This window comes from Sturnira hondurensis, unplaced genomic scaffold (genome assembly GCF_014824575.4).
Source record: "Sturnira hondurensis isolate 20B ecotype Veracruz unplaced genomic scaffold, ASM1482457v3 Scaffold0004136, whole genome shotgun sequence".
NCBI classification, from domain to species: domain Eukaryota; kingdom Metazoa; phylum Chordata; class Mammalia; order Chiroptera; family Phyllostomidae; genus Sturnira; species Sturnira hondurensis.
The window spans coordinates 35,750,743-35,894,921 of NW_028076767.1; the positions used below are offsets into that span (position 1 = coordinate 35,750,743).

Consider the following 144,179-nt stretch of genomic DNA (forward strand, 5'->3'; position numbering starts at 1 on the left):
GAAAGATGGAAATGTGGCCACTGGCGGGAAGGACGCTGGCATTTCACTACAAAACAGGTGCAGCTGACGTTGCTCCTGGAACAGCTGCTTCGTCACGGGAACACCTGTCAGGACAGGAAGCTGGGCTTCTGAGGAATCTGGACCTCACTCTGCAAACAAGGGGCAACCACGCAGTCTTGTGAGCAAGGAGTGTCCTAATGAGAAGCTTACCCTGGGGAGTTAGTGGGGTAGCAATGTGAGGAACAGAAGGCTGTCCTGTGTTAACTGAAAAGGCCTCTGTAGTGGACTAGGGGTAGCCAAGGGGCTGAATAAGACTAGGACTGGAAAGGCGGGAACAAAATCAAAACATGACGTGCTTCCAAAATAAGGAAAGCAGCGAGCAACTATCAGCCTCCGTAGATGTGAAATGTTCTAATACTGTTATGATTAACATAGGAAAGAGCCATACCCTATTTCTTTACATTCAGATAATAAATATATTTAGTTGAGTTTAAATGTATAATAATCACAGCAAAGATACTGTTCAGCAAGACTCAATCAGGGAGAAAAAGTTAATTTCTAAGAATGTGTTACTTTTTCACTCTCTAAGCAAAATTAAGTGGTTGAGCCAATTATGATTCTGTATCAGCCTTTGACTTGATTTTCAGAGAAACTGAGCCAAGATACACCCCATTTCTTATGTATGAACCTTGGGAAGCAGGAAGTCAAGACATTAGCAGCAGGGAAATAAAAGCACAAAAGAAAGTGTGAACCCTGGTCATGAGTTCAATGCCCCAAAGGTTCTCAGGAAATAAAACCCACTCTTGAAATTCCCTACCTCTTGAGAAAGGTGCAGTCCCGAGGAACAGAAGGCCTGAACTGGGAGGGTCTTACCAAACGACTGGTGGGAGAAGTCAGCAGGTAATAGAAGCTGATGTCACTGTCCTCTGACCACTATAGCCACAGAGAGGCCTGGGGTACAGAATGCTCAGTTTTCTAGAATCATCTGAATGGACAAGAAACAGTTTAAGAGCCATTTTCCTCTATCCAACTGAGAGAAGCCATCTGCCACATCATCTACTGTGGTGTTTCCAAAGCACTCTGTTTACCTAACATATCTCTTCCCTGACTGCACTATGATGAGCTCTTTGGGAAACATCAGTTTCTTCCGTTTCCAGCATTTAAAGAAGAAATAATAGCTTTCAATAAATACTTCAATTCATCTAGTTAAATTTGGTGTCAAGGTAGATTCTTCAATGACAAAAGAAAAATCACCCACTTGAAGGAAAGAAAATATTAAGGTGCTTAAGATTCAAGCCTACTCACACTTGCTAATCATACTTGATGAAAAAGAGACATTCCAGATGCTATGGGAATTTTAACTACTTGTTCCCTATTAACATGTAATTATGAAATTAAAGGCTCATCTAGATGGACAATTCACTGATTCATTCATTATCTCAACAATAAATGGCTACTCTACTGGGCACAGAGGAATCAGACACATGAGCTCTGGTGCCTCCTCCTCACTTTCAGGCAATAACCACTTTCTTTTCATGGAAAAGAGGAGAAGTAACAAGACAGCTTCCTGAAGTGACATCTACCCTCCAGCCTGGACCTACCTCCTCATCCTCTGCCTGTTCTGTTACCTAAGGATGGGATGAGACGTCTTAGTTCCTAGTAAAGGCCAACCATTTTATGTGTTAGAGCCTACCCCCTCCCTCCTACCTAGTAGAACTCAAGAATCTGGTGAAGGCCAACACCGCTGTGCTACTATGCTCCCCAGAGTTCCTAGTCTAGTCAGGAAGAGAGACAAATGTCTAAAGAAAGTGCGGAGAACTCTGGAAACACCCTGAGCAAAAACGGTGTAGTAGATGACTTTCTCCAGGGCATTGCCTCTCTGCCCTGTATCACTCATTGCCCTTTTTCACATCAACACACAAATACACTGAAAAGTTCCCATCTTAAAAAAGAAACAAAACTCCAGTTACTCATTTTCTACTTTACTTCGAAGTTGTTGGGAGTCTCCAATCTCTTTCCTTTATCACTGGCATCTACTCCACTCAAGATTTTGACCTCACTGCTCCAACAAAACTGCTTGTAAAATTTGCCAGTGACCCCCACACCCAAAGCTGCTACATCAGACGGACACTTCAGTCCTCTTCTTATCAGTAGCACATGATGAGATCATTCCTGACTCTGTGAAACATCCCTTCCTTTCCCAGTCCCCACACTCTCCTGGGGTTTTCCTTTTACTCCTCTGCTCCTCCCTGGGTTCCTTTCTCGAATCAGAATCCAATCAGTTTTCACTACCTACACGCACGCCATCAAGCTGGAAGTCATCAGTACACCCCGCCAAATCTTCTCCCTAACAACCATCAGAGACTCTAAAAGACACTATGTCATCTGGCCTCCTGTCATCTTCCTGATCTGAGTCCTCCTCCCCGCCTCCTTGCTCACTGTTCCGCCTTTCCTGGGGCATTTCCTGTTTTTGACATGCGTCAGGCATGCCCCTGCAGTATGGCCTTTCCGTATGCTATTCCCTCTGCCTGGAACACCCTTTCCCCACGTGGCCAATCCCTCACCACCTTCAGCTTTCCCTCACCCTTCCCTCCACCGATCCCTCATCTTGTTGGTGTGGTCTTCTACCACTACCTCCCTTTCTCCCTCTCAGCAGACACTTGTGTTTCCCTTCGCTGCTTTCGATTTCTCTGCAGCACTTACCATTGTATATGGATTTACTATTTTTTCTTGTTTTCAACTTTATCTCCTTGAAAATGCCATAAAGACAGGGGTTTTGTCTTTTGTTCAGTTAATCCTAAACAGCTAAAACATATTTGCCAGAGTATACAACTAATAGCTTGATTGAGTGAATTAAAAATCCCTGGTTTCTAAGGGCTGGTGATCAAGTTGAGGGAGCTAACAGAGCACAAATATAATTAGGTGCCATTAAAAGAAAACTATATAGTTTTCTTTTATAAGAAAAAGCACTGTCTAATATGTATATCTGAAATGATCTTTTACTATCTAGGAATTGTGAGGCCAGGAAAAGACTTTAGCAAAGGGCTAAAGTGCTCCTAAAAAATGATCAAAGAATCAGATAAAGGGTGCCAATGACATGCTTATGTATATACAGGGTCCAGCAGAAGTAACGTCTGCTTGAGTGTGGTTGGTAGGGTAATAATATGGGTATAATAATTTAGTTTTAATTTTAACATTTCACCTAAAATGTCATATATGTGCTTGAGTGTGACGCTGTTGTTACAGAATTACATGCTTATGATTTTGTCGTGGAAGATTTTGTAATTTTTCAAGAAGGGTGTTATTTGTGCCAGACCCTGAAAAAAAATTCCCTCACTCTCGTGTGCTCCTCGCAATTCCTTTTTCATCACTCTGGAGATAAAATTGTGAAATGCTCACAAGACGACTGTCATCATCACCCCTTACACACTTGGCCCCACACTTGTTAGCACTTCTCTAGATACTCAATGCCTCTTTTTCTACACAAGTTTAACTCCTTTCCCCTCTTGGTCTGACTTGGGCCTGGAGCAATAAGCAGCCAGCATACCTGACTTTGCTCAGCTGACTTATGAAACATGCAGGTTACAATGAGTGAGTAGTTGCTGGAACTGCACTTCTAAAATGAGGAAGCCTTGACTCAGTAATCTTTCAGTTTTACCCACTGATGCAGGAAAACACGGGACAATACAGAGACTCGGATACTATCTCAATAACCAACCCTCAACACTCAAAGACAGCCCCTCTCTATTACTGTATATACAGTATACGAGTTCCTCTAGTTTCTCTTCCTTGAGACACTTCTCTTAAGTTTTCTTATGGGCCATCGCTTTCCACTTGTTCCCATTAGACTCCACTAAAAGAATACGGTAAACAGATACACATATTCCTCTGTGTCCTTTTCTCTTTTTAACAGAAAAGGAAAGAGGAAAAATAGATCAATTAGGAAGACAGTAATGGTAATGGAAATTATGTAAATTTTGTAGGACAAAAAGCATTTTGGTATATTTAAGGACTTTTAGAGTCACTAAATTAAATCATTCTCCATTTTAAACATGTAGACATTACAGATGGGAATAACCCACTGCTATTTCTCATATATTTAGTGAACAGGAATATATCCAGCACCTACCACGTATAAAGCATGGAATCAGTATGATGGGAAATTAAAGAAGGCACGACCGATACACTTCACATGGTTTCTGAATGACCTTTTGCAGAAGACATCCCCAAGTCATAACATTCATTCATTCATTCATTCACTCATTCACTCATTCAGCAAACATACATTATCTTAGATACTGGGCTGAGATAGACACCAGGAGTATAGACATTATCTTCCAGGAGCTCACTGTCTAGAAATATGCAAAAGATGTTAAACTAAACATAATAAAATGCCAAAATGCATGCTAGAGTGGGTACGTATAAGTTGTTTGAAAAACAGAGAGTGGTTATTTTCAAAACATCAAATAGTATTAAGTATGTTTAATATCATATAGATTGGGTAAAACTTAGCAGTAAATCACTATACTAATACTTTCAGCAGGAACATCTGTTCAACTCTCATGCAACAGAAAATGGATACACATTAGCAGAGATGTGTTCTCTACTAAGCAGAGGGAAAAATCTTTCTGAACAAGAAATTGTAAATTAAGAATGTGACAATGTATTCTCTGTATACATCTAGTGTCTGAAAGGACCTTCAATTAGCAAACACTTAAAATTTGTAGCATAAACTCACCATGGAGGTCAATTAAGAGGTTAAATAGCATAGCCACCCTCCACATTCTCCCTCCACTAGAAAAAAATAAAAATAAGAAAAAAGAATTCCTGCAAAGAAAGTAACCTGGCTTGTTTTTTATACTTGGAAATATGCACATGCCCGAATTTCTTACTATTTCTGAGTTTGTGCAGACAGTTTCTCAGAGTAACAGACTGACAGACTAGAGGCACATCACAGTAAAATGGGAAGGTTCCATCAAAGGAGTAGAACTTGAGAGAAACTTGAGGAACTGAAGGATTTGGGGGGAAATGTTTTTAACGTCCTGAATCAATAGAACTTTAGCCTCACTGGATTTCAACAAGGTGACCTGGAGACAGGGAAGAATTAAACACACCCGGAGCTCTGCTGCCTAGTCACAGTGACAACTCTTTCTCATGTAATTAAATTAATGACAAAAGCAAATACTGCTAAGAAAGTTTGCACTGTACTCTCCCTGAGTCTGGGTAATCTCTCACCTAATTTTTTTTTTATTTTCAAACTTAGCTTCTTATGTTTGGTCTTACTAATACATAGAACATTATCATTTAAATATCACTTTGGACTTCCATCACATGAGCTACTGGAAACCCAAGAAGTTGAGAGCACAGGAGGCAGCAAACCAAAGCGAGAGAGGCACTGCCCCTAGTCCAGGATACCCCCCCACTTCAGAGAAGTCAGAGAGGAGGGAGAGAAAAGCAAAGTGAGATGAGGTGTGATAATACGTGTCCACCACAGAGGATCATTCCCCATTTTTAATTAACAGGGTTGATTCTAAGAAAGCTTTAACACTACCTAACACTACTGGCAATGTAGTCTATAAACCACTCCCAGAAATTCACTTTATAACCATTTTGAAAGGACTATCACTCCACTGTAGAAACACTGTATTAAGCATCCTAGTATACATTTAAATCAATGAAGAATTTTACCCCTCCAAAAGCTGACAAACTAGTTATAAAAAAATGATGCTTCAAATAATGCCTACTTACTAAAATGTAATTATAAATCATTTTTTTTCTGGGTATAACTTGAAAAACTTTATCTAGACCTGAAACAACTGGATTTATTTATATGTTCTACTTAGCTAAAATAAGGAACGCTAATTTTAATGAAAAGGTTGTAAGTAGATAATGTATTTAAAATCATCTCAACTTTTAAAAATGATTTGTAATGGTTTCATAAAAGTAATTAGTTTCATATCATGCCATAATCTTTCCAGAGACCACAATATAAATGTCAACTGAAAATGTCATGTTAATGCTTTGCATTAACATGATTATAATGCAGGCTAACATCTGAAGTCACATGACTGAAATTGACTTAAATTTTACAATGCAGTCATTCTTATACTGTTACAAGAATACCGTTGGACAAGTTAATGGACTGACTTCAAGTACACAACACCTCAAAGTTCTTATCAGAAAGAGTAGCATATACATGTGTCAGTTCACACTGCATATTTCTACAGAATTTTATCCCTGTGATTATTTAAGATTTCCTTACTTTACGGGGAAAAAAGAGGCAATGTTTAGATAACTAATACATGTTGTTATTTTGAAAAAAAGTAGTCAACAAATGCTCATAAATTACCTGATGTTATGCGATGTACAGTTAAATAAATATATCATTTCTTCCAAATTAAAAAAAGGAAATCAGTAAAGTTAAAAGTATTTTATGACAAATGTCTAAGGCAGAAGCTAAATAAAAATACTTTATATTCATCACAAACTATCAATAAAGGCTGATTTTTAAGATTCCACTGGAAACTTTTAAAACAAGACTATTAAAATAAAGATTTACTAAAATACAAAACTGTACTTTACCTTACTGAATAATTTTCAGAAGCTACTAAGCTATGTAAATCTGCTTTTACATATATACACATTCAATATTAACTGATGTTATATCAAAAACTGTTAGCCTAGCTGTAAATAATGGGGGCTGCACCTGGACATCATATTGGCTGTGTAATGTGGGGTGAGCTATTTAGCCCATCCGTGCATTTGTTTCACTGTAACGGAGGATCCTCAGTCTCTCTCCCAGAGCTCTGCAGGGAGCCAATGAGATGCGGCTCTTCAGTAACACACCTGGCACGCAGTGGTGCGCTGCACGACTCCTCTGAGGGCACGTGACCACAATCAGAACACTCGGCGCAATGGGATGCTTGGTGCCATGACCACTCCTGAATACTTACAAAGTTACACTTGGACTCTGACTTGTAAAATTTGCTCTTAATAGATGAGAAAAAGTCGGGGTTTGAAGTATTACAATTTATATCTACAGCAAAGTTTCAAGGGGGAAAAAAAGCCCTGATTTATAATATACCTTATTTTAGTATAGTATAATATAGTATAGATGAATACCCATGTAACCAGGAAGCAGATCTGTATTTTTTCAGTAGAGAAGATTTTTAAGGGAACCCAATCATTAAAAAAACCATATGATGACTGGTTTTTATTTCAGTCCATTTGAAATTGTAGCCAGTTCCCTGAATGTGAAAGCAGACAAGCATAACAAATTTATAAGGTTAGAATCACCTGTTTGAGGGCTAACAGAATACAGAAATAATCAAATTCAACTCTTTTGTCTCATAGATGAATAAACTGAAATTCAAAAAAGTTAGTATTTACTCAAGGGTTTTACAAAGGTAGTTTGTACAAGAACCACAAATGCTTTCAAGTAACCAATTCCCTCCATTCTGTCCCAGGTGAGAAGAGGACACAGCCCCCCCTAAGCACACAGAACAGTTTGGTGGTAGGAATCAGGCTGACAGCAGATGAAGGAAGAAAGAACAACGACAGCACCCCAACACCCTAACATTCAGAAGGACGCAAGTTGCTAGCACAAAGAGAGAAATGTCCTACTCTAGGGCAGTGACTTTTCTACTGTTTTCACCTGAGGGCACACATAAACTACTAAAATTCTGTTGCACAGCAAAAAATAGGTTTAATTTTGATTCATTCACACTGGATGGCTATTGTTGTGTTGGCTGTCGTCAATTTTTATTTGACAATCTAAGAGAAAAGAGGTCAGTACCCCTGATGAGTCAAGTATTGAATGTTTTAGAAATTCTTACGGCACACCTGTTGAAAACCGCAGCTCTAGCCTATGGAGCGGGAATTCCAGTACAATACTGGGAGTGGGGGAAAACTACTTCCTGCAGCCAACCTACACAGACTTGTGGCTCACATAGAAGGTCCTCACTCTCAACACACCGACTTGAACTCCATCACAGATTATTAGGCACCACTTAAAATAGCCAAAGCTCAGAGGTTTTCATGGGCCTAGGCCTAAATTTTCAAAATGCTATCTTTTGTTTGCTGCTCCTTTGTAATATGGGAAGATTTCTTAAGGAGAGAGTTCAAGTAAAAAGTAGATATATAAGTACTTTTATTTTTACTCTGATTTAAGACTTCTATTGACACTCAAGTCAAAATAAAACCACTATTCTTAGCAAGGATATATGAAACCATAAAGGTTTTATTTCATTTTTGAAGCAGTGTATTTTTATGGTAATAATTGCACTCTACAAACTTTAAGATGGTATTCTAGCTCCATATTTAGGACTGGAGAAAACATGTGCCTAGGTTCACAACCTAGGTTACATGACCAGAGAATTACCCTTATAATTACCCGAGTCACAGGGGGAAAAAAGAGCATTTATATTGTTTACTATACCTGAATAATGCAAAGTAATTCTAACTCCTTTAAGTAATCCAGTATTTAATAATTATAACTAGAAAGAAGGAATTTATATAACCTGTGGAACTCTTAACATATGATAGTTTTTCAACTGAGAAATAACGCCATTTCTGCACACTAATTCAGAGCTCTATTCCACCTTCAGGGCAGAAAGGGGTTTCTGTGTTCAGCTCTGTCTCTGGCTACCGGCCAAGCACCACAACAGGAATGGTAATGCACACCACACACCACGGAAATTCAAGACCAAGATTACAAGTAAACTAAAAAAATGCACCAACACATAGTAAATCAGTGTTTACTATGATCAATGTTTTTGACAATAATGCCCAATGGTGGACAGAAATGACCAATTTGGAAACAAAATGTTCCATAAGACAATACAGTATAAGACTCCTGAGTGAACCAGGATTTCATATTATTTTTAACTCATATATCGTAAGTAGAGCTTTATATGTTTTTGAGCCCAGTGGTTTAAAATCTAGTTTTGTATTTTTAACCTCATCATATTCTCTCATTTAAACTTAAAAGAAAAAAACTCTACACATTTAATAACATTTCAAATGTTTTCTATTTAAGAATTTACTTATTTGTACTGGTCTTTAGTAGTCAGTATCTTCCTATCTGCATTTTTATTTCATCAACAATCATCTGAGACACACCTCCTAACAAGACCCACTTAAAATACCACGACAGGAAACTATGCCTTCAGGAGCATGTTTATTGTGTTTGAGATGATACATCAGGTGCTCTCTGAGCTACAAAGGGCAAAAGGAAATCCTCTCATTACAAACTGACAAAGGTAAAAGGTAAAACATTTTCCACAACAGCATTAACCACATACTCAGAAATAGATCTGGGTTTAATACAAATGACATAATTCCTAGTCATCTACGGCTACTTTTATAACTTCATACAGATAATGAATTAGGCTAAAATGCACTATAATATTTGGTAGACTTCAGGACCAGTATCCTTAGTACATCACAAAATACATTTTGATATCCCAAAGAAGCAAGACTTGCAAGTAGGCATTTTAAACATAACTAATCTACAGCTACAAAGTTCTACTCTTGATAGCATTTACCTTTTTGGGGAGTCTCCCAGTCTCCAAAGGATAAAAGCAGAGAGTAGAATCAGTATAACATATACACAGAAGTCCGTATTGTAAAGGCTATAAAGATTTGCAGCACAGTGAGAAGATGCCTCTGCTCCTTCCCACTGCATAGAAATTACGTGAATTATGTCGCGTATCTCTTGGTCCACTGTCTGGCTATCCTGTCATGTTCTGCTCTGTTGGTCAAATACTGAGTGGCTATGCTTCCAACCAGAGGATCCGCTGGAAAAGTGAAAGGAATGATAAAAGATATTGTATGTCTAAAAGGTACAGTGTTAACAGTTTAGTCAACTGAAACATGAATTTTTTAGCAGCATCTTAATATTAATATTCAATTTTGTTAAAGGCCTTGTTAACTAAAAATGAATGTAGAGTTAGTTAATAAACGATTTTTACAAAATTTTATCTGTCTTTAATATACAAAAATTGTTTTTTTTACTCATGGCATTTTATCAATAGTGAAAGTGTACTAGATGATATTTCTGCCTTTTTATAAATAAACATTAAAAATGCAATTTTAAAATAAAAACTCAGATCTAACAATGCAATGCTATTCAGAATTAAATGTTTCCTTCATTCCATGCAAAAATGACTCAAATAACTACCTTTATCTCCATTTGAAAACGTAGCGTTTCTTAAAAATAGAATTCTGAACTGGAAATTCAATCTGGGATATATACTTCTATTACTCAGAAGTTTTTTTCCCCTAGCAAAAGATTGTCAGCTATTTGCCGCATTTCTATCCAGAGATACATACATGTACATGCATTTAGAATAGATTGTTACACATATGTATATTTTAGTGCCTTGCTTTTTTTATTTAATATATCTTAGAGAGCTTTTCCTATCAGTTCACAGAATCCTGTCTCACTGTTTTTAATAGGTAGATCCTCTATTAATGACATTCAAGTGGTTTCCAATCTCGCTGTAATACTGTGTTGGCTAAAAATTCTAGTTTAGTTTTTAAAAAGTTTAGTTTTTTCCTAAAATAAAAGACAGACTTTTCATTTCACCGATACCCTGATTAGTCTGGACATTTTGAGTATATAGGCTATCCCCCACATGGTATAATGTTGATTGTTCCCAATTAGTATCTCAGTTTGATTGCTATCAACTCCAACTGGTCTATACCCGACAGGGGAGCATCATCTAGCGAGAAATCTCCAGCATGAAACTCACAAACCCCTTTAACATGTCTGATCAGTCATGGCACCTTCTCTATCCACTGCACAAATCTTTTTTGTGTCTTTTAGTTGCATTTTTACATTTCTTGAATAATAAAGCATTAATGTGCCCCAAAAGTTGCATATTTTCTTCCAACTTCAGTATTAAAATGGTTACACACAAATGCACCAATTTGGGTAAGTTTTTTTAAAAATGTGCACTGATATGATAGCTGTCACAATACAATCTAACAAAATTGTTTCAAATGAAAATAAAGACAACTAAACACTACTAGAGCCATCTTACTGGGGTGGGGGGCATGAACTTTTTTGGCCAACCTAATAAATGATGTTACAGTATCTATCCATCCAACCATCCCTACATCCATCTTTGGTATATGTACAACTGCTGGGCTGAAGATAACAGTAATAGCCTCTGGTGATTAATCAAAGCTTTAGAAAAAATAAGTCAACTTCTTTTAAAAAGTGACCTCTTAGTAAGGTAATGCATATAAAATCCTGTCTTAAGCACCACTTTTTCAACTCAACCCATGTTAAAGATCATGTGTGCAAGTTACACATTTCTTTAAATTGTTATAAATTCTGCACTAATGACTTTACTTCTAGATATAAATATAATCATAACCATGTCCAACTATCTCATCAGCTACAACTTTTAGTATCCTCTACTACTAACTACATCCAATACAACTAGCTAACTATAATCCAAAAGAGGAAGAGAGAAACAAGTTCTTCATCACTAGGTGGCTGCGTAAAGCACACCGCAGCATCAAAGAAGAAATGGAGGCACTGGGGTCGGAGACATTGCTTTACTGCTGTCGAAGTGGTTTGTACAGTACAGAATTCAGAAAGCAGCCTGTCAATGATAGGAAGAAAATAAGTATAGCGTAGCATTCCATTAACAAACTAAAGAGAAACTTACTGTGAAACTTTTGGTCTATTCTAATTGAAATGGCATCAATAATTTCCTCACAAAATATTTCACCCGATCTTTCCACCAACAGCACTTCTCAAAAGCACATTTCAGCTAACCAAGAAAATCCACTGGTTTCTACAGCTTCACTTAGGTTAATAAGTATTTTCTTACCAGGGTTGCAGTCTGTCAAAAGAGAACAAATTGACAGCAAAACCTTTGAAATAGTCAAAGCAGGACTCCAGTTGTCTTTTAGGATGTCCAGACAGATGACTCCCTGACTGTTGATGTTGCAGTGATAGATTCTGGTGCGGAAAGTAACCTATGGGCAGTCACATTAAACACAGGAAGAAAATGAAATGCTTTCTTGGCAACTAAAACCTTCAGCAGCAAAAATGAAGGGTAAAACATCACAGATGACACTAAATAGCAAATAATTTAACTAAACAGCTCATCAAATACTAGGTTTAAGTAATAACAAAATCAAATGGTTTTATTTAATTTGGTTAAAAGAATTTTCTGGTTTTTACCAGTACAGCAAGAACTACAATGACTTTAAATCAAAGTGAGTAGCTGATTTGGTTAGTTTAATCAAAATGAATGATAATCATTCTATGTTATGTATGCACCATATACGCATGTACGTTGGGCACACAACACCCATTCTAAAGACAGAAAGTTAGGAAGAACAAAAATGTTTTGATGTCAAAGGTAAGAATTGATAAAGAATTTTTTAAAGATAAAACAAAAGTTACAATAGTTTATTGTAGAAAAGGTCAGTGTCAGCTCAGCCAATTTCTGGCCACATGTCAGAAGATATTGGAGAACAATTTAGAGGAAGGTTGGTAAAATCACCAGCCTATTTCCTAGTCTTTTATTTCTACAACTGCCTCACTGTCTTGTTAAACAAGAAAGTAAAACAAAACAAACAAGGTTTTAAGCTACTGAATAAAGGAAAAGAAAGCTAGTATGTCCGAGATGTGTGAAAAAAGATGATAAATCATAGGAACAAATATTGTTAAGTTCAAAACAATCACAAACATTGAGTGGTTAGATTTTAATTTGGAGTTGCAGAGGGGGAAAAAAAAGACAGTTTCTGAGCTCTTGGAAATAGCAGTGTACTGTGATCTCCCAAGTGGAGTGCAGAAGAAAATATTGAAAGCTCTCAAAATTATTTTTCTGATGAGAATGAAAAATTAGAAACAAAAAAGGAGCCACTGGTCTAAAAGGAAGAAACCACTGGTCTCGCAGGAGTGAGGGGGGAGCCGACCCTGCCCGTCCAGAACTGCTCCAAATACCACACACACTATGTAGGTATGCAGAGCTCTTGAACTATGGCTACCTGAATTAAACAGGGCTAAAAGTGTAAAGTACACATCAGATCTCAAAGACTTAATACCAAAAAGGGAATGTAAAATATAGCATTAATACTACTCATTTAGTGATGACTGAAATGACAATATTTTCAATATACTGGGTTAATGATTAAAATTAATTAAGTTTCTACTTCTTTAATGTAGCTACTAAAAAATTTCAAATTATATGTGTAGCTTGCATTATATTTCTACTGGATAGTTCTACTATAGAATATAGGAATAGTACATGCTAAGGTTTTGGCGGCTGACTATATGCATGGTTTACAAACACAATATAATTAATAATTTGAAGTTCAACCACTTTATCTGAACTTCAAAAATAAGCAGCACTGTAGAGAAATAATTGTACCTAACACTAAGATAAAAGCAGAAATGTTATTTCTTTTTCACATGGCCAGGTATAGATCTAAATAACCTTAGACAAGAGGAATTAACATTAAAGGGTTAAAAAACTAAAATACTGAGATCAGCAAAAAATTAACATGCTAGGTTAATTTTAAAAGTCATTACATTAACCAAAACAATTATTATAAATCATATATAGAACTATAATTTGAAACCTTATGTTAGTCAATTTCTTTCAATTAAAAGATCCTAAGAAGTCTTTTCTTTAACAGATTTTTCTCTCGTGTACAAATATAATTTGGTAAAAAGTAAATCTTGTAAAAATTTTTTCTGCTAATTTTGCTATCATGTTAAAACCACTTTTCCAACATGAAAAACAAGGCATGTAAAAGTATCACTATTTATATATTCATAAGCTATTTAGCTTATATTTTATATCACACAGAAAACCACTGAATGCACATTGGTCAGTGATATACTGCCATTTAACATGTCATTTGAATGTGAATACTATTTGTGTTATTATTAACATGAGGGTTTTATCCTTTCAGTTGAATGATCTAGCAAGACACTGGGAGCACTAAGACAATCATTTAAAGATCTTAAATTCTGATGGGACCAGAGTAAAGTACTCAAAAAACTAATAGCTATATTTGAGAGCAAATACCTCTAGGTGCTATGGAGCCTTGGTAGGTGCAATTTGAGGTACATACCACTAGGTGGAAATGTTGTTACCTTTTTAGATAATAAATATACTGTGAGTTTTTTCTCTTTTTTTTGCAGGAATTAAATTGTTGCATATATTTTTACATAGTATTGGGAACAGAAGGAACTACGTTGAAAAAGAAAATACTTCATCATAGTTAAGGGTTTGGTAACCAACTTCTCCCTAACATGTCATAAATCTTTGTAACTAAAGAATAATTATGCTCTTTGTCTCTAGGCCTTTTGGTTAAGATCAATTGAAGAATAATTATGCTCAGGCTGACTATCTGTGGTTTTTACCAGCTAGCCTGACCATTTTATAATGAGAAGTCAAGAGGAGGATTCTATTTAAGTAACTTATGTTTAAGACTTGAAAAAGAATTGCCATTCATTACAAGGCACAACTCAATCCTTCTGTTATCATCTAATGCATATTCAGATACAAGGAGGCATTAAGTCACTTAGCAATCCTGACTCCCATTATTACTACATTCTACCTACAGAGAGGGCAAAATAAGTTTGTTAAATAGTATTAGTCTCTCTCTTCTTTGCCACGTTTCTTCTACACTTGGCTCATCTATAAAGATAAGGCACAATACTTAGCACAAAACTCAAGTTATTTAACCCTTATTTCTAGAAGCTGTCACACAGGTTTACTTTTTATGTTTCTAAGGAAGGTTCATAGGATGTTTTCCCTCATATCTAAAACCAAAAATCCATCTGCTTTAATGATGTCCAGAGTGGTATACAAGGAGGGGGTGCTAAAAAATCCAGAATTATCTTCTGGAGGGCAGGCCCCTTGTAGTACAGGTTTCCCCCCACTGGGTGAGTGTTCTAGGAACCCATTTGTACCAGTGTACCAGGTGGCATTGTTGTGACAGGCTGTGTTTGGCTTCCGTGTAATTTTTTTGGAGGTTCTTTCAACATGTTCACCAATTTCATGATGGGTGATTTATAAGCGCACCTGCCCATACCACACTGTGTGTTCAGCAATTTCTAAGCAAAAATGGCATGCCCCCATGCCTCGCCCTCCCTATTCATCCGATCTCACTCTGAGTGATTTTCTTTTGCTTCCCCAGATTTAAAAAAAAGTCCTCAAAAGAAAAAATGTTGACAATGTGGAATAGGTGAAACAAAAGAACAACAGAAGCACTAAAAAGCATTAAAACCAACAAGTTCAAAAACTGTTTTGAGCAGTGGAAAAAAACGTCTCAATTGGTGTATTCCATCAAATGGAGAATACCTTGAAAGTGACTTAAGTTTAAAATGTAAGAATACATGTTTTTTAAATTCCAGGGTTTTGGGGGGGTCCCCCTTATACTTTTATTTACAATCAACAAACCTTCTTTTGCTGATTAGTTATTTGTAAAAGGCAGAGATCAATTACTTTCATAGTTTTAAACTTCTTGGTGCATGAGTTTCTGTATCAATCCATCAAAAACAATGAAATTAAAATTATTACCCCAATATACACTTAAGCGCTACAATAAACTGATTCTAGAGGAGAAGGATAAATATTAAAGAATGTACTTCTAAGGTTCTTACCTTTGGTGGCTTAAATGGATAATCTGATGAAAATGTGATATCCAGAAAAAACACACCACCTTCATATACAGAACCTGGTGGACCAAGTATAGTCGATCTCCATTCATAAATGTTATCTCCTTTAGGCCCAGCACTATTTAAGAGAAATTAAAAATCAATGTGTATATCCGTAAGCAATGAATTTTAACATCTTAAACCAATTAAATATTAAAGTTAAATTAGCAACCTAGAGCAATAAGAAATGAGCTACAATGAGTGCATGCGTGTATATAAATGTATTTGGAAATATTTAAAACTTAGAGAAAAATCACAACAAAGAACATCCGTGTAACTTTACCCAGATCTCTTTCTGTTACCATTCGGCCCCATTTGCTTTATCGCCCCTCCCTCTCTATCCATAGGTACATGTGTGTGAATACGCACACACCCACATGTACACAAAGCGCTTTTCATGAGCCTTTGACAGTGAAGTTGAATCCATCATAACCCCTTCCCCATAAATACTTTAGTGTGCATTTCCTAAACAACCTCCAATACAAGTACGATACAGCCACAACTCAGTAAATATAATATCAATATAATACTTAGAACCTATGATCTACAAAAAATTTTCAACTGATCCAGTAATGCCTTAAAAACACTTACAATTTTTCTCCAGATACAGCATTTAGTCTTGGGATCATCTATGTCCTGCACCTTCATAGGCTTAATATAAAAAAGCCTTTCAACCTTTCTCTGACTTTTATAACATTAACATTTTTAAACACAGTTCTTTTTCTAAAAGAATGCTCATCATTTTGAACTTGTCTGATGTTTCCTCAGGATTAGTTACAGGTGGTGCCTCAGTGGCCAGAATAGTACATAAGTGGTGATGTGTTATTCTCAGGTATCACACCTGGAGGCACCGGGTATTCACCTGTCCCTAAATGATGATGCTAACTTCATGCCCAACCAAGTGCTGTCCAATACTCCTACTGCTTACTCAATACCTTTCCACTACAACTAAGAGGCAACCTCTGGACAAACAGTTTAAGAGCATGCAAATATCCTGGTCTTCATCATTTCTCCCCTAGATTTAAGATCCACTTGTGAGTCTTGGCGGAACTGAACCACTAAACACATTTACCAGCTGGCTCTTTAGCCCCATTTGTATGAATGTGTAGACTACCAGTGAGATCTCATGGATTCCCATTGCTTTCCTGAACTATAATGAACTATAATGCTGCTTTATAGTTCATTATAGCCTTTAATTATTTTGATGCTCAGATTTCCCAGATTTGGCCAGTGAGACCCTCTTCAAAATGGTCTCTATCATCTGGTGACAGCCCACCATCAGTTTCTTTGAACACTTCCTTACTCTCTAGGCTCCCTGCCTCGGAATCAGCCATTCCTTCAAGAATCCCTGGTTCCTTCCAGCAAGAAGGTTTTAGAAACCAAGGTCTGAGTGCCAGGTGCTACTAAACCCAGGTACACTGCACGGTGTGCAACTCATTTCATTTATAAAAGACAAACGAGCTAATTCACCGAAAATCTAAATTCTCAATTATTTGTCAGTTAAAGTCCATCTGATACTCCTTAAAATTCTTCAAATTTACCTTACAGACTTCCATTTTCCTCTAACCTTTACATCATTAATTACCTTGACTTTCTAAGCTAATGTATTATATAATAAAGTTTTTCTTCTTTTAAAGTGACCAGTTTAGAAATGATCTGCAAGTTTGATATAAAATTAGTGCAAACCGTCATTGATAAATCAACCACAATAATTACATTACAACATTCAGTATAACTGAAAATGATTTCAAGTATATCTTAATAATTCTGTAAAACAAACTATAAACTGTAAACATCAGGTAAGTGACACTATCAATAATCCAATATGTGCTCTGAAAAAGTTTATATAGAAAGGCTTTATGTAGAAAGCTTGATGGTATAATCGAAACACAGGATGCCTCAAAAATCTATCTTTAAGGAAGTTATGGATGACAAAGAAAATGTTATTCCTTTAGCGTATTTAGGGAAAATATATTTCTGAACACAATACTACTTCATAAGTTTTAAGTATCATAACAACTGGAACTAATTACAGTAATGGCACCTTCTGTCATCATTTGAGAATCAGTATATCCCCTAACTTAATTTTCATTGCAACTGAAGACATACAAAACAGGGTACCAATTTTGTGGAGAAAAAAAAGTTAAGCCTGATTCACCGACATCCCCTCTTCTCAGTCAACTTTTCCCTTAGTGACTAAAGATAACCATTATAAAATTATAGTGTCAGAGACCTTTATAGGACAACTACTTTACTAAAATGTTTCTACACTCTACATGGCATGTAATAGTAATAGCAGCAGCAGTAGTAATGTTAGCTAAGGTTTACTTCATCCTTATTATAAGCCGGGCATTGTTCCTAGCATCACAGTGTACAACTTGTTTAATCCTCCTTACAAACTATGAAGTAGGTACTATTATTCCTACTTGTAGATGAGGAAACTAAGTTTTGGAGCATTAGATAACTTTCCCTATGTCCCACAGCTACAAAATAACGCAGAGAGAATTTGGACAAAGTCTATGAACTAGTCTGTATTTCGGTTTTCCTTTATGTCCTCTTAAAACTTAAGTTTTGCTACATCAAATTTAATCTGCAGTCAAATTTTGCAAATAATTATCTATGTGAGAATGCACGAAGTCAAATTTCCTGAGTGGTATTTTTTGGTCCTTAGCAGAACTATGTTATGCCTCACATGGTTGAATAGAAGTTAAGTTGTAGATTACTATATTTTAATGAATCACAGAATTTCAGATGGGAAAGGATTTGGTTGAGGGCAAACCTGACCCTTTATTCCTGAAGAAATCAAGGCACAGAAACCAAATGATCCATTTTAACTACCTTTTGCCAGCTGGTAGAAGAGCTGAGATTCCCATATTAAACTCTTGGTTTCTGAATTTGTTCTTTTCATTTATCATGCTATTTTGCCACAGGATAAAAGAGATATTTATTACAGCAGAATATTCAATATGACTTTCCCTTTGCCATGGAATAGACTGAGGAGGGCTGCAGCTTACAGCAGTGACTCCTTCACTGTTCAAAGGACATCTCACTTAAGGTAAGTAAGGGCTAAAACTCAGCCCCGTGTTAGCTGCCTTACTTGGAATAAGTGGCTCTTTTTCCTCCTCACAAAGGCGTCATCCTCTAGTCAGACCCTTTTTTTTTTTTTAAAGGAGGGAAAGGGAAAGGACGGAGAGAAGGCATTAGGTATAGAAGTGATTCCATCCAAACTCAAACAAAGCATTTTACAGTCTAGCAGCTGATCTGCCAATGAGGCTTCACAGCTGGGTAGAAAATGGGTGATAAATGCCAACAATCTCAAGATAGATACTATTTACAAGTTTTCAATCTCTGTCTTTTTTTTTTTTAAGCACAAATCTCCAGCTATTCTAAACTCCATTCTGGATTATCTATTTTTTTACCTATCTTGTGAACCATAAGAACTACAAAGTGCCATTTCCTCAATGTTAGTAAAAACAAACCTCTATTCCTCTACCCCTTCGTGCTCCCACCTCAATGTCTCAATCTCAACAAGCTTTTACTCCTCCCATCACTCCATTGAACAGCTGTCATCCAAAGTCACAATGACATCATCACTAGACCCAATGCTCATTTCTCAAATCATCTTATTTGCCTGGTCCAGCAACATTTAACACAGTTGATCACTTCTTCCTCTTCAATATACTTTCTCATATTTTGTTGCTAGAATAATCTAATGGTTTTCCACCTAACTTTCCTAGCCTCTCCTTTTCAATTACTATTGCTCTTCCTTTTCTCCTTAACTTCTAAATATTGCCAGTTCTCAAGAGCTCAGTTCTTGGACTTCTTTTCTTTTCTATCTACAACTTGTCTTTTGGTGAGCTCATGTACTTTTATGGCTTCTAATAGTGCCAATAAGCTCTTAATTCCCGAATCTGTATCTCCAGCCTAGATTTCCTACCCTGAATTCCAGACTATACATCAAAATTATTACTCAACAGTCTTTATATTTAATAACTATGAAAAGTGCCTCAAGTTTAACACATCCCACATTGAGTTCCTCCTACAATCTTCCCTATTTCATCTAATGGCTACTCCAGTCTTCCTTCCAGTTTGTTGGTATAAAAGCCTTAGGATCTAATCCTCTACAACATTCTTTCTACCCCACATCCAGTTCATCAGCAAATTTTACTGGGTTTATCTTCAAAACATATCCAAAATTCTAACACTCCCTACTCCTACCAGTCAATCTTGATTCAAAAACACCAGTATCCTCTGCATGGTTAACTGCAGTAGCCTACCTGTTTCCACCTTTGACCCTAGGGCCACCACAGTAGTCTTTTCTCAATATGACAACCAGACAGAGTGGTAGTTAAAAAGTAAATCAGATCATATAACTCTGGTCAAAACCCTCCAAAGGCTTGCCTTCTTATTCTGTGTTAAAGTCCAAGTTTTATGACCCTACCATGCACTACACAATTTGCCGTTACAACCCCACCACCTTTCTTATTTGTTCCTGTTCTCCTAGTTCAACTAGTTGAGTAACCTGTTTCTCCAACACAGAATGTACACTTTCACCTCAAGGCCTCTGTACCAGTTGTGTCTCTGCCTGAATGATGATATCTACATAGTTTCCTCCATCACGCATAATCCCCACATTTCACATTTTCCTTCCTACTTTTTCTCCATAGCATCTATCACTCTATAACATATTATATATCTCATCTATTTCTTCAATATGTTACTTATTGTCTGCCCCCACTAGCCTATAAGCTCTGTAAGGTTAGAAGGAATGAACTGGGCTTTTTACATCCTAAAACTTGTAAGTACTTTAATAACTCAAAGTAACTGAAGAGTTGTGGGATTTGACTAAGAGAAGAAAGGGAGATTTTACAATGCAAGTTTAATGGGGAAGGGGAGAAGAGGGAAGGGGAGGAGGGGAGGAAGAATGGGAAAGGGGAGAGGGAAGGAGACACACAGGAGAAAGGGATGGAGGAGAGGAGAGGAAATGGAGCTTTTCCTTATATTCCCTTCATAAGAAAGGGTTCATTTATATAGCAATTTACTTCATTCACACGGCAAAAGTAAAATAGTTGCGATATGGAAAAGCAGAGACAAAAATGTTAGGAGCTTTGCTTATTGAAACTTCAAGATGAAGTAATGCCAAAAAATGGATGAACTGGTAAATTCCATAATTGAGTACTCAATTTTTTGTCTAAAATAATATTAAGAAAATGAGAAGTACTCTTATTCTACTGTTTTTTTCCCCTGCAAACACTGATTTCCTTATTTTAAATATTGCATTTCCCATAAGCTATTTTATCTTCTCCACAGAACAACATAGGAAGTTTAGACAGTGACATACTTGCACCTAGTAACTTTCCGTTACTAGCTGCTCTTGATGCTAACAAGTGACACTATTATAGACATTAGCAGCATAAGGACCGATAGCTTAAAAAAAAACAATTTCTCATCACTTTCATATTTTTTTAGCTATTACTGTTACTGCAAAAATCATGAGTACTCTACTTTTCCAGCACTGCAATGATTCCTTATAAGAACTTTCAAATGCTTATTTTAATAATGGATTCAATTGACAAACAGATGCTTTTAACACATACAACTTTTAATTCCATACTAAGACAAATATGCAAAGATTTATACTAAATTCTGCATTCTTTTTAACCCTATGGCAAAAAGTCTTATCTTAAAATGAGCTGAACCAAATTCATGGAGAAAAGACTGTAACAAAGGCTTAAGTTGGACTTGACATAACTATGAAAAGTGGTATGTGTTGAGAGTCCTACTTTAAATTGTTATAAATTCCTATGTGTGTAGTATAAATCTAAAATTTTAAAAATCTTACTATACAATATTCTTATTTAAGAATCAGTTTAATTTTATGGCTACAAAAATAAAGGAGCCATATTTTGCTAAGATGCCATATTGGTATAACATCAAAAGACTTTACTCTGACTAAATTTTAAAGTGCTGACTTCCGCCAAGATGGAGGCATAGGTGGAAACACTGTGCCTTCTCCCACAACCAAGTTTGAATACAACAAAAGTTTTGGAGAACTAGGACACACCCTAAGACCAGAAAACGGAATTCTACGTTTTCTTCCAGAAAACGGAAGTCCGACAACTACGAACTGTTCAACGGGGATGGTAAGAGAGGCGGGGCCAGCAGCGGAGCTGGGTCGGGCAGGACAGATCCCCCGACCTAGGTGCACAGGCAGCCCGGAACCAGTCGGGGTGTGGGGCAGGACCAGAAGGAAGAACAAAACATCCGAACAGGAATGAAGAAATGAGAATTCAAAAAAATGGGGAGAGGCTTAGGAACCTCCAGGGCATCTTTAAACGTTCCAACATCCAGATTATAGGGGTACCAGAAGGGGAAAAGAAACAGCCACGAGTGGAAAACGTATTTGAACAAATAATAAAGGAGAACTTCCCCAGTCTGTCAAAGGAAATAGACTTCCAGGAAATCCAGGAAGCTCAGAGAGTGCCAAAGAAGTTGGACCCAAGAAGGAACACACCAAGGCACATCATAATTACATTAGCCAAGACTAAAATGAAGGAGAGAATCCTAGAAGCAGCAAGGGATAAGGGGACAGTCACCTACAAAGGAGTACCCATCAGACTGTCAGCGGATTTCTCAAAAGAGACCTTACAGGCAAGAAGGGGCTGGAAAGAAGTATTCCAAGTCATGAAATCCAAAGACCTACAGCCAAGATTGCTTTATCCAGCAAAACTTTCATTTAGAATGGAAGGACAGATAAAGTGCTTCTCAGATAAGGTCAAGTTCAAGGAGTTCATCATCACCAAGCCCTTATTATATGAAATGCTAAATGGAGTTATATAAGAAAAAGATGATGAAAAATATTAATAGTGAAAGGACAGCAAACTCACAGTTATTAACAACCACACCTAAAACAAAAGCAAACCAAGAGGACAGCTAGATCAGGAGTGGAACCATAGAAATGAAGAACACATGGAGGGTTAGAAACAGGGGGGTGGGAGGAGGAGAAGGGGGGAGAAGGCACAGAAAATAGCATAGATGGTAGGTAGAAAATAGATAGGGGGAGGGCGAGAATAGTGGGGGAAATATAGAATCTAAAGAAGTTGAGACACGTGGTTATAAACTAAGGTGGGGAGAATGGTGGGGGAGGGAGTGTGCAGGTGGAGGGGAATGAAGGGGGGAATAGAACAACTGTAATGGTATAATCAATAAAATATATTTAAAAAAAGAAAAAAAAAGAAAAAGAAATAAATAAATTTTAAAGTGCTATATAGTGACACAAAAATCTATTAAAAGTGCAAGTAAGATCAAAGAACTAAATAAATAAATAGACACTCTATGTTCATGGGTAAGAAGAGTCAGTACTGTCAACTTGACCTATAAATTCAATGCCACCCCCACCAAAATCCCATCAAGTTATTTTGTGTATATCAACAAATTGATTCTAGAGTTTATATGGGGAGGAAAAAGAACTGGAATAGCCAGCACAATACTGATGGAGAACAAAGTCAGAGAGCTGGCACGACTCAACTTCAGGACTTACTATAAAGTAACAGTAGTCAAGAGAGCATCATGGTCTTGACAAAAGAGTATACAAATATATCAATTGAACAGAAAAAAGAACAGAAACAGACCCCACATGAATGAAGTCAAAAGTGACCTTTGACAAGGAAAAAAGGCAATACAATGGAGAAAATACAGTCTTTTCAAAAACATGTGCTGGAACAACTGGACATCCACGTGTATAAAAAGAAAATTCAGACACAAATTTACACACTTCACAAATGTTAACTCAAAATGGATCAAAGACCTAAAATACAATGCGAAGCTATAAAACTCCTACAAGAAAACATAGAAGAAAACCTAAATGACCCTGGGTATGGTGACAATATTTTACATACAACACCAGAGCCATGATTCGTTAAAGAAATAATTGATTTCATTTCATTAAAGTTAAAATTGGCTCTGCAAAAGAGTGTCAGAGAGTGAGAAGAGACAAGCGACAGTCTGGGAGAAAAATATTTGCAAAAGAAACATCTGATAAAGGGCTGTTATCCAATATATATCGAGCCCTTTTAAAAGATAAATGTATGGGGGTGACACTGGTTACTAGGATCATATAGGTTCCAACTGCACATTGCTATGACACAAGGTCTGCATACTGCACTGTGTTGCCCATCACCTGACTCAAACCATACCCTGCTGCCATACATTAGGTGATCCACTCCCACTACACGCCCCCTCCTTCCCTCTGGTAACCATCACACTACTCTCTGTGTCCACGAGTATCAGTTTTATATCCCACCTATGAGTGAAACCATATGGTTCTTAGCTTTTCCTAACTTATTTCACTGATTCTCAAGGTCCATTTATGTTGCAAATGGCAGTACCTATTCTTATGGATGAGTAGTATTCCATTGTATATATATGTACCATATCTTCTTTATCAACCCTCTATCGAAGGACACTTTGACTCCATGTGTGGTTGGCCACTGTGAATAATGCTGCAATGAACAAACATAAGGGTGGCATATATCTTTGTAAATACATGTTTTTGAGTTTTTCAATTGGATACTTAGGACAGGGATTGCTGAGCTGTATGGTAACTCACCTCTTCATCTGTTGAGGCACTGCCAGACTATTTTCCATAGACGATTTACCAGTGTACCTTCCCGCCAGCAATGAATGAGGGTTTCCTTTCCTCCATAACCTCTCCAACACTTGTTATTACTTATCTTGTTGATAAACAGCCATTCTAACAGGTGTGAGGTGGTATCTCATTATAGTTTTGATTTGCATTTCCCTCACAGCTAGTGAAGTTAAGTTGAGCATCTTTTCACATATCTGTTGGCCATTTGTACATCTTGGGAGAGGTGTCTGTCCAGGTCCTCTGCCCATTTCTTAATTGGATTGTTTGTTTGATGTTGAGTTTTATGAGTTCTTTATATATTTTGGATATTAACCCTTTTTGGAGCCATTATTTGCAAAAATCATCTCCTATTCTGTCACTGCTATTTCTGTTTGGTTATCAGTTTCTTTTGCTGTGTAGCTTTCTCATTTGATAGGGTTCTATTTGTTTATTTTTGCCTTAACTTCCCTTGCCTTTCACAAAATGTTCTCAAGTAAAATAAGTGTAATAAGTTTAGTACCTATGTTTTCTTCTTTGTAATTTATTGTTCCAGATCTTGTATTTAGGTCTTCAATCTATTTTGAATTATATTTTTGTGCATGGGGACAAACTAATCTAGTTTCATTCTTATGCATGTGGCTTTCCATTTTTCTCAGCATCATTTATGGAGGAGGCTATCTTTTCTCCACTATGTGTTTTTGCCTCCTTTGTCAAAAATTATTTGCCCATATACATGTGTTTTTATTTCTGGGCTCTCAATTCTGAGTTCCAATAATCTTTGTGCGTGTTTTTTTGCTGTTTTGATTATCATAGCTCAACAGTATAACTTGAGGTCAGGTAGTTTGATATCTCGGGTTTCATTCTTTTTTCTCAGGATTGCTTTGGCTATTTGTGGTTTTTCATGATTGCATACAAATGATGATTTTTTATTACATTTCTTTAAAAAAATGACATTGGGATTTTGATGGGGATTGCATTAGACCTGTATATCTATTTCTTTGGGTAATATGACCATTTAAACTATGTTGACTCTTTCAATTCATGAACACAGAACATCTTTCCATTTCGTTGTATCTTTTTCAATCTCTTTTAGGAATGTCCTGTAATATTTGGTATATACATCTTTCACATCCTTTGTTAAATTTATTCCTAGATATCTGATTCTTTTGGTTGCAAATGCAAAAAGGAATTATTTTTAATTTTTTTTGAAGTTTCATTGTTAATATTTAAGATAGCCTGTGGATTTGTGTACTTTGATTTTTGTATTCTGCAACTTGAATGTATTTATTATTTCTGATAGTTTTTCAGTGGAGTATTTAGGGTGTTCTATGTACAAAATCATGTCATCTGCAAAAACTGACACATACTTCTTCTCAACTTATATGCATTTAAATAAAATGCTTTCTCTTGCTTGAATGCTCTGGCTAGGACTTCCAGCATCATGTTGAATAAGAGAGATGAGAGTGGGCATCCTTGTCTTGCTTTTATTTTAGAAGAAAAGCTTTCAGTTTTTCACTTTTGAGTATGATATGATGTCATATTGGAATATGATATTATATGATATTGGTTTGTCATATATGGCCTGTATTATGTTGAGGTACTTTTCTTCTATTCCTATTTGATTGAGTGTTTTAATCACAAATGGATGCTGTATCTTATCAAATCCTTTTTCTACATCTATATTTTAAAGATTTAATTAATTAATTAATTTTATTCTGTGGGGGTGGGGAGAAAGAGGAGGGAAACATCGATGTGTGAGAGACACATCAATCAAATGTCTCTTGCACATGGCCTTGCCTGGGAGCAGGCCCACAACCCAGGCATGTGCCCTCACCATAAATCAGACCAGGGACCTTTCACTCTACAGGACAACATCCAACCAACTGAGCTACACCAGTTAGGGTAACCTTTTCTGAGTCTATTGATAAGATCATGTGATTTTTTATCCTTTCTTTTGTTAATGTGGTGTATTACAGTGATCAATTTGCATATGTTGAACTATCATTGTATCCCTGGAATGTAACTTGACCACGATGTATTATTTCTTAATGTACTGTATTCAATTTGCTAGTATTTTGCTTAGAATTTCTGCATCTGCATTCATCAGACAGACTGGTCTGTAGTTTTCTTTTTGGGAGGGTTATCCTCTCCAGGTTTTGTTATCAGGGTTATGTTGACTTCATAAAATGTGTTAGGAAATATTGCCTCTTCTTCTACTTTTTGGAAGTGTTTGAGAAAGACAGGTTTCAAATCTCTGAATGTTTGGTAGAATTCACTAGTGAGGCCACCTGGTCCTGTATTTTATTTTTTAAGTGGTTTTTGATGGTCATTTCAATTTCTTCACTGCTGATTGGTCTATTTAGATTTTCCAATTCTTCATGATTTAATCTAGACAGGTTTATTTCTAGGAATTTATCCATTTCTCCTAGGTTATTGAATTGCTGGCATATAGTATTCTAGTATGATCCTTTGTATATCTGATAAAAGGACTATTATCCAAGATACACAAAAACCCAAACTCTTAAAACCCAGTAAGCAAATGAACAACCCAATCTAAAAGTGGACAAAAGAACTGAACAAATACCTCACCAAAGAAGATATAAGACAACAAATAAGCACATGAAAAGATGTTCAACATTCTATGTTAGTATGAACTTAATTTTTCCACGCCTCCAAAATTGATGTGAAAATCCTAATCCCCAATGTGATGCTATTAGGAGGTGAACCTCTGGACAGTGATTAGGTCGTGAGGATACAGCCCCCATGAATTAAATTAGTACCCTTATAAAAGAGACCCCCAGAGCTCCCTTGCCCCTTCTGTTATGGAAGAAACACAAAAGAAGATAGCCATCTCTGAAAGCAGGTTTTAACCAGAAAACAAATCTTGGCTGAACTTCGCAGTCTCCACAACTGTGAGGAAAAAAAAATCTGTTGCTTATAAGCAACTAAGTTTATTAGGGTACTCTGTTAGAGCAGTCCAAACAAACTAAGATACGTTATTAAAAAACTGAGAATTAAAACAAGAATGAGATACCACTACATACCTATTAGAATAGCCCAAATTCAAAACAATGACAACCAACACATTCTGGAGCATGTGGTAACAACAGGAACTCTCATTCATTGCTACAGGGAATGCAAAATAGTACTTCCACTTTGGAAGACAGTTTGACAGTTTCTTACAAAACTACAGATACTCTTACCATACTATCCAACAATTGTTCTCCTTGATATTTTATGAATTAAAAGCTTATGTCCATACAAAAACCTACACACATTTATTGCAGCTTCATAATGGCCAAACGTTGGAAGCAACCAAGATGTCTTTTAGTAGGCAAATGGGTAAATAAACTGGTACATACAGCTGACAGAACGTTATTCGGCACTCAAACAAATGAGCTATCATGTCATGAAAACAAATGGGAATCTTAATTCATTACTAAGGGAAGAAACCAATCTAAAAAGTCTACATTTTGTCCGATTCCAACCACACAACATGGTTAAAAAGGCAAAACTATCGAGTCGGTAGAAAAAAAAAATAAAAACCAGTAGATGCTAGCGTTTTGGGGGGAGGGAGGGGTTAACAGGCCACACACAGAGGATCTTTAGGACAGTGTGAAGACTGCATAAGAGTGAATGTATCTCATTATACATTTGTCAAAACCCAAAGAATATAGAACACCAAGAGCCAACCCTAATGTAAACTACAGACTTCGAGTGACAGTAATGTGTCAAATGTAGCTTCATCCACTGTAACAAGCGTGGCCGTGGTGCGGGGTACTGGCAGTGGGAGATGGTGCACGCAGGCACAGCAGATATACAGGAACTCTTTACACTTTCTGCTCAATTCTGCTGTGAATCTAAAAATACTCTAAGAAATAAAGTGCACTAATTAGAAAAAATGCATATAAAGTTTAGAGCAAGTAAATGTTTATATATTAAAGCAAGAAGTATTAAATGTTTCTTTACGCACTGGTTTATAAAAATAGTTTCCAACTTACAAAGGGGTATGGTCCAAAAATTTGTTTTAAAGTCAGGTACTTTGTAATTTCGTACACATTTTAACCACTAATATAAATGCTGGTTTCAACGATGGGTCACAAAGAGTCATTTTAAACCTTTCCATTATAACTTTAAATGAGGTACTGTGTAATTTGCAGACCCCTGACTTGTCCCTTACTAACCAAGACATCAAGAATACCTACCCTCCACTTCAAATTGCTAATTCAAACACCCATCACCCTTTTTCCTCCTAGTTCCCACTATGCTCTTTCAGCTGAACCTATTGAGTTATATCTTTCTTGGAAAACAGGAAGGAGGGAAAGGTAATCTTATTTATCATTAGCTGTTCACTTTGATAGGGTTGTCAATGGTGGTAGAGATTTTGGAATATTCCTGGAATACGAGAACAAATTTAATTTCATTAAGTAAACCACAGTCTAAATGAACATGTGTGAACTAGACTGAATACCTGAGCAACCTTTGTATTGAGAAGGTTGTATTATACGCGTTCCGACTAGAATGGCAGCTGCAGAAACAACGGCAACCATTTGCAATGATTAGGCACCTACTTACATGTTACCAGGAGTTACCCTGGTAAGTGCCATGTATCTATCTCATTTAATCCTCACAGTAATACTGTAAGATAGGTATTTATCTCAGCTTCACAGATGAGCAAACCAAGGCTCATAGAAATTAAGTAGCTTCCCCTAAAATCTTATGGCTAGCACACAGGCAGACAGTGTGTCTATCTAGACAGAACACAATCTGAAGCATATCTCTGTATTTCTTTCCAAACTTCAAACAACTGTTTTATAAGTGGACAGGTAGTATTCCTGAGTGCTTTGAAAAAAGCCATTATTTCTGTAGGCTGAAGGCATAATTAGGAGTTTACAACTTACTAGAAAGAAAAGATAATAAGGGAAAGAAGACAGCTTAGGAAACAATACAGGAAAATAATTCTACTAACTAAAAAGGCAGGTCTAGCTATCTACTAGCAGTTCACAATCATCTTATCTTCTTATTCTCCTCCCCCCAAGGCTAACCTCTTTTTGGTAAATTTAAGACCTTGTGAAGTCTGGTGGAAACTGGTAATGCTTATTAATCCATACTGTGCCTTTTTGAGCATATAAATTCACAATGAATCTGAAAAATATATTTGATCTTTTACAATATACAAAATATACTACTTTACATACTTTCCACATTAGAGTCAATGGCAAAAATAGAAATAAATTCATTCATTCATTACTGATTTGTGTGTCTACTTTTTGTGCTGCACATCTGTGCTGGAAACTGAAGTGGACATTGCCCTCACTGGTGCCATGACTCTATCTGAAACCATGGGGTAACACCCTTGGCCGCCAGGTAGATCATGTGCGGAGCTTTAAAAATTATGGATTCCCAGATCCTAGACATTTCACTCTCCAACAAAGAGATGGTGGTTTAATCAGTGTGGAGCGTGCTTTGAATTTAGAGATGTCTAAACGCTTCCCAGGTAATATAATATGCAGCCACAATTCGAAGTGACTGCAGGGAGGGAGAGATCTGATGTGAAGGAAGAACAGGAAATGACAGAATGAACACAAAAATAACTTTAATCTTCAGATATAACGATTATCTGAAGATAATCGAATTCAAGTGATCTGAATTCATTAATAAACAGAAGGCTCTCCTTAATGGTGAAAGTAACTTCCTCCTCTTTTTTCAACATATCTAGTACACAGTGGTGTTTGGCTTTCTGGTTAGTTTACACTAATGAAGGCCCAACTAGAAGAAGAGAACAGCAGCTTGAGGTCAAGGCAGAAAACATAAAATTCAAGTAATTCCTGAAGGCACAGAATGTTAACATCTTTCAGGACAACTGCCTAGAGTTAACAAGAAAAGACTGAGTGATTTCAGTACATACCATTTCATTACGACAGGCAAACATTAATTTTCAAATACATGGAAAACTTAAAATATGTTTCAGAAAAAAATATCAGTGAAAAAATGGTAAATCTGAATAAAGCCTAGAGCTTAACAGTAACTGACCAATACAAAGTTCTTAGTTTTGGCAAATGTAGCAGGAGGCTTCAGTCTCTCATTTATGGTCGCCTTCTATTTCCTAAAGGATAAGCTCCACTATAATACTAAGTCAACCATACTAAGATCTGCCCAGGTGACCCCCCTACTTTGTGATGGTGGAGTTGAGGTCTTGTGGCCTTACATTCCAATGCTCTTCCAGACCACAGTGCTTCATGTCCAAGGCTTGGTTATCATTTAAGTCACCATATGAAAGCATCAGTCATGAATATCATTTTACTTGACAAAGGCTTATCAGAATTTATAGTATTAAGAATCAGTGTCTCAAAGCACTCCCAGAAAACCTTGATCTCCATCTTAAAAACTCTATTGAATTATACTGATCTATGCAAAAAATATTTCATACCATGCTTCTATTTAGACTCAGTGCCCCTAGATGGAGAGGTTAAGGGTTCTGTCTCAAGTGCTATTTGATACTCTACATGAGCACTAAAATCTACTTTGAGAAGAAAAAAATGCCAGTGAATCTTTGAAGCATAACTGTTCATTGTATTTCTTCACAGAAAAGAAAATTCGCTGAAGCCTCAGAAGGAACCTTCAAGAGAATACTAACGAAAATTCAAGTCTTCCACTCTTTTGAGATAATTTCACACACTGCACAGTACAACTCTTCTGATCAACCTACAATATGACAATTAAGCATAAGCTTATTAAAAAATCCCAGAAACTGTTTTGTTAAATGACATTTAGATTATGATTATTCTGAATATTACAGATGCTAAAAAGTACTTTCCTTTGTCATCAGACTGAACAGTTTTTCTGGTACTTTTAACCTATGATCCTACTGAAAGCTCCTTTATATTATACCTTATACTACACAGAGATTATATTTTATTCTAAACTTGTTTAGATGCTACAGCATTTTTTAATGTCCCAAAGCAGCTAATATAATGCTTTCCACAAAATATTTAATAAATGTTTGTTGAATAAATGTTAAGCATGATAAAACACATCATGGCACAAGACTGATTCTTAAGCCCTGGCCGTTGTAGTTCCATGGATTGAGTGCTGGCCCACAAACCAAAGGGTCCTACCTGCTTGATCCCCAGTCAGGGCATCTGCCTGGGTTGCGGGCCAAGTCCTCAATTGGGGGCGCATGAGAGGCAACCACATATTGATGATTCTCTTCTTCTCTTTCTCCCTCCCTTCCCCCTCTCTCTAAAAATAAATAAATAAAATCTTGATTTTAAAAAAGACTGATTATTTATTAAAAGATATTTTGACCTATCCATTAATTTCTTATTTTATGTACATCAGAAGTCTGGCACTATAGACTGTGATAAGGGTAAAAAGAATAAATAAGATGCTACCTAACTAAATTTACAGATATGAAAATGGTTAAAGGCAATAGAGAAACATGTACAGAACTAAAGACAGTTCTTCTTAACTGGGTAGAACAAAAAGCTCTATGCATTGCCTGAATAGGCAATCCTCCACTTCCCAAAAAGGGAAAAAAAGTTTTTCCCAGGAAAAATTAAGTATACCAAATTTTAGGAATGTTGAACAGATGCAAGTTAGTTTATATTTTATGATGACAGTAAAAGCTTTGACTGTGCGCATCATGATATACTCTGGGTTGCTCTGAAAGAAATGGGTGTACCTCAGCCCTTGACTGTCCTAATGCACAACCCGTACTGTGGACAAGAAACACTGCCAGGACAGAATATAAAAGGACAGATCGTTTCCCATAGGCGAAAGTGTCAGACAAGTGTGCATTTTATTTCCCTATTTGGTTAATCTGTACACAGAACATAGATGAAAATCTGTGCTAGACTCAGAGGAAGGAAGAATAAAAACTAGTGGAAAAAACATCAACTAACGCAGATGACACCATGTCACTAGCAGAAAGTAGCAATAATTTGAAATGTCTTCCAATGAAATCAAAAGAAGAAAGGTGCCAAAGTAGGAATACATTTGAACATCAAGACCAAACTCATGAACATAGGAGAAATACTCAACTTTAACACAGACATTTTAGATACCCAAACTGTTCAAGATTTTTCTCATTTTGGTTCAGTCATCAATTCAAATGGAGACTTCAGGCAAGAAATCAAGAGTAGACTAAAACTTGGAAAGGCAGCAATGGAAGAATAAGTAAGGTCATCAAGAAGAGCAAAGATGTGCCATTAGAGACCAAGGTTAAGATCATTCACACCCTCACATACCCAATTACTGTGTACCAATATGAAAGCTGGACAATAAAGGCTGATAGGAAAACAAAAAGAAATGTAGTGTTGGAGGTGAGCCCTATGAATATCGTGGACCACCACAAGGACCAACAAGTGGGTCTAGAGCAAATTAAGCCTTGAAACATCACTGGAAGTAACAAATGATAAAACTGAAGCTGTCCTACTTCAAGTACATCATGAGAAGGCAAAGTTCTTTGGAAAAGACAATAATGCTGGGAAAAATAGAAGGCAGCAGGAAAAAAGGAAGACCAAACATGAGATGGAGTGACCCCATAAAAGAAGCCATAGGCTTCAGTCTACAGAGCTGACTGAGTAGGGCTGTTGAGCAGGGCTGTTGAGGATAGGACATTGCGGACATCACATCATTCAGAAGTCAGAGCTGACTCAACAGTATGTAATGCGCACACACACAATCAAATGGCCATTTAAAATATTTATTATTTTAGCTACAGGTATTTAAAATCACACAATAAAATAGATTAGCTTTCAAATGATTCCTTTATCCACCCTCATGTTTCATTAAAATTTGGTTCAACTCCTTGATATCAGTCTTTACCATCCTTTTCTAAAGTACATTACCTTCACTTTAAGTTACTGAGAGGCAGCACTTTTTGATTATGCAATCGACAGTTATCAGAAATGTTAGCATGGCCAAAAGTACCATCCACACAATCTTAAAAGCCAATGTTTTCGTTCCTGAAAGTGTATTCATCATCTCGTCAATGTATCCAGTTATTATATTCCTTTTTATATGTTTTAATCAGCTTTATTGAGGTGTAATTTATTTAAAATAAAATTCACCATTTTGAAGTGTACGATTTGATAAATTTACAAAAATTTTGTATAGTCCTGTACCACCACAATTATGATATAGAACATTTTCTACTATCCCAAAAGGGTTTTCTTGTGTTTCTTTGCAGTTAATCTCCTCTCCCCAACCCTAATTTATCTACTTTCTGTCACTATAGTTTTACCTTTCCTAGAATGTCACATCAATAGATGTATACAGTATACAGTATGTAGAATTTTGTGACCAGGTTTGTTCACAGTCCCTTAGACTGATCCATGTTGTGGTATGTACCCATAGTTCATTCTTCTTCTTCTTTACTAGTTCTTTATTTTATATAAATATGTCACAATTCATTTATCTCTTCACCCAGTTGGTGGACACTGGTCTTCAACTTTTGGCTATTAGGACAACTACTAGAAATATTTAAGTATATCTTTGTAAAAATATGTTTTCATTTTCCTTAAGTAAATGACTGTAAGTGGTATTGCTGGGTATATTAGTTTCCTAATGCTGCCATGGCAAAGTATCACAAACTGGGTATCTTAAAACAACAAAAATTTATTCTTTTACAGATCAGAAAGCTAGAAGTATGAAATCAAGGTGTTGACAGGACCATGCTCTCTTGAAGACTCCAGGGAAAAAATGCATTCCATGTCTTTCCTTATCGTCAGCCATTCGTAGAGTACTTGGTTTATAGCTGCATAACTCCAATCTCTGCTTCCACTACCATATCATGTTCTCCCGTTATGTCTGTCTTCACATGGCCATCTCTCCACCTGTGTCCTCTGTGTCTACTTCCTCTGCTTGTTAAGAACACAAGTCACATTGGATTAAGAACTCCTTATTCTAGCATAACCTTATCTTAAACTGTAATAACCCTATTTCCAATAAGGTCTCATTCTGAGGTACTGAGGATTAGGACTTAAACATTACCTTTTGGAGGGCCACAATTCAAACCATAACACTGGATCATATGGTTTAAGTGTACGTTTGTAGTATCAAACTACCTAATTATTCATTCTAAGGGGCATTACCATTTTGCCTTCTCAACAGCAAGGTATGACAGCTCCAACTACTCCACATCCTCCACTAACACTTGGTAAAATCAATTTTATTGCTTTTTAATTTTAACCATTCTAGTCTGTGTATAGTTGTATCTTGTGGTTTTAATCTGCATTTCCTTCATGACTAACTAAATAAAGCTTCATTAGAATTTATATAGTTTTGTAGGTGACTTGCCCATTAAATATTATGCCCATTTTGAACTGGTTTATTTTCTCACACTTAAGATGTAAGGGGGGTTTGTATGTTCTGGATATAAGTCTGTTATAAAGTAAAGGCTTTGCAAATATTTTTTCCATGTGTAGCTTGACTTCATTTTTTCAGTAGTCTTTTATTTTCACGAAGTCCAATTTACCTATTTTTTCCTTTTATTTCATGCTTTTTGCATCCTAAAAAAAAAGTCTTTGCTTAAGCTGAGGTCATAAACTCTTTCTCATATGTTTTATTCTTGGAGTTTTATTGCTTTAGCTTCCACATTAATTTCTACGACCCATTTTGAGTTAGTTCTTATATAAAATGCAAAGCAAAGGCCGAGGCTCACTACTCTGCATATGGATGGATATTCAATTATTCTAGTAGTATCTGTCGAAATTATTTCCTTACTGAATTACCTTGACACATCTGCCAAAGATCAATTGAATATTTACGTGTGGGTCTATTTGGGGGCTCTCTATTCTGTTCCACAGATCTGTATGTCTATCCTTATGCCAATACCACACTACCTTGATTACCGTGGCTATGTATGTCTTAAAGTCAGGTAGTGCCAGTTCTCCAGCTTGTTCTTCATCTTCAAACATTATAATGTCCAAGATGATGCCAGCTATAATACAATTCCTCCATTCTGTCCATTTCAATTAGAAATTTGGTATTTCAGAGATAATACCTAAGAAAATGTGATTCTTGTCTCTCCTGTTTAAAAAATGTACTGTGTTTTATCACCTAGAACATTGAAAGCTTAGTTTTTTTATAATTTTTACATGAGAATATTTTATTATTGATTTTAGAGAGAAAAAAGGGGAGAGAGGGAGAGGTAGAGGAAGGGAGTGGGGAGAGAGACAGCAAACATTGATTGGTTGCATCCCATACAAGCTCCAACTGGAGATCAGACCCGCAACCCAGGTATGTGGCTTGAGCAGGAATCGAACCCACAACCTTTTGATGAACTAGGTGTTACTCGAACCAATTGAGCCACCAGGCCAGGGCTGTAAGCTTACTTTGAATAGACTTACAGAGTTCAATATCACATAGAATAAATACTGAGCCCTAAAACAGCTAAATACTAAGACCACAAGAATTCATTTTAAGTTTATATTGCCTAATATTATACGACCTTCCTCCTGCTCCCAGGCCCCAATTGTAAGAATCCTGACAAGAGAATTAAGACCTATTTAATAATAATAATTACTTAAAAATTAACTCATACTTTTTAGGAACATATTTTTTAAAAATCAGTAAAATAATAATAGTTCTTACATGTAAGAAAATTAGCAGTTGTGTAAGATCTACTGCAGCAACCAAAATACCACCTCAGGGAAAGGAATAATATGTACATATTATCTATTGTTAATATATATCATATATAAGAATTGTATCTGTATCTTCATTCTTTTGTACTCTTATATATCTCCATCTATCTCTATACATATACCTCAATATATATCCTATTATCATATAAATCCCAGGATAACAGGTATCTAAACATTTTACTTGTAGATTTCTTTTTTCACTATTAAAAATGGTATTATCCCTTAACGAGAATAGAATTCACGGAACAAATCCTTTTTTGCTAGAATATATACAAGTTAAAAATTACAAATACTAACCCTATAATACTTATGTTATTTGAATAATTTACTTATCTGCATATTATATATAATGTAGATTTCCCAAAGGAGATTCTGGCACTTATCTAACTTGAATTTATCTACGTAGAATAACCTAAAATATTAGTGTCTTACCTTTCCCCTTTTCTCTACCTTTCATAGATTACAAGGCCTGAATCAATTCTTTCCTGAAGATATTATATATCCTTTAAATACAGTAACTTTAGAAAATTTTCATGACAATGACTGTTGTGTTTAAGTTCAAATTCTCACTTTGTTCTTTTTTTAAAAAGATTTTATTTATTTATTTTCAGAGAGAGGGAAAGGGAAGAAGAATGAGAGGGAGAGAAACATCAATGTGTAGTTGCCTCTCATTCACCCCCAACTGGGAGCATGGCCCACAACCCAGGCATGTGCCCTGACTGGGAATTGAACTGGCAACCCTTTGGTTTTCAGGCCAGCACTCAATCCACTGAACCATACCAGCCAGGGCCAAATTCTCAGTTTTTCTACTACTCAAACCTTCTCACCTGTTGAAATGCACCTTTGTCCTTTTCAATACCTCTTTTGAGACTTCAATTAAAGTAGAAATAAAATATAATTCAAAGTACATACTGTAATTTGAGTAGGGCATAAAATAGTGTTACAATACAATACCCTAAGCTCCACGTTTTATTGAAGAGTGTCTGAGAATTCTAAAATTACATCAAACATTTGCCCACAAATTTCACTACTAAACCAAAGTCGGAAATAAGAAAGCACATTTAAAATGAGACCTGGCTGTCTAAGGCCAAACCATGCTAAAATGATGCCTGGATGGTATGGCTCAGGGGATTGCGTGCCAGCCTGCAAAAGAAAGGGTCACTAGTTCCATGCCCAGTCAGGGCCCATGCCTGAGTGGCAGGCCGGGCCCCAGTTGGGGGCATACGACAGGCAACCACACACTGATATTTCTCTTCCTCTATTTCTCCCTTCCTTCCCTTCTCTCTAAAAATAAATAAAATCTTTCAAAAATAAATAAAATGGTATTTTTTCAATCTCATTTTCTTTGCATGTTACAGTGACATACTTAGAAGCTGCTTTTATTTTTTTCAGAGACTATAGATTTTTCTTATTCATAAAGAAAAAATACCGGGTTAAAAATATTTAGAGCATTAACAATAAAGAAATGTAGAGTGGGCAAGATACAAAGAACATACTAATGCTTCCCTCTAATATTTTGGAAACGTCATTACCTTATTCATACTATCTATAATTTGGAGGCTCCCTTTGATAGGGGCCATCTGAATAAATCATCCAGATGATTTTCTGCAGTCTCTACAAGTGAAAGAATAATATAGATTTTTATCAGACTGCAAAAGCTGACTCTCCAGAATGTCACCAATTAAAAATTAATATTGAATATGTATTATTTCATACAATTGCTACCAGAGTGGAATAAGGTCATGTTCTATTTCCCTTCTCCTTGGAAATAATGATGTTCATTTCAGCCTTCATAAGATATTACTTCAACATAAAAGTTCATTTTGTCAGAGATGTTCCCTGGGCATAGAATCTGCTCTAAGCAGCACTAGAAGCTTCTGCTTCTTCAGAAAATAAAACCCTCAGAAGGATGAATATGAAGTTTTTAGTTTTCAGGTTTTGTTAATAGAATATCTCTCTGATACAGGTTTCCCACTGCAGAAAATAACTTTGGGATACTAAAAACAGGTTATATGGTATTTTGACAGCAGTGCTGTGAGAGTGGTAAACTTTGAGTTTAGACAGAAACAATCACACTTAAAATCATTAGTCTGGAACCATATAAATTGGGAAAGGAGTTGATTTGCATGAAACTGTTCTATAGTCCTTGTGTTATATGAGAAGTTGTTAAGCCCTGGCTGGTGTAGCTCAGTGGATTGAGTGCGGGCCTGCGAACCGCGATCGCGTGGTTCGCTTCCCAGTCAGGGCACATGCCTGGGTTGCAGGCCAGTTCCCAGCAGGGGACTCAGGAGAGGCAACCACACACTGATATTTTCTCTCCTTCTCTCCTTCCCTTCCCCTCTAAAGATAGATAAATAAATAAAAATTTAAAAAACCAAACAAACAGGTTCTTCTTTCTCTCAAACCTTTAAAAAAAGAAGTTGTTAAGATATTAACTTAATATTTCTTTATGTAGGCATGGTAAAATGTTAAGGGAACCATAATAAAATAGAAGTAACGTATATAACAAGCCCAGAGTTAATAACATCATACTCAATGGAGAAAAGTGCAAAGCTTTTCTTCTAAGATCAGAGAAAAGATGCTAATATTAGTCAATGTAGTTAGACGTCCTAGGAAACAACAATTAGGCAAGATGAGGAAGTAAAAGGCATCCAAATAAAAAAAGAAGTAAAATTTTCTTGTCTCTATTTGCAGATGGCATTATACTACATATAGACAACCCTGACTATTCCACTTCAAAAAAACCTGTTAGAACTAATAAATTCTGTTGCAGGATACAAAATCTATACACAAAGATCAGTTGAGTTTCTAAAACTATCAGAAAAACAAATTAAGAAAATAATTTCACATTTACAGTTGCATCAAAAGAATAAAATAATACTTAGGAATAAATAAAACCAAGGAGGTGAAAAATCTGTACAGTGAAAACCATTAGGTATTGATGAAACAAACTGAAGACACACACAAATGGAAAGAATTAATATTGTAAAATGTCCATACTATCCAAAATAATATACAGATTCAATAAAATCCCTATCAAAATTCCAATGACACCTTTTCACAGAGTAAGAATAAACAAAACAATCCTAAGATTCATAGAGCCATAATAGACCCAAACCAAAGAAATAAACCAAAGAAACTAATAAACCAAAGAAATTCTAAGAAGGAAAAAGCCAGATATCACACTCCCTGATTTCAAACTTTATTAAAGCTATAGTAATCAAAATAGTACGGTATTGGCATAAAAACTGATATAAAATAAATGGAACAGAACAGAGAGCCCAGAAATATACCCACACATATATGGTCAATTAATTTTGGCAAAAAAGTTAAGAATTACGCAGAAAGAAATCTATTCAAAAATAATATTGGAAAACTGGATACCCATATGCAAAGAATGAAAATGATACAAAAAAATCCATACCATACAAGAAAATGAACCCAAAATGTATTAAAGATTGGAACATAAGACCTGAAACAATGAAAACTCCTAGAAGAAAACATCAGTGGTAAGCTTCTTGATATCAATCACCAAAAGCAAAAATGAACAAGTGAGATATTACCTCACACTGGTTAGAACTGCCATTATCAGACAAAAGCGCTGGTAAGAACATGGAGAAGAGAGAACCCCAGTGCACCACTGGTGGAAATGTAAGTTGGTATAGTCACTCTGGAAAACGGTAGGTAGGTTCCTCAAAAAATTAAAAATAGAACTAACATTACGGACCCAGCTATTCTACTTCTGGGTATTTATCCAAAGGAAACAAAAATACTAACTTGAAAAGATGTATGAACCCCTATGTTCACTGCAGCATTATCACAATAACCAAGACATGGAAGCAAACTGAGTGTCCACTGATGGATGAATAAACAGACAGATACACATACACACAAAAATCATTCAGCAGTAAAAAGAAAGGAATTGTTCTATCTACAACAACATGAATAAATCTTGAGGGCATTCTAAAGTCAGGCAGAGAGAAACTAATACTATATGACCTCACATTTATGTGGGATCTTCAAACAAACAAAAACCTCAGATACAGAGAACAGCTGAAGGGGTGGGTGGTGGATGGGCTAAATGGGTGAATGCAGTCAATAGGTAGAGACTTTCAGTCATGAAAGAAATAATTCTTGGGGATGTAATATACAGCATGGTGACAACAGTTAACAATACTGCATTTTGTATTTGAAAGTTGCTAGAAGAGTAAATCTTTTTTAAAACCTCACCTGAGATATGTTTGTTGATTTTGAGAGAGAGGAAGGAGAGAGAGAGAGAAGCATTGATCAGCTGCCTCCTGCATGTGCCTGATAGGAGATCAAGCCTGCAGCCCTTTGCATGGGACAACACGATGCTCCAACCAACTGAGCCACCCAGCTAGGGCTAGGAGAGTAAATTTTAACTGTATGTGGTTATGGATGTTAGCTAAAGTATTGTAGTGATTATTTCACACATACATAGAATCACTGTTATATACCTGCAACTAATCAAATGATGTATCAATTATACCTTATCAATTTTTTTTCAAAAAAAAAACAACACAAAAACCGGCAGACAAAAAAAAGGCTGTAGAAGTCTAATTAGGTTATGATACCAATTATGTAATGCTCAAAAATAAACAAAAGATGCCCTATCTTGGTAGGTCAGTTGGCTGGAGAATCATCATAATATGTTAAGGTTGAAGGTTTGATCCCCGGTTAGAGCCCATGTAAGAACCAACAAAAACTAGAACAGATCAATGAGTATGTATCTCACTTCCCCTCCGCCCCTCTTCCTTTCTTGCTCTAAAAATTAATAAATAAAAAAATAAAATAAGCAAAAGATATATACTGTTTTAGGAACATACGCAGAACCTGTATTTTTAAAGTAGTAGAAGAATAATTTTTAAAAATCTCATCTGGTTGAGGGGAAGTAGTGGACTGGACAGAAATAGCCTCCATTGTAATGCCCAAATGACAAAACACTTCATAAATCTACCCATAAATGAATTCTTATATATTTTTAAAAGTTAAATATTAGAGTTAAATGGTTTTCCACATAGGTATTCCTGGTAAGAGCTTTTCATTTAATGATCCGAACAGTTCTACTTCCAAATTTATCTGGCATTTTTAATTATGATTAACCATGCCCTTAAATTCAAATAGGTGGTTTGGTTGGCCATGATGCAGTTATTAGTATCTTAGCCAGAAAAGCAAAAAGCTGGATACAGTGGCTATAAAACCTGACTATACTTTGTTAGTCTTTTTTTAATTCTAAGATTTAATTTATACACATATGTGCACACATAAATATCACCTAAGTTATATTCACATATAAGTTCACATTAAGTTATAAAATATATGACCTCTAATTTTAAAATTTTTGCTGATAACATTTTAAAGGAGCACAGATATTCTTAAAAATTCTGAATAAGTTTCTAATAAATCTAAGATCATTCCTAAATGTAGTGTAGATTAGGAAAAATAGATGAAATTAGAAGTTTGAATATACTGCTCAATTCTCATTCAAAATCTTTTTACTAACAAACAAGTAGTTTCATGGAGAGAGCTATTTCTTGCTTATTAGTAAAATCCCATCCTTAAAATAGAAATTGCCTAGGTAATTCCTTATCAGCTTTATCAGTAACAACAGAAACTATACAAAATGTATGGTCAACAGACTCAAGTTGGAGAAGAATTTCTATCAATATTAAACTAATGTAAGATTCCTGACAATGCGTATACAATAGACTCACTAGGGCCACTGCCACAGGTTTAATTAAACATAATCACACTGACACAAAAGATGTATATATGAAATTCTGCTAAGATAGTGTAATCTACTTGAAGTGACGGCAGAACAAATATCACATATGAATGGGACAGAATCAAACGTTTAATTTAACGGCAATATTGCAACTTGAAGGACACTGATTAATCCTATCTAATCTCCACTATATGCAGCACCCCCCTTTCTTTTTTCTCAAACTTTGGAGGGCATGTCCCCAGGATTATCAAAAAATGGCTCTAATAATGTCTGACAGAAATACACAGAGAAGTAATCTCTTACCTATCTTCACACCAACGAGTTACAGAAACCAGCAGATACCAAAATACTCTATGAAAGATTGCAACTGTCTTTTCAAGGAATTTATTTTTTTCTTTTCACGAAATATAATTGAGGACATAAGTTACCTGGGTTTATTCAGTGTCTTCTTAGATTAAAAAATAATTTTCCCATTACAAGAAAATGCCAAAACAATCTATAGAACATGCAATCTATACCTGCTGTGCTCAAAAATCTCTTTTTCTGTTTTTGTCATGTTAGCCTGAAATAATTTTTTCCAAACTTTTGACTGAATCTTCCAAAGGGTTTGAGTTTGTTTTTTCGGCTCTCCTTACTGTTTTAATTAAAACTATGTAAGTATTCATTATGCCAACACACTTGATCTTATAGCAAGTCTCTTTGGTTCTAGTGTTATTTTATTTACTACTCTGTTGACCATACAAATGAAATAAAATTGTTTCTTGGCATTATTCTAATTGTAACATAATTTTGAACATTAAAAATAATTTTTACACATTTTAGATAAAATGTGTTTATAAATTTCAGTAAATTTCTATAAATCCGTTTCCTGCTCTTTATGTAAATAAAGCTGAACTACCCTAAAGAGTTTTAAAAACAAAAAAGGACTACATACATATTGACACTACATTTGTTCTTATAGAAGAGAAGGTATGAACTCAAATTTTTCTTTATTCAGCCTAACAGATTGTCACTAAAATGATTTTTTACTGCTAATATATGTAGGTATGACTGTGGAAGATTATTAATAGCCAATACTATGATTCAAATCCAGAATTAATATAATGATCCCATATTTCCATAATTTCTAACATAAGTTCAGTAGTTACTTAAATCCAGAAAAAAAATGACACGGTATTTAACAACTACAAGTAAGGATACCTGTTCAGTAACTATTCTAAAAGAATACCCTTAAATATACATTCCAGGCAATTATACTTGTTTTCATAATAAATGCTAAAGGAAAATATCAAAGTTGTAACAAGGCCAGATACATTTTCGCATTAACTACAAGAAGAAAAAACAGGTAACAACTTCAATGACACAATTAATATCATGACACTGTGAAAACTGTATTTATTTATAAATAAAATACTGGTAATAAAAACATTTAGAAAAAGCAAACTTACTTCACTATCCTTTATGTTATTAATAGCAGGGTTTCTAGTTATTAGGAGAGTGTCTACACCAGTGAGAATGTTTAGGAAATCAAGTATACTGGACAAAGTGGTCTGGTTTCTGAACAAATGCCCAGACTCACCCTAAAGCCTAAACGGTACCTCAAAACACTGTTGTCCCTAAAAATTAACTGATATTTTAACTCTGATAACACTTCCAGCTTTAGTCCCGGCACCCACCAAAATGTGACTGACTAAAGCTGCAAGATATGGCTATACTGGATTCTAAAAATCTGTAATAATTTTTAATTGGCTGTCCTACTGATGGGATCATGAGACTTTGCTATTGTTTTTATTAATGATGACTTCAATAATGAAGAAACAGTATGATGATATACATCAGGAAAAACCTACTTCGGAAATTACTACAATTCAAGCAAATGACCTACATAAAAAAAAAGATACCCTTATTTCATTTCTATTAAAGACTCTGGGGATACTAAATTATTTTTTAGCATGCACAGTTTTTCACTTATAAACCTGCTACATTATACTGCCTTTATAAAAATAAATTATTCAATAATAGAATCTAGTCGGTGGGCACAGAGCAGGGGTGTCAAACTTATTTTCACCAGGGGCCACATCAGCCTCACAATTGCATTCAAAGGGCCAAAATAGTTTTAGGGCTGTATAAATGTAACTACTCCTTAACTGTTAAAGAGCTGAAATTACATTCAGCCCTTTTGAAGGCAACTACCGGGCTGATGTGGCTCCTGGTGAAAATGAGTTCGACACTCTTGGAATACAGATAGTCACCATAAAATTTTTAACTTTGTTTTATGTTTAAACATTTTCATAATGAAGTGTGGAGAGAAAGGTAGATTGCTATAACAATGACTTTAGCAGCACATCACAATCATAGTTATACAGTATCATTTTATATATAATGTAAACTTTGAAAGCAAATTGAGAAAAATTCAAAGTATAATTTATAGTTCTAATTTTCTACTTTATTGGAAAGTTGCCTAATCTGGCTACCTCTTGTTCACTGCATGTAACTGAAACTGTTTCCAAAGTACTTTATTAAATGTTCCTTCTTTTTTGGGAAACTACTCTAAATTATTTTTTATACAAGGTAAGTGAATGACAGGATGGTAAGATAGAAGAACTTTTTCTTAATGAAGTCTTAACATAATCCATAATTCACTTTAACAGTCAACTGTGTGTGTGTGTATATGTGTATATATATGTATATATGTATATATATATCAATGATTTTCTGTAAACAAACCAGTCAAAAGACTAATCTTGGAAGAAGATAAATGAAGATATGAATTAATATTTTCAAAAATAATCCTTTAGCCCTGGCTGGGTGGCTCATTCGCTTGGAGCATTGACCCATATGCCAAAAGGTTGCAGGTTCCAGTCAGAACACACACCTAGATTGCAGACTTGATCCCCAGTAGGGACACTCATCTTCCTTCAGACCTTCGGAACTCCTCCTTCCTTCCTTCCTTCCCTCCCTTCCTTCCTTCCTTCCTTCCCTCCTTCCTTCCCTCCCTCCCTCCCTCCCTCCCTCCCTCCCTCCCTCCCTCCCTCCGCCTTCTTTCTGATGCCACACAGCAATTCACCAAATGAAAGGGCAAGGAATTAAACTATTTGTACAAATATCACTGAAAATGAAGATTTTATGGCTATACTGTTTGAGTAATCAGAAAACAAAAATAGAGGATACACTATTTACTGTAAACATTAAGACAAAAGTATCTGAATCCAACTTTAACAACTTAATAACTTAACCCACTTTATTCTTTCACTGTTTAGTATATAGGTGATTCTCATTTATTCATTTCGTATTGGTGTATGTGTGAATTCACCTATTCCCCAAAATACATTTGTAAACTTTAAATCAATAGTAGCAGTGATCCTTTTGCAGTCATTCAAGACATGTGCAAAGCAGCAAAAAATGAGTGAGTCCCAGCTGAGGTAGAACAATGCAATTCTGCCTTCTAGTTTAAGTTCTCATACTGTAAACAAAGTGTTCTTTACAAGATCTATTTAGTACCATGTTCTTTTCCACTTTTGTGTGTTTTGTTGATTTACTGTTTGAAATGGCCACCAGGCACAGTGCTGAAGCATTGCCCAGTCTCCCTAAGTGCAAAAAGCCCTTGATGTGCCTGATGTGAAAATACACGTGTTAGATAAGCTTTGTTGAAGCATGAGCTATAGTGCTATTGGCCATGCATTCAATGTTGATGCATTAACAATGTACATTAAAGGTGTCTTTTAAACAGTACTATAAACAAAGTTATGTACTGATGAGTTGAGGAAACTCTAACCAAAGGCTAACAGGAACCCAACCCTGAATTTCCCTTAGAAGTAATGCTTCAGTAATCACTAATTCAGTGTCTGTGGCAACATTATAGAACACAAGGCATTGCAAATAACAAGAACTGACTGAACTTCTTTTTCCAACCACCAGTGGCAAATCTTCCTAAAATGGGCAGAGGAGCAAAATTAATCTTATTTTCAAGACAGTCTTGCCGAAAAGTTAGATTTCCTATCAGATAATTATTGAACATTCATTAAAAAATGTGGTCCGTGATTCCCAGATTTATAGTATACTGACCATAACAAGCATTAATCACACGACATTAATATGCATTCCCACTTAAGTTCAAATACTATTGTTAATAACATCTCATTGCAGCTGATCTGCATTTTACAATTCAAAAATAATACAAATTTATCTTCACAAAAGGTGTGACACAGGGCAGCTTTGACTCTTAACAAAACAACTGATCAAGTAAAAAATTAGTGGTTTCACATAAGGAAAACAAGGTCATAGATTCTTAGGACTCTTGCTCCTAACTTGCAGGTGAACTTAGAAATTAAGTTAAGACAACCAAGTCCAAAAACATTTCCCAACCTAATTATGGTATTTGAAAAGATGAAGTATAACTAATAAAATAATTACTCAACAAGAATATTAAGAAATCCATCAGTTCAAACACTACTAGATTACTTGGTTTCGTGACCACAGGTTTTGATTCAACTCACCTAAAAGAAAAACTAACTTCGAGGAAGGAGGGGTTTATAACCATTTGAACATTGATTTTTAAAACTTAGAAAAGGACAGAAAACACAATTTTAAAATATTTTTATTTAAAAACTTTTTAAAACATTTAAATTAGTTTTTATTAAACATTATGTTGTATTAGTTTCAGTTATACAGAAAAATATAATTTAAATGAATGCATAATTTCAAGAGGGAAAACAACACTCCATTGGGATTAATACCTTGTTTGCCAGTAAAAAAACCACAATCTTTACTAAACTCATGTTTTTTTAGTTGCAACTATGTTATTATATACGCAAGTTTACAAAAATAAATATTTTGCTATAGCAATTATCTACTCCATATTTCTGTACCTGTTAAACCACTTTTCCTAAAACAATTATTGCTCTTCATGAACAGCAGTCTATAAAAATTGTTGACAATAACCCTTTCATTAGTTTCAAATGCATATACATTACGAATTCCAAGTAAAATATTATGAAACAAGAAGCATAAAATTCCCTTTCTTTTTCATCTTCCACTATAAGCTAAATCTAAAAATGTAATAAAAATTTTAATCTACCCAGTCAGCTACAACCATATTTTATATCTGAAAAATCTAGATTTTACATTCCCATTAAGGAATTCCTAGATGTTAAGATTAACTTAAAGTTTTCTACTTCCAATATCCACCTAATTCTTTTTAACACATCACACATGAAAATCACTTTTAATTGTTCAACATTCTTTCTCTTAGTTTTACGTGAAAACTAGTTTCAACATTTCCTCTGAATCTATATACCAAGGCCTTTCATTTGATCTTAGATACTAGAAACAAAGAAGAGTTTAGTAATATTTACTCAGCATATAGAAATGTGGGAGAGGAGACTGTTGAAAGAATTATAAAATAATGATTAACAGGACAATAATCTGGTTTAACTACATTTTTACAGATATCAAAATCTTCTTATCAACTGTTACAGGTTGAATTTTGTCACATCCCAAAATATATGTTAAAGCCCTAACCTACAATACCTTAAAACAGGACGATATTTGGAAATAGTCACTGCAGAAGTTAATTTAAGATGAGCCACAAAGGAGTAAGGTGGGCCTTTAATAGGGCTCTATCTTTATAAAAGACACACACTCAGGAAGAAGATGGCCATGTGATAATAGAGGCAGAGAATGGAACGCTGCATCTATAAGACAACAAATGCCAAAGACTGCCTGCAAACACCAGAAACTAGAAGAGGCAAGGAAAGATTCTTCCCTACAGATTCAAAAGGAACATGACCCTACCCACACCTTGCTTTTGAGAACTTCTAACCTCCAGGACTGTGAGACAATAAATTTATAATCAAAGCCACATCGTCTGTTACAGCAATCAAAAGAAACTAATTCACGAACCTTTCAAAGAAAAAGAAAAACAACTAACAGTAGATAGACTTAAAAAAATCACTGGTACAGTACACCCTCCTATGAAAATAAATTTTAATATAATTACAAATAAGATCCTGACTCTGGAAAATTCTGTAGTTGCTATATTCCTTCAAAATGAAAAATGAAAATAAAATCCTGAGCTTTCCAAAGTAACAACCTAAAGTAAGTTAAAAATGCCCCTGCACACTGTATTTTGAAAGTTTATTCTTTAAAAGCAAAAAGAAAATTAATGCAAAATTAATATTCTGAGTGATGTTTATGGGCAGCAAATTTTGGGAACTGGCTGAACATGCTCCAATGATTTAATGTCAACTAAGAGTTTTGTTCCAACTTCCTCATTTTACAATGAAAATCTGAGAGCAGAAAACCTAGATCTCTCCTGTTCCCTAGCCTACATAATTGTTTATTGGGAAAATAATTCTCCCCTAAAAAGAGGCATGAACTTTTCTAGATACCCCAGATACTGAAAAAAGAAATTATGTATGTTGTACTATTGCATTATGGCCATTCACTTTGGTATTACCACTTTATCAAATAAAAAACAAAGAATCTGGGCAGAATGGAAAACCAGAATAAAAAAGTCCCAATTCCTGCAATTAAAATGACTTCCTTCTTCAAGCTCTTCAGAACCTGATCATTAAAAGGTCTAGTAAAAGAACAAACATTAGAAATTGAAATAAAATTCAGAGGTTTCAGCAAATAAGGGTCCAAAGGGTTTTTGCACAAAAACTAATATTGAATGGATCATCTGCACTGTGTGTGTATGAGTGTGGTTATGTGTTTATATGCATTTTTACATACACACACACAAGCACAGACATATGTACACCACACTTATAGATATAGTACACACACAATGTCTTGCTATAAATCAAGGGTATATAGGGCCCTACAGAAGTAATGCATTGAGTGTGGTTGGTAGGGTATGTGAATGTCTCACGTGACATGTACAGTAATCTGAACATTTCACCTAAAATGTCTTATGGTATGCTTGAGTGTAATATTGTTACGTTACAGAATTACATGCTTAGGATTTTATAATAAAAAGTTTGATATAGATTACACTTGATCTTAGCCAGAAGGCCAAGAAGTGGTAAGATTTTGATATAGATTAAACTGGGGAATTATTTGGGCCAGATCCTGTATATGTATAGAGATTAAAATACAAAGTACCTGTAAACACAGGTGTTTATATGTGTGTACGTTTGTGTATTTATGCATGTATGTGCACCACTAAAATACATTCTTCCAAGAGGGACAGAATCTTTAAATATTAAGTGTTCTTTAGACTTTATTGGCATCGGGTACCAATATGATCTTTTTCAAGAACATTCATTTTAGAAGACATGGCTAATAAAGTACCATGAGTAAAGCAAGTTAAAGTCCAACAGGCATGAATGGAAACAGAGCACAGTCATCCCAGCAGTCTCATTATGTGGAGCTCGGTAAAAATTAAAACAATAAAAATAACTAGGAGGCTCTTCTTCTAGGTAGAGAGAGAAAAGCGGGAAATAAGGAGCTCAGAAGGACTAAGCTCAGAAGGACTAAGCTCAGAAGGACTTGGCAGAAGATGGCTGACAGCAAGAGCAAGGGGATTCTGTAACCAAAAACCCCTGTAGTAATAGGGCCTCAATCCCTCAGGTCAATAGCTCTGTCTCTTGCCTATCAAATCCCCTTTTTAGTTGGTATCTGAAGGACAATGGACACTAAAGGAGTATTCTAAGCATTATTTAATTAAAAAAAATTTTAAACCTTTTCTTTAACAATTTTTTCATAGGCAACATATAACACAAGAGGGTAAGTATTTGCCCTCCTTCACATATCTTTTTTCTTTTTTTCAGGGAGAAAGATAGAGTTCTCTTTTTTTCCTCCAGTTTTTCACAACAATTTGTTTAGTTTTGTTTTTATTAAGCAGTTTCCTTTTCAAATAAATTTAAGTAAAATGTGAATATAAGTTTAAAGAAAAATATCAAGCAAATAATAGTAGTGACCCATTGATAGGGAAACAGTTGTTAAAATGGTACAAAAACGAATGAAGTTTGTGGTCTAGTGAGGCTACGTAAAAAGCATCAGTTTTGCAGTCAACGGGCTTGAGTTGGAATTCTACCTTCATCACTTACTAGCCAGGTAACCTTGTCAAGTTACCTAGGCTCAACTGTAAAAAGAGGTTAATAGGGGCAGGCTCGAAGGGTATTGTAAGGATTAAGAGAAAGTTTTAAAAAAAGGACACTATGTCTCTCACATAGCTGGTGCTCAATAAATGAATTTTTAATAGCTCTGACTCCAACTCCGCCATTTTATTGAAAAACACAAAAAGGTATAAAGATGGTAAAGGTCATTCGTTCTGTCCAGGTCCGTGCAGCTAAACTGGCAGCAGATTTAGGATTAAAGCTCAGTTCCCGACATTGAACTCATTACACTGTTGACTGCCATTTACTCCAGTGTTTTTTAAGTTTATTTTTATTGTATTTCTTCCATTACCATTTACACCCTTACACCCTCTTTTACTTCCACCCACGATCTCCACACTGTTGCCTATGCCCCTAAGTCCTTTCTCTTTTTCGCTTGATCCTTCCCTAAATGTTCACTAGTAATTACTCCAGTCTTACTTTTATAGTTCTAACATGCTCTATGGTACTATATACCATTCTGAACAGGGTGAGAAGAGGAACCAATTTCCAGTTTGGGCTCCTCCAGTTCAGTCAGCCATGAATTACCGAGCTAGTAACTTAACCTTTTTGAGTCTCATCTCCAGTAGATGGGACAAAGACCAAGAGATCCTTTACTGATTACTTATTCCACACATCTTTGAAATTTTTTCGTATCTTCAGATTTTTTGTTACCATTCAGTTTTGATCATATTTGTAGCATCTACTTATTAAATATCTATTTTTTGGGGGGACTTCCTAAGCCTATTAGCTTGTTTTAAACCTATTCTTATCTACTGAATGATAAATTCAAAGTAAAAGATAGTCTTGCCATTACCAATTAATGAAAATTATTCATTTTTCCAAGAACAATGACATTGTCTTTTAACAATGCCATTAATGTTTCCTCAAGATTATACTTTAATTTTATTTCTCCAGTTGTTTTTTTAAATCCTGTACTTTTGTTCACCTTTACTGTAAAAACCCATTGAGTACTATCTATCCCTTCTTTGTTTCAATAAATAAATCAGTTACTGACAAATGTTCTAGTTTATTAAAACCAAAGTGCAGGTGACCAATATAGTTTGGGAAGAGCACATATAAACTACATCAGAAAGTAAAGCTAAGTAAAACTCTGCATTTTTACAATAGCCTAATGGCCTACATCTATTTGCAGGAGTAGTTGAATATATTAGGCCATAAACACCTTATTTTAATTTTTAAATATCCTTTTGCACACCCTGACTTTTAAACTAAATTGTTTGTTTCTCTACACACACACACCTGCCCTTATTCCTCCCTATCTTGATCCTTAAATGAACATTTAGAGTTGTAAAGCCCCTTCCATTGTAAAAAGGAGGGAATTTTTAATTAAAAAAAAAAACAATCTTTTTACTTCATTTTCCTCTGCAGCTACAGGCCTCAGTCCCTCTTGTCTCCAACTTGATCAAACTTCTTAAAAGAGTTGCTTGACAGGACATCTCCACTCCTTTCCTCCCCACTCACTTTTCTCAGCATTCCAACTTCTTTCCACCTCCACTCTTCTTCAAAAACAATTTTGTTACAGTTACCTCCAAGAGACCAAATCCACTAACCAGTATTCAATCTTCAACTCGCGTGAGTTTGTTATACCCATGAAACATCACCTTCTTAGGTTTCCTTGATGTATGTCCTTTTTGTTTTCTTCCTACCTCTCTTCCAGGCCAGTTCTTCCAGTCTCATTTGCTGATATAACCTCTTCTAATCAACCATTACAAAATAACATTCATAGTTTTTATTCCTCTTTTAAAATTCCCAGTCTACATTCACCTACACAAACTTTAACCATATCTACTGCATCTACATACATCTAAAATTCTCAAACAATTATTTCCAACCCAAACTGCTTCTCTGAGCTAGACTAGCAACATTTGTTTACACTGAATGTCCGTCATGTAACTCAAACTCAATTCACTCAGAAATGAACTCAGAATCTTTCCCCTGACTCACCCCACCACAGTCACAACCACTGAAAACAAACATAAAGCCTCCATCTCCACTTTGATCTTTATCAGAGATCTCCTATCCCAGAATATGGTACCATATCCACATGACTGCCCATGTCACAAACATAGAGGTCATCCCTAACACCCCCCCCCATCTTCTCCACACCCACAGCTTTCCAATCACTAGGTTCTGTCCACCTTCTGGAGTATCTCTCACATGTATCTACTTCTTCCCATCCCTACTGCCACATCATCTCCTTCCTAGACTACTACAAGCTAATTGATCTGCCAGTATCCCCTTTTGTTTACCCTTCTGCAACTGATTGTATTTTCCAAAAATAACCTCATCAGTCCCTGTGGTCCAAATGCTTTGCAAGAACCCTGCCATTTCCCATTAAGTGGCATAATCTCTTTCTCTTCTCTTGAATTTGGGTGGGACTCCCAAACTACCCTGAACAGAATGTAGCAGAAGTGATGCTGTACTACTTCCATGGCCAGGTCAGAAAAGGGAACACACCTTTCACCTAGCACCCTCTCTCTCTTTCCCTCTCTCACAAAGTTTGCCCTTGAAACCCAGCTACCATGTTTTAAGGAAGCCCAGGCCAGATGGAGAAGCCATGTTCCCCCTTTCTCTTCTCTCTTTCTCACTGCTTACTCTGGAGGCAGCTGCTATGTTTGTTATGAAGACATCTAAGCAGCCTACTGAGAGGTCTACGTGGTAAGGAACTGAGGCCCCCTGCCAACAGCCAGTGAGGAACCGAACCCTCTTGCCAAGAGCTATGTGAGTGAACCATTCTGAAAACGGATCCTCCAATCTCATCAAGACTGCAGATAACTACAGCCTGCTGATACCCTGACTGCAACTTCATGGATGATCTTGAACCAAAACCACTCAGCTGAAGCACTCTCAAATTCTTGACTCATAGAAATTATGAGATAATGTTTGCTATTTTAGGCACTAATTTGTGGGGTAGTTTATTACATATACCAATAAATAATGTCTTTCCTCTTTTAATATATTTGTAATTTAAAAAATTAATGTCTGTTTTCCTGACTGGAAGGGAAGGAGTATATGGGCCAAGACAAAGCCTGATTTAGTCACTGTAACATTATCGACACCAAGTAATGTCAAACACACAGAAGGGACTCTTAAAATATTCAATATGAGAAATGTTAATACTTATCAATGTCTCTAAATCCACTGACTACATGTGTTCCAATAAAACTTCAATGCGTGAAAAGCAGATGTTAATTACAAATATATACATATAAATATATATTAAAATAACAGATAATATAAGGGTGTATATGTATGACCGTGTACCAAACCATTAGTATATAAAAAAATTTACTGCACATATCTTACCAGTCAGATCCCCCAAACTGGCTTCAGGTACAACAGAGATTACTTCATGCCATTAAATGTCAAACCTCTGTGTACTTATCTGACAACACCGTAGTTTTCAGATAAATGAGTTAAAATCAATTAGAAACACACAAACATGAATCCATGAAAGTGTATGTACATATACATGTGTCTGGAGACAGACAGAAAGACACACACACACACACACACACACACTTCTGTTTGAAGAGCTGGTAAAGTACCTAAAATATATAGCAAACTACCTAGAAAATAATGTAAATCCTAAGACAATTCTGATTCAAATGACAACTTCAAGTGACACTTTGATCCTCTATCAACTAAATAAGGCAACATAAAATATTTGCCTGAATTACGTTAGAAAATTTATAATATACACTATTTTACACTCAGCACTGCTGAACCAGAAAGGAATACATATATTATTAAAAGTTGTCATTGCTGTCAGGGAGCAAAACAAATCTGTAGCTAGTGAACAATCACATTGCCTTTTATCAAAAGAAGAAAATAATTAATTTACCCCCTTCCATTTAGTAACCTACTCTTCAGCCTTGCAGGGGAGAAAAATGGCACTACCTTTCCACAAAAAATGACAGTTTAGTTCAGAAAACACTAAAGAGGAAAAAACAATGCATTCTAGAGTCCACTTTGCCTAATATCCCTCACTAGGAAAATGTTAAAGCAAAAAAATAAAATCAGTTTTTCCAATTATTTCATTTATTCCAATTAAGTAATTAGAAAAAAGTTACAGCCAATCTTTATCATTTGTTCTTCTTAAATGCAGTTAAAAGAGAACCTATGGCTCCTTCATTTCTAGAGCTAATATATAAACAATAAATATCGGTACTATACAATTTCTGTAACACTCGGTGCCACAGGATCTCAGTGATTAAACTGTTACGGCTCACACAATGCTGGCATCAAGATGAAAGCTGAAGAATGGAAGAACATTACCTGGCAACCAATACAGTTAGAAATTATGCTTCTTTATCATGGTCTCTTTGCAGCCACTGGGTTATCTTTCAAAATGAAAATTTTGTTTGAGGAGCACTAAAATATACTAGACTGGAGCCTAGAGATAGACTTTTGTCTTGGCTTTGATCAAAACTGTGTCAAGATCCTGTGGTCCTCACTATATCCATCCTTGATTTTACTAACAAAGTGAGGGGCTTATAAGAGATAAGTCCATAAGGAATCTGCCTATTGTATAATGTGCTGTAGAAGCTGGTAAGTCTTCAGCAGGAAGTTTTAACTCAAGGCACTCACTAAGAAAGAAATCAGTAGGTTCATTGCTGCAGAGTAATCAAAGCACAAATGAAAGTCTGAAATAAATTTGAATACTGTCAAATGACACATATATGTAAGAGTAAAACACAAAAAAGAAGAGGATGTAAGAAAAACTACCATCAGGAAGTATGTATCTTCAGTATCCTAGAACATCATACTTCTTTTCATAAAAAAAATTTTTTCCCCTAAATTGGTTTTATCAGTCAAAGGCTGTTTCAGTTATTCTAAAGTCCTACTAGAAAACACTGTTTATCCAAACACAGAAGAAAAAAAAGGTGTGATAAAGAAAAATTCTACTGTTTTCCCTTTATGTCTAACTGTGAAATAAAGTTCACATGTAACTACTCAATCCATTTTGGGCAGCCATAAAACAATTACTAACTAAAACAGTGCCAATCCTGCTAGAATTTTTACACTTATTAAGGAGAATGTACAATCTGACAGTATTAAAAACCTTTACAGTTTCTGCAGATAATCTCCCTTAGAGCATACAACTTTTAGAGCAGAGAAGCAAACCTAGAAACACAAATACCCCTCTGACTTCTTCTACAGTTAAAAGTACCAACCTGGAAGGCGCCGAAATAGCTCAGTTGAGAGAGCGTTAGACTGAAGAAAAGTACCAACCACTACTTTCATTTTAGAAAAAAATCAAATGAAAGCAACCACCTCAAAAATAACTACAAATTATAACGGGCATAGGAAAACCAAGAAATAGTAATACACTAAGATGTTAATAGCCAGCTCTAACACACCTGAAACTGAGCCTTCTATTGATTTCATTCAATAAAAATGAGACTTATATAGAGAAGCACAATTAAAATACAAAAGCTATTTATAGAGTAACTAAACAACAATATCCTTTATTAATACCACCTTATAATTCTTGATATCAATAAATCCTTAAGATGGTGTTGCTTATATTTCCTAGTGGAATTAGTGTTAACATACACAGGAGTTAGAAGAAAATTTCACAATCAATACATTAGTGAAAAAAATACTGTAGAGAAGAAAAGTAATTGTTTGCTGACTATAGGCAAGTGTATACACTATAAAAAACAAAAACAATATGACGATTTAATAATTTGTACAGGGCTTTATAGATAGTGAAAAAGATCATTTACTTTTCAGTTACTTGTTTTGTAAAGTACTCAATCACCAAATATTACATGCCAAGGAAAAACATCACTGTAGCATTAAATTAACACAGAGGAAAATCGGGGATTAGATACGACACAGGTGGCAAACACGAGGCCTGTGGGCCGAATCTGTCCCTCCACCTTGTTTCTACCGGGCAGCAGCACCAAGCTCCTTCCTTGCCCCTAGAATTAAGGAGTAGTTACATTTATACAGTCCTAAAATTATGTTCGGCCCTTTGAAGGCAACCACGAGGCAGACGTGGCCCCAGTGAAAGTGAGTTTGACACCCGATAGGACATTCTGTGTTGAAGGTTTGCAACAATTTGAAAAAATAGGATTTTCAAAAAAATTAAGAAAAAGCCAGGTATATCATGAATGCATAAACTACACATAGATATTAGTCTATTTTATCATTTACTATCATAAGATATATACAACTCTATTACAAAACGTTAAAATTTATCAAAACTTACACACACAACACAGACCACACATGGTGCCATGTGCAGTTGAAAGAAATGTAAACAAATGTAAAGATGCAGTGTTAAATCATAACTGCATAAAATTAACTATAGTGCATACGATAGTACTATAATAATTTTGTTGCCATCTCCTATTGCTACTGTGGTGAGCCCAAGTGTTCCAGTTTCTGCTTAAAATGCCATGTGATGCCAATCATCTCTAAGTGAGCAGTTTGTCTCCCCGGTGAATTACATATCTCAGTAAAAAATATAAAGTGATCTTTTGTGGCTCTTGCATATTTTTCATCATGTTTCGTGCAGTACTGTAAATCTTGACTAACACCATGGGACCAATACAAAGTGCCACTACTGATGCTGGAAGTGCTCCCAAGAAACAGAGGAAAGTCATGACATTACAAGACAAAGGTGGATTGCTTGATATGTACAGTAGATTGAGGTCTGCTGCTGTGGTTGCCCGCTATTTCAAGATAAATGAATCCAGCCTAAGAAGCGTTGTTCAAAAAAAAAAAAGAAAGAAAGAAAAGGAAAGGAAATTTCTGAAACCACTGCTGCAGCTATACCAGCAGGAATAAAAATCTTGCACTTTCTGCAAAATACCTTTTTATCTCATAATGAAAATGCAGCTTTTATGTGGGTGCAGGATAGCTATAAGAAAGGAATAACTATAGACTCTAATGACTGGAGAAAAAGCAAAGTCGTTTTATTACAAATTAAAGCAAAAGGAAGGTGAAAGATCTAAAGCTGGAGAATTTAAAGCCAGCAAAGGATGGTTTGATAATTTTAGAAGAGGTTTAGCTTAAAAAAATAATCAAGATACAGGAGAAGCAGTTCCTGCCAACCAAGAGGCAGCAGATGAGTTCCCAGACACCATTAAGAAAATCACTGAGGAGAAAGGATATCTGCCTGAACAGGTTTTTAATGCAGATGGAAGTACCCTACTCTGGGGCAGAGAGGGGGACACCACAAAGAACATTCATTAGTAAGAAAGATGGGAACCCCAGGACGTAAAGCAGGAGGAAGAGGCCAATTCTACTGTTTTGTGCAAATGCAGGAGGGTTTATGATCAGGACTGCCCTTATCCAGAAAGCTGCTAATTCCAGAACCCTGAAGGGAAAAGAAAAACACCAGCTGCCAGTCTTTTGACAACAAGAAGCTGCCAGTCTTTCTTACAACAAGAAGGCCTGGGCAGAGAATCTTTTTCTGGATTGGTTCCATCCAAGCTTTGTCCCTAAAGTCAGAAAGTACCTTACCAGTAAAAGACTGACTTTTAAACTTCCTTAGATACTGGACCATGCCCCTGGCCACCCAGAACTCCGAGTTCAACACAGAAAGTGTGGAAGTGGTCTACTTGCCCTTAAATACAACACCTCTAATTCAGACCCTACATCAGAGGGCCATTAGGCCCTTTAAAGCTTATTACACATGGTAACCTATGGAAAGAACTGCCAAAGCTATGGAAGAGAACCTGGATAGAGAGAACATCATGAAAGCCTGGAAGGGTTACACCACTGAAGATGTCATTGTTGCTATTTAAAAAGCTATGAGTTGTCAAGCCCCAAACAATAAATTACTCTTGGAGAAAACTGTGTCCACATGTGGTGAATGACTTCCCCAGATTTATGACAGGATTTCAATCTAGGAAATCATGAAATTGTGCATACTGAATAGAAGGTGGGGGGTAAAGAGTCTCAAAATATGGATCTTGGAGAAATTCAAGAGCAACAGACACCACAACAGAGGAATTAAAAGAAGATGTAGATGAGTGCTTCCAAATCAGTGCCAGGTTATAAGAAAGAAGACTTAGAAGCAGTGCCAGGAACCAAACAGACATTAGATAATCTGGAAGAAGGGTTCCAATTATTTAAGACTGCTTTTGATGTTTTTTGCCACATGGACCTTTCTCTGACACAGGCACTGAAACTAAAGCTAATGACAGAAGAAGGACGTGTAGAGCCTAGAAACATTTAGTATTAGAGAAATACTAAATACTAAATATTTAGAAATAATACATACTAAACATTTATTTTAGAGAAAGAAAAAAGTCAGACAGAAATTATGCCTTTCCATAAAGTAATACCAAGAGTGCCTGTCTCTCCTGCCTCCCCTTCTGCCTCTCCCACCTCCACCTCCTGAGATAGGAATACCTAACCCTCCTCAGCTTACTCAACATGAAGACAAAAAGGATGATGACCTTGAGGATGATCCACTTCCACTTAATGAGCAGTGGACAGTCATCATGTCGTACAGTGAATGAACTTCCTATTGTGCATGTGTCTTCGTGCACAAAGCTAATAACTATACGGCAAGGAATCTAAACGTCTCTGTGTCATCAGCACCACCATCACTGCTTAAGAATTCACGTGTAAGACTTATATGAAAGTGGATAGCTTATCCTTACACAGGCATAAGGGGAGTGAAATTTAATATAAAACTAATGTCTCAGGTTTCTTACTGTTTTATAACTCTGCTTTCAAAGAATCACATTACCATACTCTATGTGCCTCTCCTCCCTACCCGCCCACTTCTCATGTGGAGAAAATGTATAGCAGCCTATTGTCACAGGTATGTGTGGCTTTTTAAAAATAAAACAGTGTTTCTAATACTGTATTATGAATATGACTACACTACTATCCACCATAAACATTTCACAATTCACTCACAAGTGTACAGGCTAGGCTACCATGAAGCAATCATGTTGCTGCTTCTTCATTATTGATGCGTAAATTGTTACACCTGTAAATAAATATGAATTTGTTTTTCACATATTTTCATTTTTGACATCTAGTGTAATACATAACATTTACAGTGGTTTGTATTATATAAAATACTAATGCAGATACTAACAGACTATTCATCTTGTTAAACAGACAACATAAATTTATGCTATTTAATATGTAGTACTAAAATGTTTTCTCTTCTTTTTAATTTTCTTAACATTATCTTTTTTCTCCAGCTTACTTTACTGTAGAATATAGCATATAATACACATTAACATATAAAGTGTGTTAGTTGATCGCTTATGTAATCGGTAAGGATTCACATCAAATGTAAGCTATTAATTAAGTCTTCAGGGAGTCAAAAGTCGAATTTTCCACCGTGTGTGGGGAGGAAAGGGGGCAGGCAGCAGCATCCTTAACTTCTTCCACTTGTTCACAAGTGTGATGTGAGAATGAACAACTTTTCCAAAGACTACAAGGAAAAGTATGGTCATAATCTATCAAATCATTATTTCAAAGTTAGCTCTCAAGAAATTAAACCACTCTCTCTATTTAACGTTTGCTTGTAAGACCTGACCTGCCTAAACCATGCCCAAGGTTCTTTGACCTTTTCCCAACCCAAAGCCATCGAGGAGCCTCCTCCCCCTCCACTATCCTCCTCACCACTAAACACTGTCAGAGCTAGGTCCAATTCTTGCTCTGTCAAAAACCCTGCAGCACTGCCCCAAATGGTTTGGAACTGAGAAACCTTTCCACCAGTAGTCTGTTTCCATGCATGCAAACAAAATGCAATGGCCACTTTAACCGCTTACAAGACCAGGGCAGTGTAGTAGTTAAGAGTATAAACTCTGAAGCCAGTGTGCCTAAGCTCAAATTTTAGTTCCATGTTTTCACCAGCTGTGTGACCCTAGGCAATTACTTTCTCAGTGCCTCACTTTTCTCATCTCAAAATGAGAATAACATTCATGGGACTGCTATGAAACTTGGCATAATGCCTGGTACATAAGTTATTCAATAAATTAGCAGAATTATTTGCAAAGTGTCTAGCCAAACCTCATGCAGGAGAAAAAAAGATCTTATGCAAAATAGCTGCCTAACTGGCATAGCCAGCATACTCATTTATACTGTAGAGACCCCATGATGTAACAAGCAGTAATTTATCACTAAGGCCAAAGTTTAAACTGACTGAATCTTGACATCTGTCTAGTCCTACTGTGAAAAGTCAGACTAAAGACTATTAGTAGAATATAAAATACTACATCTGTTTGGTTTTTCAGTATATGCTTAGGAAACAGGCACAAACTGACTTTTCTGTTTCTGTAGAAGCTTGGATAAAGGTTCAAGAATCCACTCAATATGGCAGCTACAAGTTGTTATTAAAATATTAAACAATCAAATTAAATTACAAATTCAGTTCCTCGGTCATACCAGCCATATTTGAAGCGCTCGGTTCCCACATACGAGCGGCAGAATATCAGACCTTTCTGGCACTGCAGAAAGTTCTTTTGGACAGGCTGGAGCCCTTCAGCAGCACCACCTGCTCTGCTGGCCTCCACTCACCCACCATCCTGCCTCTTGGTGAGTAACGGCAGAAGAGCACGTGGATGCTTCTCCAGAGGTGGTAAAGCTGGAGACCAAAGCTGATGCAATGGAAGGACCAATGGACTACTTAATTTCAGACCCAATTTCCATCTCCTCATTAGAAGGGAACAGCAATGTTCTAGAACTGTTGGCCCACATATTTCTAAGCATAAAGGAAAAAAACAGAGATGGTCAATTTTTACTTAGTTCATTTCCTTCCCCCTTCCCCACATTAATCTAACTCTGTTCATAGTGCTAATAAGGCCTGTTAGCAATGGACAGTAACAGGGATGACTTAGTAGGTCTGTGAGAAATGCACTGGCCATGTTTCTCCCTATGCCATACCTCCCTACAGTACAGATGAAGGAACAGAATAGGCAAGCAAGCTGCTCTAATTTGGCTGAAAAACCCTGAGAACCTAAACGGTCACTTCTTTTTTTCATCTTATTCAAAGGGGTAGTGAGCACATGAGGCTTTATTAATCCAAATTATAATTCCATAGTTATGAAATCACCACAAACTGCTAAAAAAAAGATAGCATTATATAACCCTCTTGCCAAATCTGGGTCAAGGGAGTTGGGATGACTTTGAAAGACGGGGTGATAAAAAAGACCTGAGACTACCTGGCTCCAAATATTACCTGCTCAGATATGCCTCAAGCTAAATTAGTTCATTGTTTCATAACAGTTACAGTGCAGTGCCTTGTTAGAAAGGACATTAAGTTATTAAATATTCTAAATTCTGCATCGCTTTTTAAGTAATTTTATTCTGAAATTTTAAAAGTGTTGACATACTAACAGTATCTTACCTCAAAAATTATTTTTCAAAAATCACTCATATCTGCAATAATTAAGGCTCCCAAAGGATTTTTAACTAGTATTTGTAGAAAACAAATGTTTTGAGGTCGGACTGACTTATGATAAAAAGATCCAGAGAGGGTTGCCAGATTTAGCAAATAAAAATATAAGATGATCTCTCAGAATGATGTCTTACAACCATATATAAATCTGTAATTATCTCAAAAAATTAAGTTCAGAAAAATCACAAGACACCCAATAAATTTGAGTTTCAGATAAACAAGGAATATTTAATATAAGTATATGCCATGTATATTTGGGACATATAAACAAGTTCAAATTTAACAAGGTGCCCAGTCTATACTCCCAAATTTTAGGCTTCATGGAAATCTGAAAAGGAAGAGAGTGGAAGCTGACAAAATCTGCAATCACAATCAACACAGACAGTGTAAAACAGACACTGGAGAGGCGATCCTTTAAAACAAGCTAAGCCATGTCTATGAGAGCAAACCTTAAGCCTTTAAATCCAATGCCATTCATGTCAGAGCAATGTTCTACATTAGTTGTTCTAAATTCCAGCTCCACACTGTTAATTTTATTCTGTTGACACAAATTCCAAATAGTGACACGAACTTGTGCCTCTCCACTCTGTCCCACTGTGGCTTGCTTCCAGAGTAGGGGACTTTGGAAAAGCCTCCTGAGTCTACTCCTACAGAAGGACGAGGGTTGGACTTTCTCCCTTCCAGCTATTGCACAGCCACCTAACAACCTTCAACCCACGCACTGAGAGTTACATCTGTATCTTGGCTGAGCTGTCACCTTACACACAGGCCAAAATCTTGGCTACAGGCTCTTCAAAACAAAAACTACCAGAAGCAATTCAAGACATCTTCTGAGGTTTCCAAAAATGTACAGGCATACTGTGGAGATACCGTGGGTTCCATTCCAGAGCACCACAAATAAAGCAAATATCCCAATAAGGACAGTCACACAAATTTTTTGGTTTCCCAATGCATATAAAAGTTAAGTTTATACTATAATCTATTAAGTGTGCTATAATAGCATATGTATTGGGGATCCAAATACATATGCTATTATATGCTAATAAGCATATGTATAAAAAATGAGCATACCTTAATTTAAATATACTGTATTGCTTAAAATTACTATTTATCATCTGAGCCTCAGTGAGTTGTCATCGTTTTCCTGGTTGAGGGTTTTGCCTCAATGATGATGAAAGCACACTGGTAAAGCACAACAAAACAAGGTGTACCTGCAAACCTGTTTTGGTAAATCAAGTCACACAAAAACCCAATTAACCCAACTATCTGTAAATATCTTTGCCATTCCACAACTCAAATAAATGTAATTTCATATTCATAAAAAGAGTCAAGACACAGATATCCAAAAGATTAAAGCTGTAAAAATAGGCCTGTTAAAAATGGAATAAAGAAAAATACATATTTATACAACCACAACAAATTCTTCAATAGTTCTGTAACAGAAAGCTATAATCCAGGGGTCAAACCCAAATGCTCTCTCAAGTGCCAATCAGGTAAAGTAAATTAGTTAAGTAAGCCAGGACACTGGGAACAGTGAGGACTGTGGAGAATGTCTGCCATCCAAGAGAGATGCATATCGATTTTGGAGCTGAGTTTCCTGACTTGTGGTAACCCATTTCACATTTGCAGTCCTTCTCATGCCCTACATGCTTCCAATGGAGTTAACGCAACCAAGTCTCAGGAATAGAGCAATCACCTAGGTTTGTACACAACATTTCACTCCGCCCTCCCACTGTGATGGATTCAAGAGTGAACCCAATAGAGTAAATAGGATACCATCAGAATTCTGATGAAGATACTGGGGCCAGAACTCTCACACCGTTTCACACTGTATCTGAGCCTCAAGGATGTGGCTGGGAAGACACTAACAATTATGTGATGACCACAAGGAGAACACCAAATAATGGAGTTGACTAAGAGAAAGCAGGGTTAGCAGAAGTAGTCAGTCAGATGTAGATGACACGTTTAAGACCAACTCCACTTTGAACTCTTTTTAGTTATGTGAAGCAACTTATTCCGTTGTTACCAGCATTTAGGTATACCGATGATTTCATGTTTTTCTTAAGCAAGTTTGGTTTGAATTTTTTATTACTGCATTCAAAGGCAGTTTTTAAAATAACTCACAAATACAGTGCTGAGTTTGGCTGACAGGCTCTGTCAGTATGCAAGTATATGCAAATATAAACCCTTGGGTTTTATTTAAAATTCTTTCAAAACATTCTCCTTTAAGATATAGTCCACCCTAAGATTTTTTTAAAAACACTAGCTTTCAGAACTACATTTAGCAAAAGGCCAAGAAGCAATAGCAACCTTAGTTGTCATTTGTAATATACATTACTTTTTTTCACAGTGCAGAAGACTATAATGCCTTGGCCTCTTTAAAAAGAAGAAAGCCCTAAGCATATACATACAACACAAATTAAAACATATTCCTCGTCACAGATCATCCTTATCTTTTCACCCTCACAGCACACACACACATTCTCACCCCCTGCCATCAGAACATCTACGGCAGTAATGATGCACAGCATGCTCTTTGGCACCAGGCTGACCCCAGTTGGAATCTTGTTTCCATCATTAATTAGTATGCTTTTAGACTAGTTACACAATCTCTCAAGAATTTATTCTTCTCTTTTCTAAAAACATAATTATCTGCCTGAGACAACTGAGAAATAAGTAACACATGAAAACTACCCAGCAAAGAACCTTGCATAGTTGATATGTAATAGCTGTTGTTTCAGATGTGCATGCATAGCTGAAATTAAGCAACACACAATTCAATAGACAAAAAGGCAAATGGCAATCAAAACATATAAGTCTAGAAGTCTTAAAAAACAGAGTCTGGTTCTACCATGTACCATGAGTGAACAAATAAAATTTGTTGCATAAAGCATTTTAATAATCAAATTTAATGTTCAAAATAGTAAACTTGATTTATGGAATTACAGTGGTGAAAGTTTGATTTTTTAATAAAAATCAAAACCCCAAAAAAGAGAATAACCATAGCTTACTGAAAGTTTACATCAAATAAAGTCCAACTACAATTAGATTAAACTAATTTGACATGTTGAGACAATATTCCCTCCTGGAAATAAGTTCTTAAAGATATAACTAATGCGAATGAAAGTTTTTTACAAAATACTTCTATACAAATCCAGAGAGAGAACACCACATGTGTTTTAGAGGCTGTCTGAAACATAACTATTGCTAATGGCAAGATCACCCAACAAGATAAAAGTCACAAATACATTAGCGCACATTTGCTTAAAGGGTGTTAATATAAAAAATTAAACATAACATGATATTCCAGCTTTGAAAACATATTTAAGTCCAATATAAGTTCCTCACCAAATAAACTCCTCCACTTAGGAATCCCACTTACACTAAGTATACTTCCTGTTACAAAAATTATTTTCAAGATATACTGTCCACTCACCCCCACCATTCCCAAAAATAGAAAGACTCCCTCTCAAACAAAAAGTATGCATGGGCTACCATAAAATACCAGTAATGAAGAATTATGGGCAGAAAGATACGTGTTTCAAAACAAAGTCCTTTGGGAAATGCCTGCATTTCTGTACTGGGCAGTGAAGTTCTCTTTCAGACCTTTTACATCTAATCACCACTATCCAAAAAGGGTTATTAATCTTTCTTTTACAAACTGGGGTGTAAAAGAAAGATTGTATACACGACAGCTCTTGTATACACGATAAAAAGAGGAAAGAGGATATGAAAGACAAGTTAATCCATGAGAGGTAAAAAAAAAAGACACAGCGCAAATATTCAAAATCCATGCTTGTCCAATACAGTATCTGATAGATACCTGTGGCTATCGGGTGGCTAGTGCCACTTTGTAAGTATATATACACTTAATATGTTAAAATGTTAAGTGTATATATACACCAGATTTCAAAGATACCAAAAATAAATAAATAAAATAGCGCAGTATAATTTTATGTTGTTTACATGTTAAAATAATAAATTTAGATAACTGAGTGAATAAAACCTATTAAAATTAATTTCACTTTTCTTCTTAACTTTCAATATGGCTACTAAACATTAATATGAAACAGATCATACTATATTTTTGGACTATAAGATGCACACCCTTTCCTCCTTAATTTGGGGGGAGTGTGTCTTATAGTCCAAATGTAGCATACTTGGCTAGCTATGTGGGGGGGGGGGGTCCACGGCAGCCTATGTTATTTGTTATTAAACATTTTACCACATTTTTTGCCTCTATTTTCCTCCTCTAAAACCTAGGCGTGTCTTATGGTCCAGTGTGTCTTATAGTCCTAAAAATACGGCGATTAAAAGATTAGAAGACATTATGTTGCTTCTAATGTACTAGTGCTATTATCATGCAGCCAACATCTGATACACATTTTTATTAAAATAGCAACCATTAAAACACATCTATTCCAAGAGGTGGTTAGTAGGCCAACCATGAAGTCAACGTAATTCCTAGAATTTCACAGGCCAGCTTGGTGTAAAAGGCCCCATGTACTTTCAGCTAACACTAACTTGGCTTCTAGGATACTATGCTGTGAGTTGCTTGTGATAATCAAGCCCTCAAATGCCCATGTGCAACAACTAGAAAAGTACAACTTTCTCGTAAACTTCTATTACTAAAACACAAAGACATAGACAAACATCACATTTTTATTACCAAATAGTTAGTAGTGACAAAAGTATTATCTTATTAAAAGATTAAAAACTAAAATTGTAAAATCTCCTGATTCATATTTGAAAATAATGTATTACCAGATTTCAAAGGTGAATTGCATCCAGACCCTTTTCCCCAGAACCAACCATTTGTCAAACACTTTTTCAAGTCTAACCACCACCACTCAAGTTACAGACTCATCTGTTACTTCTAAATCCCAACTCCTCTTTCAATACCCTACATAGATCTCCTTCGTGCCTCTACATATCAGGGCCCTGACCTTGAGTTTTGAGAGGTCTGATGCCACTTCAGGCCTAATTTCTAGTTTTTTCCCTAACCATTCCTTCCATTGTGCTTTAGCAAACTTACTTATCCAGCGCTCCATTAACCCGGCCCTTCTCCAAGTCATCTCTTTTGTTCTATTTCCACTTTTGTTCCCCTACACATTCACAGTGGGGAGGAGAACTTCCAGGACTCAAGGCAAAACAATTTTATTCTCCCCAGCTATTTAAGAATCTATTTAAATTCTTTCAACAGACAAGCTCTCAACTTTCTGGATGGAGACAACAGTTATGCCCCTCCCACCTATCATTCCTGAGTGATGTATTTTATCTTGTTTCTTCACACTAATTTACACTAAATATAATCATTAATTTATAAAACTCTAGAGCTTGAAAGTAACTTTTCAGTACCCTAAACCTCCTGAAATATTATGCTGAAGTATTTTTAAGAGTTAGTGCAAGCTTTCAGTATGTTTTTAAAACAGTCCAAGTAGTGCAACCTCTCTAATGTCATTTCTAATCTCTGCCTTTAACAGCTTGTGTGAATTCATATCCTTCATCCAATCATTATGAATCTCGACAGATCACTAATATGAGTTAACTCTTTATGAATACTACATACCCTTTATAATGCTGGTGCAAACATTTTTTGTTTAAAAGTTTTATTCTTTTTCATAGCACTTATTTTACTTATTGGAATTTCAACCATCTTTATGATTTTGCTTACAGATTTAAAATTCATCTTCAGGGTGCAGTCATGGCCACCACACTGTACAACTCCAAGAGGTGCCATTCAAGGGGTACCCTGTGTTTAATGCATCACAGTGTGCAGCATGACACTCCCTGGAGTTGCACAATGTGGATGCTCTGCATCTACCAACAATACATATTCCTACTTTTCAAAGTTCTCCAACAGTTTGACTTTTTACAATATATATTTAAGATTTTCATTCATCCAAAGCTATAAAAATTGTGATCAATTTTTAAAATCACTATTCATTTATCCCAATATCACTTAAGTTTTAATTCCAGTTTTAGAAAGTTACTTTACCAGTTTATTTTTTTAAGTTTTAATATATCAAGTCTCAAGCTGAGCCTCTTTTCAATAAAACTTTTTTAAAAAAACTGGGCTAAATTACTGATAATGAAAAAGGCAAAAGATGGTTGCTGAATACAAAAGTCTTACTCTTTACTGTAGAAATAATCAATGACCATATTGTATAAGTTTTTAATTTCTGTCCTACTCATCATCACTATTGGGCTGGCCAAAAACTCTAGTTTTTTCCATAAAAGACACATTTCTCATTTCACCAACGTTACTGATTTGGAAATTTTGAGTATGTCAGCTATTTCCCACTATGGGCTTCTAGTGAACAGAGGCCAGGGGTGCTGTTAAACATCTTTCAATACATGGGACAGCCTCACAGCAAAGAATTATTTGGACGAAATGTCACTAGTACTAAGAAACTTCACAAACCACTTCTGACACATTCGATCAGTTGCAGCACCTCCTCCATACACTGCACAAATCTTTGTGTGTTTTTACCTTTCTGGAAATAATCAAGCATACACCAAAAATACACCTTCAATATTAAAATGGCTACACAAAAATTCACCAGTTTTGGTTTTGTTTTTTTAAATACACGCTGGTATCACAGCTGTCACAATACAATCTAAGAAAATTGTTTCAGCCCTGGCTAGTGTGGCTCAATGGATTGAGTGCCAGCCTGAAAACTGAATAGTTCCCAGATCAATTCCCAGCCAGGTCACATGCCTGGGTCGCAGGCCAGGTCCCCATTTTGGGGCATGTGAGAGGCAATCGATCCATAAATCTCTCGGCGCATTGATGTTTTTTTCTCTCCCTCTATAAAAATAAATAAATAAAAATCTTTTTTAAAAGTTTCAAATGACATTAAAGACAGGTAGGCACTACTAAAGCCATCATATGGGGAGAAAAGTCAATGAACTTTTTAGTCAACCCGGTATTTGTGGACTAGAACGATTTTTTTAATCTTTGTATTAGAATTAATGTTAATACCTTGTTTTTCAAAATGTTCTTTCAAAAGTCTATTTTTCCACATAACAATAGCTATTTACCATTATGTGCAAATACACCATGTTTGTGGTATCTAATCCACTAAAAATAGATGCAACAGGATTACTGTCTGCATTTCTGAGAGAAAAGAGTAAGGTAACTTGCTCAAAATCTGTCAATTTGTGGAGCTGGGACTTGAATTTGTATTTGTCTAATTCCAAAGCCCTTTAACTGAGTTAGCTGGCCTTCCTGGATGTACAGAAAAAACAATATTTCTGGTGCCGGAAATAATTGCTCTGTCTCTGCCTTCACAATACGTGTATCTTTTCTTTTTCGAATTTACATTATAGTCACAATTATTACATAACTACAATGAGGGCATCCCTGACTTTTCCTTCTCCCCTCTGTTCACAAGTATTTTCAATAAACACAATGTTGACTTTTGTTAAAGGAAAGCCCACTTTATTATGCTACAGAAGAAATCTTTTCTACTTCAATGTTTAATTAAAATGAGAGTCAGTTTAAATATACCAAATGAGCCCTGGCTAGTATGGCTCAGTGGATTGAATGCCAGCCTGTGAACCAAAGGGTGTCCAGTTCGATTCCCAGTCTGGGCATATGCCTGGGCTGCAGATGAAATCCCAAGTGGGGGGTAGTAGAGAGACAGCACACATTGGTGTTTCTCTCCCTCTTGTTCTCCCTCCCTTCCTTCCCCTCTCTCTAAAAACAAATAAATAAAATCTTTAAAATACACACACACACACACACAACCCCCCCCCAAATGATGCAAATCCAAACCACAATGAGATTCCACTTCACACCCATTAGGATGACTATAATTTTTTTAAGGTAGAAACTAAGTGTGGCAAAGCATGTGGAGAAAATGAACTGTCATATACTGCTGATGGCAAAGTAAAAGGGACAGTCTGGGGGTTTTTCAAAAACTTAAACAGAGAACTACCATATGAAACAGCAATTCCACTCCTAGGGATATACATGTATCTCAAAGATCTAAAAACAGGCATGCAAACAAATGCTTGTACACAAATTTTCAGAGTGGCACTATTCCTGGTAGCCAAAAAGTAAAAACAACCCCAAAGTCACTAACTAGTGAATGGATAAAATATATTAAGTGCTTTTATTCCAGATTGTGTATTTCTCAATACTTTTTCTGCTTTAGCGTATTACTGTGGTCAAAGAACTGGGACTAGAATTCTTCACAGGCCTGTGAATACTTCCTTTGTTGAGGGGTATTATTCTCTTTACTAAATTAATACTACTTGTTTTTACAATTCTAATACTCTGGTTATCAATGAAATTAGACAACTGTCATTTTAAAAGTAATGGTTATCGTGCTTGGGGATTTACATGGTATGTGCCTCAAAATATGTTTAAAGCAGAATAAAAAATAACATGGGAAATACCTGCCCCTTAAAAATAACTTATCTATAAATCTATAAATAAAAGTATTTAGCAAAAGTATAACTTTTCCAAGTTATTTTATAAATGAATTTATATGTTCAAATGAATAATCCTCTGTTGATTATCTGAAGAGAGAGCTGTTAGGGTTTTTTTTTTTAAATTTTATAAATAAAAACAGTGAGATTTAGGAATCTCTTGTGCTTTTAGCTCATGCCATCACCCTCTAAAGTTGTAACTTAAATTCTGACTTACTTCTAGTTAAGCTGTTTGTACTACAATTTCATGCCCTCATTAACTCAGCTGTGCACACATGCATGCACATGGCCTTAAATTAACGTTTAGTCAACTCTTCCCACACACTTTTACCACTACTTTTCCATTGTGACAGGCAATCAAAGTAGGGAATGCTTAAGAAATAGTGGACCATTACATCAAGTAAGAAACATGATCTTAACAGTTCTTCTCTAGCTTCACAGAGAATGAATGGCATTCCATCACCTTCCCTGTCCCTTCCCCATCCTGCACAGCCCAAAGCCTCAGAGTACTATTTCTCAAAAAGTGACTGAAATACTGCTAGTACCTGAATCCTAAGAGATATGCTTCATAAAATAGAGTCTCAGGACACCCTTGGACTAAATCAGAACTTCTGCTTTGGAAAATTGTTAATTATAAGAATTTCTTGATTCCTCAAGCCCAATCAAACTGCTCACACACAGCATCATGTAAGGTGACCCTATAATTTATCATAAAAACCAGGGCATTTCTGAAAGTGAAAGGAAATGCTATTAATAATTAGATCAAGACAACAGATATGGACCAGGATGTATGGTCAAAACAGGGTTCCTGTGGCGCTCCACACTTTGAGAATTTGGCTAACTCTAGAATTACTTTCAATTAATAAATTCATTAAAATTATTCTCAAATGTAGTGCAAGAGCATTATACTAAGAGCTGAAAATATAAAGAAACCTAAAATCTATATCCAGTCCTGGTGCCTAGGTGCAATTGGAAAAAGCATATGACAAGAGGTGGTAAGTAGCGGAAATATGTAACACTAGTAATACGTTAAGTCTCTCAAAAGAGAGATCCAAGTTTTGATATAGGCCTTAAAGGAGTACTACTATTTGGAGGATAAGTTACTTTAGGTAATGAGAGAAGGTAAACAAACACAGAGCCTAGGAAACCCATGTTATGTCCAGGGGGTGGGAAACAAATCATTTTTGCTAGAGTACAGGACTTTTATATATAATGAAAGATAAAAATAAAGTCAAGTTAGAAGGTAGGTGGAGAAAATTTTGATGGATAACCGCTGAAATTTCTGAGGGAATGCCATAATCAAAAACCAGACTTCACAAATACAGCATGGGTGCCCTGGGGAGATAAAAAAGGATACAAAATACAAGAGTGAAAAAAAGATAGATATCACACAGAGGAGGAAACAATAAATACTAAAGAAGAGTAAAGAGGACACAGCACAGATTTCAGAAATGGCAAAAAAGAAGTTGAAAATAAGGACATAAGAAGGTGGGCACTTAAAACAAAAAAGAAATGAAAATAAGTCATGAAGAAAATACTGATGGCTAGATTATCAAATGGCATTATAAAAGAAAATAAAAGAGAAAAGGCCAAGTTAAAAAAAGAAGAAAATACAAGACAGAAAAGTAGAGAAGTGGCTACGTACTGGGTTGGCCATAAAGTTTGTTTGGTTTTTCCCCTTAAGAGGGTTCTAATAGTGCATCATTTGCTTTAACTTCCTTAGAAATAACTTTGTCAGATTGTATTGTGACACCTGTCATATCAACATTCATTATTTTAAAAATTTATTAATTTTTGTATAGCCATTTTAATACTGAAGATGGAAGACATAAGCGACATTTTGGGCATATTATGCTTTTTTATCTTAAGAAGGGTAAAAATGCAACTGAAATACAAAAAAAGATTTGTACAGTGTATGGAGAAGGTGCTGTGACTGACTGAACACATCAGAAGTGGTTTGTGAGGTTTCATGCTGCAGACTGCTTGCTGGATGATGCTCCACATTCAGTTAGATCAGTTTTGGTTGACAGCAATCAAATCAAGATATTAAGTGAAAACAATCAACATTATACCATAAACAGAAGACAGCTGACACTCAAAATATCCAAATCAAGTCATTGGTGAAAATAAAAAAAAATGTGTCTTTTACAGAAAAACTAAATGGACTTTTTCGACAACCCAATATATGGTTCAATAAAGAAAAATGGGAAGCCAGATACGGGTAAGAAGAGAAAAGAGAACAAATTAAGTGGGTTTTAATAGTAAATCTCTCAGAAACAGGAAGAGGTTAACAATTACAGACTAGAGGCAAAAGGAAAGAAAAAGTTCAGTTTGAAGTAATGGGCTAGCAGAAAATTCCTGTTAGGAACACAGGTTTTCCTGTAAATAAAATTTAATTCACTAATAATGAAATGATCGAAGGAATATACAAAGATGAAATTCATATTAAAATGAGATTTCAGAGTTTGGAGGAGAAGTAAAGAGTCAGTTGATAGAAGAAAATACCACTTTTTGTATAGAAGACAACTGCATATGCAATAAAATCACACATATTTGGTCATGATAGACTTTACCTAAGAAATCTATGACAATTATACATTACTTGAAGCAACAATACACAAAACATTTTAATTACAGTATTATGACTTGCTCTCACAACAAATGGACTCTAGGCCAGTAATTTGCAATTTAAGGTGATAACCCTTCCTCCCCCAAGACATTTGGAAATGAGAGACAGACAGTGATTTCTGGCAACCACTCTACTGGGAGTGGCCCTAGTAGCACTTAAGTCAGCAGAGTCCAAAGATGCTTCATGTTTTCAAGGCAAAAAGCACAACCCATCCCAAAATGCTGAGAAAAGCCCTGATGAGAAACTGTAAGTAGACAAAGAAGGTGGCCCTGCCTTGTGTGTGCATTTGTGTGTGTGTGTGTGTGTATTGCCTTGTATATTTAGCTAACAATAAGGTTAATTTTTAAACTTAATTCTTGTGATAAATTAATTTGACTCTAATGAAGTTCTTTGCATTTCACATTGATCTATTCCAATTCAGAACGTAAAAACAGAACTATAGTTCTAATAAAGACATTTCAGTTATTCTAATGCTAAGACATTAATTAGCCCTAGACAAACGATGAAGAGGTGGCCAGGAGAATGTCATTTTTTAAAAAACAGTAGCTTCGATAACTACTCAATTTTCAAAATAATACCCAGGGCAAATGTTAAGTTGAATACATGCATTTGCATCAGTTTATCACCAAATATGACCATGCAATTTTTATACATCTAAACTTTCCTAAGGCAAAAACAATTTAAGTTTAAGTTTACTTAAAATTAAGAAGGTCTATAAGGATATTGTAACGGCAATATACTACATTACTGCAGTAGGTTGAGACATAGCAAATATGAGTTCACAGTGATTCTGGAAAGGATACTAGGAAACCAATTTCTAATTGTGAAAAGGAATTAAAAATAAAATTGGTAAGCAAGGGAAAAAATTAAGCACTCATTCTGCCTTCACGATGTAACTTACCCAACTGAGTAACCACGTTAAGTTTCTCCTTAGAGCTTTATTCCAACGGCTGCCAAAATCACAAGGACAAGATCTTATGTATCTCCTGATAGAAAAACATACTATTGCCTTTGAAACAGTTTTGTCAAAAATAATAGCACAGGCCAGTATCGCTCAGTTGGTTGGGTGTCGTGGCTGAAAGCGAAGCGTCACTGGTTCAATATCCAGTCAGGGCACATGCCTAGTGTGCACACGTTCAGCCCCAGGTTGGCGCGTGTACAAGAGGAAACCAATCAGTTTCTCTCTCACATCAATGTTCCTCTCCCTCTGTTTTTCCCTCCATTCCCCTCTCTCTAAAAATAAACAAGTAAAATCTTTAAAAATAATAATAATAATAATATCACACCTAAATTTGACCAAGCCTCCTCATCCAACTGCCAAATTTATAGGAAATGCTGAACACAAGGAAAGATATTAAACTATGCTATAAGGAATGCAATAAGCAAAATCCAGACCGAGAAACTCAGCCCCGTTTCATCATTAAGTAAATTGCAAAATTAGAAATAAAAATAAAAAACAGGGAACTTACAGATTAGAAGAGATATGAAAGAAATATCAACCAATCCCAGTGTATCTACTTTATTTGGAAACTAATTCAAGTAAGTTGCAGTGGGGAGGAAGTGTCTAGGACATTCGTGAAACACTTGTAAATATGAACGATGACCAAGGAATTTTGATAAAATTTTTAGATCTGTTAATGACACTGTGGTTAAGTTAAAAGGAGGACTCATCTTTTGAAAACGCACACTGAAATACCTGTTTTCAAAAATGCAGATGAAATGATGCCTGAGACTTGCTTCTTTATAATAAGGAGGGTGAAATGCAGGGGATAACAAACAGGATGATTGGTCAAACGTTGGTAACTTTCAAACTGGGTGAAGACTGCATGGTGATTCATCATACAGGTCTGTTTACTTTTGTATGTTTCAATTTCTCCATTAATAAAAAGTTAGTTTTGAAAAATTCAGAAACCTCAGCAGTAGGGAAAGTAATCATCTGCAACATTTGTTTTAGGGTTAAAAAAAGGAAATGAATACTTGGCAGGCCTCTGATGGATATGGGGATAATAAGCATCTGAGAGTCTGTAACAGAAATGTCTTTTAAACTTTTAAACAGACCTTGGTGTAAAGAAAATAAAGAAAATCTAAAGATATACTAGTTAAAACTGCCACTGAATTCTACACAAATCACATGCATCTAAGTGTGTTTGAACCCTTCGAAATGCCAGACTTTGCCTCATTAATACAGCAGGTAAATTTACTACAAGCCTATATATCACATACCCAACAAATACTCTTAGAAACAAGTGTGAAACAAAAATAAAACCATGAAAGCAAGGCCTTATGGTGCCTTCTATATTTTGTTGTTGCTTCTGTTTAAATTGAGAAGACTACAGAAAGCAATAGGAAGCTATAAAAAACATGTAGTCACAATCTTCTATGATCGATTCTCTAAGGGGACTCAAAATAAATGGATTCTTGACCCACTAAAATTTAATGTGAAAAAATGATCCATTTGTAAAGGACCTATAAGCTTGTAAATGGCAAAATGAACTACAAATAACCACCTCAGAAAGGGAATGAATGGTGTTTATAAAAAGTGAGACACATGGATTTAACGGGAGGATCATCATGATGATTTATAAGTAAAGGAAAAAAAAGGTAACAAAATTCATGTTTCCCTAGGCCTTTCATTCACACCAAAACATGTGGAGCTATACTCCCAAAAGCAATTTCAGACCAGAGATGTCTTTATTTCTCCCCAGACAAGCCAGAAGTTAAACAGAATGACAAAGTATATTTGCTCTGGGACAGTGAAGCAGCAAAGAAACTTTGGAATGGCATAAATGATTCAAATCCCTCCAAAACAGGCAAACTAAATCTTGGACAATGAATGAACATAGCACTACTGCATTCTTTTCAAAGTCTTGCCTGTTGCAAATAACCAAAAAATTGAAACAATCAGTATGCACAACAAGGACCAAACAGAGATAACTGGGATTTTTTGTTTAATCCTCACCAGAGCCTATGTTTATTGATTTTAAGAAGACTGAAAGGGAGACAGGGGGAGGTTGAAGAAGAGAGAGGAAGAGAGAGAAAGAGAGGGGGAGACAGAAGGAGAGAAAGAAACATTTATCAGTTGCCTCCCATATGTACCTGACCAGGAATCGAACTCACAACCTACATAGGTGTCCTGACCAGAGATCAAACAGGCAACCTTTTAGTGTACTGGACAATGCTCCATCAATTAAGCCACCGGGTCAGGGCAGAACTGGGATACTAATTATAGAGAGAGAGGAATGGAGGGAGAGAAGCATAAATGTGTGGTTGCCTCTGGATGCCCCTAACTGTGGACCTGGCCCACAACTCAGGCATGTGCCCTGACCAGGAATCAAACAAGGAATCAAATCAAACTGGCAACCTTTCAGTTTGCAGAACCATGCTCAACCCACTGAGCCACCCCAGTAAGAGCAAGACTGGGATTTTTAAAAATTTGAGTGATCCTAGAAATCTGACCCTATGGCCATTATCCTTAAAATTAATTACTTTCTACTCACCATCCAAAGCAGGGACTAAATACAAGCTTATGCTGTTTACATATACATCTTTATAAAACCAATGAAATGTTAATGGAGAAAAATCTCAAAGCTTTAGAATCTAACTTTATATTGCATTTAAACAACATACAAGGTACAGAGTCATTTGTAAAACTTATTTCATTAATCTAAAATAAACCATATAAACCTATCGGGTCACCTAGAAAAACATTCTGATAAGTGAACCAGTCCTTCTTCCAAGGGGATTCTCAAGAAAAAAAGGAAATCCACATACTAATAACTATGAATAATTTTTGTACAAATTCACAAGTATAGGAAAAACACTACTTAAATAAACTATGAACCTATATAAAACAAGACAAATTTAGGAGGAATCTAATATAAAGCCAAATTTCTGTAAAAAATCACATCTGGTACTAGTATTAAAAAATAGTAAGTGTACACGTTGCTAGGAAATCAGCATTAAAATTCTCCCAAAATCCGATGTGAGTAGGGGGCTTTTCTCCATGAAGCTAAAAATTCTTATCTGCAGAGAGTTTTTCCACTTCAAAGCAATTCATAAACATGGACTGCTTCACAATACCCCACCAAAAAAAGCAGAGGTAAATTTAAAGTTACTCCTTGGCCCACAGGAAAGCCACATACAAACTAGAGAACAAAGATTTGCCTTTTCCATTATGATCATATTCGATCCTGAACCCTCCTCCTTACAAGGTAAGAGGAACAGGACAAGAAAGCTGGCAAGTTGGGGAATGTGGCCTGAAAAGCAAATGCTTCTAAATAATTTTTTTCAAATAGAAGAAAACTTAGCACCCTCAAGCCAAAGAAGGAAACTTGCTTTTCTCCAAGTCACCATACTTAACCATGTTCTAAAAACCCCACTGAAACAGTATTCTGGATCCTTCAAGAGACTAAAGCAAACAAATGAGATATTTATTTACACTAAGCATGCACCTCCGGACCCATAATCAACTCTGATTCCTTTTACCTAATTTCTCAAGCAGCACTGTACAGAAGCCAAAAGTGCTTACTTCCATGTCAAAGCCTACAGTTTTGCCTGGATCTGTTGCATATATGAGCTACGTTTGTGACAACCAGCAATTTCTCAACTCTCAGATTCAGTTTTAAAATCTTAACAAGAACAATACTTATATCATAGGGTTGTTCGGGAAATTAAACAAGATAGCTTATTAACAGGCACTGTACTGTGGAATCCAGTAGTGTCAGGCTGGATGCTCAATTACGTCCTCCTTCCACTTTGGCAGTGACAGTGAAAGTCACCTATTCATGGAAGTATATATGTTTTTGTGTCGAGAAATTGATTTCTCACTGAATCCCCATATGCTTCCCCATGCTTTCCCGCCACCTTGCAGTTAGTCGAGGCCATGTGATTAATTCATGTCTTACTTCTAGACCAGAGCACTTAAAAGCTGGCATAAGGACCCTTCAGCTCTCTTGCCTGGACACATGTTCCAAATGACTGAGCTGTAAGATGCAAGCAGCAAATATGAGTCAACACACGCAAGAGCTATCCATAAAAGTTCCTGAACCTACAGTGAAATTCCTATGAGCAAGAAAAATAAAGTTTTATATTTATATGTTATAAGCCTTCTAAGTTTGTTAATGCAACACAGTTAGCAAAACTTAGCATACCCTTTAAAGCCAAATTGCCTCAAATGCTGCAAGACAAAATGTATACATAAAAATGGCAAATACTGTGTCGAAGTATTAAAAGATATCTTCTTTTCTATATATCTAAAAAATGGAATGATCAAAAGATAATATTTGATAGTGAGGTAGAAAACTAATTCAATATACACAGAATAACTTCAAAAGAAAATGATACTTATAGTTTCACCTCATAGGGGAAAAAAATCTAAAACCAAGAGTCTCAATATTTTTCTAGTTAAGCATACAAATTATACAACAACAAAAAGCAATGACCCCAAAGTAATGACTAAGAAATTAAAAACAGCTATTAGAAAACAGGTAAAAGAAAGGAAAGCAGAACAAGACTTTAAAACACCCTCACTATGATTAACACAACTGTGGTCATTTATCATTGTAACAGAAGTAGTATAGGACCACAACTGCTTACGCCTAATTCTGGAATCTCAAAATCTCTGGGCGGGGGGTGGGGGGGATCAAAGTTTTTTTAAAAAGTTTGGAGCAAAGTAATTTGTCAGTAACACCAAACACGAACTAACTTAAAATATTTGTAGCCTCTATTTATCCCATGAAATATGATGCTCATACATTTCTGGTTTAGAAATGCGAATATGTTTGATTATGAAGTGCTGCCCCAGATCTTACTGAAGGCATTACATAAAATACAAAAAACAGAGCATATTCTCTTTCTAAAATCTGAAAATGTCTGCATTCTGAAATATATCTGACCCCAATGATTTAAAATAAAAAACTGTGAACTTATAATAGAAACAAATAATTTTAATAATTTTGTTTTTAATTTTGAAAATAAAAACCAAATGAAATGTAAAGCTGAATTCTGATGATTTTCCAGTGGCATTTTTCCTTGATGATACTTCAATATCCCTCGGAGAACACAGACTCTACCAGCCTAAAGTTAGATCATGTGGGGTATAATTAATTAGTAGAAGACATAAGAAATAAAAATACTACTCTAAGTATCTCTGGCCTCAACAGACCGTAATTTTGCAGGCACTGTAGAGAGCCACTTCTGTGAGTTCACATCAATAATATCATGCACACATATCAGATAATACTACATAAACTATAGCACCAAAGTAGTGGAAGGTGGGGACACCAGCTCCAAGGAAAGTATAGAATATATTAGGCAGGCATCACTAGTAAGATAGGCTGTTCAAAAGCAAACTACACAAAAATTCAAGAAGCAAGGTAAAAATAAATATCTACAGCAAGATTTCTCAACCTCAATCACAACCAGTATTTTAATCCAAATAATTCTTTGTTTTTGGCGGGGGAGAGGGGGCAGTCCTACGTACTGTAAGGTAATGTAGCAGCATCCCTGATTTCTACTTACTGAAGGGTCAGTAGCAGCCCCTTTTCTTTCCAAGGTGTGAAAAGCAAAAAAAAAAAAAAAAAAAAGAGGTCTCCAAGCCACTGCCAATTCTGGAGGAGTTAGAGGTGGGGCAAATAGGGAGGCAAAAGTGGCCCCCCATTTAAGAAGCACTCATGCAGAGACAAAACAAACAGTAAAAGTTCACAGATGTTTCTAACTAGATTGTAACAGAACGTTAAGCTCACTTCCCTGTCAAAAGCAGTTTGGGAAGAGGAAAAAAAATTCTATTTCTCTAGATCTACAAGTGCTTTTATGTTTTTAATCTCACTTTTGTAGGGAAGACCAGAATGGCAGATCAAGTTCTCCATTCTTATTCTTGCATTATAAGCAAAAATGACTTGTTGATTTTTTATGAGTAAACATATCCATCTGTTGTTCCATCACTTCATTCAAGGAGGGAATGAGGTACCAATTGCTTACCTACTGAAAGGACAAAACAATCTGAGAGTCTTGGATGTAGCTGCAAAAATAACCATATTATTTTTGAGAATGCACACTGTTTCCACTCACTTTCTAGTAATTATTTTCATTAAACTTAACAGATCCCTAATAAAAATATGGCCTTTTGGGGTACAAGAATAGTTTTAATTACATCATTCTTTTGGAAAATGGTTTTAGTCACAACAGTACTGAGTCCTTCTGCCACACTGGCAAAGATGTGCACATGAGGTAAATAATTAGGCTCACTGTAATTACTGTATCAGTTTTCTGTTATTGAAAAAGGTAGCTAAGTATACATTTGAATATTAAAAATTACAATTATGAAAATATGACAAATTTAACATATTTTCTCCACTCCAAAGTCATTATTTTGCCTGAAATTTCTATTCCTGTCAATCTGACAGATTTCAATTTATTCACAAATCATCACATGCAGAAAGCACTGTGTGAAGTCAAGAGACACAAAAATGTTACGAGAGTCCTCCTTTCAAAAGAACATGATTTCTTGCAGAGAGGAGACCAACAAGTAAATAATTATAGTATGTAGCACTAATATAGTACATTCTGTATTCATAACTGTGCTGAAACAACTATTAGCTTGCTGAAAATATTTAAAATTATCAATAATGTCCAAATGCCGAGAAAAATCCTCATGATTTTTGAGGTCTACGTTGATGCCAAGATTTAATTAATTAATAATAAAATAGTAACTATCCATTGGTAGATGCCCACAACAGGATGGGATAGAAAATACCTTCACTGAGAGTAATTCTGTATTTATCTGTTTTACAAATCAAGCTTCCAATTATAAGTTAATACTCTGGAGTTGAAAATGAAAAGACTAAATGACTCATGAGACATAATTTGTTTTATAAAATGCAGTGCATTCACATACCACACACTAATATGAATAATACCAACAATTAAATATATACGTAAAAAAAAAAAAGCAATCTCTATCCGTGGGAGAGTTTATAATCCAGTGGTACTATAGAAGCAAGCAACAAAGCTATGTAGATATCACAGTTTATTCTGACGAAGACCTGCCTTCATTCACCAACCAGGAAAAGCTTCCAAATCTCTCCTTAGATCAGAGACAAGGAAAGGATACTATGCTTAGGTAACTGGTAAACTAAATCAATTCAGAATCTATATTTTATAAATATTGACAATCTCATTCTTGGTAAAACTTCAAATTCTTATAATGAAATATTTAAAAGGACCAACAACCATCAACCTTACTTAAAAATTTTCCATTTTAATTTCCTGGACAGTCAAAGCATTCTCTACTGAGCTAAGTATCATTAACCTTATGCATATTCCTTTAATGGGGATATACTATTTGTTCATCTTTGCCCAATATTCTTACATTTTCTTTTTTTACTCAAGTTCCAAGTAACTGCTTCTATTAACGTCAAATATGTTTTCAATAAATGAGTGCTGAACTGATTAAGATGAAATTATCCCTAAGGTAGGAGGGATGTACAGGAGGAAATGTAAGCAAGAAAGAGACAAGCTATGAAACTGTCTCCTAATATTTTTAATCATACTGTGGCCACTTTTTGGACCCGATTTACACTGCTACAAAACTAAAACGTATTAACTCATCCGATCCTCACAACAAATCTATAAAGAAGGTATCTTTTTAATCTCCATTTGCAGCTAAAGAAACAGAAAGAGAACTATTCCATAACTTATCTAAGGTAACACAGCTGGTTAAGTGCCAGCTGGGGACATGAACCCAGACAGTCCAGCTCCAGCACCAGTGCTTTTCAATCTTTAATGTACACACAACCACCTGGGAATCTTGTTGAAGTTCAAGTTCGGATTCATACATCTGCAGTGGGGGCAGGCAACATTCTACAGTTCTAACCGTCTCGCCTCTGATGCAGATGATGCCGGTGTCAAGATTACTCTCTGAGCAACAGAGTTCTAGTCCAGCCCAGAAAACGTTGAAAAGTGGTAATAATCCTCAAAAGGAGGTGTTCATCCACAGACAGAAGCTTATGACTAAATCAAGGGTTGCCAACTTCTGGTTTTGAATTTAATTGCTCCTTTTATTAATTATTTTTAAAAACAAGGAAGTTAGCAAAATTGACAAGTATTGTAGTACCTGCTTTCAGGCTTTGCACCATAAACACATTAATATTATAACTTGATACTTTATGTAAAGCCTCCTTCCAGTAAAACTTTCCCACGTACAAAAACAACTTACGAATGTCCCTGAATATCTCCTTTAACACAGATTTAATCTGAATATATTTAAAAAATCTCTTAAGAATGTGTACTTGTACTTTCTCATGTATGAAAGAATTAGAGTTAAAAATCCAGCATCTTACTATATTTTTGTTGCTTATACAAGTGGTAACTGAGAGAACAAGAACACACTTTGGGAAACAGGTAAATGTCTGAACAGCACAACATTCAACAATTCTAGTCATTAACTTTCCCTGAAAACAGGTAAGAAAATGCCCATAATACAATTTCTCTTCATTCTCATCAACTATTTATATCCTAATCTAGATTATAGTATGTAAGAGAGTATAAATTTAAACCACAGAATAACACATCTACATTGAGGATGATGCTTTGGCCTAAGGCACTCCAATACCTAAAAACTTAGAGTGCCATATAATAACATTTTATCAAACTTTTATACTATCAGCAAAAGAAATATCAATAGTATCAAAATATATTCAAACAAGCTCAAGGCTACACACATAATTCAACAATTAAGTCTATTCTAGGATCACCAGGGGTGAATACAGTATTAGACATAGCTATGTAGTAAAGGATATTTCATTAATTAGACATAGAAAGGAACTTAAATCTTAATCTAGTCTGAATAATTGTGGTTTTACAAAGTTACCTTATATTTCATTCAACTTTTTCCTAAATGTACACAGATATACTTTCATTTCTTCCCTGAGGAACAATTAAATCTGTCACATACTTTTGACAACCTTGTAAAAATCACATTAAAAACTTTAATGGAATTCTGATTAACTACACATGAAAGTCAAAAGAAATAGGTTTCATCAGTTTCATGTAATATAGGTTCATATATTCTAAAATTAATATAGAATCCCATTTTAATAACATAAGACATTTGATCTACATAATCACCATAAAACTAAAATTCTCACTGATGTACCTGTGAATTACAAGAACACCAGAATCTGTCACATACCTGACATGAGTACAGGTACAACACAAACTTGGACTTCACTATCAAAAATCCTAAAATGCCTCCCCTAAACACTCAATGTTCCAAACTCCCGCTCAAAGACAAGGACTAGGTATTCCACCCAAAAGAAACGAAAGACACTTATAATAACACATACAGCATAATAGTATGTGGATATTTTACACATCAGGTATAAGGAAAAAGATTGTACCCAAACTAATTAAGAAACACTTAATTAGTGTTTCTTCTAAGACTTCTCTACTAAGACTTATTTTCGGTTTTTTCTTTAATCACTCACAGTTACAAATAAACGCATAAATTAAAGAATTTGAGAACTGAAAGATGTCAACTGCAATAGTTGACAGTAAACTTATGTTCTGACACGGGAAAGGAAAGATGATACTGTTCAGAAGCAAGCCAGAAGTCTGTATTTGCTATTTCATTAGTCTAATCATTTAATGTGAAACATTATTTCACAGACTGAAATTAAATGTAGTACACAAAAAGAACAATAAAAACGAGCTAACTTCCTATCTTCTAGAAAGATTCTACTTCCTCTAAAAAAATCCTCAGTGACCTTGTGGAACCATTGCTGTGTTAAACTGAACAGCATATTTCTTCAACTGCAAAGCTACGATATTACTCTAAAGGCATTCAACAAAGTCTCCTGGACTCTCTAGATTTATGCATATACAACACTTTGAGCCATTTGCAGAAAATCAACAGAAACCTTTAATAATGTTTGACCTTACATGAAATTTTGAAACATTTAAGAGCTTTGAATTGATAGTTCCTTATACCTTTTGTAATAGGAAATATCAAAATACACTGTGCAAATGAGGTGATACTTCAAGAGAGCAAATTTAACTTGACCCCCAACTCCTAAATGGCTACTGATTGACATAATATTTTAGAAGCCTGAAAATACTTCGACTTATTTATTCTCTAGAGCAGTGCTGTTCAATACGAATACATTCAATACAAATACAAGCCATATATGTAACTTTAAATTTTCTAACAACCACATTAAAATGGTAAAAGATAAAAGTGAGATTTATTTTAAGCCATATTCTATATACCCAATATATCCAAAATATTTTCATTTCAACACGTAATTTAAAAATGTACATCAGTAAGATTATTTTACATTCTTTTCTTCGTACTAAGTTTTCAAAATTTGGATTTTATGGATTTCACATTTAGAACACATCTCATTTTGGACTAAGCTGAAGCAGAGAATAGCCCCAAGTGACTAGCGGCTACACCACTGGACAGCACAGCTTGTTAAATAATACTTTCAGATATGACATTCCACTATCTGTTTAGGATTAGTTTACATTCATGTTTCCTTTTGGAACTGAAATTGCTGATCATAAATATGAGCAAAACTGTTAATTCACTAGATAAATCAGAATCGGATCACCTTATCTGAGGATCGGTTAACACACAAAGCAGGAAGTAATTGGATTATACCCTATCATATCTCAAATAGACTTTAGAGATAGGTCTCATCATCACAAGTGTACACAACTTTCTAGCAAGAATACAGGTAAGACAAGAAAACATTTTCATGCCAAACCACAGCACTGCCTTATTTCTACCAGCCACTTTCATTCTTGAGTACATATCTCTATGCAAGTTATTTATAAGATTGTTTTTCTAAGTTTGATGAATTTTGGAAACCATAAAGTCACTGTTGAAAACACAGCACTAAGATGAATTGAAAACATGTTTCAAACAAAAAAATTATCAACCAGTTGTTTTAATGCACCGTATACTAACCAACAACCTTAAATTATTCTACATGAGTTCCACTGAAATGAATTCTTTCCACAAATTCCAATTCATTTACTGCTTCTCATACATATATTTCAAGTACGTAAATTACTAAGAATGTTCCCAAGTAATTAGGACATTTGATTAAAATGTAAATAATTCCAACAATGCATTCTCTAGAAAATAACTAAAACCATTAGCTTAGCACATAAAATTTGTCCTTAAGGCAAGTTACTGAATAAATCACACAGAAACCACGATACTCTTGTTTACTGCATTTACATTTGTAACACATTCAGTGATTTCTAAATTTGGAAGGTCAGTTCAGGTAGCACATAAGCAGTAACTTTAAAACTTAGAAAAATTTTACAAGTTTCTGCAATATGCTTCTGAATAAACACACTCTACAGAAACATTACAACCAACAAAAATCATCACCATAAACACTAATCTCAGTAAAAAGCACAAAATCAGAACCTAAGTCCAAAATGTATAACACATGCTAAAAAGTATTTTTTCTCCCAAATTTATTTAATTCACCATAGATACTGTTTAATCCATTTGCAAAACTGAAAAGCAGCAAATGTAGCCTCTTCAGCAGCACACACATCCATGGACAATACATTGATCTGGATATTTTCCCCACAATTTGAAACTAAATTAACAAAATTTGTTTATTACCTGCAGTTAGGAGGAGGATCAAGGGTTATTTCAGCTAGCTCCTTCTGAATTCTGTTAGTGAAATGAGAACAGACAAAAAGGATTTGAGAGAGTCTACAGAATAACCGGGGAATTACACTGCCCTCTACCACCATGCAGTTAAATGCAAGGCTGGCTTTGCCTTCAGTAATGCTAACATGGCTGCTTCCTCTTTGTTCTCAGAGGCATAACCCAAATCCCTTAACAGAAACTTTGCAGCTTTTTTTCTCACTTGCTACTGTAAATAAGTAAGACATTTACACCTGTTTTGAGAAATAGTCCTCCACTAGCACTCAGTAAAGGATATAAAATCTATTTTAAAACACTTTTTACCAAAGAAATTCTCTTTTCAAGCTTATATGCAAATAAGACAAAAAGGGAGGAGGGAAAGCACTAGAATATTTGACAATGACTTCAAGTCACTTTTACCAAGGTAAGAATTAACAAGCTACTGCTCTGACACATTAATAGTTTTGATATTTTACCTGTAAAAAAGAAGTTTAAAATTTACAAATGTCTTTACCCATGAGAAACTTCCAAAGGACTCTTGCATTATTTAACCATATCTGTTTTCCCTAATCTTAAGTACGACACTTAAATTTAATAAATTTGGGGAGAAAAAAGATAAAGAGACACATTATATAACTCTCAGTAAAGAGGGGAAAACAGTTACTGATTATATTCAAATTTAAAATGCTTCCAAAACTTAACATTTTAAAAATGTTCCTCAATAACATTACAACAAATTGACAGATTACAAATTATTGCAAAGACTGCTGTTATTTAATAAAATATTCTCGTTATTAACACTTAATTATTGATACAAGATTAAAAATCCATAGAAAAATAAGAGTACTTTTTCACCACTACCAAATGCCAATATTTGACCAGTTTTATATTTCCTTTTCCCTATGGCTGTGATCAATGACAACCAACAAAATGTCAATACTAATACTGTAGGTACATCTGATGTATAATTACTAGAATTCTTGGATATTCCACTACTACCACTGATGGAGTCCCACGTTGACAGCACATTATTTTCACCATCACTGATAATAAAAATCAAATGATCTTTCGAGTATACCCAACAAAATACGTTTGTCCTGCTGTTGAGTATTAAAGTGTCAAGCATATTCACAAGTTCAAGAGGGAAAAGGCACAAGGACAAAATAAAGTTTTCAATCACCAAGAGCCACCTAAAACTGTAAATGGCTACCTATCAGCTGTATTTGCCCTCACAGGAATTTGGAGGTATAACCATAATTCAACTACAAAAAGTAATTATCTGGGATGCATGACTTAAAATACATGTGTAAAAAACTGAAAGCATGTATGAATCACAGTTTTCGAATGTGCTTTCAAACATAACCAAGGCAGTGAATTTACAAATATCCTAGCAAACATGATTGTTTCTGATCATTAAGTTTCATGAAGACAGGCACTGCTGATCTGTGTGTCAATTTCAATGAATAAGAGTATGACTGGTTAAAAGGAACATCCTCAATGTACCAACTAATTTGGGTTCACCAAATTTTCCTTGCCCAACTCCTTAAACAATCTGTGAGAATATAAATCTAATCTTTACTCAAGGGCACTCTTACTGAAGTTACCGAAGTAGAGAATAAGTTTGCGTAAAAGTATAATTCTAGGGAGATGGCTTATATACATACCACCTGAAGAATGACAACGCATTCAAGTACAAACAAAACTGACCACGAAGTAAATTTTTTTGAACTACTGCTACAAAAGTGTCCAACCATTTGGAAGACAACCTGACCGTGTGCTTAATTCTTCTTTTACGCATTACCTTTTAGCACTAGTGGATAATTTAGCAGTGGTTTTGCTAGAGAGTTTGGTGTTTTTCTTCTGCTGGGTGGCAGAAGGTTTTCTTTCTTCTTGTTCTTCAGGCTCTGGAGCGGCTGGGTCTCGCTGGTCTGCATCTGAACTACCACTGCTGGTGCTGGGGCTCTCATCATCGGACCTTTGCCTATCACTGGACATCTTGATGAAGTTGTTACTTGGAAAACTTTTAAGAAAGGGGGAGAAGAAAGGAAAGGTTAAGTCTAAGAAACAAGCCAAGAGCACATTCTTCTCTTAATATTCACCTAAAATCACATTTTAATGAGAACGCTTCAAGTGTCCACACTTATCTATCACATGGTCCAGCAAGGTTACAGAAGAGGTGGTGTGTCTCACAACGCCTGCGTTCAGGGATTTACCGAACTCAAGTTAGAAAACCCACTCACATTTTTTCCATCCCTTGGACAATCTATCAATTGTCTACTTTCTCAGAAGGCATGAAGCAGATTTGCCAGGGAACTTAGGCAACCAGCATTAATAACATATGACACACTGTAAATAACAAATCTCGCTGAAAAATGTTCAAAAGTCACTAATAACGTCTAAATATTTACACACTGACATTGGTCAAAGCTACCAAATTCCCCTTCCGAGAGGAAAACATCCCCTGTTAATCGCCCATATGCTTATTTAAGGTGGCGATTCCTCCTCTGTGCACGTAATCCTTTAAATACAACACTTAGAAATTTAAAAATCAACTAACGAGCTCCTCTAGCCGTTTCCACGGCCAGCAGCAAAGATTCATCCGGCCAAGACCGAGCTGCCACCCTGGGAAAAGCAGAATCCAAACTGCACCTTCTGCAAAGCTCCCAATGCCATCAAGGTTCCTCGCTCAATTTTTACATCACGGACCGACATTTTGTCAAAATAACGAAAAAAAAAATCAGAAGAAAAACAAACAAACAAACAATGCCCCAAGAAGTGCAACAAATTTCCGCACCCGCGGAGGCGAGCCACGGCCGGCGGCGGCGGCCACGCAGCTCCGCGGCCCTTTGTGGGGAGGGCCGCGCGGGGGCCGCGGGCAGCGCTCGCCGCGCCGGGCGCCAAGTGATGCGAGCAGCCCAGCCGGCCCCGCCGCGGCTCGCGGACACCGGCGGCGCGGGCGCCCGGCGTGAACAAAGCTGCCCGCCCCCACCCCCTCCCCCACCGCCGCCGCCCCGGCCGCCCCCCACGCGGCCCCCCGGCCCCTCCGCCTTACCTCGGCCGCCCGCCCGGCCCGCTCACGCGCCGCTACGGTGTGGGGGAGGGAGAGAGAAAAAAACCCTTCCTTAAGGAAATGGAGGCAGCTGGGGGGGGGAAAGGGGGGGGAGGGAAAAAAAGAAGCCGAGGAGGCTCTGGCCGGGGAGTGTGGAACATTGAAAGTCGGAGGGGGTTGTGCAGTGCCGGGCTCCGGCCGGAGGGTGGCGCCGCCCAGCGCCTTCGGAAAAAAATGGGGGGGAGTGGGAGCTCGGCTGGGCGAGGGCGCGAGCTCCCGACGAGGCGGAAGGGACGCGGGAGACCCCCGCGCGCTGTGGCCTCCCGCCGCCGCCGCCCGGCTCGGCTCCTCCCGGCGGCGCAGTCAGCAAGTTCCGACGCGAGTGCAGGGGGAGGGGCGGGCGCGGCGGCGGTGCGCGTGCTCGCTGCTTGCCTGGCGGAGGGGCGCGCGCCGCCGGCGCTCGGCGGGCACGAGCTGTTCCCGCGCGCTCCCGCGCGCTCTCTCCGCGCCTGCCTTCACCCGGGGGGCGCACGCGTCTGCCCGCGCGCGGCCAGGACAAAGAGCGCGGCGGGGACCCGGCGGGTTGGCCCCTGCCGCCCTTGGCTTCGGAGCCAGTGCCTGAGAGGGCGGGGGCGCGGGCGCCGTCTCGCGGGGCTGCTGTGCCGCGGGGTGGCTTCCGGCCTGAGCCCGCCTCCAGAGCGAGGCTGCCCATTGGACTACCTGCCCGGCAGGCTGGGGCCCGCGCGCCTTCGGGGCGGGCTGAGCGAGGTCATCCTTAGGACTGGCCACATCCCGTCTGTCTGTGCAGGGCTGGCGTGGACCCCAGAGCCCCACGACTGGACAAGGGCCCTGGGCGCGTGGTCAAGAGTCCCTCGTTGCCCTGCAAGACTGGAGACTAATAGATGTCTTTGAGGAGGCCAGCCACGCAGGTGGAGGAAAGCTGTCTTGCCCCTCATATGAGCTAAAGGGGCAAGATAGGGTCTTAAAGCATTGAGGGAGGAAAAAGGGATTCTACATTATGGGATCTGCCAGTTTCTCTTTGGCCCCCAGCCTGCCAGAGAGGACAATCCGTCTGATCCTTTGAAACTTAAAATTCCAAAACATTTGTTTAACTGTCCCATGCAAGAATGTTTAAAGTGAAGAAAAGGAGTTAGGAGCTTCAAACATGACAATTTGCTGCAGGGCTATTCTGATGTGCATGCTAGATGACAGTTCTGGAAAGAGAAGCCCCGACTGACAGGGTCAGAATGTCCACACAGATGAGGATAGTGAAGATTAGTGTCCCTCTATCATTCTGTCTTGCAGTCTCCAGGTGGACTGTGCAGTTTTTGCCCCAGGCACATACTAGACAAAAGTACAAAAACTTCCTGTTTGCAGTGCAGACTTCACCAACTACTGAGAACTTGTTTCAGTGATGGAGCCCCAAAGGAATTTGTGGATTCCTCTCCCACAAGTGTCCAGGGGCAGAGGTGCTGGGAGAATGTGGAGTTCACAGAGGGAGTGAGAATGGCACTCCTAACAGATGAATTAAAGAAGAAAAAAAAAGACAGTGCGCCAAGATATTTACTTATTTTTCCTCCAAACACAATTTTTGGTAGAGGGTTGCTCACAACTCTGAAGAGTAAGTTACATTTCTGTAATTTTCCAAAGATGCAGTCATTCTGAACTTTTTTGAGGGCTATACTGCTAGGTGCTAGACACACAAAATCACTCTTTCAATTACTGTGTGACTAAAGCCAGGTCTCCATTCTGCACTAGAAGCTCACAGTCCAGAAGGGGAGCAGTTCACTGAAGTGCACCACTTTGATAAGAACAAGGATACTCCAATGACAATGAACAGCATATCTCCATATCTCAAGAAATGGTGAAGAAAGACTATGGTGTGCCAGCAAGCATTTAATTTGGCTGAATCAAAGTGACCTTGTGGAAAGAGCTCATTAGTGAAAATGTAGACAGAATGTCCCCCACTGCAAACTTTTACACTGTGCTGCTACAGCAAAAGCTGGGCGATTTTGAGTTTGGACTTTGGAATGGGGTACTGTGAAAGGAAGGCTACACATAAAAGTGGATTCTTTTAGGAAATTTCGTATCACGGAAATTGTCTGAAGACTAAGGGCTGATAGGATTTGGGTGGGGTCAGGAGATTGGGAAATAAAGATACTTAGCTGTGTTTTGGTAGCATCTTCTAGAAAAGAAAGTATGGAGTTCGAAAGCTATAGAAGTGGATTCTGATCTCATTCTACCAAATTTATGTGACCTCAAGGAATTACCTGTTCCAACTAAAGTCTTCATATATGTAAAAGAAAATTGTGGCAAAGGTTCTAAATCCTCGCTTGTTCAAAAGTTCCATGATTCCTCAATGAGTCTGAAGCTACAGAGTTCCACTCGACATTTACTCAACAGAATACTTAGGAACTAACAAACGCTGGGAAATTGGAGATATGGGTGCTGAGATATGGGTGCTGCTCCTACGGAGCTCAGTGGCCGGTGGGGCAGCTAGAAATGTAGGCTGCAGAATGGGAAGTGCTATATTAAAAAAGTGAACAGAATGAGGAGAGCATTATTAATTATCAATTAATAATTAGTAATGGGATTCATAATTCAGCTTGGGGACATGGGGTGTGGGTGAAAAGAACTAACAATGAACTGGGCCAGAGGATCAATAGGTGATAATACAGATAATGCTCTCGGCGACGTACCCGGCACATAATAGGTGTTCAACTGTATTTACCATGTAGTTGAAGTCATCACAAAGAGAATAAATGGCTCCTTGAGTTTAGGGAGAGTCATGGCCTACCCCCACAATATTAGACGCCCGGCTACCTTTATTCATCTGACCGAAAGGGTCTTCCAAGTGATCTTTCCAGCTCACAGCTGGCTTCAAGGAACTTGATGGTACCAACTTGACCAGAAGCAACTTGTAAGTTATGAATTGCTTCTACCACGTTCTTCCTCACAGCACACCCTGTTTTGTTTTGTAATAATTTTCTCTATCTCTTGTTTTTGCCATGTCTACCCTTGAAATTAGGGATCATGTTTTTATAATCACCCCCGAGGGTATACAAATTTTACCTAATGCAAATTATTCCATAAAGTATGTAATAGAAATTTTCATATGACCCCTCAGAAGAGTACCACAAAGCAGTTGTTACATCTACTACCACAAAAAAGATTGTTCCCCCTCTGTATCCTATTGTCTTAGTGGTATGGGTTCTGCCAGCTTCTCACTCACAACTCTGCAAGAGTCACAGGTAAGGGCAAAGATACTAAATCCAATTGCAACAGAGAGTGCCTCAATGACCTTCTCTCCTCTTTCCCCACAAATGTTGTTGTGACCAAATAGGACCTGTCATAAGGGGAGACAAGGAAGGCCCCAGAATCCTTTAGACCTCCCTGGTATGGGAGGTGCTTTCTCCTAAGCCTTCAGTGGGTCTCACCACTATACATGTACATAAGTGCATGTGTGCATAACCAAGAATTGCACCGGAATACATCATTTGAGTTACCTAAAAAGTTTCTGAATTGAATAATTATGGAATACAGTGAGGGTACACATCTTTTTAATCACCCACCATGACCAGCAACATAACTCATACATAAGGGATGTAGAGTAAACACTTAACTTGTTTTGTTAATTTCAGAGCACTTTTGTTTCCTTCACTAAGTAACTTTTCTGGGTGTCTCTTCATTTAACCCCTATCTTTTTTTTTCAGGTTGTTTCAGATGCTACCAGTTATTTGTGCCCTTTAGTACTCTGACTATGAAATTTTCTCTTTCTACCCATGAAATCAGGATTGGTTTACTAGGAAGTCATTTCTTGGCCCAGGCTTAATTTAACAAGCCATGTTTGCCATTGTTAGTCTCAGTGTCTCTGGACCCCCAGAGTCCAGTGCACTGCTTAACATGACTGCATTCCTCCACTGTGTCATGTATGGTACACCTGCTACGTGCCAGATCCTGGACTGGGAGCAGAATGGTACGTAAGCCTTCCTTTGACTTCCAGGACTTCAGGGCACAAAACTCTGGTTACTTCCTGCTTTTCTTCTCTGAGATGACTATAAGGGAGGGTTAATATCAAACAGGGTTCACATCTTTGTTTCATAAAGAGCCCATGCACAGTCAATACCTTAATAAGGCAAAAGTCATACGCAGAATATTCAAACAAATAAAAATGTTTAACCTTAGTAAAAAAACCTCAACTGTGTTAGTTATCAAAAGGAAAATTAAAATGATATACCTATCAATACAACAAAAACAAATTTTAATGATTTTAATTATTGGTGACAAATAGGTAAAAAAAATCCTTTTGTCCTTTTCCAGTGGCAGTGAAAATTGATATAACCCTTTAGAAATGAATTTGGAAGCTTGTGTCAAGAGCTTTAAATGTGTTCATACCCCTTAACTAAATTTCTCCATTTCAAAAAAATGTATTTGAAGAAGACATTCTAAATGTGGGGAAAAATTGAAAATGTTCAACTGTAAGAAAATCATTCATTAAATTAACCCATACAAGTAAATGTGCAGCTATTAAAAATACATCTGAGGCCCTAGCTGGTGTGGCTCAGTGGATTGAATGCTAGTCTGCAAATCAAAAGGTCACTGGTTCAATTCCCAGTTTAGGGCACATGCCTAGGTTGCAGAACAGGTCCCCCCCAGTAGGGGAGCGTGCAAGAGGCAACCATACATTGATGTTTCTTTTTCTCTGTTTCTGCCCCACTTCCCCTGTCTAAAATAAATAAAATCTTAAAAAAAATACATGTGAGGAATATGTAAAAATAGACAAGTTACAATAAAATGTTAATGAGGGCAAGATTTTTCTATTTTGTGAAGTCAAAGTCTGACTCAATGCTTTGCAAGGTATCTTACACAAAGTAAGTGGTCAACAAATGTTTGTCAAATCATTATGCACCATATCTTTACAGCTAGGGATACAAAAATGTATGAATGGAACGTACTTTAAAGTGTTAACTATATATTTTAGAGCAACTATGAGTAAGCTTTTTAATTCTTTCTATTTATATTCATTTCCTCTCTAATTAATTTAATAAGCAGGTACTACTTTTATAATGAAGAAAAATGTGAATAAATAAATGCAAATGTATACATTTGGTGAAAATAAATACTGTTTAACAGTTTTTAAATTAAGTTATTTAACATCTGGCTGGGTAGCTAAGTTGATTAAAGCATGGTCTTGATATGCCAAGGTTGCAGGTTCACTCCTCAGACAGGGAACATACAAGAATCTTCTGCCCTGTCTGGTGTAGCTCAGTGGATTGAGCGTGGGCCTGGGAACCAAACAACCGGTTTGATTCCCAGTCAGGGCACATACCTGAGTTGCAGGCCAGTTCCCAACAGGGGACTCACGAGAGGCAACCATACATTGATATTTCTCTCCCTCTCTCCTTCCTTTCCCCTCTAAAGATAAATAAATAAAATCTTTTAAAAAATAAATAATTAAAAATTTTAAAAAAGAATCTTCCAATGACTGCATAAATAAGTGGAACAACAAAAATCAATGTTTCTTTCTTCCCTTCTTTCTAAAACAATATAACTTATTTAATAAATTAAAAGTAATCATAAAAATTCAAGCAGACTGTTTTAGAATTTAAAAAAAATTTTAAGGTTATATAAGCAGGGTCATTGAAACTAAGAATAATCTAACAATAGCCAGAGGGTAGCAGGGAGTGGACAGAGGGGAGAAGGGTTTTCAGGAACTACTACAAAGGACACATGGGCAAAACCAAGGGAGAGGGTGGAAGCAAGGGAGGGAGGTGGGTTTGGAGGGGGTAGGGCTGGGGTGAGGAGAAAATACAGACGAATGTACTTGAACAACAATAAAATAATTTTTTACAAAGAAAGAAAAAGTAGGCAAAACCATTTTTAAAAAGCCATGTGAGGGGACACTACATGAAATAAAACAATAAGCTTGGGCTTGAGGACAGATAGATCACTGAAACAGAAGTAATCAAAAATTAGATGATTTTCTATATAACAAATGAGAATTTTCTTTTTTTACCTAAAACACAGAAAAACAAAGGGTTAGTCTACTAATGATATTAAAGTAGTTACAAACATGGAAAATGTTCGCATAGAACCATGCCTTATATCATACTTCAATATAAATTACATATGAATTCAAAACTTAAGTTTTTTAAAAAATCACTCCTTAGAAAAATTAGAATAATCTGAGTATTTAATGTAGACAGAGAGGAGTTTTGACATGCTATGCTAAAAACCAACAGAAAAAAATTCACCTATTAGACCAGGTACAAAAATCAAACCCTCAATATGCTCCCCAAAACACATAAATCTACATATACCAAGGTGAAACAACAAAACGGATAATACAGTTTGTACTGTGAGAAAGGATTAAGACATTGCATATAATTCTGTATAGATTTACAAAAATATCAAATTGTGACACAGTTAAAGGACATGTTAGAAATTTAAGATTTTTAAGCTATATATTGCCTTTAAAAATCTAAAAAATCTATATTAAAATGATGTACTACATTATTTTTAGAGTAGGATTTTATTTTTATTGCTGTTCAGTTACAGTTGTCCCCATTTCCCCCCATTACTCTCCCAGCCCTACACTCACCACCTCCCACATTCAACGCCCCCCCCCCCCGTTGTCTTTGTCCATGGGTCGCTTGTACATGCTCCTTGACTTGACCCTTCCTCTTCTTCCTCTTTTTATCCCCCTTCCCACTCCCCTCTGGCCCCCGTCAGTTTGTTCTTTATTACCATGTCTCTGGTTCTATTTTGCTCTCTTGTTTGTTTTGTTGATTAGGTTCCACCTGTAGGTGAGATCATATAGTATTGAGGTACTACATTCTTATACATAAAATTTGCAAACCTCAAAACTGTATGTTGCCAAATACCTGTGAAAATATCCTGAGAAGGGCACTTGCATATATTGCTGGAGGCATTGTAAATTGCTATAAGCTTTTTTCTGGAAAGCAATTTGGCAATGTGTTTCAAGAGTCATAAAAATGTTCATAACCTTTAACCTAGTAATTCTACTTCTGGGAATCTTTCCTAAGGAAATAATCCAAAATATTAAAAAATACCATATGCCTGACAATGTTTATCCCAGGGTTATTTATACTATATATAAGTGGAAACCACTCAAACTGTTCAATATAAAGGCTGTGCTTTAGTAAATTATGGTCCATTCACTCAATGGAATATACATGAATATAAAATGGTGAGTATTGTAACTATCATTTTTACCATCAATTTCACCTCGGAGTTGAGATCCTTTTCTATGAGATCAGCTGATGTTTTCCTTAGTTACTAAAACTAACGGAAGATGTTGTGCATCATCTTGGTTGCTGACATTTTTACTTAATATTATGTTACTTAAGGTTTTCTGAGATACTTTAGGTCATCTCATGTGGGAAATCAGGTTAAGTGTACTTCTGCTTCAGAAAACAAAATGGTATGCACAATATGAATAGAAAATATATGAAAGAAATTTGGAAGAAATATGCAAACAATCATTTTGGGTTAAGGGCCTGCTTACTCGTGAATCTGGCCACCTTTTCTATAATATACAGGTGGTTACTTAATTGGAAAAGATTCAATAAGGAACAATATGCTTTAATTTGGGGCAAGAAAAAAAGCAGTCTAATTTTACATGATGAAGTTTACATTTTAGTTGAATGTCTTTATAACTAAAGAAGTAAAGCAATATTTTTTATCCTCACCTAAGCATATGCTTACTGATTTTAAGGAAAGGGGAAGGAAGGGGGAGAGAAACGTAGATGAGAGAGAGAAGTGTCGCTCAGCTGCCTGTTGTACGCACCCTGACCAGGAACTTAATCTGCAACCTAGGCATATGCCCTGTTCGAGAATTGAACCTGTGACCTTTTAGTTTATGGGATGATGCTCCAACCAACTGAACCACACCGGCAGGGATAAAACAATATTTTTAAAATGGGAATATTAATTAATTTTTGAGAGTTATACTTTAATTTTTTCAGGGCCAAATTCTAGAGGTTTATCATAATTTGTAAAACTTCTCAAAGGTATGCCTGGTAAAATGTCGAAGTGCATGTGATTTTAACTTTTCTGGATTGTAATATTCCAAAATAACCCAGATTAAAGAAACATCACAGAGATTCAAGTGGGTTAAAAATGATAATGTTCAATAAGAATGTACACTCTGTGTGTGTGTAGGGGGGGTAAGTAGTATGTCCAACTCCAACTCATAAAATAGTGACTGCTTAATACCATTACTTGTATTCCAAGAAAAGGATATTGAGACCTGGCTGGTGTGGCTCAGTGGATTGACTGCCAGCCTGTGAACCAAAGGTTCACTGATTCGATTCCCTGTCAGACCACATGGCTGGGTTGGAGGCCAGGTCCCCAGTGGCGGGTGTGTGAGAGGCAACCACGCATTAGTTGACCTCTCTTTCTTCTTCCCTTCCTTCTTCTTCCCTTTAGAGAGAGGCTCTAAAAATAAATTAATAAACCCTTTTTTAAACAAAGAAAAGGATATTGAAATACTAGACGTTTTTGACCAAGGAAGTTGAGTCTTAGACACTAAACGACTTCCCTAAAGTCTTAAAGATAGCTATCTTCAAGATAGCCAATTTTGAAATTCTGTTCCCATTCCACTGTACTGTCATATTCACCAGGGCATATAGTCCAGTTTCCCAAGTCACCAGCTTCTGTAGAGGTGTCATTGGAAAGTTCTTTTGTCATGAGTGTAACAATCTTTTTTTCTCGCCTTTGTTAATCAGCACGAGAAAGGTCTTTTCTGATATATTGATGTAAGTTTGACAATCCTGTTATAATCACTCATAATACACTACATATTGTACAATATTTAACATAGTTTTAAGTAAATACTTGTATAATTACTAAAATGAAGGTAGGGACAATATCTGTTTTGGGTGCCTAATACAATGCCTGGCATAAAATATTTATTCAATATTTAGAAAATACTTTGTGAATGAATAAATGGATGGCCAAGCTAATTTCACACTCAAAGTCAATTAAAGGGACTGTTAGAGGATAACAACAAGAAACATGATTTTTTACACTGCCTAATTCTTTATGGATCTGATTTTCATGAAAAGTAGCACAAGCCAAGCATATTGGAGTCTGAAAGTATTTAGAGAAATTAAAAAACAGTAGGTTAATTGAAGGGTAATAGGTTAAAGGGCAAGTAAATTAACGGTGTTTGGAATGTGACCCTAACCTCTGAAATACATGTCTGGAGAACAATGACTGCATTTTTCTCATGGAATTACTTATAAAACCCTGGTCAGAGAATGAGTGTTCGTATCTGTTCTTTTCTGAAATAACAATAGGGCAGCAAAATTTATCCTACTTGTTGTATAAAATGTCTACATAGCAGAGACCAAGTTATGTCTTCTATAAAGCCAAATGCTAGCAATTAAGATTAAAATCAATCACCCTCAATTTCAGATTTGTTGACAGAAATATTTAAAAGGACTGGTGGAAGAAAATAACAATTACTTATTTGGGCCAGCTCTCTGGAGCTCTCTTTTAATCATGGCCATGGACGCAGAACCTGGCATCTTGGGTTCCAGTTCTGATTACATTGCTTTAGCCTTCTAGATACCAGTTTCCTGATCAGCAAAATGAAAGAATTTGGAGGCTTTTTCTAATTCCGGAATCTGTATGATCTATGCTATTGTGTAAGTAAGTGCTATTGAACAAACTGAGTTAAGTAACATGGCTACATCAACATTGCCTCATGGGAAGAGTTACGCAAACAATGATTGAAGGCTATTTGTATCCATGTGAGTTGATTAATTGTTAAAATCCAATTTAGCTTTGAAAAATTGAAATGTCTTTCTTAAACAAAGGCTACCATACCAGCCACCCCACTCCACCTCCACTCTATCGCACCCTGCCATCAGTTATGTTGGCTATATGACCATATATGCATCCAAACCAACTGTCAATTTAAGTGAAAAAGTATACCAAATACTTCAAGTTGTCTAAAATTTTATAAAGAAAAAAAGTATAATTTTATTTATTTATTTAAATTTTAAATTAAGCTGTTTAAATCAGGTTAGATTTCTACTCCCTGGCCAGATTAAATGTAAACTTATTTTTTTTTCTTTTCCCTAGGAAAAAAGAAGTTGTAAGTCTACAACTTACCTATGGCCATTTTTGCTACATACAACACCCCCACCCTCTGTCCCCTACACTCACAAAATCAAACTTAGGAAATACGACTATTTACATATCTGTTATGAGTACCTATTTAACAAATGAGAAAACTGTATATTGAATGTAGATTGCCTGTCCTTCAAGACACACACACACACACACACACACACACACACAGAGCAGGCTCTATTCAAAGTCCAAGCTTCCAGCTAGGATACTTCAGGTACTGGTGGGTTCTTTCACTTACTCTCTGTCTTCAAAGCTGTATCCCCCGTGTGTGCCTAGCACTCTCTAGGAGCTCAAACTGTTTGCTCAGTAACAGCAAATACTTCTGTAACCCTTACATTTATATATGCTGACTCATTATATACTCTCAGTAGCCCCAAATGAGGCAGGCACTGTAATATATTAATGTTACAGATAAGAAAGCTGAGGCACAGAAAGATTAAGCAACTTGCCCCAGGTCACATGACTAGTAAAGGATGGACTCTGGCCAGAAAACGCATGCTCTTGACTACTATGCTATGTCACTTCTAAATAACTAAGTGGCATCCCAAGTCATGGGATGGAAAGGAAAAGGAACTAATAGCAGCATATGTGGCCCCATCATCAGAAGGGAAAGAACTGGGACCTCTGAGACGGGCTGGAGATGTTAATAGCCAAGAGGCTGAGGCAGTGCTGAGGTGTCAGGCATCCCAAGGCAGTTGCTTTGGGACAATCTTTGGATGGTGAAATCGACAGAGACTGTTCAATCAGGAAGAGATATGTAAGAAAGCTGTAAAAATCAGAAATGTTTTCTGGTCTTTTTGGGCAATTTTTCTTCTGCCAATCTTCCTTCTTTACGCTCTTCTCTTTCTTTGTCCCCTTTCTTTACTATCCCTTTTGGCCTGTTATAATGTTGACCTACATTTTAAATTATTTCTTTATTAAAGCAAATGTATATATCTCTTGCTCTGCACACCCATGAAAAGAAAAAAACTGAAGTTATTTCAAACATGTTCCTTATTAGTGGGGTACATGTGGGTCAATGCCTCTTAATAGAAGAAGTCTCCAAAATGAAAAGTCCCCCAAAGTGGACTAACCCTTAAAAAGTAAGAGATTATGAAAATAAATCTTGGTACTCCATCATTTCAATATTAGAAGAGATGGCCAAATCTTAAACACAAAGCACTTCATGTTTAAATTCAACATTTTCTTTTAAACAGTAAAAATTTCTCCAAATTTACACTTGAGACTACTTTAATATTGGTTAGACTTTTCCCTTCATAATAAGAGCAAGAATTTTTTTGCCATATGTTGGCTAAGGAATAGTTTATAGAATGCTGAAATTTCTGGGTCTCTAAAAAGAGCACGAAAATACTGATAAGTTATATTTATGCACTTAACTATATGATTATATAAAAATAATAGTGAGTCACTTACAGGAGTTGTCTAAATTCTCAGCATCAGGAGGCAGTTTGTGCCCTGACTGGTACAGTATATGGACTAATAAATTAATCTCAGGATACTTAGTCTAATTAGTAAAACAATGAAAATGGTCTGCTACAAGAACGAGCGCTTGTTTGTTAAAGACTGAAAATAAGGATCAACATTGCAGCATTTACGACCACGTAAACTGATAAACTACAATTTAGATGCTGTAAATATGGGATAAGTAAACCCAGTATCAGGGACTGACATCGGGAGCATACCCCTGGGCTCTGCATAGCCTAAGTTAAGTCGCTACAGTGTGTTTCTGTATGTGTAATGGACAGCCCAAACAAAAGAGCTCCCATTTTGAAGAGATTGATTTGGGGTGAGGAAGGTGATGTGATATTCATCTCTGTGTAGCTGCTTAAAATGGATTGACTACAGTGGCTCGTGGAAGTAACAGATGTTTATTTGAATGAATATTCATTGACTGACATCAAGTCCCAGTAGATGACACTTTCCTCTTAAGAGGTCATATTTTCCTCTTAAGGAGTGTTTGTTATTGCCGTTGCCAATTGTCTATTTAGAAGACATAACACTAAGGAGCTATGTAAAGTGGAGTATTGATGTATAGTGATGTAGAGTCTGAACCACAGGTAATGTGCTAATTAGAAACAGCAGTAATGACAAATATAAACATCACTGTGGCCTACCTTATCCTTCTCAACAGCATCATGATAGCGTCTCATCAATCAATCATGAATTTTCTTTTACCTTCTTACGACATTGCTTGAGTTATAAAAATATTTATTTAAAGAACCTGGCTGGTGTAGCTCAGTGGATTGAGTCATGGGACTGCGAACCACACGATCGCGGTTCGATTCCCAGTCAGGGCACATGCCTGGGTTGCAGGCCAGTTCCCAGCAGGGGACTCACGAGAGGCAACCATACATTGATATTTCTCTCCTTCTCTCCTTCCCTTGCCCTCTAAGGATAAATAAATAAAATCTTTAAAAAAATATTTATTTAAAAAAGAACATTACCAAGAAGTGAGATGCCTTTAAATAACCATAGAAATCAGATAAAGAACTTTATTATGAAGCTTTAAAAAATGTGTAGCCCTGCCCTGACTGGTGTGGCTCAGTGGGTTGGATGTTGTTCCTCAAACCTAAAGGTTGCTGGTTAGATTTCCAGTCAGGGCACCTGCCTGGGTTGCCGGCCAGGTACCTGGTTGGGAGCCTTCAAGAGGCAGTAACCAATCAATGTTTCTCTTTCTCTCTCTCCCTCCCTCCTTTCCCTCTTTCCTTTTCCACCCTCTATAAAAGTAAATAAATGAAATATTTAAAAAATCAAAAGATCAAAATTATAGCCTTGGTTAGGTGGCTCAGTTGGTTGGAGCATCTTCCCATACACCAAAGCATTGTGGGTTCAATTCTTGGTCAGGGCACATACCAAGGTTTGGGGTTCAGTCTCTCATTGGGGTGCATATGGGAGGCAACAGGTGTTTCTTTTCTCATATTGGTATTTCTCCCTCTCTCTCTCTCAAATCAATAAACAATATCCTTGAGTGAGGTTAAAAAATTATAAAGTTTTGTATGCACAAAGTTATTATTTGGAGCCAAGCTGCATCTCTACCACTTGCTACAACAAATCTTGCTTTCTTCTGTGTGTGTTTTTAGAGAAAACAGCAATATCAGAAGTATAGATAACCTGTTATAATTGTTTGCTCCATGAATCCACGCACTGGGGCCAGTTTATCATACCTAAAATTACTTTGGCTCTGCAAAAGATTATCTTGGCAGAAGTTCTATTCGTGTGTCAAATTGTCTTTTAAGAAACTTGGCCAGGATTACTGCCTGAGATGGTAAGTTATAAATTTTAAACCTTATTATTATACACTCCAACTCTCCTCCCCCAAGACAGTAGTACCAGGAACTTTCTGGCGCTGTGATCCAAATACAAATTTGTTACAGAATTCCAGAAACAAATAAGATAATTTTAGGAGCAGAGTTACAATGAGATAATGATCTTGTCATATTTCTTGATTCATGAAATGCCTAGAGTATTTAGTAACATTAAATAACTAAGTCTCCACTATCTATAGTGTAGAAACAAATAGGATACTAATTGAAACCTGCAGCTAATGCAGAAGTATCACCGTTAAGCCATTAGAATTAGCCTTATTTCTCAAACTCACAGATGTGTTTGCTATGATTTAACCCTTTATATTAGTGGTTCTCACCTTGAGCTGCACATTTGAATCATCTGATCATTGAGGAATTGTTAAAAAAACAGACACAGAGGTCACATTTCCAATTAACTATAGCAAAACTGTGGGGCTGAGACCCAGACAGTAGTAGTTTTTTTTAAAATTTCCCCCCTGATGAGTCCAATATACAGTCAAGGTCAAGAGCTTCTTAGTGTTAAGGATGCTGAGTGTCAGAGATGATGAGAAACAACAGGAAAATTATGTCTGTTTACTAAATTAAAGAGTAAATGTCAGTGACTAATCAAATTGCTATAGACCAATGATATGTAAAAGGAGACATTTCTGCTAGTTTTCTCTGATTTTTTGAAAATCATAATTCTAGTTCCATCTATTACTTGAGAGGGAAAATTTACCAATTATGGAAGTGTTTACCTACATAAGTATGAAATACATTAGTGACATAAGTTGGCCCTATATTTTGATATATAACAATTTTTTAATTTGTTAAGTTTTTTTCAGAGAAGTAGTTTGGAATAGATACTTAGCAAAATATTTATTCTAAAACTATATAATATGTATATATATTATAACATAGTTATGATGCAAAATGAATAATTTTAAATGGTGTTTGGAGGTAGCAGGGATGTCCTTGAGAAGTTCATTTAGCCATTCTCAGTTCAGGGAAAAATGATGAATCTATATTTTCTGCTGTTACTGGTGGCAGTTTGTTTTCATAAAGTATACTTTCCTGAGATATCTCATAAGAATGATTTAGTAAGAAAGATTTATTTGCTTAGATATAATTAATATATTTAATATAGAAGGCATTATGGCAAATATAGTGATTAGATTAAAACAAACCAGGGCTCAAAACTTACTTCTGCCCCTCCTTGCCATATTTCCTGGGACATACTCACTTAGCCTGGGATTCACTTTTTTCATCTTTAAAGGAAGAGTATATATACTTCTGTGCAAAGTTGTTAATGGTGGGACATTAAATATGGAAATGTTGACTAAGCCTTTAGCATAGTGCCTGACACATAGTAACCTCTGAAGAAATGGAAGTTATTTGTTTAATTTATTATTAACTTTTTATTGTTGATCAATTACAGTCATCCCAACTTTTCCCCCATTGCTCTCCCCTGCCTCGCCCCCCCCCCCCGTAGTCAATTCCTGCTCTGTTGTCATGTCCATGGGTCATTCATACATGTTTCTTGGCTTGACCCTTCCCCTTCTTTTCTCCATTATCCCCTCCCCACTTCCATCTGGTTACTTGTGGGGGCCCGCCAGGCCATAATGGGACCAAGGACAGAGTTCTCCACTGTGAGAATGGTGGATGAGCTTGGTTTCTGGTCCCTGGAGCCGGCGGGTACCTTGACACTTTCCTAACCTTCTAGTTCCCAGCCTTGAAGGACACAACAAGACTCTGGCGCAGGTGTCATGTTCCAAGATAGTTACGAGAACTTCTTGCCCTTTTGATAGCTTAAGGGAGTGCACGAACTTTGAAAAACAACATTGTTTCTAGTTCCCTGCAGTCTTGCTTTAGGCATTAACAGTTTGTATATAGGACAGCTGTTTCTTGAATAAATTTGCCATTTGCCAGCAGAGCACTTGGTCCTCTCCATTCTTTCAGTCCTTCGCCTCACCTCGCGATCACCCTTGCTGCAGTGGGCTGCGGCAGTTACTGTCAGTTTGTTGTTTATTTCAGCATCTCTGGTTATATTTTGCTCGCTTGTTTGTTTTGTTGACTAGGTTCCACTTACAGGTGAGATCATATGGTATTTGTCTTTCATCACCTGGCGTATTTCACTTAGCATAATACTCTCTAGTTCCATCCACACTGTCGTGAAAGGTAGAAGCTCTTTCTTTCTTTCTGCTGTGTAGTATTCCATTGCATAGATGTACCACAGTTTTTTGGTCCACTTATTTATTGATGGGCCCCATGGCTATTTCTAGCACTTGCTGTTGTAAATGATGCTGCAATGAACATTGGGGTGTATAGGTCCTTTGGAATTGGTGTGTCAGGGTTCTTAGGGTATAAAATCCCAGCAGTGGAATCACTGGATCAGAAGGCAGTTCCATTTTCAGTTTTATGAAGAAATTCACCAGTGTGGCTCAGTGGATTGAGTGCCGGCCTGTGAACCGAAACGTTGCCAGTTTAGATTCCCAGTCAGGGCACATGCTTGATTTTCAGGCCATGTCCCTAGCTGGGGGCATGCCAGAGACAGCTGGTTGATGTCTCTCTTGCACAGTTCTGTTTCTCTCCCTCTACTTCTCCTTTCCTCACTCTCTGAAAGTAAATATATAACGTCTTTTAAAAAAAGGAAGTTATTTTTAAACTATTCAAGCGGATTTTTGAAAGCCTATTTCCCCCACTGTGTAACATACACTGCTTGTTTCCCCTGTAATAGCTCACCACAGACTTAATAGTCAAGAGGGCTACAGGAAATCTATATTTTCCTAAATTCAGGCAAAGAGCAACGAGGAGAGTGTCAGTAGCTGCACAGGCGCACTCGTGGCCCTGTGAGTTCAGTGCAGAAGCTACTGCGCTCACTCACTAGCCGAGGTGCCTGTTCTGTGAACAGGTGGGAGATGTGCAGTGTGTGCCTCAGCAAAGCTGGAGTCATCCCCATCACAGACCATCCCAGTTACTACCAAAGAGTGGGAGTCAAGAATGTTAAATCATCATGTTCTGAGGGTCCCCCATTCTCTCTATACTGCATTTCATCGATTCCTATGTGCACATTTGAACATCTCTGAAATTCAAATATGCCATCCAATTGATTTGATAGTATTTTAAATCACCCTCACCAAGCAGTACTTTCTGAGGTAACTGGTATTGCCTGTGACTCCATGCACTTGATCATAGCTCTTTATACTGTTGTGATATGTTAGAAAAACACAAGGCCAACTAAGTTTTAAAAAAATTACTTAAATAACTGTAAAATAAAATTCTAAGTGTTGAAAACTAATGTCATACTTTAATTGGCAGTGAATTTTCTTAATGGCACATCAAATTATAATGCATCTTAGACTCTAATCTTTAATTTGATGTAATAGTTTTTGGAAAGCAACTTGACTGTATGTCTCAAAAACTTCTACAATGTGGGTCTTTCTAGTAATTTCGATATTCCTAATTTCTCTCAATGAAATAATCAAAATTAAGCCACCTTAATTCTTCTGTCTCAGTTGTTGTTCAGTTTGAGTTTATTTTTATTCATTTATTTATTTTAGAGAGAGGGGAAGGGAGGGAGACGGAGAGGAAGAGAAACAATGTGAGAAAGGTACATCAATAGGTTGCCTCTCAGGTGCACCCTGACCAGACACTGAATCCACAGCCCAGGCACGTTCCCTGACCAGGAGTCTCACTGGCGACATTTCACTTTGCAGGATAGCACCTACCCAAGTGAGCCACACCAGTCAGGGTTTATCTGACTGTATTAACCTGGTAGGAAGAATAATGCCCCCACGCACCAAAAAAAAAAAATGTTCATGTCCAAATTCCTTGAACCTATGAGTATGTAAGTTTACAGGGCAAAGGAAAATTAAAGTTGCAGATGAATGGCAGTTTATATGATGATCTTAAAATGATTATCCTGGATTGTTTAGATGGGTGACAAGGATCATTAAAAGTGAAAAACTGAAGGAAAAAGGAGTCAGAAAAGGAGATAAAAGGAAGGAGGAATTGCAGTAATATGACATTGTATGAGAAGCACTCAAGCTGCTGTTGGGGACATTGAATATGGAGGAAAGAGCTACAAACCTAGGAATGCAGGGGGCCTGTGGAAGCAAGGCAAGGAGATAATTGCTGCTCTGGGCTTCCCAAAAAGGACCAAAGCTGCCCCGACACCACAATGGGAGTGAGAGCTAGGTCACATATCTAAGCTACAGAACAGCAAGGTAATACATTCTTGTTGCAAGATACGAAGTTTGTGGGAATCTGCTATATCAGCAAAAAGTAACTAATATAGTTGATAAGGTAGAAAACATTTATGATTGTGTGTATTAGGTAAATCATCCCTAGATTTGTGAATTTAATAGACCAGTAAATGTTTCAAACATGTCAGGGCCAATTGCCAGCTTTTAATTTTGCAGCTTTATTTTAAAGTTACTGCTTAAAATTATAACATATCAGCATATTATAACATAGTTTTACAAAAGGACCATGTATAAAGCAAATGTTTAAATACATCTGATTTAGAAAAAAACTCATTACATTATTTTCCTCACTCATCTAAGGACCAATAAAAATATCCCATACAGCACTACTTATGACCGAGCATTTGGAACCTCTGTATTAGCAGCATTAGGTTGATTTTAGAATTTCCTAAAAGGAGGGGCATTGGGATGAAAACAACCACAACAAAAATCCTTAGGTTGGAAATTCTTAATTGAGAAATATCAGAGGTTTGGAGTTAGACATCTTATAACTACTTTAGCTGTGATTTCTTTCTGATTCTTTCCCATCTTCCCTTGTGATATAATCAGAACATCTTGTGTTATATTCCTATGGCTACTGAAACACACTGAAACAGAACCCCTCTGAGTTCTGTTGCTCTGGGTGCTACGGCCCACCACGGATAATAACCGTGATTCCCAATGTTGGAGTCTTATGAAAAGAAAAGGAAATATTTATTCAAAAGTTATACAGGTTTAAAACAATGGTGGGATTCTGCTGTTAAATCTCACTCCCTTTAGAAACAACAACAACAAAAAAAACAACAACAAAAAAAACAACACACCCACAAACGCACAGTCCTGCCCCCACCCCCCACTTGCCAAACCAGGCCAGCCAGAGGTATCATTTCTCAGGAAAAGAAATAGAAGTCTGTAGCTTAGCTGGGCAGATTCCTGTCTGTCTCCTGGCTCCCTCCAGTCATCCATGCTTGGCTAGCTAGGCTCCTGCTTTTAATCCCAAACTGCACCCTCATGGTGGGCCCAGGAATCCTCCTGCATCCTTCCAAACCACGAGTCAAGGACCCCACACTGCTGATACACGATCAAGAGGCTTCTCCTTCCCCAGCCACACAGTCGGTCAAGAGCCCCGTGCAGCTGCTACAGCCTTTCTAAGCTGTGTGGTCAAGAGAGCCCCTTCTCTGCTCCCAAGCCCCATGGTTAAGCCCCAGCATGGCCACCATGTCTAGGATTAAATCCTGTTGGGGATCTTCCTCCATAACCCTATTTCCAACTCCTACCACACTGGGTTTCACCTGCCAGTAGTCTGGTTTCTTCTGCCTTTCCCAGCTGCCAATGTTAGTCTGGGCAAGCTTGGCCCTGTGACTAGAAGCAGCCTCTAAGCCCCTCAGGCTACATTGAATCACAGGTTAGTCACACCCAGTTCCCTGGCACAACCTTTAACATTACTAAAACACTGGCCAAGTTCTTCAGATATGCACAGTTACTCTCAATGGCCCTGCTCAACTTCCCTCATCTTCAAACCATAGCTATAGGGATTTCTCTATTTTGGGGGACCTCTAGCTCAGCATCCCATTACAGAATCACCACAAACCTGGTATCTTAAAACCACAAGCATTTATTCTCTCACAGTTCTGGAGGTCAGAAGTAGGAAATCAGTTTCACTGGGCTGAATACATGGTGTTGACAGGGTCACGCTTCTCCCAGACTCTAGGACAGGGGACAATCTCTCTCCTTGCCTCTCCCAGCTTCTAGAGCTACACGTCATGGCTCATGGCCTCTTTCTCCTTCTTCAAAGCCAACAGTACTGCATGTCCAAATCAATCTCTCTCTCTCTCTCTCTCTGTCTCTCCGCTGAGGTGGTCACCTGGCCTTCCTTCTGTGCCAAATATCCCTCTACCCACCTCTTATAAAAGGACATATGTGATTACATTTTAGTGCCCACCCAGATATCCAGGATAATCATCTCACTGTAAGATCCTTAACTGAATCACATCTCTGAACTCTCTTTTGCCATATTAATAACATTTACAGGTTCCAAGGATTAGAAATTAGATACACTTGGGGGCCATTATTCAGCCAAACACATATGCTTAGTTTATACACATATTGCATAGTCATTATACTTTTTCAAGTAGGAAATTTTTTTGATAAGAATCCATTATGCTACCTATTAAAGTTGTGACATAGTCTAGAAGGTCTAAATCCTAGAAAGCCATGACTACCAAAGAAAAGGGTCAAAATACAACATAGCAGTTCTGATCAATAGCCTATTCCTTATATATAATATTTTTTTGCAGAAAGCCCTCTCCTACATAGAAAAATATAAACTACTTGTGACTATTCCACATTAATTTTGTAACATTCTCTGAAACTTGTGGTGCAAAAATGACAGTCAGACTGCTGGTGCAGAACAGCGTACCGAGCATTTCTCCACAGATGCTCAGGCACCACCCCCCTTCAGCCGTGCATTCCTGAGACTGACTGGGGCTCAGGCATACAGATATGTAATTTAAGAGCACTCCGAGGGCCTCTTCTCCCTTTCTACTGAATCATTATCAGTCAACTGGAGGATCAGTCGCACTGTCAGGAAAAACAACACAAGGAACAAGCTGGCAAACCCAATCCTGTTTCAGCCATTGCCGCTGAGGTTCAGTAAACAGTATCTGAGTGACTCTGACCCACTTAATGCCCAGCTAAGCACCAAGGAAGAACATGGGTATAGGAAGGATTTGTCTCTGTGTCAGTTCCTAATAAATAAAACAAGTATCTTATATACCTGGAAAAGAAGAGAGACTGCAATACTATGGAACTTAGAACTGCAATCCTATGGAACTTAGAACTACATCTGAAACCACTAGAATGGTTTCAGATGTAGTTCTAAGTTCCATAGGATTTCACAGGTACCTTGAAGTGGGCAGCCGAGGTAGATGGAACAGACAGATCAGGACTAGCTCTGTATCATTCACCCTAGGTTTGTCCAGAGCCATCTCACTTTTATCTGTCCTACTTACTAGGGTTCTGGGTATTTTGGTCTTTAAGAATAATTCAACTAGGCACCACAATTTCTTTCCATCTATTTGGCTTCACCCTTTCTCAAAGTTATTTAATGTAGTGTATAAAAGTTGCATACATATGATATTAACAATAATTATATAAGGTTTCAAAAGAGAAGAAGGCTCCCATGGATACGTTTGAAGAGAAGAACTGCTGTAGATGAGCAGAGAAAAGTGGAGACCGTCTGAATCAGGAGATAAGGAAAGAAGGAGACAAGAAGGGTGATAGTACTTTTATGTGTCTGGGGACAACACTTGAGTTTATCTCAAATGAAAAATGAAGTTAAAAGACCTTATTAGTTTGCTAGGGCCACGGTCACAATGTATCACAAACCGAGTGGCTTAAACAGCAGACACTTATGTCCCAAAGCCTGAGATGGAGGTGTTAGCAGAGCCGTGCTCCCACTGAAGGTGCTATTGGAAGAGCCTCTTCTAGGATCTCCCCCAGCTTCTGGGAGTGCCATGGCTTGTGGCAGCTTATGTAACTCCACTCTTCACACCACACTCTCCCTGTGTGTATATATCTGTGCCCTTTTTTCTAAAAATTCTATGAATTTTTTGGCGGGGGGTGCGGGGAGGCACTGTTTAACCCATACCAAAGCCCAGTCAATCTACTTGAGTCTGTAGGCAATGGTGAGCTACTAAGTGACCATTTTTCCCCCTGCTTTCTTTGTGTGAGGAAACTGATGTGTTCCAGCAGGTCTTTAGGAAAGACTGTCTAGTTGTTGTGGGCAATAATAATTGAAGGAGCTATAACCTGGAGGCAGAAAGGCTAATTTTAGGCAGTTTAAGGGCTACAATGTAGGACATCGCCCACAGGGGCTGCAGGATCTGTACACCCTCCCCTGCAGGCCTCAGGGCAAATCATTCTCCTCCCTTCTTTGTCTTCTATCCAAACAGGCTCTGCTTTGGGCTAAGAGGGTGCCTGTATTCTGAACGCCCCGGTCCTTTCCTCTGGCAGGGTGGGGGATGGGGAGGTTGTGTTTGACCCATTGTTCTTTATACTTAGATTGCTCTCTCCCTGCTTCACTTACTTAATGCCACCACCTCAGAAATCAAGGCAAGTGGCACTTCCTCAAGAAATCTTCACCGGCACTCTCCAACTAGACCTGTCTATCTAGTTATTTACACTTACAATCTTAGTCCTTCTGTGAAGCATTACTCTGATTGTAGCTTTATTGCTTAATTATAGAATTGGTCCTTTGCTGTCTGTCTGCCCTGCCAGACTATAAATTCCATGAGGGTAGGAGGAGCAACTGTCTTAACACCATTACTATAGTATAAATGCCTTGTGCAGAGTAGGTGTTCGATGTGTATTTGTTGTGTAAATGAGGTAATTAAAAACGTGCTAGGGTAGGAGCTTTGGGAATGGAAAATAAGACACAGAGAATGGGTTTGGAACAGTCCATGATTTGCTAACTGGGTGTGATGGGCAAAGAAACAGTCAAAGTTAGCTCAAAGGATTCCAGTGTGAGAGAAGGAAGGTACCACTGTTAGAAATGAGACAAGCGGCAGCTAGGTTTCGAGTCCCATTTTTGCACTTTTAATGAAAGTCCAATGATGCGGCACTTAAGTAAAAGTATCTACCACCTAAAGAAAGGAAAGTAGGCAGATATTTGAGGTTGCTGTAGGGGGCTCCTAACAAACATTGCTGAGGGACAGGAAGTTCTGTCTTATCTGGTCTGCATTTCTAATGCTATAGCTTCACAGACATTTTTCCTATGTATTTTTTTATTATTAAAATACTCATGTTTAATGTAGATAATTTGGACAATAAGGAAAGGAAGGCTAAAAGGAGGTCACCACTACACATCAGTCATTAGTGACATAAGTTTTAGGGGTAAATTGACATAAAGCAATGTTTGAAGTATTTTGGTCTATTTACACTGAGCTAATTTGAATTGCATGTAAGTACAGTTTAAATATAGAACGGCTATCTCAGAAATGACTTGTTATTCACTTTTATTTTTCAGAGAACCATTTAGAGTTTAATTGTGGCATTCAAGCACTACTTTTGCTATATGTGAATTATCATCATCTTACCAGAACCGTTGGTCTCTACCTGATTCCCCTCTACTCTCTGCTGCACTTAGAGGCGAGGACTCAGCAGTTACCAAAGGAAACTATTCTGAGAGCATTTTTCTTCAGAACCTGGGATTCGAGGTTAAAGAAGCCACTGCTCAAATGCTACATGCAAGGCTATTCTCCCAAGTACTTAAATATTATTTTATCTTAGATGTTTTTAAACTGGGAGCATCACTTATTCCATTGCATTTGCTGGACTAGAAACTATGGAAAGCCTTTTTGCAAAGACAGATGAGGATCCCATTTTCTAGAAAAGAGATAGATAATGTTAGGCAATTGGGAGAAATCCTTTTTACTGCTCTTGTAGAAATTCTGTTCTGAAATGGAGAATAAAAATTGTAAGTCAAACAAAAATAGAGAAAGACAGAAAGAAAACTGAAGATCACCTTAGAAAAGAAGCAGAACCAGGAAGAAGAAAATGTAACTACCCCAAAGTGGCAGGCAACTTTGAAATTAAAATGTGTTTTAAGTAAGAAAATTCCCATACATTTGATTGTCTCAACTAAGATACTTTTATAATTTTTAATTATGCCCTTTCTCTCCCTTCAAATGCTGCAACAATTAATCTTGCATTCACTAAAAACGTTTATATGAGCATCAGTGAGGAGTCATTTTTTCCACATGGATGAAGAAATTTGGCTTAGAAATTGGATTAGTTATACATGTTTGGAAACAGCTTATATGTAGTACAACAGTTTCCACTCAAACATGAGGTTGTGATTATATGCATCTTTGCAGATGTGAAATTTAAATAGAACATTTACTGAGTGACACAATACATTAGTAAAAAACCCCTAGCAAAGCGAACTGTAATTTGCTATTTTAAGGCTTTTTGGTAAATGTTAAGAATTTATTGGAAGAGTCAATTCTACCCAAATGTTGATGGAGTTCTTAGATGAGCATGGAATACATTCCCTTTTACCCAGTCAATCCTTACTAACAAATTCTCATTTTGGTCAACAAAGATCATCACTAGATGCCCTGAAGTAAAACACAGAGAAGAACCCATATATTTGAACTGGAATAAACCATGAATCATCTGTAATTAATACACTCCTCATCACAAAGTAGGTATTTCTTACTCTCTTTGCAAATACGCAGTTGTATAAGGTCTCGGCTATCTCTATAATCGCTTCAAGCCAAAGATCATGTATTTGACTTCCTTCATTTGTTTTCACAGATGTCACAGGATGTAGGTCCTAAGATCTGTATTTACACTCCTCATTGTATTTATTTATTTGTATATTTTAGAGAGAAGGGACAGGAGGGAGAAAGAGAAGGAGAAGAATGTCCATGTGAGAGAGAAACATTCCAACCTGGGATCAAACCTGTAACCCAGGCGTGTCCTGACCAGAAATCGAACCCATGACCTTTTGCTTTGTGGGACAGTGCTCAACCAACTGTGCCACACTAGTCAGGGCCCTTCATCTCCTTTTTAAACTTTATATCCCTTTATGGGGTGGTGGACAGTGCTCTTTACTTCTCTACCTTTATTTCACTTTCAATTTCTATTTTCCTCTCCCAAACCTTACTTCTCTTAGTTAGATGCCATGGAAGGGGCTCACCACTGGCTCATATATATTAGAACTGAAATTCTCACAGTCATTGACAATACACACAGAAGGGAATTTCATGGTTGAATAGGGTTAGGAACAGATTATGAAACTCAGTGAGATGTTTTGTTAGAAAACATACTTAAAAATTTTTAAACATTATTGAGCACAGGCCTGTGAATCAGAGGATCGCGGTTCGATTCCCAGTCAGGGCACATGCCTGGGTTGCAGGCCAGTTCCCAACAGGGCACACACAATACATTGTGTGTCCTCGGCAGAGGCAATCATACACTGATATTTCTCTCCCTCTCTCCTTCCCTTCCCCTCTAAAGATAAATAAAACATTTAAAAAAATTTTTTAAACATTATACTACAATATATGTATTTAAAGATATGTTTTTTAAAGAATAATAATATCATGACTCTCATACAAATATAAAATGAGCACATCAAAGATTTTATTTAACTCACTAATTAATAAGGGAACCAGTATATGTTATAACCAGTCCAAAATACAACTTACCATATTTTTCAGACCATAAGACACACCTAGGTTTTAGAGAAGGAAAATAGAAAAAAATTAAAGCAAAAAATGTGGTAAAATATTTAATAACATATATAAATAACGTCATATTTCACCAATGTAAATGTAATCAGAACTTAACAGCAGCATTAACAACCATTACTCCTCCCAAATTGAGGGGTGGGGTGCATCTTATAGTCCTACAGTATATTCAGACTGAGAATTCTGAAATGAATATATAAATTGANAACTTACCATATTTTTCAGACCATAAGACACACCTAGGTTTTAGAGAAGGAAAATAGAAAAAAATTAAAGCAAAAAAATGTGGTAAAATATTTAATAACATATATAAATAACGTCATATTTCACCAATGTAAATGTAATCAGAACTTAACAGCAGCATTAACAACCATTACTCCTCCCAAATTGAGGGGTGGGGTGCATCTTATAGTCCTACAGTATATTCAGACTGAGAATTCTGAAATGAATATATAAATTGACAGAATGCTGGCCAAAAATGTCACTGTTCACAGGGCAGTAATCAGTAGCATTCCACCAGACACAATCCATGCTTTTATGGACAGGAGCTATTTTCACTGTAATCTGTTTTCTACAAGTTAATTTTTATCTCTGCAAAGTTGTAAAATAGCCCAGTGAAAGACAAGCAAAGGTGACCACCAGATGTATAAAGTAGCAAGAACACCCCATACATTTCAAACTTTGTCGCAATTTTTTCTTACTAATGATACCTGGTAAAGCATAACCAAAAAGCTGTGCTCTTTCTTGACTCCCATCTTGGGAGCTGGCTTAATGGCCTTTCTAGGAGTCAATAAAAATGGGGTGAAAGAGAGTGGGGAGGAAGGACGGTTTTAGTGAACAAGACTACCAAACTGAATGAGAGTGAGGCCCATTGTCCTTTCCCACCAGGCCTGGGGTAGTGGGAAGAGCTTGGGCCTAAAACCACAACACAGTATTCAAATCCCATTGTTGCCACTTGCCGCATTTGTAGTCTGTTAAGCAAGTTACTTATAATATCAAATTAAATTTTAAACAACTTTATTAAGGCATAATTGGTATACACTGAACTGGATGTATTGACTAGTCAAAGACCATGCATGAATGACCCACAGACATGGACAATGGTGTGGGGATGGTCCATGGGAGCAGTGGAGAGGGTGGGATGGGCAGAGGAGGGCAAGGCGGGAAAGAGTTGAGACAAGAGTAATGGAATAACAATAATGAATTAAAAAGAAATGTGCAGTTTAAGTTTGACATACATGTGTCATGAAATCATTACCATATTAAACATATCCATCACCTTCAAAAGCTCCCTGTGACTCTATGGTTTCTTCCCCCCACCTTTCCCTGTTCCCCACCCCTATCCACAGACAACTATGTATCTTCTTGTTACTATAAAACTTACATTTTCTAGAAGATTTAAAAATGCAAGCATATAGTATGTTTATTTTGTTTGGCCTGTCCTCTTTCATTCAACTTAATTATTTTGAAATTCATTTATGCTGTAGTCTGTGTTAATAGTTATTTTTTAATTACTGAGTAGCATTGCATTATATGGATAAGGAGGACCCCCCTAAAAATGGAATTTATTTATAAAGATGATACATTTATTCTTACATGTTTAAACCTCAGTCACCTTCAAAGTGTTCTCCATTTGATGCAATACACTTATCAAGATGTTTTTTCCTTTGCTCAAAACAGATTTTGAACTCATTGACTTGGATGTCTTTTAGTGCTTCTGCAGTTTCTGGTTTCACCTCCCCTACACTAGCAAAATGTTTCATTTTGAGGACTTTCTTTAATGCCGAGAAACAAAAAGTTGCTCAAGGTGAGATGGGGTGAATAGGGAGGGTGAGGCATGGTGGTCATGCCATTTTTGGTCAAAAACTGCCACACTTAGCACGATGTGTGGCACTGGTAAATCACCAGTGCACTGGTGCACTGGTAAATCACCCCTCATGAAATGGGCAAATGCCAGCTGGTATGCTGATACAGATGGGTCAATAGAACACTCACCTAGTGGGGGAAGCCTGTACTACAAGGGGCCCACCTTCCAAAATATAACTGTTTTATTTACCCATTGATCTCTTGCTGAAATTTGGATTGTTTTTCAGTTTTTTTTAGAATTGATTAGAGAGGAGAAAGGGAGAGAGAGAGAAACATCTATTTGTTGTTCCACTTATTTATGCATTCCTTAGTTGATTCTTGTATGTGCCCTGACTGGGGATTGAACCTTCAACCTCAGCGCAACGAGACAATGCTCTAACCAACTGACCTACCTGTCTAGGGCTGTTTCTTGTTTTTAATTGTTACAAGTAAAGCTGCCATAAATATTCACGTACAAATGTTTACATGGATTAATGCATTAATTGGGTAAATACCTAAGAGTGCAATGGCTGAGTCACATGGTAGATATGTGTTTAACTTTTGAAGAAAGTGCCAATTTTTGCATACTTTTTAGTCTTACTAGCAATATATGAGCACTCTTATTCCTTACTAACTCTCTAGCATTTTTGACATTGTGTCAACATTTTTAAGTTTTTAACTTTTTAAGATAGTGACAGTTTTTGCATAATTTTGTATAATTTTTCATTCCCACTAAGAGTGCTCCCGTTGCTCTACATTCTTGTCAACACTTGGTATGATCAGTCTTTATTCTAATGACTGATGCTATTGAGCATTTTTGTGTAGGCTTATTGTCACATATGTCTGAGTTATAAGATGCTTTACTAAAACTATTGTGGGACTTGGGCAGTAAATTCATGGGTACCATACTTCATCTAGTCTAAACCCACAGCCATAACAAATAAAATTTAAAAGCCATAGCCAAAGTCCAAAACTCATGAATATCTTCATGGCTCATGAACAGACAGAAATGTGAATGACTAAGTGGGATTCAAGCTGGAGGCCTGGAAATGGGCCTAGAAACAGGAGTGGGTGATGGATGGCCCCTCCAGTATGAAGATTAAAAATTCTCCACAGGGCATGAGGAACCTGGCCTATCTCATAACTTCTATGACTCCTATGCAAGGAAGCTGACAAAAGAAAGACCCTATATTTTTTCTTAAAAAAATAATCTATCAGATACGTTACTTTGTTATATTCTTTCATTATCGTTTGTTCTCCTTATAACCCCCGTGTAATACCCATACTGTTGTCCATGTCCATAGGTGCTTTTTCTTTTTGCTCAATCCACCCCCCACCCAGAGCTTCAGCTTGCTCTCTATCTATAAGCCTGTTTCTATTTTGCTTATTAGTTCATTTTGTTCATAGATTCCACATATGAGTGAAATCATATGGTATTTGTCTTTCTCTGACTGGCTTATTTCACTTAACATAATGTTCTCCAGGTCCATCGATGCTGTTGCAAAGGGTAAAACTTTCTTCTTTTTTATGCCCCTATATTTTTGTCTTCCTTCTACCTGCTGTGTAGGGCTCACAGGAAGTTGTAGGCTATGGAAGCAAGAAGATTGCGACAGGGAACTAAGTCAAGCTGCCTGCTGGCCCCATGGTCTAAATCCATTATTAAACCATAGGCCATGATAGTGTAGGAATCCAAGAAAACACTGTAAGACTCAGTTTTGACCTGGGGTCTGAATGAGTGGGAAACTAACTAAAGTAGATGGGTGGAGGAGAGAGACTGAGAATAAACCAAAACAACAAAGTCAAAACAATACCCCTGGAAAAGAACCTCATGAAAAACGTAATGATAGAAAAGACATCAACAAAATCGACAATCATGACATAAATTCACTTCATTTGAAGTCATTTGCATGGCAAAATATGACAAATGCCTTAACATAAATTTGCTTTAAAAAATGAAGAAATGATATACATTACAAAGAGCAAGATTTCATGAAACAAAATAGGCATAAAAAAGAATATGTGGATATGAAAAAATTAGCTTGAAATATTGGATATTAAAAACTACACTTGCAATATAAAATATAGAAGATGAATAAACTCTAGCTAGATATTGCAAAGAATGGTTATATGTTCTTTGTGGCTCCTATTATCAAACAGTAGAGTCTATTTTCCACTCCTTGAATGTAGGCTAGGCAATGTGACTTGCTTTAGCCCATGAATCATTAGAAAAAGTGAGACAAGCAGAGGCTTTGAAAACACTTGACTATTGGCTCTTCTACAATGCTGCCGGGAACACTGAAGCCACCATGATGGAAGCCTGGCTCACCTCCCGGGTAGAGAGAACTCACATGGAGAAAGTTCTGCCATCCCAGCTGTTGGCAGCCTGGTGAAGCCCAGACCTCACTTAACTGACCTGCCCAGTGAATGTAATTACATGAGAAGTCCAGGCAAGACTAGCAGTAAAACTGTTTAGCCAACCCATGAAATCATGAGAAATAATAAATTGTTCTTGCTTCAAACCACTAAATTTTGAAGTGCTTCAGTAGCAATAGATAATTCATACACTGGCTCAGTAAAAAAAAAAAGAGAATTAAGAAATGAGAAGATAGTCTGAGGAATTCACCTAAAACACAGCATAAAGGGACAAAAGAGTTTAAAATATGCAAAGGCAATTAAGACATACAGAGGGTAGAAGTGAAGATTCTAATTGTCCTCCCAACAGGAGTTCTAGAAGAAGAGGCTAGAGGGACTGGCAGAGAGGTATCATTCGAAGCAACAATAACTTGGAATTTTCCAAAACTGAAGTAAGTCATGAGTCTCTAGCTCTAAAACTATTAAGGTATGTTATATGGCTTTAATATGATTTACATATGAATATAAAAGTTTGCCATCCTTGTACATCATTTACATATTGACTTGAAGAAAATATGAATTTTGTTCAAGTTAAACAGAAAAGGGTCCATTTGTCGTTTTGAAATCTAAGTTTCTTAAATTTGACCAATGGCCAGGATGATGGTGTGGGAAGGCCTTCTTGTGGCAAGTGTCAGCGCACTGGACATGCTTTGTTTTTGTCTGTCAAGCCGACCTTTCTTCTAGGAACTTACCCTCTCACAACCACCAGACTTTGATCGTGTCTGCATCATACCTTCTCAGTCCCGGTGCCAGTACTGATTGCTAGGAGGACATATGATCCAAGAGCTCCCGTATTTTTTCTCCCAGGCATTTTACACTTCAGATAAATTCATTATAAAAATGCCTGACATTCTTGTATTACAGAAACACAGCATATAATTTCTCTCAGATCTATGGATTTGGGAAAGAAAGATGCACACAACATGTGCTCAGTCCACCATTTTCATCTAATCTTCTTTATGTGTTCTTATTCTGCTTAAGTTATTTGTTTTCCAAAATAGTGGCAGATAAAAAGCAGCAAACTTAACATCAGGAAAAAGGCTCCCAGAGATGGACTTTTAACAGTATTGAAGAATGACAGACTGGATTCTGATAGTAAGGAAGGCAGAAAAAGTTTTAAAAGGAGACGCTACTAGCCAGAACACACATCACTAGGATGCTAACGTAGGGCTATACGTATATTCACATGCGTCGGCAGATTCTGAGGGCACTGGTGTATGTGCAGTATACAGTGATAACTGTATGGATCATTAAGGCATTAAAAAAATTTATAGTCTCTGTTTAATAAGGCAGGAAACTAGCAAATGGGCCTTTACAGTTGTAAAAAGATTTCTGTCAAAACAAAACTTTTCTTGTTTAAAGGAATAGACACTCGTGTGTAAAATTTATTCCACAAGGACCCGAGGTTTTCCTCCATTAGCTAAACTCTGATGGTCTAGAAATTTATAAATTTTTTGTTTATTTTCATTTTGTCATGGTCATATTTTCATAAAAATCACTCTCAGCCTCCTTGGTATGGTATGTAACATTTTAAATTTTATCCAAGGAAAATTTCTCTCATGGGTAATTCAGAATAGTTTTATCAGGGAACTATGTGTACTGTTAGCTTGTTTGTATTTAATGCACTGACTACTGATTTTTCTGAGTCCCCCCAAAATCAGAATAATTATTTTTGCCACTAGGAAATTTAAGTAGAGCTCTCCCCAAATATCCTTTTTCAGACGCTTTCCCGGATTATTTAAAAAATGTGCTGTGCAAGGACTAATTTTTCATACTAGGAAATAAAAAGATGAAAAACAAAGTCCAGAGTCTCCAAGTTAGCTTCCTACTCAAGTTAACTGATGTAGTTATCATTTGGAACTGTCCTTCTTTCCAAGTAGGAATGGGTCTCCTGTGCTTTGACGATCGTCATCTAGTCTCTGCCTGTATGCTTCCGGTCACAAGGGGCTCTTCACTTCACAAGGCATCCCAGTTTACTGTTAGATAGCTCACACTGTGAAACGCTATTGCACTTATAGTAAAGCAAATACGCCTCCCTGTCACTTTATACCATTTAATTCAAAATAATTCTTTTTCTGTTTCTATATGTAGGTCCTTAACCTATTTGAAGACAATAGTCATAGTCCATGCCCACACTTCTGTTTTCATTTGTCTAAAATAAATTTCCCTAATTTTTATGCAGCCATTTTTAAAATTTAGATATTTAGAGTTTTTAGATATTTGTTTATTTGACAAATACTTATTAAACCCTTACTATGTGCCATGCGGTAGGGGCCAGTATAAATGTAATAAAGCAAGATCTCTATTCTTATGAGCATTAAGAATAGTCAGATTTATAATAAAAATACCAACTAGTATATCGTATATTATATAATAACATAGAAAATACACAACAGAATATAATAATAATGATAATAATAATAATTGTAAGTTCTATGAAGGAAAATTAGGGTGGTGAGTTAATAAGTAAATGGAGAACATAGTTTTCAACCACAGAGTCTGAAAAATATTCTTGGCAAGGTGGCATTACAGACAAAAAGAACAGTAACTGCAAAAGCCATTTATGGAAAAGGCTTGACTTGTTTGAGGAGCAAAATGGAGACCAGTTTGGTTAAAGTATAAGGAGTGAGATAGAAAGAGTTATATAATAACTCTTTATAGAGTTATAGAGTTATAATTCAGGATGTGGAAGAGATCCAAGAATTCAAACAGAAAATGCTCTGTGGACCATGGGAATGAGTTTGGATTTTATTTAAGTGATGGGAAATCATTGAAGGGTTTTAATCACGAAGGTAATATAATTTGATTTTAGTTCTAAAAAGGTCATTCTGGCTAATGTGTGGATAATGGACCCTTTGGTGGCAAGAGTTAAAACTGGCAGATCAACTAGGAGGCCGTCACGGTAGTTCAGGCCAGATGGGGGTCAGTACTTAGAAGAAAAACATGGTGAAGATGAAAAGCAACGGGTAAGTTCAAGATGCATTTAGAGAGTAGAACAGACAGGAGTTGGTGATGAATTTGGATGTTGGTTGAAGGAAATTGTTTTCAATTGCAGTGTCTATTTAGTATTATTTTATGTTAGTTTCAGTGTATGACATAGTGGCTAGACAATCATATGCCTTACAAAGTGTTCTCCCTGATATTTCTAGTACCCACTGGGCCCCATACACAGTTATTTCAATATTGTTGACTATGTTCCCTGTGTTGACTTTACATCCATGACTGTTTTGTATCTATCATTCTGTACTTCTCAATTTCCTCATCTTTCTAACCCAGTTCTCCAATCTCCCTCCCTTCAGTTTTCTGTTATCTGTGAGTCTGTTTCTGTTTTGCCTATTTGTTTATATTGTTCTTTAGATTCCACACCTAAGTGAACTCATATGGAATTTGTCTTTCTCTGAATGACTTATTTGACTTTGCATAACACCCTCTAGATCCATCCACACTGTCACAAATGCTAAGATTTTATTCTTTTATTCTGGCCAAGTAATATTCCATTCTATCTTACATAGCCAACTTTAAAAAACACATGTTGAGCAGGTCATGCACATTGCTTGTCACACACCTCCGGCCTAGAACTTCCTAGGTTTTCTCTTCTTTAAACAAGTCTTGTCCATTGTTTTTGTGTATCTAGGTTAACACACCTTTGAAATGCCTCTTTTTCAGATCTCTCAAAAGCATAATCAGCCTAAAGAAAGCATATAATCTTGTTAACCGTCCTGTAATCCAATCCCTGCCTTGCTTTCTCTGACCTTCATGTAATCTTCCTCAGTTACCTCCTACATTCCAATTGTATATAAGAAGTTGTAAAACTGTCATTCTACCCAGCACATGAGATCTTGCTCCTGGGCACTGTCATCCGTCTAGCTCAAATAAAATCTTATAAAAATTCTTTACAAATTTGGACATTTTATATAGACAGATCTTTTAAACTGTCAAGTTTTAGGGACAATTCATACAGAAATGAAAAGCCAATAGATCCTGTACTGTTAAAGAAATTGAACTGTTTGATAGGGAGAGAGGAATATGAGGGGACTATGTGGAAATGGAAAAAAATATAACAAATATTACTTAAAAAATGAAAAGTTGAACTTTGAATAAAAGTCTTTCCACAGAGAGAACTCCTGGCCCAGATGTCTTCACCAGTGAGTTCTAGCAAACATTAAATTAATAAATAATACTAAACTTATACAAACTCTTTCAGCAAAGAGTAGAAAATGATAATTCTCAGTTTACCTTCTAAGGAAAGCATGATGCTATTACTAAAACCAAATAAAAATACTACAAAAATATGAACTAATATTTCTCATACCCATAGATTCAGGAGACATTAATAAAATATTAGCACATCAAATCAAGTAATTTATATTAACACTCACAGCCATGTGGGGCTTAGACATACCAGTAAGACTCTTTAAATATAAAAAAATGAACATTATTTGGATTACATTCTAATGGTTTAGAGTAGGAAAAATATACAATTATTGTAAAAAATGCAGGAATAGTATTTGGCAAATTTAGCACTTATTCATAATAAAAGTTTACAATAAACTTGAGATAGATGGAAATTTCACCCATCTGACAGAATGCAGTTATGAAAAGCTCCTTGCTCAGTGCTGAAACATTAAAACTTACCCCCTCTACTGTTCAGCATTTTACGTGATAGACATTCTGGCCAATGCAGTGAGGGAAAAAGACTTAAGATTTGAAGAAAACAAAATTATTTCAGATAATATGATTCTGAACATGAAATCCTAAAAAGCCTCCAAATACTTACTAAATATTAGCCTATTTAACATGCTGAGAATCCAAAATCAGTACACAGAACAATTATTTCTATCAATGAAGAGGAAAACATTTTTTTCTGCATTTGCAGTAGCATCTAAAGATATTTCACATTTGTTAAAAAATGTGTAGAATATGAACTGCAAAACAGTGTTGAGAACAACTAAAGCAGACCTAAATAAATAAAAAAGATTTCAATATTCTTGCATGAGAAGACTCAATATTTTAAAGTTGTAAATTCTTCCCAATTTGATCTATATATTCAAGGAAATTTTAATAAAAAATAACTGCAAGACTCTTTGAGAAACTGACCAACTGATTCTAAAATGTATAGGGAAGATTTAAAGAACCTAGAGTTGCCTAAATAATCTTAAAAGTTGGAGGGCTTAATCTGCAACAACACAGGTAGACCTAGAGGATATTGTGCTGAGTGAAATAAATCAGATAGAGAAAAACAGATGCCATATGATTTCACTTATGTGGACTCCACAAAACAAAATAAACTAACAAGCAGAGCAGAAACAGACTCACAGATACAAGGGCATTTTGACAGTTTCCACATGGGAGGGGGCTTGGGAGGGTGAGAGAAAAAGGTAAAAAGATTAAGAAGTACAGATTGGTAGTTACAGAATAGTCATGGGGATGTAAAGTACAGCATATAGAATGTAGTCAATAACATGGTAATAATAATGTATGGTGTCAGGTAGGCACTAGACTTATTGGGGTGATCATTTCCTGTTATATAAATGTATAATAACTGGGTTGTACACCTGAAACTAACATAATATTGTATGTCAACTATAACTGAAGAATTATTAAACAAAAGTTAGAGCTTACATTACTTGATTTCAAGACTTTACACAAAGTCTAGTCATCAAAACAGTGTGGTATTGGTCAAAATATAGAGAAGAGATCAATGACACAGGATAATGAGCCCAAAAATAGACCTATGTCTATATAGCCAAAATATTTGATATAAAAGTATCAAAATATTATAGCTTCATGGTGAAAGAAAGCTTTTTTTTCAAACAAAAGTGTAGAAACATTTGGATATCCATATGGGAAAAAATGAACATACCTACTCCATATTATACACCAAAATTAATTCAAGAGAGCTCATAGACTTAAACATAAAGGCTAAATTTATAAAGTTTCTAGAAAATTTATTATAAAATGGCTTTGCAACTTGGGTAAAATAAAAATTTCTGAGCAATGATACATAAAACACAAATCACAAAAGAAAAAAATGCTACTAATTGAAGTCCATCAAAATCTAAAATGTGTGTTCTTCCAGATAACACTAAGAAGTAAAGCCAATTCACAGACTGGGAGAAAATATTCTTATCATATATATCTGACAAAGAAGTTGTTGCTCAGCATCATTGGGTACAGGAAAGCAAACTGAAACTTCATTGAGATACCCCTTACTGGAAAGGTTAAAAAAAAATTCACAACACCAGCTTTCCAGTCAGGTTTACCTATGCTTCCATTGTAGGTAAACATGCTTTGCTTCCCTGTGCAACCACAGAAGAATTATAAACATACCTCAAAACAAATAACACCCAGAACCATCAGAAAATCAAGCTGTATGGAAGTCCAACAACCAAGGATTTAAAGAAGCCCCATGCATATAGACAGGTGCCTTTTCTATGATAGGCCATACTACTAAGACAGTGAGTAATAGCAGCTCTACCTAATACAGAAACAAACACAAGGAGGCTGCCAAATTGAGGAGACAAAGAAATATGGCCCAAATGGAAGAACAGAAGAAAACCCCAGAAAAAAGAACTAAATGAAACAGAGAACCAACTTATCAGATGCAGGGTTCAAAACACTGGTGATCAGGAAGCTGAAAGAACTCATTGAGTATGGCAACAACATAAAAAACACCAAGAAAGAAATGAAGGTTACACTAAGTGAAGTAAAGAAAAATCAACAAGGAACCCACGGTGGAGTCAATGAAGCTGGGACTCAGGTTAACAATTTGGAACATAAGGAAGCATTCAACCAGAACAGCAAAAAGAAAAGATTTTTTAAAAAAATGAAGGATAATGCCCTGGCTGGTGTAGTTCAGTGGATTGAGCGCAGGCCTGTGAACCACACGATCACGGTTCGATTCCCAGTCAGGGCACATGCCTGGGTTGCAGGCCAGTTCCTGGCAGGGGACTCACTAGAGGCAACCATACGTTGATGTTTCTTTCCTTCTCTCCTTCCCTTCCCCTCTAGAGATAAATAAATAAATAAATAAATAAATAAATAAATAAAAGAAGGATAATATAAGGAGCCTCTAGGACATTTCCAAACATACCAACATCCAAATCATATGGGTGCCAGGAGAAGAAGAGGAAGAGCAGGAAATTGAAAACTTATTTGAAAAAACAATGACAGAAAACTTCCCTAATTTGGTGAAGGAATTAGACATACACATCTGGGAAGCACGAAGAATGCCAAACAAGTTGGTTCCAAAGAGGACCACACCAAGACACATAATTAAAACACCAAAGATTAATGATAAAACGAGAACCTTAAAAGCAGCAAAAAAAGAAGAGAGTTACCTACAAAGGAGTTCCCATACGTCAGTTGATTTCTCAAAAGAAACTTTGAAGGAAAGAAGGGACTGGCAAGAAGTATTCAAAGTGATGAAAAGCAAGGACCTGCAGCCTAGATTACTCTGTCCAGCAAAGCTATGATTTAGAATGGAAGGGTAGATAAATTGCTTCTCAGATAAGGTCAAGTTAAGGGAGTTCATCATCACTAAACCATTATTAGATGAAATTTTAAAGGGACTTATTTAAGAAAAAGAAGATCAAAACTATGAAGATTAAAATGGCAGCAAATTCACAACTATCAAAAACTGAATTAAAAAACAAACTAAGCAAACAACTGGAACAGGAACAGATTCACAGAAAGAGATCACATGGAGGGTAATCAGTAAGAAAGGGGAGGGGAAGAATAAGGGGGAAAAGGAACGGGGAATAAGAAGCATAAACAGCAGGAACAAAATAGACAGGAGGATGTTGGGAATTGTGTAGGAAATGGAGAAGCCAAAGAACTTAGATGCACAACTCATGGATATGAACTGAGGGGATATGGAGGGGATTGCTGGATGGAAATGAGAGTACCAAGCAGAGAGGTCAAAGGGGGAAATTGGTATAACTGTAATAGCATAATCAATAAAATATATTTTTTAAAAATTCACAACACCAAATGCTCTGAAGGATGTAGAATTTTCAGAAAACTATCGTAATGCTAGTGGGAATAAAAATGGTAAACCACTTCGGGAATTAGGGTATCAGTTTCTTATAAACTCGTATATTTACACAGCATTGTATTTCCTGATGTTTATCCAGGAGAAATGATAATGTGTATCAAAAGAAAGCCTAGTACAATAATGCTTATAGCAACTCTATTCATAATAGTAAAAACTGGAAACTACCTAGGTTTATGTTCATCTGTAAGAGAATGAAAAAACAAACTGGTATATTCATACAATGGAATGCTATTCAGCAAAAAAGGATTTCCACATTCTGCAATATGAATGCATCTCAAAAACTATTATGCGAAGTGAAACAAGCCAGAGTCTGAAAACTACACATTGCATGAGTCCACTTGTATAAAGTTCTAGACCAGGCAAGATAAATTTTTTTGTGATAGGAATCAGAACAGTATTGCCTTCTATGTGGTAGGGACTGGCCAGGAAAAGGGACACAGAGAGCTTCCTTATGAGAGTAATGCACTTTATTTTGAGAAAGATGTGGCTTACATTAGTGCCCACAGTTGTTAAAATTGGAAGGTACCCTTAAAATCTATGCATTTCTTCATGTCTTAATAATATATCAGTAAATTTTAAAATAGCATACAAATTTTAATTGTTGTTTTCCATTAGAGCTTCCTCTCATCAACCCATTAATTAGTACACATTGGCCAGGGCAATTCACTTGCCAATGAATGAATCAATCTATCTGGCAGTCAATGTTTGTCCCTTGTCTCCAAGGATATCAGCATTACTATTCATGTTCTATGTAAAATCACTGTAAGGTTCACATTAAACAAAGCTATGCTATGCTTGTGACACTCCTCGATATATTAATAGGTGCAGTAATTCAAACTATTGGTGAGATTAGACACAGAAGTCAATTTTTAGTTTCATAATTTGTTAAGTATTCATTTTTATCCTTATTTCTTGCTTCTTATATCTCATGCTCTATTAAATGTACTATGACACTTAACTCCTTTAATAAATTATATAGTGCCTATTTCCTGGAAACCTGGATTTTGACAAAAATGTAGAATATACAGTATATAAAAAGAAGACTAGTAGAATAAGAACAAATAGAACATTTTTTAAAGTTGAATGGTGGTGGGGGGCTGTATCAGGAATATTGAAGGATATTGAATAAGAGGGAATGTGAGGGGAATCAGAGTGAGTCATTAGATGAGAAACTTAGGAGTTGTGCTTGGAGCTGTCCGAGGTCTGAATCAGAGATTCATGTGGCAATACTTTCCAGAATGGTCCAAAACAAAAGAAAGACAGAAAGACAGAAGGAAAGAAAGAAAGAAAGAAAGAAAGAAAGAAAGAAAGAAAGAAAGAAAGAAAGAAGAAAAGAAGAAGAAGGCAGTGACAGAAAGAATGGGAAAGAATCCTTCAATTATTTACAGCGTAGATTACAAACTTGTTAAGTTACTGAGGCAATTATGGTAAAACATTGTTATCCAAAAGTTAAAAATATTTTTGTAGAATTCTGACTCAATTAAAGCTATATTATTAAAAGCATTCTATTCTGTAACAGCTGCTGTTAGATTTCTTTTGTTTTAATAGTTCATGAGTCAATAAGAAGCTTTGATTCCATCAATATCAGTCAATGTCTAGTGCAAGGGCATTTTTGTATTATAGATAATGCTATTAAGGATTAAATGTATTATTTTTAAATCTAATTATTTTAGAAAGTTATTACTGCAGTATATAAGGCCACGAGACAGCTAATGCTTCTTGAGTTCCTAATACTACATACCAAGTAGTATTCAAATATTTTCCATGGATTTATCCAAATAAATCTTCACAACAACACTAGGATACAGTACTGTTGTTATTTCTGTTTTACAAATAAGGCAAGTGAGATGCATGAATGTATAACATACATTCAATATTATTTAGCCAGCGATGGCTAAGTCCAAAGCTTTCCTCTTAACCAACACGCTGTGACTCAAAGATGTCAATTTGCATGTAATTGAATGCTTATATAGCTGCTATTTTCTTTTAAAAATATCCTATTCATAACATTTCATTACTTTTAAAGTCCTTTTTTCTTAGGGTTGTTTATTGTTTATTTCTGACAGCATCTTCAAAGAATAGGGACAGCAATCTTATTTCTATGTTCTTCCGTGTAAAAATGAAGCTATTACCCAGCGTGAAAGTATTAATACAATCTTTTCCCAGAGAGATGGATTATCAAGGAAAGTAAACGACAACATTCTCTGGCAATAAAAATAACGAGACAGACAGGACAAAAGCAATGACATCCTGTAGCATAATCTTGGCAGAAAATAACTAAACCACCTTGAAGGAGATAAATTGTTACAAAACACCACCCTTGTCTAATATGGATTGACAGGCAATGGCAGGATCCTTCAAGAGGATGGCAGCCCACGGGCCCGTGTTCTTTCAAGGGATCAAAGGGACTGACTCTGCCTGCCAGCCCGGTCTAAGTAGAAAACAACACACTTCTCTTCAGGCGGATATTTACTCTAAGATATTATTTCTGGGAAAAGATAGCTTATTTGGGGAGGATGACAGCATTGTTTCCACACACCCTGTCATCTGTTAGAGCTGGACTTGGATGGGGAAAGAATCTACCAAACCTGTCCCCGGGATGCAAACTAGTCATAAATCTTTAGCAAACTTGGAAATTAAACTATTCTGTGACACAGTTATTTTAAACAAAAAACATGTGAAGCATTTGATTTATAGATTATTATTAATTTCCCTTCTATCAATAAAAAACTTTTAAAAAGTTATATATAGATACAGCTCATCACCCACAGAAAAGGTACCTTTGAGGGACTTAAATGCTAAATAATAAAACAATCAAAGTTGCAGAAAATATACATATTTTTTATTATTGGGATTAGAGAAGATTTTATAAACATGACATGAATTGAATCCCTATAAAAAGGTTGATTTGACTATATAAAATTATAAAACTGTTAAAAAGTTGAAGGCAGAATAACCCAGTGGAATAAACATCTACAATTAATATTACATTGGTTACACTCTGGCCAGGTGGCTCAGTTGGTAGGAATGTCACCTCAGACACAAAAAGGGTCGCTGCTTCAATCCCTGATCAGGGCACATCCTGGATTGTGGGTTCGATTCCTAGTCAGAGCACATATGGGAGGCAACCAATTGATGTCTCTTTTCTCTTTTTTCCTTTCTCTCTTAAATCAATAAGCATACCCCCAGGTGAGGATTAAAAAATGTTACATTGCTTACTATTAAGAATAGTAAGCAATAGTAAGTATATTAATAACTCCTATAAATGCTTAAGAAAAATATGACACCTGAAATGGCAAAGTGTATGAACAACTACTTTAAAGAAAATGAAATTCAAATGGTTATTGAATATATGAAGAGATATTCAACCTCTCTACGAATCAAAGGAACACAAACCTGAACAGCAAGATCTTATTTCTTATTAATTGGACTTGTATTCAAAAGAGGAACAGTGTTTATTAATATTGAAATGTCAGATAATGCACTATTTTCTGTGTTATTCCTGGACTGTAAATGGTACACAGGAGTAAAATAGAAGAATTTTGTCAATTTCTTTGAAAATCTAAAATGTATATTTTTAAACTTATCAATTCCACTTAGAATTTATCCTATAACCTTAGAATGATACAAATATTACATATATATATGTATATATATACACTGATGGTCATTAAACTGCTGTTTATAAAATTTACTTCTAGCATAATCTACAATTTAGAGAAAAATGGCCAAAGTAACCAAAGAATAGAACTTTTACTCAAATTCCCAAATATTAACATTTTATTATACTTTTCTATCTCTTTTTCTACATACATACTTTTTTTCCTGTACGGAGCAAAAGTTACAGAATATTCTTTTCCCCTAAGTACTTTATTGTTTCCTAAAAATCCATGACATTTATATATAATCCCACTATATGTATCAAAGAATTAATACTGATCTAATACTATTTTCTTATCTAGCAAATGTATTTGGATTTCTTCAATTGTCCCAATAATAGTTTTTATAGGAAGAAAATCCATGGGTTGTATTCACTCTTTTGTCTCTTTGGTTTCATTAATCTGGGACAGGTCTTTTTCCATACGTGATGACATTGACCCTTTTGAAAGAGCACAGGCCAGGCTGTTTGTAGAATTCTTCTCACTTTGATTTAGTCTGTTTTCTCCTGATTTGGTTCACGTCGTGCTCTTTGGGCAGGAGCACCACAGAAGGGAGGCTGTGGTGTCCTCAGCGCGTCACACCAGGAGGCACACGCTGCAGCTTTGTCCTCTCTCTGGTGGACTCAGCTTCCATCACTTGGTTAAGGTGTTTGCCCTGTTACTCTTTGTAATTAGTAGGTATCTGTGAGTAGTTACTTTGAGATTAAAGAAATATTCAATTACTCCTCAAACTTCCACCCACTAATCTAAGTATCCAATGTGTAGCTCATACCTGAATCAATTATTAATATAATGGTTACCAAATGGCGATTTCCTGATTCCATCATTTTATTTATTATTATGTGAGTATGTGTGTTTTAGATTATTTACTTACAAGGAGGCTTTGAGTAAAGGACCTCTTATCTGAACAATAGAGCTATTGCTATTTGTAATAACAGGAAATCTCACATCTTAAATGAAGACACCAAGTTTCAACATTAAATTGTCTTGTGAATAAATCAAGAATACAAGTAGAAAAGACTGCATCTGCCTGATTATCATTCAGTCATAAAAAGACGAATAAATTTGGAGACTATGCTACAGACAATACTCACACTCCAAAGAGGATATAAAGTGTAAGATGAACAGGAAGGGAGGCAGAATCACACTCTGGAGAAAGAACCACATGCTATTTTTTATTGCCAAAATTACTTAAATGATTTCCTGTGAAGAGTGGAGACCTCGGAGGCTCTGTGACATTTCACACTGAAAAATAAATGACACGGATCTAACTTTAGGAAAAATGCATAGCAGGTGAAGTGTATCTCCAGTACCACATACTCCCAGTTAGGTCCTGCTTCTCTGCTCTCCCCACAGGGTAAACTTTCCCAACTGCTGTCATCCTGCTCCCTGGTTCTCCAAAGTCTTTCACTGCATCAGATTTTCATTCATTTAGTGAATTGTTCATGGCCCTAGAGGCAAAAGAGTGAGCAAAACAGACAAAGTCTCTGTCCCCTAGGAAATAATATTTAGTTAGAAAGATAATGCAAAATCTTATTTTGAGGAATCAGATGAGTGAGACATTTTGACTTCCATTTTTAAATAATCCTAGTGGAGAATATATTTCTGGAGGGCCAGGTGGAGAGGATTTTTCAGTAGGAGCCTTTTGCAACAGCCCAGATGAGAGATGGCCATGGACTAAGATATAGGGAGAAAAGCGGAGGTGAAATAGTTAGATTCTGGATATAATCTGAATATAGAATAGACAGGATTTGCCAATGGGATATGGCCCAACAGAAATTAAGGACACATAGTTGATTTCAAGGTTTTGCCTTGAACATTGAAAGAAAGAGAGTTGCCATTTACTGTTATAGAAAAGACAGCAGGAATAGAAGGCCTGGGAAAAATTCCGATGGTGAGTTTTGTCATATTAGATTTGGGATTCCCTAATCAATACTGAAGAGGAAATGTCGGATATACAAGCCTGGGGTTCAAGAAGAGTTTGGGACTAGAGATAAAAATTTAGGAGTTGTTTATTTGTAGATAGTACTTAAAGCTATGGGACTGGATGCGAGCACCTAGAGTGTGACTATAGCCAGGGTAATGAGAGAGGGGCCCTGGGACTGGCTCTAGGGTACTCTAACAGTAGACTGGGGAGAAGATTCGGTAATGCATGTTGTCCTTAGGCTTCAGAAGTGTGTGTGTGTGTGTGTGTGTGTGTGTGTGTGTGTGTTTGTAGGGGGAAGAAGGGGGAGGGGGGAGAAAGAGAGGAATGAGCTAGTAATTGGGTATGTTCATACTTCAGGCTCTTTTTTCCACCTTTATCAAAATATAGCCTCAGAATATACCTTGTTGATGTGGTAAATGATTTCACTCTGGTATTAATAGTATCAGCTACTGACTAAACTGTTAGTATTGTAACAGGAACCCTTAAGAAGTTGGGATTGTAGGAAGTGCTCTGAATCACCAGCGGAGAGAAATGCTTTCGGGCATTATTGATGTGGGATGCAGCATATGACATGTGGGCCCAGCAGCAGACGGACTTATGAGCTTCAAGTCAAGTCAGAAAGAAACACATCTGAAGTAAAATAATGCCATCACCTTAAGTAAAGAAATAAATTTTTGATTTTAATAGTGAGATAAAAATACCAACAGCTATTCTTTAAATAGAGAACACACCAATGAAACACAAGTAAATGACCACTAGCAAAACAATCAGTTTAGACATACAAACACTCCCTGCAAAAAAAAAAGCCCTAAAGATAAAATAATAACTAATTTCCCGTGATACATAGTTTTAATAGATCATATTTAAGCAAAACAGGCTCCTTTGGTTTTAAAAAACAGTTTTAGAATTATTGGGGAACTCTAAAGTGTAATAAGAATATTGGAAAAGATTCTTAAAACTAGGGGAATTTCTGGGAAAACTTTTAACTCTACTTTAAAAATGTCTGTATTTGTTGCTCTGTTCAGTGGGACACTTGGCTTTGAAGAACCTTGCCCTTGCTGTGTCTGTCATCACTAAGCACCAACAATGTGCAAACTTTGTGACTTTTCACCTCATCCTCACTTACTTTGGATACATTTAGATATTTCTCACACATTTGAGAATGTATCGCTTCAGTTTCCCAGTTTCTAATTACTGGCATCATAGTCTTCAGAAATATTTAAATCCCATGTCATTTTCCTCTATTATTTTTAAAAAGAAATAAATGAACAGGGCAATCATTATTATCAGGCTGAATTAGTGTGCATTTCACTAGTTATCCAGTTCTTTTAGGACAAACACTTAGGAGAAATGTACCTGTCAGGATAGTATAGTTAATACTGTGGGAACAAACAACCCAGATATTTTAGTGGTCCCAACTACTAGCGCTTCTCACTCATGTTATATGCTCACTGCATATAGTGAGCTCTTTAATCTTCATCTCTAGGAAGCAGACTGAAGGTGTGACCTTTCTCTGGGTGTTGCTGTTCTTAGGACAGAGAAAAGAGACATGGCAAAGTATATGCTGACTCTCAAGCTTCTGCTCAGAAGGCAGACATGCAATTCTAAGTTTAACGTCAGTTAAGTGCGATAGGAAAGCAATGTGTAAGCCTCCCACAGGGAAGGAAGTCAGAATATTTGGCAAATAAAAATACAGTTTACTACAAAGGATAAAAAGTTCAAGTAGAAAAGTTTTTGTGTCCCCATTTCTCCAATGTAACAACTGTAAACTACTATATCTTTTCTCTTTTTTCACCTTCTAGTACTCTTTTTAATTTACTCATAATGCTCAATAAAATATTTTTCAGCAATCAAAGATCCCTATCAGACTTTTACATTAATTTTAGAATTCATACCAATTGAGAATAAGAACAAATTCTAGAGCCTGGGCCACTGACATTCTCATCACTGGATAATTATCATCTAATTCTGTGTAACAAACAGTTCTTTAATTTTTTTTTCTGGTTGAGACCTTGCTATTTAGGTCTGCCCTCGTCTAACATCACTACCCCAGACCTACACGGCAACTACCTGTGCCTCTAGCTCTTCTTTGAATTCTTTGAACAGAATTTTTAAAGAAACTATAAATTTCCTCACAGTTGTAATGTAGAGAAAAGAATACTCTCTCTGAAATGGAGGCGATTTGGGACATCCTGGTACTGTCACTATCTAGCTTTTCCTCTTGAGGCAAGTAAATGACACTAAGAACATCAGTTTTCTTACCTGTACCATTGGAAGAGTCACACCTACCTCACAGGATTGTTGCTACGGATCAAGTCAGATAGCATATGTAAAGGTACTTTATGAAGGAGAAGTCTGGTTAATGCTTTAGTTGTTGCTATCACTCCAGGTGAGTTAAGAATATACAGTTCTGGCATGTTATTAATTCTGGAATGGGGGGATAACAAAAAGATTTTTATGAGGTCTTAATATGTTGGTTTTCTTCACATTTTTTACTTCTCTTCATATTTTCAAAATATCTTATTTTTGAAAGAGCCTGAATAATTAAATAAACAGGAAGAAGATATTCTAATCTAGAGTCCAGGCATCACTACACTGTGTACACAAAAGCTATGAGTAAACAAAATACATTTTTTACTTGTCAAGGTCATGGTTTCTTTTGGTCACCAACGGTCAAGGTTCCCAAGTGGCATTGGTGGAAGCAGCCCTGTATATTAGCAAACTGGCGTCTGGTTAGCATCACTGTACTGATTAGCTCCCCCAGTAACTAATCCACAATGATAGGGCTTATTTCTATGGGTCAGGGTTTCTCATAAGACAAATTAGTTAGGCCTTAATAAATATAAGATACCAATGCCTGAAAAATCAACTCTGCATACACTGGGGATTTAATAATTTTCATATACAACTTGAATTTTTTACCACATGGAATAATAATTCTAAGGTACTGACATGCCAGGATAGTAGCAATCGAATTTCACCAAATAATGGTTTACTTTTACAAAAACCTTTCCCATCCCATTTGGTGCTGCCAAAGCCTTATCCATAGGAAGTCTGTGTGCATTGGGAAGAGTATTTCCCCAGGCTCTTTCTGCTTAAACCAAAGACGAAAACATGTGGTCAAACTCATTTATCACAACAGTTTGTCTGTAGCACGAAGGTTTCCTTGGCAATGTTTCTGGCTAATTTGTACTTGCCAGTAACTCAAAGACCATAAAAGTAATAAAGGAGGAAAACAGACTTCAAAAATTTCAGTGAAAAGACAGGCGTGCTTCTTACATAAGGACTTTACAATACTACATGGCATATAGTAAGTAAAGGATTTCTTTCTCCTTTTCTAAAAATGTTTTTGAGGGCTGGACATCTGTGAATAGCACTGAAAATGAAATGTCTCAAAGAAAAAGGAAACAAGGAGGCACTAAGGCATTAGTAAAATATCAGTATGTATGAAGAGCTTCCTTTTTAATATTTGTTGAATGTATTGGGGTGACACTGGGTAATAAAATTGTATAGGTTTCAGGTGTACAATTCTACAATGCATCACCTGTATCTGATAGTGTATTTTTAAGACCTGAAGTCAAGTCTCCTTCCATCACCATTTATCCCCCCTTTACTTTCTTCTACCTCCCCAACCCCTTTTCCTCTGGTAATCACCATACTGTTGTCTGTGTCCGTCAATTGTCTGGTTTTTGCTTAATCCCTTCACCCAGCCTTCACCCAGCCTTCACCGGGCCCAGCAACCACCCTCCCCTGACAGCTATCAGTCTGTTCTCTGTATCTGTGAGTCTGTTTCCATTTTGTTTGTTAGTTTCTTTTGATGGTTAGATTCCATATATAAGTGAAATCATATGGTGCTTGTCTTTCTCTGACTGGCTTATTCCACTTAGCATAATACTCTCCAGGTCTATCCCTGCTGTCACAAAAAGTAAGATTTCCTTCTTTCTGGTAGTATTCTACCGAGTAAGTGTATCACAGCTTTTACGTCTATTCATCTACTTATGGGGAACCTGGGCTACTTCTGTATCTTGGCTATTGTATAAATAATAGTGCAATCAAAAATAGGGGTGCATATGTTCTTTTGGATTAGTGTTTTGGGTTTCTTCAGATATATTCCCAGAAGTGGAATTGCTGGGTTATTAGGCAGTTCCATTTTTAATTTTTTGAGGTAACTCCATACTTTTTCCACAGTGGAAGCACCAATCTGCATTCCTATCAAAAGTGCACTAGGGTTCCCTTTTCTCCACATCCTCGCCAGCACTTGTTATTTGTTGATTTATTGACAGCCATTCTGACAGGTGTGAAGTGATATCTCATTGTGGTTTTAATTTACATCTCTCTGATTAGTGATTTGAGCATCTTTTCACATGTCTATTGGCCATCTGTATGTCTTCTTTGGAGAAGAGTCTATTCAGGGGCTTTGCCCACTTTTTAATTGGATCACTTGTTTTTTGTTTTGTTATTTTATTTATTTATTTTTTAGATTTTATTTATCTTTAGAAGGGAAGGGAGAGAGGGAGAGAAATATCAATGTATGGTTGCTTCTCGTGTGTCCCCTGCTGGGAACTGGCCCCTGCTGGGAACTGGCTTGCAACCTAGGCATGTGCCCTGACTGGGAATAGAACCGCAATCCTTTGGTTCACAGGCCCATGCTCAATCCAAGGAGCTACACCAGCTAGGGCTGTTTTTTGTTTTTGGTGTTGAGTTTTGTAAGTGCTTATAAATTTTGGATATTAGCCCCTTATCAGATGTATTATTGGCAAATGTATTCTCCCATTCAGTGGATTGTCTTTTCATTTTGTTGATTTCTTTGATGTAATCCCATTTGTTTATTTTATCTTTTGTTCTTGCCTGAGGAGAAATATAAGAAGAAATATTGCTATGAGAAATGTCTGAGATTTTACTGCCTATGTTTTCTTCTCAGATTTTTATGGTTTCACTACTTACATTTAAGTCTTTAATCCATATTACAATTATTCTTGTGTATGTTGTAAGGAGATGGTCAAGTTTAATTTTTGCACGTATCTGTCCTATTTTTCAATACCATTTATTAAATAGATTGACTTTACCCCACTGTGTATTCTTGCATTCTTTGTCAAATATTAATTGGCTATAAAGTCATAGGTTCATTTCTGGGCCCTCTGTTCTATTCCATTTATGTATTTGAGTGTTTTTATGCTAGTACCATGCTGTTTTGATTATTATGACCTTGTAGTATAGGTTGATATCAAATTGCCTGATTCCTCCAACTGTGTTCTTCTTTCTCAAGAAATGATCTGGCTATTTGGTTCCCTTTCTGGTTCCATATAAATTTTTGGAGTATTTTGTTCTAGTCCTGTACAATACACCATTGGCATTTTGATAGGAATTGTGTTGAACCTATAAGTTTATAGGATAGTCAATAGTCTTTGGATAGTATGGACATTTTAATGATATTAATTCTTCCTATTCATGAACATGGTATATACTTCCACTTACTTGTATTTTCAATTTCTTTCTTCAGTGTCTTATAAGTTCCTGAATATAGGTCTCTTACAGCCTTGGTTACACTTATTTCTAGGTATTTTATTTATTTTTTGATGTAATTATAAGTGGGATTATTTTCTTAGTTTCCCTTTCTGATAGTTCATTATTGGTGTACAAAAATGCAACTAATTTCTGGATATTTATTTTGTATCTTGCTACTTTACTGAATTTGTTTACCAGTTCTTGTAGTTTTTTTTTATGCATGTGTGAACTCTTTAGGGTTCTCTTACATATAGCATCATATCACTGCACAAGATTTCCAGTTAACATGTTTTTTAAAAAAGATGTGTAAAAATTGAGGAGACTCAAAAATAAGACACATTGAAAAAAGAAGCATAAACTTCTTGAAAGAACATCAGAAGGATTAAAAGCCAGAATAAACTGAGTATTTGAAAAAAGTTACCAGAACAGCTCATATGACTTTGAAGCTGTGTTTAGATCAGGAAGAATAACAAGAATGGTTGAATACATCATTAGAAGCAAATGGTGTCAGGCTTCTAGATGTCACAAGTAATATTCAAAACCTGTTTGCTTCTATATTTGCTACAAAATGGCAGTTTCCAAATAAAAATTGAAAATCAATATGTTGTAGAATTAATTATAGGACAAGACATGCAGACAAGGAATATAAAACTTCTGATAACTACAAATGAATCTGAGTCTCCAGAAGCAGATAAAGTGTCATTTCAGGATGACTTTGAAACTTTCATCAGTTATCTAAGATCTCCTATTAACAATCCAAAAAAAAATCAACCCATAGGGTCCTGCAAAGGTGCCTGGAATTTGAAAAATAATATCCCCATTTCATAAAAGGAAAAACCTGTGAGTTATGAAATAGTAGAAAAAATATATTTTTCCTAAATACTAATCATTTATATAATAAGATTTTCCATGCCATTTTTAAGGATAAAACATTCCTAAATCTTTGGTCATATTTTAGGAGTCATAGATTGGTAGGTATGAAATGTTAAACTGGCATACAATGACGTTAGGCTGATAGATAAGCTGGTGACATGGGTGGGATAAATGACCAGGTGTTTTCACAGCTTATTTAACATTCATAACTAAAACAGTGATGGCTAGCATACTTTTAAGTATTCATTACTTTATCATGGATAGAGTAAGGTTAGGTGGAGAGATACTGAGGATCTTCCTGTCCTGTTGATGCTGTCTGGATCTCAATGGCACCTGTGTTGGTTGTGACAGAGCCTGCTTTCTTCCTCAGGGTAAGCATGGATCCCATTGGAAGTCCCATCAGTGCTGTAGGGAAAGAATTAGGCCTTTTCTAGTCCTAACTGTGCCATTGGGTAGATGTGTGGCCTTGTAAATATCCCTATCTGTAAAATGAAGATATAACTGCTGTAAGTCAATCTTATAGGTGGCTGTTAGGTTTCAAAAAGATCATAATTTTAAAAGGCTTTACAAAGTGTCTCTAGGCATAAAAATGCAAGATAATGGTATCATCATTATCTCTGTTTCAATCCAGAATGAGGGCAAATGTGGAAGACCAGAGGAATCCTTTCCTGAGTGTACCCTGATCAACACATTCATCAGTGGAACTAGAAGACATAATTATTAGATTTTAAAAGCTTGGCAACAATAGCTTTGGGATACAAAGCTTTCTTTCCCAATCCTGCCAAAATATATTTCCAGCAGAAACATCAGACCAAAACAACAAGATGAAATTTGTCTGGAATAAAGGGCTGCTTCCTAGACTTGGAAGTGCCAATGCGTAAGTACAAAACAGTAGGAAAAAGGAATTGGGCAGCAGTTCATGCAAAAACATCCACAGTGTTTAGCTGACCACATAGCTAATAAGGGTATTATGAAAAGTGTAGATCTCTTCAGTTTGAGATATTCAGACCACATTAGTCCAATGCTTGGGTTGTAACTGACACATGGAAAAGTTATTTCGATCAATTCAGCACCTGTTCCCCCTTTAATTCAAGAAAGACTGTAATATGACCAGTAGCAGCTGGAAGTGTCAGGAAATTATGAGCTACAGGAAGAGCTGAAAGAACTGAATGAAACAGGTTAACCCGAGAAATCAGACTAGTGAAAACCCTTAATAGCTGTCTTCCAGTCTCTAAAGGCCTCTCAAGTGTTACGGGATTATTTTCACTCCGTGTCACTCCAGAGAGCAGAGCAGGAGTCAGTGGGTGAAAGCAGAAAGAAGGCAGATTGTTGGCCCACAGGTACAACTTTATAATAACACCTCAATCTATACAACAACAGATATTTTTCTCTTGGTGAGAAAATAAAATCTCTATTGGAGGTTTAAGCCAAGGCTGGCTGCAATGTGTTAGGGAATCTATACAACACATTTCTGCTTTGGGCTGATCTCTAAGGTGCTTACCAATTCTCGGGTTCTATGATTTTATTAGAAATTTGTCTTTATTATCATGACTCTTACATTTCTAAATGTTTGTTTTTACTTTTCTTATTCCATGTATCTCAATAGAAACTTTGCAGTGAAAGTATATTATTTTTTTCCCACAGGACATTTTAAAGAAGCTAGTCAACCCTTAGAAATTGCTGATTTACCATCGTAGAGGTTTTTTACTCTGCAGAAGTAATGTATTGCACAAAATTATGATATATAATATCTCTGGCTTATTAAGCATAAAAAAGCCCTGGTTCTGCACTATTATGGTTGGTTCTTCTACCCTTACAAAGCCTTAACAGTCATAGTTAAGGTTACTATGGTAACCATAGTTCAATTCTGTGTGACAATAAATTACTTTTTACACCTCTATGTGAACTTTGATTCTTTATGTCCATCTGACATCTAACTATTCAAAGTGATAATAAATAGGTTAAGGATCTTCTCCCTAATGATTATAAAAATAACTGTTTGAAGTAGATAGTTATTAGAAGCAAGAATAGAAAAATTAGTATGTTGGGTGATAAGGAAGGACAAAACAGGGTGTCATGGTAGATTATAGCATGGATTATAACAAAAAATAAAGTAACCATAAATCAGCAAAATTATACTGTAGATAAAATGCATAAACTCTATATACAGATGAGTAGGGATGAAAGAATACACGAGATGTATAGAACTACTTCCCCTTTCTATGCTCGTAGTAACATCAACAACCAACGATGGCCCTTTTTTCTGCTGGTCTCCAACAGGTGTTCAGAATCCTTCACAACACAATACTATACACAGTGACTGTTAATTGATATCAATTCTCATTTCATCTAGAAATGCCTTAATTACAAGTGTAGAAAAGGTGACAGTCTCCATACATTTTTCCCAGATCAGATTCCACTGTTCCTGTGGATGGACCTGGGAGGCTGATTGTAGGATGACTGAAAGACCAGTGACTCTGACAGGAGCAATACTGTTGGGGAAGATGACCATGTTTTAGTGAAAAGAGTAAGGACTTAGACTCGAAAGGAGTTCTAGCTGCAGCACTTGGGCAAAGAACTGAACTTCTCCAAGTCCTAATTTCTTTATTTGTAAAATGTATGTAATATGCCTGTCATTGCTGTTGATCAGAGGAGAGCACTTAGGACATTTTGCAACACCAACTCTGTGCTGGGCGAAGACGGGAGGGGAAACGAGTCTTCTCTCCAAGGCAGCCCAATCCGCTGAATCAAAACAGGTGACATGTGGGGTCTGGCCTGCTGAAGCCGGAGCAGCTTGACATACTCATATTTAAATGAATATGGAGTTCACGCTAAGCTTTGTAGTATATACTATACAACCCTAACACACTTGGATTAAGTTCAGTTAATAACTAACTTTGGGTTATTATTATTCGTTTAATTTCCCCAGCTTGATTAAAGTTTCCCTGAAGGCAGAGATAATATTTAGTTTGGCTTTGTATCTATGAAAGAGCTTTGCCTTATGAAATGTAAAAACTTTTTGTTAAGATAAATTAAAAAGTTAGTGGTAAGTCACCTGAGGGATAATTTTAACCTAATATAGCTTGAAAACTATAAATAAAAATAGAGATTAGTTTCACTGGTTAGAAAATATCATGACATAGGTTTAAACTATAGCATGATGAATGCAGCCTAGGTACAAAATAATAAATTACCACTACAGAGACCATAGGACACTAAAGAGAAAGAATGTTTAGGACCCAGTTCTACAGATTAACAAACCAATGCTATTTCAAGTATGTTGTCTGGAATTTTCCAGAATTATGAAATATTACATTAAACTACCTATTTAAATGATATAGTCCCACCCAGATTATTAAAAATAAAAATATTTTTTCTGATGTAATTACCTAGGCCATCCTCAATAATACACTTATTAATATGTACTTATTTTATCTGTAACTAGTATACTACAGGTAGGCATGTCTGCTTTTAAATATTAATTAGGAATAGATTACTAATAACCACACCAATTATAATAATGATCAAAAGAATAATAAAAACATCTAGGAAAATATGTATTGTCAGAATGAGAAAAACAATCATAGTAGCACAATAACAATCATTTCTAAATTGCCAGTCAGGTGAAATTCAGGTGGAATATAGGTTTATGGATGATTTAGAAGAAGAAACTTAGGAGAAGAAACTTAGGAAAGGAGCAAACATGTAACGCAGAAGAAAGCACTCTCCGGCTGGAAAGCCCAGTGCCTGCAGGTGTCAGGAGGAAATTCCAACTTCTCCAAAATGGGTCCTTAAACAGAGAGAACTATGAGGCAACGAAGGAGAACTATGAGGCGTACAAGACTCAATAGGGATCAGTAACAAGCAACGACTAGAGAAAAACTGAGTGGGAGGCCCATGCTCTGAACCCACCTGAAAGGTTTCGGGCATAAGATGGGCCTCATCAGAGAGGCTACTGTAGTTGAGGATCCAATCCATCATTATGCGTAGCAGTGTAAAGTTTTTACCATTTACTTTTGGACACAGGACTATTGAGGTTTGTCCATAATAGTTTTACTTGAAGTTTCTTCTGGATATTTCATGACCAGTTACTTACAAGAATGTCCTAAGTTTGTAGACGGGATCCTGAATTGTAAGCAGTCTGATGATGTTTCTGACCCGGCTCCTTTGGTCAGCTGGCCACCAAGGTCTGGTATAATGATAAATCAATCAAATTTATAAAACTCATTGGTTGTGAGAATAGGTTTGAGCTCTTGACGCAGTTTTGTTTAAATCCTGGAGACATTCAGTTCTGAGTGTTCTTTTGTAGATCACTGTAAAGATACAGTAGGACTACATTATGTGATACTTGGACACTGTGGGATTTGCTTAAGTAGTAACTTTCTCTTACTATGAAAGTGTTACATGTAGCAACTCCAGAAATGAGATTAAGAAGAAAATTCTGTCTCCCAGAGGGGTAGCCACCGGTCCAAATGCTTTCCGAGGGCAAGGCCCTCGCCCTTTCGCTCAGCACTGCGGCCACGGTGAAGAGTGCAGCACAGAGCACACGATGATTAGTGTCCGATGGATAACATAAATGTTGTCATTTCGGTGTAGGCCCACCTAGAATTTTTTTTATGTGCAAACATACTCTTTTTGATAAATATACTTTTACAAATTAGATCATAGTGTATCCATTTTGAATCCTGGAAAGTAATTGAATTTTGGACAGTAATGTTGGATTGAGACTATACATTCTCTTATTTCCAGAGGAGTCTGTAGATTCATTAAGTATGAGAATCGAAAGGGAATTCACGTTATTTCGTCCAAAGCTTTCATCCCACACACCAGGGAAAACACAGTTTAGAGCAGCGAGGCGGGGAAAGGGCACTCTAAAACTGAGGCCCCTGAACTTCAGCCAGATTTCTTTCTGCTCTACGATGAGTCCTGCACAGTATCGCAAGCCAACGTTTCTGAAATTGAAAATGCATGCACCTTCAAGGATTTTGGTCACTTGATTTTGGGTATGTGTTTGACCACGTCTCGCTCTCTCTGATATAAATTTAAATGTGTTTGGCTACATTCTCGGTGAAGAAACTTGGTGCTAATTACCAAGTTTGGGTCATTTCTAACATTTACTCTATTTCAGTTACAAGTTATATTTATTTTAATATTTAAAATTCAGCTCTTTATTCTACTTCAGGATACATACATATTTATCATAGCTTGATTTATACATGTTTTGGAAACATTGGGGTCTTTTCCATTAGCAATAAAAACAAGAATCTCCATAATTAAAGTAAGGTTCTCTCCTTAAGAGCAAACGTTTGCTTCCCCCAAACACCAGTGAGCAATTATAATGATTTATTTTCCTCCCAAATATTTTCATTCTTCATGTACACTGTTTCTTGTCCTATTTATCTTATTTGACATAACATGATTTCAATTAGGGTTTTAGTGGTCAAGATACATGTTTGAAGATTTTAAAGGTTAGTAGTTACAAGTATGTCCAGCACTTCCTGTCAAAATACTAATGCCTCAGGCCACTTAGATGATAGCCTCAAAAAAGGAAACATTAAATACAAATTGTAAGCATAGCATCTTTTAAATATCACTGTGGAATTATTAAATATAATCAGAATAAGCCAAGTAATATAGTAACGCCACAGTTCTGCCCCCTTATTCTAGTTGAAGGTCAGTCCCCAAGCTGGGATTACAACCTGTGGCACCTGAATGTGTACCTGGTAAATTCTTAAACTGTATCAGCAACACCCCTGCCACTGCTTCTTGCATTATTTAGTTTTTCTAGACATCCTGAACATGAAAAAAAAGTAAATAAATTTTAGTAGCCAATCCCCTTCCACTCCATCCTTTTAAGAACAGGGTTTCCCCTCACCCTTTACCCTATCTATCCAAGACTGGAGTTGTGTGGAAGTCTGTGGCCTTTTCTAGTACGATGAAGAAAATGACAAAGCTATAAAACAAACCCTGACTTTTAGTGAGAAGTGAACAGAAAGAATGACACGGAGGAACGTGGGAAGCAGGAGAGAGAGAAAACGATACAGATACTAGGACTTACAGGTGACTTTCATCTGATAAAACTGCTGAAGCTGTTTTTCTATCTTAAAATCCTTTATTCTCTCTTAGTTTAGTTATCTTTTTACTCAGCAGTCATGTTCAATGGGAGCTACAGTAAGCAATTTCTCCTTATCCCTCCTCACTCTCCCACTGTGGGGCTCCATCTCTGCGCCTCTCCAGCAGGGAAATCTGCCCTAGTGCTCCTGCTTAGTTTCCCCAGCTTTCCCTCTAATTGCTGCCCATCTGTTTCCATTAAGCCTCTAAGCCATTTGTCTCGTTTCAATACCTCATCCCCCTTTTCTAAACACTTCAAACCAAATTCTTACCTCAAATATTTACATAGCATGTCCACAGATTTCTGCATCTGAGGACAGTGTCATTTGCTATTTTTGAAAAGAATGTTATTCAGCACCTTTCACACTGTGAATGCTAAATATGCAATCATTACTTTGATAGTATGGTAGTAAAAAAGTTGAATGGAGTGTTAAGCTCATCCTTTTATAATATATTCTGTAATTTAATTTAAGGACAATAGTGTCTTCCTCTGATCCAACTTCAAGGTAAATTACCTTGACAAATTCTTGCCAGATTTCGGATCTTAGACTGTGATTAAATAAAACCAATCAGCAGTAGGAGTTATCACAATAGCTCCACAGTGTTCCTCTAGCAACCTAAAACAATGCTTTGATAACATCTCTTGTCTCCAAAGTCTGTCTTATTACAAATGAAATAAAAGTCTCAATAAAAAGTCATGAGCACAGATCCCATTCCATGTTTACTGCGACAGAAGCAGCAACTTACTTTTCTGAGTTAACTTATGAGTGCAAAACATTTCCTGCAAATGACAACCCCAAGAACAACAAAAACAGCAGCACACA

General features: G+C 36.5%; 1 protein-coding gene across 5 annotated transcripts; it reads right to left on the reverse strand.

Annotated features, from left to right (window-relative positions):
• Positions 1–9,159: 9,159 nt before the first annotated feature.
• On the reverse strand, positions 9,160–88,530 carry UBE2E3 (ubiquitin conjugating enzyme E2 E3). Of its 5 annotated transcripts, none has more exons than XM_037044349.1 (6): positions 88,452–88,530; positions 86,772–86,990; positions 84,944–84,994; positions 15,644–15,776; positions 11,847–11,994; positions 9,160–9,797 (listed from the first exon to the last, which is right to left on the reverse strand). In XM_037044349.1, exons 2-6 carry the CDS (start codon positions 86,963–86,965, stop codon positions 9,700–9,702), a joined length of 624 nt encoding a protein of 207 aa, XP_036900244.1. In that variant the 5' UTR covers positions 86,966–86,990; positions 88,452–88,530; the 3' UTR covers positions 9,160–9,699. The 5 variants fall into 5 exon arrangements, with proteins under 5 accessions (XP_036900244.1, XP_036900242.1, XP_036900243.1 ...); XM_037044347.1 differs by lacking the exon at positions 88,452–88,530 and adding an exon at positions 88,023–88,350; XM_037044348.1 differs by lacking the exon at positions 88,452–88,530 and adding an exon at positions 87,620–87,831.
• Positions 88,531–144,179: the final 55,649 nt, after the last annotated feature.

What these genes read in the sequence shown, in the direction of transcription:
- UBE2E3 (XM_037044349.1), bottom strand. Translation starts at nt 86,965, where the DNA reads ATGTCCAGTGATAGGCAAAGGTCCGATGATGAGAGCCCCAGCACCAGC. An exon ending in GATCCTCCTCCTAACTGCAG is followed by an intron (nt 15,777 to 84,943) that starts GTAATAAACAAA and finishes TCTCTTAAATAG; the next exon opens with TGCTGGGCCTAAAGGAGATA. An exon ending in TTTGACAGACTGCAACCCTG is followed by an intron (nt 9,798 to 11,846) that starts GTAAGAAAATAC and finishes TCACTTTTCCAG; the next exon opens with CGGATCCTCTGGTTGGAAGC.